A 127,522-nucleotide genomic window follows, 5' to 3' on the forward strand; every position below is an offset into this window, starting at 1 on the left:
TGTGAAGACCAACCTGCCACATACAGTTGACAGGAAGCAAAAAGCAAATGCATTAGCTAATTTAAAACAAAACCAGAGCCAGATGATTAATAAAGCAAAGAAAAAAAAGGATAAGGAGGCAAATCATGGGGATAGATCCTTGCTCCTCCCAGGAGCTCCCTGCCATGATTTCCAGCCTGTCCTTGGATGCTGTAAGTTATAGGCCCAATGCCATCTCAGACTATTCCAAAACCGGAAAAGGAATGCTATTGGCAGATTGATTTTTCCTTGCAGGTACTTTTTGCCCTTGTGCACATCTACTAATTGAAAAAACTCAAGCAGTTTCTCTCTGAAGTATCGATTTTCAATCTTGTTTGCCCTTCATTTCGATTTAACTAAAGATAAGGAACTCTTTAAGAGTTTGCAACTGTTAGCATGTGCTGTACTTACTGTAATCCATCCCCTGTGTATCTTAACAATAAACACGAGGCTTTCCGGAGAGCTGCTGCTAAGTCTCCAGAGACCAATAAAGAGCTGAGCTCTGTTTTCCAAAAATATCCACTAGAGGGTACTCAATGACCTTCTAGTGAAGGCAGGTGTGCAGCCTGGCAGAGGAAAGCCAAGAGAAAATGTCACTGGTGATTGCATTAACAATAGCAGAGCACAAAACAGCACCAGAAAGCACAGTAAGGAGGATTTTAGGGGTAAGAAATGTTGGACTAGCTTAAATCCAGTGGGAACGTGTGTGCATCACAGCTCCAGCGACCCCAAACCACCAGATGGAAATGGGACAATGGGAAATGGGGCTTTGATGGCCCTTTCCCTGGGAGAGGAGTGGGGACCATGAACCCACGTGTGGCCCCGCATTGGAACTGGAGCGTGGGGCTGGCTGGGACACCAATTGGCACCTCCGAGGCAGCACATTGCTGGGTTTCCTTCCTTTCCTTCCTGCTTTTGCTCTCCGACCTGCTCTGGGGTGACCTCCGCGCTAGCTGGCCTGCATAGCTGAGGTGTCCTGGAAAGAAAAATGTGCATTTTGCTATACTGCTGGCCACTGAGAGAGCTGATGTGGGATACTGGGGTGTAAACGACCCCCTCATAAAACAACAGTGATTGCTGTTCCACAGCGATCTATTTTTGTTGTGCTAATCACCCGTGATCATTTTAAATGGACAGCTGATGACTGTCCTTTGTAGGCTGGCTAGAAAATGAGACCATTTTACCATGCAGAGAAGTCAAAACATCCAGCGAGGCTTTACAAACCCGGCAAATCCCCCGGTCACAAATTTCTGTTCACATTATTATTATTCCAGGCTTTTATTTCCCCATTAACTGCTACAAACGGCACGTAAAACGCTAGGCATGATCTCAGAAAGGCTGGCCCTGCAAGGATATGCCATTCATCTTTTGCCTTCTGCTTCAAAAAATCAATATTAAGCATCTTCTTTCAGCGTTGAAAGAGAAGATTTTTACTATCCAGCAGGACATCTGAGTTATTGACCTTGAAGGCTAATCAGTATGTTTGAATGTTCTCACCAGGCTTAGAGCCGCGGCTAAAAAAACCTAATTAATCAGCAGGGGGCACGATTTCTTCAAAATACCCCAGGATTACCCCGCCGTGTGCCGGGTTTCTGTCTGTGGCACAGCGCGGGGCTGCCCACCAGCGCTGCTGTTAAAGCTCTGATGCGGTTTTTCTCAGTTAACCTGTTCAGCCCTGAGCTGCCCCATAGGGAAACCTCACGTGTTACCAACGTAAGTTCATAGCCCTGCAAAGGGACTCCGTGCCCCAGCAGTGGGTCAGTCCTGCACGGTGTCACTTTAGTCATCCTGGAGTAGTTTTTACTTCTTTTCCCGGATGTCCCAATTTCCTAGGGGCAGCCAACCCTCAGCTGCTTTGCCATTAACCTGCAATATGCTGAAGAAGTACTGAACCACGTCTGCCCACGGCCATGGGCCATGGGCACGAAGCCCAAAGGTCCTGGTGGGCTGTGGGAGGCTTGCCTGGACCCCTGAAATCCTTCTTAGCGATAAGCAAATGGGAAGGCAAAACTGACACAAACATAAACAAGGGTGCAACATGTAGGTGCCGCTTCATGAGGCAGCAAGATGACAGTCTGGGGGTTGTTACAGCAACATAGGGATGGCCACACCAGAGGGGACTCTAGAAAAGACCACCCAGCTCAGTGCTTTGGCTCTGCCAGGAGACAGTACGTCTGTAAGGAAGGTGTATGAAGAGAGGGCACGTTTTAGAGGGCACGTTTTAGGGTATCCGTTCTCTCCCCCCAGAAATTAGTCAGTAGCACTGAGATTGCCTGAGGCTGGATCCAGCCCATGGTGCTTTGTAAGCACAAGTGGGTTTACTCACAGAAAGGTTGTAGTGGGGACACAAGTAAACATTGCGGGTCACTGTTCTCCCAAGCTGAGTCTAGCTATGCCTTTCTATTTCATACCAGATCTTGAATCTTGAGAAGCTCAGGGGCTTTTGTCCTGTTTTCTCCTCTGAAAGCTTATCTTTAAACGTTAGGTATTCAAGCTGTTCGGCTTTAGAAGCAAAAAAGAGGGATGAATTCCTGAAAATAAATTTACTTTTCTAATTTTTAATTAGCAAACCCCAATTAATAGCTATGAGTAGTTTTAGGTGTGTGTTTTGTTTTCTTCACAGACATACTTACAGCTTTACCTGTTCCCAGTTCATGTGCTACATCTCTGTCAGAGCCCCGCTTGAGGAACGCATCGATGGTGAGAGTTTCTGAGAGGGCTAGAGGTAACGGTGGCAAAAATAACCAGAGCTGATTATGAGCATGGATGAGTGAGCAGTGCAAGGACTTGCTGCCAGAAAACACAGGGTAGCCTTTAAGGAAAGATTATAAAGGCTAAAAGTGAAGATACTCCAGTAGCTTCCCAGGGAACACTTTTTCCCCTATATTTAACTTGTTTCCAATTATGTTCCATTGCAAATGCTCTGCTTAAATATACCTGCAGACTGGATTCAAAACTTAGGGTCAAAGCAAAGATATAGTCAAGGGTAAGTGAATGGATTTTTCCTACTTTCAGTTTGGGATAATGCAATTTTCGCATTTCTTTAGCACCCCCGCTGGGTGAACTTGCCATTTCTGTACCAGTTACACTGCTGGCTGGTTTTCATGATTTTCACCTGCAGAATAGGCAGGACAAAAGCAGTGAACGTGCAGAAGGTTGCCAGTGGGATGGTGCTCTGACATGGAAAATGGTCAGGTCGGAGTGCCCCCAGCGGTACGGGCAGATGACAAAAGCGGGGGAGATACCCTTCTTTATTTTTAGTATGTCATCTTGGACACCCAAGACTAAGGTTCATGCCATTTTCACTATGAATTCTTATTCGAACTTTGCCTCAGGTGCTTGAAAATTCAAGTTCACCTTCTGTCTTTAATCATTAGAGAAGGGGATTTTCTCCTTGACGTCAACAATTGCACACAGATCTGGGGGCTCAGATCGACTGTGTTTGTTTTGTCTTGCTATGAAAGTTGGCAATTGAGATATAACTTGGCTTGTGAGTCAATCAAAGTTCAGAATACAGCAAAACCTTAAATATGTGGCTCATCATGGCTTATAAAACAACACTTTAGTTGTTTTAATAATTACACACTGTCTTTTTGTTTGATTGAAATCCCCAGCCTTCATTTCAGTGCACTTATCCAGGCCTCTAATTAGTTCCCTTTGCTTCAGACGCTAGTAACCTTTCCCATGCATCTCCCCCATCCCGGCTTTCCAATACCTCAGGAAATAAAGTGGGGCTGGTAAGGGGCCTGTTTGGCCTTTGTTTCACAGGTCGGAGTGTCAATGTGATACTCCAGTTTCTCCTAACATACTGTCAGGAGTTCTGCATGCTCAAGCAGACTTCCCAGAAGATGAAGTACTTCAGCTTTGCTGCTTCCCCAGTGAATAAGCAGGTGTGGATTAAGGGCCACTCACCTTCTTCTGATCTCAGGGATAAATCATGCACCCTAAAGAGGGAGGATGTTACTGTGACTGCTAGTTGCTAGAAAACTTGGTGGTGCATTTAAAAAGAGCTATTAAATACTGAGAAAAAAGAATTACATATACAAACAACTGTTTTCCATTTGAGAAATATTTTCAAACAAAAAAAACCCCCTGCTTTTTCTCTCCCAACCCTTCCAATCAATGCACATGCAACTCTCCTTCTCACACACATGTGCCAAGGACTTCTTTGATCTGGACATGTAGGTCTCTGTCTCCTGCCTAGTCAAGACCTGCAGACCAGGCAGAGGGATGCTTATGCTTGCCCACAGCCCCCCTAACACTTTGTTGTAGATATGTGTGCTAAATGGGTTGATGGGGCTGGATTGTTCAGAGTAACATGGTGTAAGCCAACTGAAGAAGCAGTGGCCATAGGAAGAGTCAATGATCCCGTCGGCCAACATTGGCAACTTACTGCCTGGATATTCCTAAGAGGGGAAAAAGGAAGCGGAGAGATATATATATAAAAAATATATATATATGTATATATAAACATGTATATACATATTTTTAATATATATGTTTAAATATGTATATATGTGTATATGTGTATATATGTATATATTACATGCATATACATATTTATACATATATATGTGTATATATACGTGTGTATATACACATACTGTACAACCCTGGTACCTTCCAAAAGAGGAATGCTACCTCCAACCTGTCCATGGGAGCAGTGCTGCTGAGAGCAGCAGGGATTAGCCAGGATACTTCCCAGCAGCGTCCGTGCTTGTTGGGGAAAGCATACACTGGCCCAGGCTCCAACAAGGTTGTTGAGCTGGAGCAAACCCCAGACTTTACACCATGGGGCTCATACAGCTCGGAGGTTCACCCCTGTCTGAGATTGCTGCATCTGAGCCACCAATTGACAGCTCAGGACAAGAGCTCTGGGAGCTAGAAACCAAAACGAGAAGCAGCGCAGCGGAGAGGTTCGTCAGGCTGATTCTCATGGGGGCTGCTTCTGGGTTTGGAGCCCTGCAGGAGAACTGCATCCCCTTAGATATATTTTGTCCCATTTTTTAAATCTGAGGCTGTTTAGCTTGCACTCAACACATCATATGCACCCATTGGGCTGAATTTCTGAAGCAAAACGAGTGATACTGCAGCAGAGATGGGTTTCTTGCTTTACCAGATTACGTCGTCATATTGATGTATGGACACTGAAGAATGCATCTGTCTTGATTTACTCATTGCAAGTGGGCAACGCTCTCTTTGTTTTCCAAATTCTCAGCAATGCAGGCCATTAATTAAAATATATGGCTCTCTCAAGTGCTATTTTAATTGCATTTCAACTCCAGCTTAAAGGGCCGGCAAATAATAAAGCTGGGTATTATGTACACTTCGAAATGCTGAGGGATGTAGGGGGAATAGGCAACTCCTGCAATTAGTTTGCTCTCCCACACTGCTCAATTCCTGAGCATGCCATTTGTTTGATTAATGAATGTTATTCTTTTCCATAAAAATCAACAATTTCAATATTGTTTTCCATTAGAAACTGTTTGTCCCTTGCTTGTGGATTAAGGAGAAAGTTCTTTAGCACCTCTCCCACATGCTGGTCAAATCATTAATCAGAGCAACCTCTCATGACCTGGAAGGATAGGAGCTGTAGTGTGTACATCACATGTGCATGGCTTGGTAGCTCTGCCTGCTCATTCCTGTCTGTATTACTCTGTTACCTGCCCTGAACCTCTTCTTAGTGAACCTCTCGTGGCCTTTTCTTCTCACCCTGCTTTCTCCCTTCACTCTTCCTCTTTCCCTCCTCTGTTTTGCTGGGTATGCTGTGTGGGAAGCTCATGTGCCATCCAGGGCAGCCTGTGGTGTTGCAGGGCAGCTTGGCCAGCCAGTGAATAGCAAAAGCTCAGTGCCACATGAGCTACAGTAACAGGGTAGAGGTTCACACCTCAAGCTCCCAAACCTGGTAGGACCATTAATGCCTTCAATTCCATGTTCAGGTTGCTGGCATTAAAAGCCACACTGCCCATGGTCCTCATGCCAGCTTCTCCTGCCCTGTGGACCCCAGGACCCACTGCAGAGGGGACATCTTTGCAGGGAAGTGAGAAGCCAGAGAGCTGAGTGGCAAGACCTGGATGTCACTGTCTTCTCATGCCCACTCTTCCCTGGCGACATCCTGTGCAAGCAGCTTGTCTTATTCCCACTCAGCATTTATCAGCAGAGCTTTAAACTTTCCCTGTCAGTCAATACTGTCTTATCAGGGGTTTCTCTTGATAGAGAGATTATGCTGTAGTCTAGCAGCTGCATCCTGCTTCTGCAGGTGATGGTCACACTGACTCCATCAGAAACACCTCCCATCATCATTTCTTTCCACACACCACTTTCTTAGCAGGAAAAAATCAGAGGAAAAGGAAAATTGTAGGATTCAAATTGTAGGATTCTTTTTAACGTTCCCATTAATCATCTTACTAGAGGTACTGGAAATATATATTTTTAAAATACAGGAAGAACTTTCCAATGAGAAAGTCTGCTTCTGGCTTTTCCAGCCTCACTTCTTTTGACTTGGCTAGTGCAAAGGGGCTGGAACCCACCCTCAGCCCCAGCCTATCTTCACAATTGGGTTTCCTGGGCTAGGGCAAAGCCATGCCCTCTGCTTGTTAGCGTAGCAGAGGACGGCTTGCCGAGCAGTTTCCATTCTGCCAAAGAAGTGCTTTTGGCTTCAGGAAGCTCCTGGTTGTTTCTGAGCTTTGTCAGAGACTTGGTGCATAACCTGGGGCACGACACAGTGCTGCTGGCATGGACAGCAGTCATGTTTCAGCTGCAGCTTGCCTTTCTGTGAATTCAGTCCTCAGCCGTCCTCTTCCCTGTTTCCAAAATGTCACTAATGGTATTTCACAGCTCCACAAATGGACAGTCATTCACAAAGAGTTTCAAGAAGTTACAGGTTTTAGAGGATGCAGAGGTACATACATTTAAAGTTAGTTTAATTAGTATACAAGTATATATTTGCAGGAGCCATAGTTGTAACAGAAGTCACTATTTCTTGCTCTGTATTCATGCCTTCCCAAACATACCTGCTCACATGTGCTGAGCATAGCACACATCTTTGCCTATTGATTTCATGTCTGTATATATGAAAATTAGGCTTCCTAAATCATCACTGTGGAGAGATGTTTTTCTTTATTAACCATTAGCCTCAGAGTGGTCCATTTAGATGCAGTTCATTCTGCATGCTCATAAATTTTATACCACTCCTAGGAATATATAGATTAGTCCTGTGTTTAAGAGTGGTATCAAAAACAATGAGCAGATGTAAAGACCATTGATTTTGACAAGAGGAATCTATGTGATTCACATATGAACACATGAAATGGGAAGTGACTGATGCCTGCAGTACCATCCTATTATTGAACCTCAGACATGCTTATCACATACAAATGGTGAGGTTAACAGATTTCATATCAAGATCCCTAAATTCTCACACTGGAACTTCTCATTTTCCATTCGATTCACAGACCTTTGAACCATTTTGGCAGATACCATTACTTTTTTGTTGTTGATGTTGTAAATCCAGTTGCAACAGATTCTTCTTTAATTTACATGGTATAACAGCTTTGCTGACTATTTCATCGCTGGTTTCATAATATTTGGTCCAATCTGACACCTATCTGTTACATGTTAAAGCTTATCCCCTTCACTGAAGGAGAGCGTTCCTGACAGTAGCAGAATTCTGATTTATTGAGATTTCCTCTCCCTCTTTTATTAAGATAAGCAAGAGTCAACTACTACAGAGAAGAACACGTATAGTACTTAGTAGGCAGTCTGAATTTGTCCGGTATTTCTTTAAATATTTTAATCAGACAAGTAGGAGGGGGAAGCTTGGTCACATTAATTGGTACACTAAAAATGTTCATGGATAAGCTCCTGAGGGAAGAATTGCAGGATGTGGGTTATTTATAGCAGCATTCGCCTGTCTATGCAGAACTGAAAATGCTTGTGATCTACAACAGCTGACAAATAAAAATTTGAGCAATTACATGAAGCCAAGGAAACCTGTTCTGTGCTGAATTGCAAATCACACCACTTGGACAGGTCCAAGGGAGCAGTTGCACTGGCTAACAAAAGGCCAAACAACTCTAATTACATGACAACGTCATCAAATCCAACTTTTTATCGTCACCCCTTAGACCCACATCAATATGAGAAAGGGAAGTTCTTGGAATGTTAAATTCATCATCAAGTGTTTAATGTGTATTAAACATCCAGGGAGCCTAAAGAACTTAAAACCTGTGCTATTTTGGTCAAATTAAATTTGGCTCTGAATAAATGTTAAATTCCTTTTCACATGTTGCCTCTTAACTCAGTAACATGTCATCCCAAATCCTTTCTAGTACAGTGTGTCTGTGCAGGGTTGATTGCATCAGTCAGATATTGATGTGGGTACAGTTAAATTGCTTGAGCCTAAACTACATAGATGATAAGATTTACTGAAAGCACATTTTACGTCAATGATTGCCCAAACTTAGCAGCTGATTTACTGAAGACACCAGCTATACAGCCTACAGGCTGCCATTTGACAAAGGTGCCCTTTGATGGCTTCTGTCCTGCCCTATCTCTCAGCACGCAGACCACCTCCTCAGTTTTGCCTTTGCAGACCATAGGATGACCATGGTCTGGGTCTTAAATGAATCTTCTTTAATGGATTATGCAACAGAGCCTCCTATTTCTGCAGTACCTTTGCTCATTTATATGTTTCATCCAGAGAAGACCAGTACACGATAAGGAAGTATCTTCACAGAAAGATACACTGATTTTTAGAGCTAAGAGGTTGACTTATAAAAAGTCATCAGCTTCAAGGTTAAGTGGGGGAGACCAGGAGATCCTTTTTTAATGGTGGGGTACCACACTTTGACTGTTTGTTTCTTTAGAACACCCACGCACCTCACGTGCAGACTGCAGCCACCAAAATGTGTGGCTGCAGAAACAAGCTCCTCCAGGAGCTCTCTTGAAACAGTGTCAAGGAATGGAACTATTTCGAAACTATTTCAAAAGTTCATTAGGTCTTATGGTAAGAAACAGCATTACCTATTTCTAGTGCCAAAAGTCTTTGGGAATCTTATTTTTTAAGCTTCTAAAGCTTGCTTCACTGCTGGTAGTGATAAAATGGTCAATGAAACCACAACTGAAATATTTGGACAGACAAGCTCCTGTGAAGTACAGTTGTAATGACAGATGATGGAGGTTGGCAATAAGGTGAAAATTTATGGATCTCAGCAAAGTACTGGATTTCTACTTAAACCCAGAAGATTTGTTATAAAGAAGTGCTTACAACTTCCAATAGCCTCTTCAAAAACCTCTGTCATAGCCTGACTGCATGTATGGGTATTTTATTAATGATGGTGAGTGGTCCCTTAGTGTTTAGGGATACCAGACCCATGAGAAACACTGTACACATCAGAGAAAAGGTCCTTGCCCCAAAGATTTTGGATGAGCTGTGGTCAGTGGGACAGTAGGTAGTTGTGAGACAGTGTAAAGTGGCACAAAAGCAAAAGACATGTTCTGCAGTTGCAAAAAAACCCCCAAACCCTTACTTTGGAGACATCTTGGTACTGCAGCTGCGACCGTGAAATCAAGCTAGGGCTTTGGGAGGCAATAACATGGTAGAAGGATGAGAGGATTTTGTGGGATGAGATTTATTTGTTTGAACTCTTCATTGTTCAGAACTTACCCCCAAAGCAATCTAATATCCAGTGGAATAATGGCCCACTCACCTCAGCTCCATCGAATACATGAGAACATTGAGAACAAAGACAACATCTTCAAGGTATTTGTTACTGTTGCTGTAATGGAGCTAAAAAAAATAGCATGAAAGATGTTAGAGATGCTGCTTGATAATATAATTCTTCAGGTTTACTTTAGCAGCTATACAAACCATGCTAGTGAGGTAATTGCAAAAGCCAGCAAGTCTGATTCTGTGTCAAAAAATGGCAATATTTGTTCAGAAAAAGTAGCTCTAAAACACATTTTGTCAAGTAATTGATTATGAAATGCATGTTCGTTCTATATAAACTATGTTAAAGGAGAAATTTTGAAACACCTGGAAGGGACAGAGCTGTGATTATCTCTAGTGGCAGCTAATGCATACCCTAAGAGAAGACAGAAAAAATTAAATGGGACATTTTGTGCTATTTTATGTCTCTTTTTCTCAGCAAAACAAAAGAATATATATAAATAAGCAGCTGGTCTCCTTCCTCCCCCCCCAAATAAGTAAACAGATTTTTCCAACTATCAGGAAGATGATGTGAAATAATTATAATGTCTGTAATCTAGGAATGAGCAAAACCACCAATTACCATAGCAAGACACTTCAAATGCCATCTTTGGGGAAATCTTACATTTCTAAATAATGCTGTCTAATTAGAATCTGGCTGTCACTGAGCATCTACGCATATAAAACTAAATATTAAAAGAAATGAAGTGTCTGGAGTCCAAATGTGAGAGGACCCATAAAGCGAAGATATGGATGCATTTCTGGAAAGCAGAGCCTTTTAGAGCAGGTACATAGCACCAAGTTCTGCTGATTTCAGGGTTCCTGTTTTCAATTTGCAGTGTCCTTCCCATTATTCCGCATACATTTTCTCTTCACAGAGAGAGGCAGTTCACTCCACTTCTCTGAGAATACCATGCCATAGTCAAACTGCCTGCTATGGGACAAAGCTAAGTTTTAGTGTCTCCCACATCAGAAAGCACTGAGTTGTTTAGGCTTCCAAAAACCTGGAGTGGTCGTGCCTCAGTCTCTACAGTCCAGGGATAAAAGGGCCATATTCACACAGCTAATGCCTAGGTCTAACCTGTATCTAACCCAACTTGTTCAGCAGCATCCGCCAACCACAGGGGTAGAATACAGCAATACAGTCATTGCTATCTTCAACACTGGCTCTGTTGCAGATGGTCTGAACACGTTCCTTTGTGACTACCGCTGTTTCGTAGTTATTTCTCTACTTGAAAACAAGAAATTAGGATTTCAGCTCTCAATTGTTTTGCTTTTGCTCAGTTGTTTGTCATCTTGTTTCATATGATGGAGATGCCATCTCCTCCAACCAATAATCTAATTTGTTGCTGTTGGTGCTTGTGATGAGCAAGCTGCAGGAGTTACAACAAAGATGGAGATGTTCCCATTGGTTTCACTACAGTGCTGATCCCTGGGTACCAGAAGCTGTGGTCCTAGCCCAGTGCCTTGACATGTCAGAAAGGATAGAGAGTAATGCCCAGCTAGAGCATCTCCTGACTTCAGGTAGGGAAGGATTTTGCCAATCCTGCTCTACTTTAGGAACTGGGGGGAGGCAGCAGAGGGGTAGTACATACGCACTTGAACAAAATTCAACAAAGTTTCCTCTCGCTTCTCCTACCCCACTGTGAGCTTGCCTGGGGCCAGCCCTCAACAGGCAGCAGTTTGTGTTTGTCACACTGTGCCTCAGAAGGGCTGGAAGCAAGGCCAGCAGTGCCTCTCCAATGCTGCAGGCATCTTGTGAAGATAAGTTAATTAATGTTTGTGAAGCAGTCACAATATGGGGTAATGAATGCCGCAGGAAAAAAAAGTATTAGGAAGTTATTATTTGAGAACAGGGTTTGACTAGCGTGCAGTAAATAAGGCCTGAGGCCACAAGTTTGACAGTGAGGAAAAACACAGTATTGAGGAGCTTGCTCCCAAAGTCTAGTGTTTCCCCAGTTCCAAACCAGGCAGCAGTCCCGCAGGAAAAGCCAAGCAGGGGCTGGTGATGACCACGCTCCAAGGGCCTGACACAGGCTGCAGCACCATCCCAGTGGGGCCACCGCCTCTCCTTGGAGTGCTTTTAATGCAGCTCTGTGTGTGTGTGGCTCTGTGTGTGAGAGAGACAGATGTTATTGTCCAAGGAGAAGTAAAAGGAAGTGTGCTGAACTGAAGCTTCCAACGTCCTACTCCCCGAGAGCCAGGAGACAGCACCAGGTGGTTCTGGAAGTCCACAGCAAGGTCCGGCACTGGGATTTTCTGTATCTCTACTCACATCAGGGCTCACACAGCCATAAGCACTATTGAAAACTAATATGAGAGAAGATAATTTCAGTCCTTATCCTGTAACTAGTCTTTTGTTTGCTGAAGGGGTTGAGTGTAGATATGTATTTCAGAGTAGAAATGTATTTCTGTGATGAAGAGAGCTTGTGGTGAGTTAATCATGCTAGCAGTATACTTCATACTATCACCCAGCAGCGTTTGTCTAACTACCGTAGCATCTCATTAGGCTTGGAGCTCTCCCTAGGAAATACTGTTTGCATGGAGAAGGGGGGAAAGGAGAAGTGATGTGACTGCAGTGAGCCAGATGTCCTGATTTACCTTCCATGGAAATTTGGATATATAAATGGTCAAGGAAATGTAATACAGATGCCTCCAAGCTTTATTCATAAGATTAATGTGAAAACCACATTTCAAATCAGCAAGGGAAGGAGGAGCAAATGGTCTAATTTAAGATGTGAAAGAACACTGATTTGTTTCCACATGGAGCTAGCACAGAGGGAAATATTGCTTCCCGCTGGCACCTTAGCACCGGTGACGAGGGATGTTAATGGCTCACAAATACCTTCTCGGGCAAATGCTGTGGCTGGATTTAAATCCAATGAAGCCAGCTTTCATGAGGAATGCTGAGAGAGCAATAAAAAATGATTCTATTAGTATGAATGCAGTCAGCTTGTGCTATTTATAATGTAAATATCATCTGAGTATAAAAATTGCCTCATTGGCAGAACAGAGGTAAAATTTCCATTCATCATGGTTTAACATAGCCTCATCATTGAATATGTAGTTGGTAACCACAAATGAAAGGTTTTCTTAACATAAAGGTGATTAATAATGGGCAGGTATCTGTTATGTATTTTCCTATTGACGGAAAACATAAATATTTTGGCCCAAACATAAAAACTCTGATTGTATGATGAAGTGTTTACATTAATCTACCAAATAATTTCTTTTTATTCCTGCAGGGATTAGGGCCTTTAAAAGCACATAAAGGAAATATGATTACATCTTATCTGGCTGAAGAATAAAACATACTGCAAGAGCCATACATGCACTTATGTTTTCATGTTGTTATGGACCATGGCACCAGGGGCTTGAACTGAACCGCTCCAAGGTGGGAGACCTGACCACCAGCTCCAGTCCTCAAACACCGGCACCAGTTTTTTTGGGGATGCTCATTTTATTTTATCACACAGATGATACTCTTCCAATGTAGTCAGTGAAGAGTAGCCAGAAAGCGAAGGGAAGAGCTTTTCCAGGTGCAACGCCTTGGAAATACCTGGAACTTAAAGTGTGAAACAGTAAAAATCTCTCCCTCACAAAGCCTTCATGAGTGTTTGAATGTAGGGCTGAGCAGCAGACGTAGCCCTCAAACCAGAAGTGCCTGACCGCCTGTGCCTGTTCCCAGCCTGTGCCCTTCCACCCCTCCTGCTCCCCACAGCAGCTACATTTCCTCTGGGGACTGTGTGTGCAGCCACAAAGAGCCTGACACCACTAAGCTGCTCAGGGCTTTATCTCCCACCTCATCCATGGGAGGATTTTCGAGCAAGGCATTTCCCCACCTGCCTTGTCTGCAAGGTTCTACCAACCCAAGAGCTTTTCTCAGATCCTCTTGACTGAGTTGAACAGAAGACTTAGGTGCTCACCTGACATACAGAAATGTGGTTTTAAAACCCTGGATTCCCCAGTTCAATGTTGAAAATACATGGTCCCTTGGCTAGGGTGGATATTCCCACCTGAGCACGTACTGCCATGCATTAGCGATCACTGACACAGAACATGTCCAACTGCAAGCTACTGCCATGCTCCATGCGACATTCTCCTTGTGTCGTGATTCAAACTACCTCATGAAAAATAAATTCTAACATGTAAGTCAATGCATGTAAAGCAGTTTATGTACTTACTAACCTTACCTCATCCTTTCCGTATATATTTCAATTCTGCTTTGAAAGCAGATGGCTTTCTGCATTCAGCTGAAAGTTACTCCAGAATTTATATCCCATGTGGTTAGAAATCTTTTATTTCCCAGTGTAAGTTTATTCATGGCCAGTTTACATCACTTGTTCTTGTGCCCATAGTGTCTATAGCTCAAATAGCTTCATCCTTTCTGCTTATCCCTCCCACCCTTGCAGTAAACACATTCCCTCTCTGCCTTATTTGTGTTGTGTAAAGCAAGCCAAGCTGCTCCAATGGCATGCAATAAGATGCTCAGGAAGGGAAAGACAACCTCATAGCCCTTTTCTGCCCCTGCTCCAGTTTAACTTTTTCTTTCCTGAATGTGTGTGCTGGTTTTGGCTGGGATAGAGTAAATTCTCTTTAGAGTGGCTAGTATGGGGCTATATTTTGGATTTGCTCTGGAAACAGTGTTGACAGCTCAGGTGTGTTTCGGTTACTGCTGAGCAGAGCTTACACAGAGTCAAGGCCTTTTCTGCTTCTCACTCCACCAGCGAGTAGGCTGGGGGTGCACAGAGAGTTGAAAGGGGACACAGACAGAACAGCTGACCCCAAGGGGTATTTCATACCATATGGCATCATGCTCAGCATATAAATCTGGGGAAGAAGAAGGAAGGGGGTGACATTTGGATTGAAGTTATCTGTCTTCCCAAGTCACCATTACACATGATGGAGCCCTGCTTTCCTGGAGATGGCTGAACACCTGCCTGACCATGGGAAGTGGTAGATTAATTCTTTGTTTCTCTTTGGGTACATGCATGGCTTTTGATTTACCTGTTAAACTGCCTTTATCTTAACCCACAGGTTTTGTCACTTTCACCCTTCTGATTCTCTCCCCTATCCCACTGGGGAGATGAGTGAGCATCTGTGTGATGTTTAGTTGCTGGCCGGGTTAAACCATGACAATGTGGAAGACCAGGACTATATGTAACATGTCAAACAAAGCCTATTTCCTTGCTTGTTGTTGTTGCCTACATGTCGCTTTGGGCAATTTTCAGTTTGACTGGGTGGCTCTGAGATGGTCCAGGGGCCATCTCCCCCCAAGGAGCCTGGGAATGTGATGGGCATGTCCCCAAGGGGCAGGATGCCAAAGGGTGCATGCTACAACTCCATCACCTCTCTTGTAGGCTTTGACCTTAGCCCTAGCAACTGCCACTGGTTTTAGACATGGAGAAAGTACATGGCAGAGGTGTCCCACTGGATAGTTTGGAGGTTCAGCTGAAGGTGTCATTTAAATTTTCAAATGCACATTTCTGAGTAGAAATATTGCTCCAAAGTAGGCAGCAGATGACAGGGACGGGGTGGGATTTTGATGTAGCAGAGCAGGGTGGGGATGGAAATCAGCTAAGTGAGGGACTCTTTTTCTCCCATCTTAACTAATTATTCTCATAAGCAGGGAACAAAGTTTGGCAGAAACCATGCCTATCGTCCAAACCCAGATTGTTCACACAAATCACTCGGAATTATTTAAATTCCAAATAATGCTCAGGAACAGTGAACTATTATTCCAAATTCATGTCAGAATAGAACAGCTCTTAACACTGCTGTAACAGCTGTAACAGCTGGATGTGAGCAGTGACACCACCCTTAACCTGCTCGACAGGGGCACACACTTACGGGTGCTTGCTCGTACAAACTGCCATGACTTGTAATTCAGCCTTCTGTGTCACTGAGTCTCCCACTAATTCAAAGGACTCAGCACAGCCCAGCAGGACAAGCAAGGCAGGCTGGTAATGATGTAAGTAAAAATAGCAGAAAGCGATGCCTACTCCTCGTTTGGAACACTCCCTCCTTTCCTGGAGGCATCTGAACCTCCCTCTGCTGCATCATCCCCCCGTGTCGGTGTGGGAGGACAAGGGGACCCTTGCAGGGACAGAAGTGGATTTTGTCAGGGATCTGACCTGCAATTCCCAACCAAAAGATTTTCTAAATCTACTTTATCGAGGGGCTCATTATTATGGGAACAAAAAATAGTTCAACTACTTGGTTTTATTTCATGCAACCATGTCATCCTACACTTAGATTTTCCACAAGCAGAAGGATAGCTGGGTTTATCTTGATTACTAAGTTTAGATTATATTTATCATATCAGAATGTACTTAATGAAGAGCTTTATATAAAATGTCCCTATGCAAAAGGCTCCACTTAACCATGTCTGAAGAAGTTGCTAACAGAAAGCAACAAAAGGACATTATAGTGTTTTAAAAGGTCATAACTGTGACTGCCAGCACTTTCTAGCAGTATGAGAGTACATAGCCAAATCCTTACTCTTCCATAATATCTCTGAGATCCAAAACCAGATTGTTCCCTCTAACCTATTGGGCAGCCTGGAAAATATTCAGTACGTTGTTAATGTGACTTGTGGGGACACTTGAAGGACCATCCTCCAATGCCCAGGGATGCCTCAACACCTCATAGGCATCTATGACTCTACCACCTACTGTAGGGATGGGGAGCAGAAAAAAGAGGGTTTTCAGTATTAGAAGGCTCAGATAAACGTGTTCCTGGATATTTTTTTCTCAGAAGTATAGTCTGACAGAATAATCTGTACAAACGAGAGTGAGAAAGGAGGGGGAAAGGGAGTCTGTAGCCCCTATTCCCTACAATCCTGCAACTACAGATGTAAGGGATATAATTTTAAACAGAGCATGAATGAGTATGGTACGAAAAATATCTTTCGGTTTGGCTAAACTTGTTCCATAGAAGGACTCACCTAAACACTGCCTAACTTCCAGTAGATAGAGCTTGAATGTAAATATTTTGCTCTTGAGACACTTGTGCACACACCTCTACCACCTGCTTTTGGGACACTGACATCTGTAGCATTGTTTCTGCTAATAACTCCTCCCAGCAGCTCAGGTGTGTTCCTGCCTGAGGCTGAAGGAGCTCCTGGACAGACGGAGGATTCTCCTGACATTTCAGCTGCCAAGCCTGGCCCAGAGGCATTTCAGAGCTGCCTCAAGCGCCTGCAGAACTCCACTGCAGAGGTGCCTGGTGTCAGAGGAGACTGCCCTTCTCCATGCTTGGCTCTCCTGCACTAAAAAGGACCTGAAACACCAGAGATATATTGGCTTTTTGGTAAATGCTTGAACCAGGAGGTGATTCCAGTGCTGGGCTGCCCCAAATTATCTCCCTGGGTCAATACTGCGTGGAGACGCAGGTATTATCTCCAGTGGTCATTTAAGGGGGATGTGAAACACACACACCCTCAATGTCTCAGCTGCTTCCCTAAGGTATCATACCCCCTGTCTCCTCCTTAGCTAGATGAGTGGCAAACACTTGGTGTGCTAGTCGTCACATAAGAAGCCAAGAAGCTAATGTTTTTCTAGCAAACAAACTTGTACATGCTATTTCCCTGCTTTCCAAAGGTGCTCCTATATGTACTATGATTAATTCTGCTTCTCTGTAATTTGAAAATTAGAGTTTAGTTGCAGAACTTATCCAAAAGAAAGAGAAAAAACTCTGGCTTTGCACTGAGGATATTGTAGTATTGTAACTGAGGTGAAAAAATACTTGGTTTCATTGTGTTGTAAGAACAACAAGGCCTGGCTACAGGTCTTCCAGACAAAAGAAGGCCAACACTCCTCTAAAATTTGCTGATCTTTCTTTTGCTTCTCTCACTAGGGAAAAAAAATGTAAAAGAAACCTTGGAAATTCAAAAAGCGCATCTAAAATCACAGTGAAAAGAGACACAGATTTGTCACACCTTATAGGGTTGATCAGTGGAAAACTGCTGAAATAATAGTATTTGGAATAAAAAATGCTATTGAAACAGGCACTATGGAGTAAACTTTCTCCTTTTTCTAACTACCTCAGAAATAAGAGACTTTACAAGATGGGCGTTGTCTTTCAAGGAAAGTCAGGCTCCAGCATTGCCATTTCTTTGTGACTTAGCAATAAGAAACCCTCAGAGGAGCACCCGGAGAAGGAATCTGGCAATTTTCTAGCAGAGATAACACATGTTAATAGAGTAGAGCTCTTAGTGAAATGCTGAGAGCAGGTTGTATCCCTTGCTTTCATGAAAGATACCTTTCAGTCACATAGCTTACTTTCATGCTGCTTTATCCATGGCAGTCAACCAAAAAACATGCAAAATGGATTAGAAGAATAGAGAGGCATAGACCCAGTCTGAGAAGTAACTTTTCAAGTTGTTGAGCTAGAAATGGAAGATAAGCAAAACTGTAAATGACAACTGGATTTAAAACTTCAAAGTTGTAATTATTAACGATGAATGTACTTGGAAAACGGAGAAGACTTCTAGAAAATCATCCCCCAGAGGTGGGAGAGAGGACTGACCCAGCAAGACCACAGGTCTGAGAGGGCTACCAGAAGATAAAGATGAGTGGAGGAGGATACAAATAGTAAATGTCGAAAAGACTCTCACAAAGCGAGGACTAACAACTCTTGAGAAAAAGAGGTTGGAGGGGAGCAGGAATGGTGGTGGGGACACAATTTTGGAATGGCCAGAGGTTCGTTTAAGCATCATAAGTCATAGCAGACGACTGCTCCTGTGTACTGAGAAATGCTGAATTTCTCAGTGGGTGAGAAATCTCTAGTGGATGCATGTACAGGGGAGCTACAAGAAGCTGTGCTTTGTAGTGGTAACTGGGCGAGTTGGCAGGGACAGAAGGGTTGATGTTTGTTACTGGCACAAACAATTCAGTCTCTTTACAAAGGTGAACAGGCTAAGAAAAAGCAATATTTTTAAATTAGGAAGAAAGTTGTAATTCCAGTAAAGCAGTGAACAAATCTTGTCCAAATCCTTATCAAATCTGGCCTAAAAACTCAAGCATTCCCAGGTGCCAGCATAAGGAAATCTGTCCTCATTTTCCATTTCCCACCCATGCTGGTTTCTCATTTCTGTATAAGATGATCAATAGAGTATGACTTCATTTTACAAGAGCATGATTTTGTCCTTAGGATAAACGAGAGATTTGGTAGGATAAAGACTTAACAAAAGTCCTTCAAAACACCATAGGCTTTGCAGCTATTTTGTCACTCTCTGAAGAAGTAGCTGACCTCCAAAATCACAATTGCCTGGGGATGGAGAAACCAAGAAGGGGAACAAGTGGCCTCAGGCAGGCAAAGGTATTTGGGGTGAGAATTTCTCAAGCTAGCATCACAGTGAAAAGAAATGCCTCTTGTAGGAAATACCAGGAGAAGGCAATAAACTCCAGAATGCCCTAGTAGAGCCACAGAAGTGTGGTTGTCCACTCTGTATGGCCAGGGCAACACAGGGCAACAGACATAGCTGATGGTCTCATTCCACTGAGCTCCTGCAAGTGTGAAGTTCATACCTCTGTAATAATTTGTGTTGCCTGAAGAAGATTGTAACAAATACAAACATAAGAATGTTTAATTTTTTTTTTTTTCTTTACTTTCTTTACAGGGACAAAACCACCTCAAACCCAGAAAAAATAGTCCAAATTGGAAAATATTTCTGCAGAGAAATTCTAATCCATTTTGCTTAACTTCACCAAAAAAAAAAGAAAATACACATGAAGGAAAAAATTCCAACCATCCTCTAGTTCCTTCCTTTCATCCTAGAAAAATAAAATGTATATTAAACATAAATTGTGATCAGAGCATTGAACCTTTAACACGGTAACAGCTTGCTGCTGCAAGAACGTCGCAAGGAATGGGGAATCATCTCAAATACATATAAGTATCTGTCCATAGTATGGTGCCAATTTGAAACAAATGCAATGTGGACCATATTAATAATATAAAATGATTATAGCAAATAAAGCATGCTGAATTACTGAAAAAGAAATGTGTAAGATTCTGTTAAGGTTAAATGCAGATGGTCCCTGTGGGAATCAGCACAGATGGAAAGAGGTGTAGTCAGTTAAATCCGTACAGAACTGAATCCAGTGAGGGACGTAAAGTGAATGGCTACTTCAAGCAAAAGAAGGATGGGGTAAATGTGGGCCTGCTGGTGAATCGGACAGGAGACCTGGTGAAAGAGGACATGGAAAAAGATAAGGCCAATGCCTTCTTTCCTTAGGCTTTACTGGTAAAACCAGCCTTCAGGAATCACAGGTCCCTGAGGCCAGTGGGAAAGTCCGGAGCATCCTCCTGTGAAGGAGGATGAGGTTGGAAAATATTTAAAGAAACTGGACATACACAAGTCCATGGGACCTGATGTGATGCACCCACAAGTGCTGAGGGCACTGGCCAATATCATTGCAAGTCCAGTCCTGACCATCTTTGGAAGATGGTGGCAAATGGGAGAGGTTCCTGAGGACTGGAAGAAAACAAATGTTAGCCCTGTCTTCAAGAGGGGTAAGAAGAAGGATCCAGGGAAATACAAGCTCGTCAGCTGCACCTCAGTCCCTGGGAAGCTGATGGAAAAAGCCAAGGTACTTAATGCCTTCTTTGCCTTGATCTTTCCCAGTAAACCCAACCTTTAGGAATCTCTGTGATTGGATGTGGCTTCCTCCTGGAAAGGAAAAGGAAGTGTGAAAGACCTAATATTACACCAAGTAAATGGTCACTATAGCATCCACAGCTGAGGTATAAATAAATATATAAAGTAAGTAAACAAAAGGTTGTACAATGGCAACATGAACATGTATGCGACAGCATCGTATCACACTGCATTTTCAAGATAGAGGTATAATTCTTTCTCCCTCCACCCAGCCACCCCCCTCGATTGGATTGTACTCAGATTTATATACATTTTAAAAATCTAAATATAATGAATAGGAATCCTTGTGCTTCAAGACATTCAATGTGCGCCATGGAAAAGAAATCCCTGCTCTTTATCTGAACTTAGTGTTATTAGTTCTGCTTGAAAATGAGCATTTATTTTTTTCCTACAGTGGTTATTTGCCTTTTTTATTTTGTCAGACTCTCCAAATTAGCGGCAGATTATTGTCACCACCATCATCATCACACCCGGATTTCTTCTAAATGCTCATGCAGACAAGACAACACCACATCTCTGACTGATGCAATAGTAAGCACTTTGAGTGGGGCCAGCAAGCCACCTCTGCACAGTCTGAGACCCCCTGAAATTTGTGTGGACTAAGATGACCCCCTGGGCAAGGTCAGCAGGATCTCAGTCTCCTGCTTCCCAACCAGCTTAACCAGTAAGCAGATTACGGGTGCACTTCGAGAGTTTCTGATTGCTTAACCCAATGAGAGCCTTTCTGCATTTTGCACTCCCAGGCTCACACTGATGTTGAAGACTGCAGAGACCATTGTGCTCTTGAGGAGACAGTGCTCAGCACTGCACCTTCAGCTGCCAGAACAGATGGTTAATAGGGAACAGTCCCACATTATTATTTACCAGCCAGCTCATAAATGACGAACATTACTCTGCCACTTTCTAAATGCATGCATGTTTCATCATCATTCATTGCAAAGAGGAAAAGCCAAGTTTACCTATCTGTCAGCAAATATTTCACCTTAACTACCAATGTATTAAGAAATGCCTGTTAAATGCAAAGATGTGTTTTCAGCAACAAAAAGGGTGTTCAAAGCCTCATGCAAAATTTCTTTATTTTTAGAATAGGTGATATTAACTTTCTATTGTATTTATTTTTTAGAATGAGTGGTATCGCTATGATTTTTCCAGACTGCAGGTTTATCTATCTGTTTGTAAGGATGGAAGCTGTAATGGGAAACTGGAACAGTGTGGCACATCACACCTTAATCATTTCTAAAGGGTCCCAGCTCTGTCACCTCTCCCTGTGCCCTCCCATGCCACATGTTACTGCCATGCAGTTCTATCTGTTTGCTCTACCTCTTCCCATGGGCAGGGACACCTTCCACTAGACCAGGTTGCTCCAAGCCCCATCCAGCCTGGCCTTGAACACCACCAGGGATGGGGCAGCCACAGCTTCTCTGGGCAACCTGCGCCAGGGCCTCACCAACCTCATAGTAAAGACATCCTTCCTAATATCTAACCTAAATCTCCCCTCTGTCAATTTAAAGCCATTGCCCCTCTTCCTGTCACTACATGCCCTTGTAAAAAGTCCCTTTCCAGCTTTCTTGTAGGCCCCTTTACGTACTGGAAGCTGCTCTAAGGTCTTCCCTGAGCCTTCCCTTCTCCAGGCTGAACAAGCCCAATTCTCTTAGCCTGTCTTCACAGGAGAGGTGCTCCAGCCCTCTGATCATCACTTTGTCACATTACTTAACATCTGATGGGGCCAATGCAATCTTCCTTTGTAAGTATGTGAGAAAGATACTTCCTATTTGCAGTTATTTTCCTCAAATTTGATAAATCATTTGTTTTAGTAATTTTAATAGGAACACAAGCTTTGGGTGATCCCTCTTGTCCCTGCAGCTTCTCAGTTACCTCCTCAGCTGCTGGCTGTGAATTCAAGACAAGCAGTTACAAGAAGCTGAAAATAGGACATTATTATCAGGACAGTCAATGAAAGGGTAGAGGAAAATACAGAAGAAACCTGGTCTTCCTTTGAAACAAAAGTACACCAAGAAAAAACAGGCAGTGATGTTTCACTTCCCAAGTGTGGGTAAACAAGACTATTCCTATTTCTGTCATTTATAAAACACTTTATAAAGGGAGTTGGCCAGTGGGAAAGGAGTCACTTACTCCATTGCTTGATCTTCCCAACACCCAAACCAGACGAAATGCCATCTGAGTAAGAAAGTTTGAGTGAGTGTTGTCTATGTAAGATTTTTATTTTTTCTAAGATCTGGTATAATAAAGAGCTGATTATGTTCTTGCCTGATCTCCATTTCACAGGAGATCTTTTTAAAGGTTATCATTGCTCATGTGATTGATATTTCTGCTAAGCGCTGTGCCTCTCCTGCTACTTCCTGCTGCTGCTGCTGTATCACCAGTAATCTTATCAAAAAGGTCATTCTGTATTGTTTCTAGTTTAGTAATTTTCTGTGGTAACAAGACATGGTCAACAGTAGTATTTATAGACGTAGTTAGAAGGAGATTAATTAAAGGTCATTTTGGAAAGAAAATGGTCCCATTGCTTTAAAAAATAAAATTAAGACCATGCAGCTGTAACTGCTTTGGAAGTTTTACTCCCACTTTTGAAGCAGATGTCTCTGATGTCATTTAATGATGAAAAAGCCAGAATAGCTGGATGATATTGGAAATATGCTGTAAAGGCAGATGTCAGCCAAATCGTTTTAGTTCATTTAAAGTACTTATAAACTCCAGAGGGTTATGGCCTCTTTTAGTTAAACTACAGAGTCTGTAACACACACTGCTTACCATTCATGAAATGCTGTTCGCTAAAAGCAACTACTTGGTGAATGTTGACATCGTTCCATTCCCTGACTTTCTTGTCCATCTTTCAAGAAAAACCTCAAGCAGACCTTTTCCTCATTTCCCTCCATCCCCAAAATCTTGTCTCACAGTGACTGCACTAAAGTTTTGGGCAATCATAGTAGAACAAGCAGGCAGAGAATGTGTCCCTGGATGTCTGGGAGCTGTGACAGATGGGACATCAGAGATGGGCATGGGACAGAATATGGAAATTAGTTATCTTTTCCACAGAAGACACAATTTGGATCCAGGTTTAGATACCCAAATGCCTGCTTTCAGCTGAGCCTTCTCTAGCTGTCCATTTGCAGTAATGGGAACTTTGATATCTTGCTCACATGAAAACACGCATTTAGATATTTTAAATGGAACTAAATCCCATCCCGCTGATTGTATGTTTTCTAAACTGGATAAAATTACACAAATTCAAAGGATGGCCAGAGTTGTTGGACTGAAATTAATGTCAACAGAATGATGACGTATTTATTCAATGATGAGGTAGGGACTTACTTAGAGAAGGTATTTATAGAGTTGCCATGGTCTTGATGACTTCATTAATGTTGAAGGGTTACGATCAATGTTTAAACAATTGAAAATGGCGTTAGTTATGCCTTGTGGCTGCTGTGACCATGGTGTGCTTTAACAGAACTTGTACATCGGGTGACATGGGTTGTAAGAAAGCACATTGCTGCTTTCAAAGTGTACCTGTAACATCTGCTAGTCACTGTCCAGCCAAGCAAGCAGGCAGCCACACCATTACCAGCAAGCTTCTGCTGTGAGTTCTTCCTTGAACTCAGCAATAAGGAGGGCTAGCTTTACCCCACGAATTTTGTGGAACTTGTGTTACTCTATGTAACTTTGGTTTGACTGCTCAGAAACACATCTAGCAGAAGCAGCAAGCTTTAACAGGGGCCTGTCTGATCTCAGTCTAATTTGCTGTCTGAAAACAGCAGCACTGAAATTCTCAGAGGGGTTTATCCCATTTCTGTGTGTCTGCACAAGGAGGAAGAGGCATTTCGCTCCATCTCTTCCCCAGCAGCACAGAGCTCCTGTCAGCCTCAGTGAAAGAGCTGCTTCCCTAGAGAGACCACTCCTCGGCACTCAGATATTGCTGCAGAGCAATATAGTGTAAATTGGTGTAAATTGGTGTAAAACTAGTGTAAAATCAGCTTAAAATTGCATTTTTATTTTAAAAATGTATGCAACAAATATTTCACTCTGCATATCATTATTGATCTGTAATTCAGCTTCTCTCTGATCTATTTCTAGGCAAAGTAGGGATGAAAATAGCACTTTATATAACCCTGATGAAAGCATCTGTCAAGGAACGGGAAAGAAATAGGTACGAGAGACTTGTTAATAAAACAATGAAAGTATCTAGAGACATAGCATTACAACGAGGGGGGCTGGTGCTCTAATTAAACCATCTGCTTTTAAAACTGACTTCCTATAGCAACCAGCTTAAGCGCTGGGACATCCCTGGGTGGCACCGAGCTGAGCCCCCCCGACCCACCTCCATCAGTCTTTCCCTGGGCATGCAGGCATTGTCCTCCACACCAGCTGTCTTGGGTGGTGCAAAGCAGCCCCTAAAGCCATCATCCTCATGCAGGGGCACTCCAGAGAGGGGATCCTGTGCCATGAGAGTGTTGTCACATGAAGTGGGGGCATTTCTGCCTCGTCCATACATCTTCACCAGGCTCCATGCTGAAACCGCACCTGACGGCCCCTCATTTTGTAAAGTAACCTCTTTCCGTTCACTGGTGAAACTTCCCTTGGCCTAAGGACAGAGGCTACCGGCTGGTTTGTAAGGTGAAACAATAAAGATTTCGGGGTTTGTCCCAGGGCACAACTGGAGGAACTTTGCAAACTTAAAGCTTTGTGAAGAAGTCAATCCCTCTGTCATCCAGCTCTACTGGAATGCCATCAGGTGTCCACTGCCTGGTTTATTTTCCACACATAACACAGCTTCACTGCAGATGAACAGGTTTTCCCACTTTCTCCCAGTTATGGATGTCTGCTGTTCCTGGCATGGTGTGCAGGGGCAGCAGAAAGGCCATCCCTAACACCACAGGCATGGGGATCATGCTTACTGATAACCTCTTTCTACTGGACATCCTCCATCAATAAAATAAAATAAAATAAAATAAAATAAAATAAAATAAAATAAAATAAAATAAAATAAAATATTAAATTAAATAAAAATAAAAATAAAATAAATAAAATAAAATAAAATAAAGACATGAGGCCCAGCACTTGAAAAAGCAAATGGGTAGGAGCCTCTCCAGCTGCAAAGGGAGCAGCAATAGGAGTGGCTGAGAGGAGAACTGCTCAGCCAACATGCAGAGCTGCTGGGAAGTGGCTCAGATTGCACCGACTGCATTACCTGCCCTCACTGACCTCAGCCCTGTAAATCCATGCTGAAAGCATGGGAAAAGCTAATTAAATGCAACGCTTACTGAAAATCCCTCTAAAAAATTTTATTAGCTTTGTACAAAACAGTTTACTCATCCTTTTACTGTTCTGCTCGCAGTCTGTTTATGAGGATAGCCTGTTTGGTAGTGCAGGAAAACCAAGGTGTGCGGTAATCTGCTGATCCTGGGAAATTGCCCCATTAAGTGCCAGCTTGGCATGGTCTAAACAGGGCAATGAGCTGCTGCACATGTGCTCAGCCACACTGAGAGGAATCACAGAATACCAGGTTGGAAGCAACGTCAAGGATCATCTGGTCCAAACCTTTCTTGGCATAAGCACGGTATAGACAAGATGCCCAGCACCCTGTCCAGCTGAATCTTAAAAGTGTCCAGTGTTGGGGAATCCACCAGTTCCCTGTGGAGATTATTCCAATGGCTGATTGTTCTCACTGTGAACATTTTTCCTCTTGTGTCCAGACAGAATATCCCCAGGAGCAACTTGTGCCCATTACCCCTCATTTACAAGGAGGCTTTTCCATGTCACTCCTTGTAAAAAGGGAGTCTCCATCTTTTTTGTACCCACCCTTTACTAGAACATGGTGATAAGGTCTCCCCTGAGCCTTCTTTTCTTTAGGCTGAACAAACCCAGTTCTCTCAGCCTTTCCTCACACATCAGGCTCCCCAGTACTTTGATCATCTTTGTGGCCCTTCTCTGGACCCTCTCCAGCTTCTCCACATCTTTTTGTGTCGTAGGGACTAAAATTGAACACAGTATTTCAGATGTGGCTTGACAAATGCTGAGCAGAGAGAGATAATAACTTCTTTATCTCTGCTAGTGATGCCCTTTTGATGCAAAAGCAGCTCCTTGGCTTGAAGGGATTACTGATCACCTCCTGGGGCAAGAGGAACCGGCCCAGCCCAAAGAACGGCAAACAGTTCAAACTAATCCCACTAAAGCTTTCTGGAAATGGTATGAATTGCTGTTTCAGCCTCTTCAGTTGTTTTCTACATCTGCAAAAGCTTGGTGCTGGCAGAAAGACACAGAGAAAATGGCTTGTCTATAATAACTTTCATCTTCATCCTCTTTAGCTGTGCCAGGAAGTGGAGCCTACTTTGTCTCTAAAATGAAAACTAATTTCCCAGGAGCCTCCCTACTTATTTTCTTTAATTTAAAAAGTTGGTTTACCTTGCATTAACAGGGGCTTGAACAGCATATTCTTTATAGGCAGGCATAAAATATCCATAATACAAACGGATGACAACAGGATCCTGTAAAACTCCTGAACGCTCCTCCAACCAGAGGGACCCCATCCAGCCCCCAGCCCAGCACAGCAGGGCAACATATGCACCTTGCAGCAGGGCTTGTACCGTGTGGTGCCCAACAGCACCCCACTGCCTCCTGCTGACACCAAGCTTGGTGCCCGTGGACCCTGGCATCAGAGCTGTGGGGTTCTGCTGGTGCCTGGCCTCCCTCAGCAGGCCGAGTAAAGCCCACAGGCTGTGTGGTCATGGTGTGTGATTTCAGCTGCCTGTGTGTTCCCCATAGGAAATGTCCATCGCTGCCAGTTGGTCTGGTCTGTCTCAGATTTTGTGTGTTTGCTGGGGAGAAGAAGATGAGAAGGCCCCCAGAGATGATTAATACAGAGTTTTGGTCATATGTAACCCTGAGAGGATGTTGAGCAGGTAAAGAAGATCCTGTAAACTTACAGTGGTCAAAATTCTCCCCAGTATTTAGCTGGGAAAAACTGCTGAAGGAGTCACCATTTTGTATTTTATTTTCAGTGGTTTTAGGACATACGAAACACTGTTTTTCTGATTATTGTTAACCATAAAAGCATCTGTCCCATTGGGATTTGGAGACCATAAACTCCATAGCACCCCCTTGGGCAGTGATGCTTCTGCTCCGTGGGTTTCGGCTAACAGGGTGAGAGGTGTTTCCAGATGGTTGGTGCTTTGTCATGCCAATTGATTATCCTGGGAAGAAGATAACCAAGATGTTTGTTGCATTTCCCCTTATCAAATATCCCAAAATATCTCAAACCTCTTCATAACAACTCAGCTGGTGACACAAGGCAGGGAGACTGATGTGAAGTTGGGGAGGGTGGCAAAGGAATGGAGGTTGTATTTAAAGATACACAAGGTGTAAAGTGAGAAGACTGGAAAACGCACTGGTAAGCATGCTGGAAGCCCAGGTAGGATGGTATGACAAGGGGGAGGATTCAGTTGTGCAGAGAGCAGGTTGGAGCAGGCACCACAAGAGTGATTTTGGGGGCAAACACAGTGATTTTGGCTTGATTGCAGGAAAGGCAGGCAGCAGGACTGCCCCGAGAGGTGGCAGAGGAGCAGGAAGGGGAGAGCCTGAGCCCCGCGCAGCAACAGCAGCAGCATGTGGCTGCTGAAAGGCAGGAGGCAGACTGTGTACATGCTCTGGGAAAAGTGGCCATCGCCCTTATCCTGCTTGCCACACCACACACACATAAAGCCATGACTGCAACAGGCCTCTCACAACAGGTTTTTATGCCAGAGTAACTGCTGTCTGCCATGGAGAGTCATGTTCCTTGTTCAAATCTGTGGGGAATTAGGATTTACCTTTATCAACTTTTTTTTAATATGTATGTCTATGTACTAAACTGAAATGAATTTTAGGAAGATGCTCATGGCCTTTCCAAGATCTGCATTTCATTCTTCACCTGGTGTAAGTTCAAGGAGCACATCCTCAGCTATTGATTTTTTTGACACCTTTGAATTAATTGAAGGTTAAAGTCTGTCAAGAGAATGTTTAATTCATGTATTTAGCAGTTCTTTCATTTGCCCATGCAATATGCCCAAGAAATATGGTAAAATGGAGTAATAGCTCAGCTAGGGTGAAAATGAGGAACTGTTAAATGGCAACACTTCTGCCAATATAAGAAAGCAAGTATCAGGATCATCTCTAAGTTATGAATTCTGCTAGCTGAAGTAATTAAAAAGCTCCTTCTGGACATGCTTCGTGGAGTTAACCATGTTATCGTATAGAGGAGATCTCCTCATCCCAGGGCTCTCAGTTGCCCCTGGGCACCAATGGCACCAGCAGCAGAACTGAACTTTGCAGTGGCTCAGCCGCTTCTTCGACCTTAGCGTCGCCAAGGTGGTAGAGAAAACCACCACAGAAGCGCATATGAGAGGTAATTCCTGTGAGGAAGACTTAGGAAAGCACAGCAAGAGCAATGGACATAAGCTAGGCATGAATAAACTTCAACTGGAATTTGGAAGAAAGTTCATTTTTTAGTGGAAGAGAAGTGGGATTTTGAGACAACCTTCCACATGGCAGAGCAGAGCCAGGAAAAAACCTACAGGTAAAGAATTTCAACCCAGACCCAGTTTGGTGCTTTTAGCTACAATTGGTAGTTTTATGAAACAGACTCTGTGGCAACAGAAATGCAGAGGATTTTCCTCCATAACCCAAGAGATCTCCTCTAGGTTGACTATTTAATGCACATCATGAAATCTCGTTGCACTGAAATGCCACCACCTCTGTAGGTTTCTCTAGGTCTAAGTGGGTTTGATGGATGCTCACGCTTTGCTCAGAGCAAGAAGGCTCCAGAGAACATGAAATGGCCACTTAGGGCTGAAGTATTATAGCCTGGCTGGAGCAGTACTGATGTTACAGCAATTTACCTTAATGACTCAAAAGCATATTTCACAGCAATGCTGTATAGTTGTCCTGACCTAAAAGCCCTCTCATGGCTTCAACTCAAATTTATGCCACTCACAGAAGACATCTAGAAGAAAAAAGCATATCCAACAACTCCAGGAAGAAAACCAGAAAGATTTAAAGCTATGAAAACCTGGAGAAGAAAATGCGTTGAAGGAAAATTACACCAGCGAAGCCAATGATTACAGAAGTCTCGTAGCAGGAAGACCATTAGCTCAGGGGTCGGTGGTTAAAGCCATTATCAGCCATTACTTGCATGCAGCACTGGCCCCTCCATAAGTCTGGCCAGCCAGGGGCAGTGCTCAGGGGGCTACAGCCAGCTCAACAAGCAGCTTTCCTATCTTTGGAGATGTCGTATGGCCCATGTCACCGCTGCAGCTGGGTGATGTCACCAAAGGGCTCCACAAGGGCCATTCCCAGCAGAGACAGTCATTTGGCAGCAGCTGAAAGAGGATAATATGGGTATGTTGGCAAAGGAAGCTGGGGCAGAAAGAACCGGACGCCTGTCCAGATACAGCTTTAATTAGACAATTGATAAATGAAATGTTATGTATTTGAAACACATCAGTATGCTGGTCATATCATGCTTAAGAGTGATTCAGCTTTCTCACTTCTCACATATGAAAGGCTGGCCAGTACATCAACCATCTCTGCCTCTTCACACCTACATTCTTGCCGCCTCCTCTCTTTAAGGATATAAAACAGTGAAATTAAGAGAAGCTAAAGAACATAGAAGGGAAGAGCTGCTAGCAATGCTTCACCCCTGTCTGCAGGCTCCATGAGATGGATTTTGCAGATGGAGGTTCAAGGATAAACTGGTGTTTATGTGCTGTGAGGCCAGGAGCCCCACAGCGGCTGCACCCACAGCATCTCCAGTGCTGCGTGTGCCATCCATGAAGCTTTGCCTTGTAGAAGAGAAGATGGCACATGAACTGGGAGAGAAGGAAGAAAATTGGCTGAAGTTATTTTGGAGATGCATGCAAAAACCATCAAGTCTGGTAATTACCCTTTTCCTACCGGGAAGGTGTGAGCTGGAAGTATTTAATGAAGAGGAGCGGGCTAGCAGCGCCTGGAGAAGCAGCTTGGGACAGACCAGAGCTATTGTCTCTGCAAACTTCAGCTGCCACAGTGCCGTGTTCTTTGCCTGGCCTTGCCCATGGGCACTTGATCACCCTCTGTGGATTTCTCTCGTGCCAGCACTGATCTGCTTCCTACTCCTTTGGTCACACACTGGTGAAACAAATCTCTAGTGCACAGGTGTGTGTTCCCTTTGGGAGGCAGAAGGAAAAGTGGTTTGCGGCTTTGGTGTCAGCTCTGGCACCTCACAGTGAGGTGTCTGCAAAAGCATGCTGATCCTCCTTGCTCCTCGCCCAAAGAAATGAGGCAAAAAAAGCAAGCTACTGATTTTCTTTTCCTTTTGGTTCCCAGCAGAATAACTTGGTCTGCCAAGTTTATTTCTGGAAGGTGCTGTAATGCAGAGACATGTAAGCTCAGCTCTTGTTTTACACATTTTGGTGTTCATTGATTTCAGTGGAATTGCTCTTGATCTCCGAAGAGATGCAAAGAAAAGGTAAGCGCGTTTACTGTGCAGCATAGTTAAGGGACATAATGCCTGGGTCTGAAAGAGAGGTATGATCTTTGGGATTTGAGAGGCACAGAATCAGTGTGCTGTTTATTCCCGTTATGTAAAAAATACCTTCTCTCTCAAGCAGTGGAGAGCCTTCTAAACACGATTTTCCAGGGCTGCAGATGACCTGTGCTTTAGGGTGCTAGTCCCTTAATCCTATAAATTTCTAATGTTTCCAAAATTCATCAGGGGATTGTATTGCATGCAATGGTCACCTTTACAGTAATCAGTGGATGGAGGACTTGCAGCCAGAACCAAATCTGCCTGTGCTGCACCATGCAGCCTGAGGGAGGTTACTTCAGATGACAGCATGAAAGCTCCTTCAGTGAATGCTCAGTTGAGGTCTATGGAATGAACAAGGCAAGTCCTTCTGGCACCTAAAAAGCAAATCAAGCTAATGGGCCAGTTCAGGAGAACCTTCTCAAAGCCCAGACTGCTTGGGGTAGGAATGAGGAGATGTAGTCAGACTGGCAGACACAAATGTGTGCAAACACAGCAATGGCTTTCAAGCATTTTGCGCACTGATGCTCCCCTGGCTCAGGGAGCACAGGCAGAGCTGGGGTGGATGGGAAGATGACAGCTAGTGCCAAAGCATCCTGACCGTGCTACCTCTGCCTGCTGATTGCCCTCAGCATCCTCTCTGGCAGCCATGGAGGAGGAATGGCAGCACCCCGTGTTTACACGTGGAGCACAGGAGTGATGCTACGTGAGCAAAGTGATATAGAACATCTCTTCATCTTCCTCTCTGGAGATCAAGGCATTTCTGCCCACCCCTGCAGCAAAATCTGGCTGCTTCTACCCACCTACAGCCCCACTCGCTTCAGAGAACTGCTACCGATCCTGCATCAGCCGAGGATCTCATTTCAAGGATTTCAGGCTTTCCTTCCCCATCCACATCTCTTTTACTCATTCTGTCTTAGAGCAGGTGGTACAGAGCACCTCACTCCAGGGTGCAGAAGAATGGGTAGAGCTTTCACAGCAGTGCTCACGCTAGAGATAATGGGCAAGTTTCAGACAGGAATGATAAGGTATTAAAAATCAAATATGAGGCTGTTAAGGGAAGTCTGTAATGATGCAAACGTGTACCTTTGGTTAGCCACTTAGTGGGTAAAACATATTTAAATATCTTCTAGGATTGGCAAAGTGGGTAGGCAAAACAGAAACTCACATTCCTTTCAGACAAGAAAAAGCAGTGCTCCTGAAGGTTTTAGCCCTAGAAACAAAACTTTAAGGTGTGAAAACTTCCTGGCCCCTCTGGCCAAGCCACCCCAGAGTATCTGTCCTCTTTTCCATATTAATCAGCTAATCCCAGTGCAAAAATGGTGCACAATAAAACATGTCTTTTTGTTTTGGTTTGGTTTGGTCTTTTTCTTTACTATTTACCTGGACAGGACCTAGACCCTAACCCAGTAGGTGTCCTGCATATTGCAATTCTCACTTAGAGAAGCAGGTTCACCTATCCTAGGCAAGGAGCTCTGCAGTGTTCCCATCCGCAGGGGCTGCTGGAGCCAAACCACCAGGCTGTCACCAGAGGGAGCTGCAGCAAGAACAAAGGCTCGTATGTTGTCCTTTGGCACACACAACACAGTCCACATGCCTTTTTTGAATTAGGTTTTTTATTAGACGAACATGGGTTTAATATATAACGTGTACACGGCCTATGATGCAACATGCTCCCTCTCCCACTGAGTTACAAAACACGGATGCCATGAAGGTGGACAACAACTCTGCGTTTGTGACCTCACGGGATGTGACAGAGGACCAGGAATAGAAGCTTTGCACATAGGTGGGTCTAAGCAGGACAGGATGAAGCACATTAGGAAGAGGTAAAGAATAGGAAGAAGAGAGTAAGCCGGATCTGCCCTGGCTGAAGGACTGCTCTCAAAAAGCTGTTCTCCATTTCCCCTCTCAAATTCCTTAGGGAGCAAGAGGATGGTGGCTAGGCCATGATGCAGCTGGAGTCCCATGGAGAGCAGCATTGTGTGGTTGCACACACGCACTGCCAGCCAAGGGCCCCTGTGAGCACCCTCCTCCTCCCGCTGCTTGTGCCAGGATCTAGTGAAGTCAGTGGGCAAGCCACTGAAGACTAATGGGATTTGGCACTTTCCTGGTGATGACCCGCTCTTGCACTCCTGTGAAGTGCCACAAGGTACTGCCTACATCTCAGGGTCCTACTTCTGAATCATGGTATTCCCAGAATTGGACTCCCCAAGTAAACGGCCTGATGGGGAGACAGGGCAGGGAAGAGATCCAAGAAATCCATTGAAAGCTTGGTAGCTCCACTTCATTTCAGTGATAGCACTTGGGCTGCTCAACCCTCGAATCAGATAGTTATTTTAAAGCGTAAACATGAATTTAGGGGCTTTACTCCACGTCCACTTCCCTTGGAAGGTTTGATTCAAGACAGTCAACAAAAAGGAAAAGGAAAGAAAAATACAAAAAGCCACACTAACATAAATCCAGAGTCCAGCAGACTCATCAAAAACTGTTTCAGCCTTACAAAGCATGTGTCTTTTGACTCAGGCCTCAAAATCAATGCACTGTATTATTAAAAAATAGCAATATAGAAACTACCCCTTTCTTAGTTCAAAGTTTAAGCACATGTAAGAAGACCCTACAGAAACAGTCCTCTTTCCGGCAAGGCACTATCCAGTAGTGTGTGGCACAAACAAAAACACCGCTGTCAAAGCCACTGATACAGTGAACGTGTGCGTGCACGTCAGCCCACACAGCAACTTCAGCTAGGTACAAAGGTTTACAGATTAATTCACACTACTCTCCCTTTTAAAAACACAGGGTAGATACAAGTATTAGCTAAAAACAGGGATCATTTGGTTCTCATATGCATATGCAAGTATTTTAAACAGAATAAAGAATTTGTTATTCCTTTCAATAAATGGCTCTATTTTCCACAGACCTTGTCAGTTACTTGATAGCTACATTTCATTATTACAAAACTGGTTTAAAAAATCCCACATCATCTTGTGTAACAAACTAGAACTCTACTTGCTTTAATTACAAAAATAAGGCTGTCACGCAACAGACCAAATTCACATTCAAGCAACGTATATATATTTTTTTTTCCCTTCTAAACTAGCCACTTGAAATTCAAATGCTCTAAGGGACTTACACTGCCAATCCATGCAAGCAAGCACGATACCTTTGGAGCTAGTGTTGTCCTCCACACAACTGATTATGCCCACACGCGTGCTCTAGAATAAGCTAGGTTTACCTACCTACCTCTCCACTGAACAGAAAGATTCTATTCTACAATTATCAAAATTCAAGAGGAGTTTTGTGAAACTAATTTAATCCCTGGAGAAATCGGCGTGGTTTTGCCTTCACATCAGTAAACCTGGGATTTTGCCCAGGATTACTCGTGCGTGTATACTTATACACTTACGTAAGCCTTTCGAAACTGGGACTTCAGGCAGTTCTCAAAGTTTACAACATATCAAGTACATGATAAATCCAGGATGGCTTCTCTGTAATCAACTGTATAATTATGTAAAATTATATCTATATTCATTTGAAAATATACATATTTTTCTTTAAGTTTTTTTTTAGGAATAGTTATATTGAACTAGGCGAAGATAACAACATACAGCTCCACCCCATGTCACATTCCCTTCCTATAATGAGCTTCAAGTCTCATTAAAATATGGGACCAGTGACAAGAACATCACAATACCTTCCCACAGACAACATAATTCTTTAAAATGCACATGCATACAAATATATATTTACATATATGTATATGCATGTTATCAAATCCCATTCAGGATTCCTGTAGACAAGGTGCTGCAGCTAAGATTTTGACTAGTAAATACAACCGTGGACTTAAATTCTGTGTGTGCTTCATCTAACCTTTTAACTGAGTAGAGGAGGCACCAGAGGATCCAAAGAGGAACTGATTTATGGATGGACTCCTTTAATATATCATTTTTTAAAGTTTTCTTGCCTTTGTACTAGAGGGAAAAGCCACACAACTGTAAGCAGTTTGTAGCTGAGACAACACGAACAAGAAGGTAACCTGTTCTTTACTGTAGCAACTGGTAGTCATGAACATCGTTCATGTAATGAACTGTAGTCGTAAGCTGTTGTCCAGAATCTGACAGGATACAGTTCTCCTATTGCTCAGCATCTTCAGCAGGGACCTGGATGATGACCTAGTCGGCACCCTTAGCAAGTCTATGAATGACACCTGAACCTGGTTCCGTGGTTGGTAGAGCTGCCAGAGCTTCAGTCCAGTGGCATCTAAATAACCTTGAGGACTGGGCTAACAGAAACCTCATGAAGTTTGCTAAAGACAGGTAGAAATTTCTGCCTTGGGGGTGATGAAGCATCAGTATGGGCTGGGGAGCAACTGACAGAGTAATACTCCTGCTACAGGGACCTGGGGATTTTAGTGAATGCCAGGTTGATCATGAGACAGCAACGTACTCACTGCAGATAGGGGAAAGCATGCAGTGCGCTACTTCAGAAGTGTGGCCTGCAGGCTGAGGAAAGTTGTTATCCCCCTGGCCACATCTGTAATATTGGTTTGGGACCTTCTCTCAGCTCAAGAAGGATGTGAACAAACTGGAAAGAATGGCCTTCCACCAAAGCACAGCAGCCAGGGGCCTAAAGCACGCAGCCTGTGAAGAGGGGCTGCGGAAGACAGTTTTGTTTAGTTTCGTAAGAAGAAGGCTGATGGATGATCTAATGGTAGCCTATGACTAATTTGAGATACAAAAAGGTTGGTGCCATCTCTTCCTGTGAGTGTCAGAAAACATAGCAAAGGCAACTGCCACAAATTACAGCCTCGGAGCTGGACATTAAGAGGAAGTTTTCAGTAGGAAAGTGATGCAGCACTGGCACAGGTTACCTAGTGGATTACGAGGTCTTCATCATTGGGTATTTTTAACACTCTGCTAGACAAACAAGTATCTGATCTGAGCTAGTGTTGGTGTTATCCTGGATTTTGACAGTGCTGGACCAGATGACCTCCAGCTGTCCCTTCCAACTAACACGTCTCAGATGCCATGGCTACTGATTTTAACAGAACATGTCAAATATTTGTTGCACAGGCAGTGTTGCTTTCTGACACTTTTTACGAGTTTGGCTTCCTTCAAGCCACACAGTCTGAGTAATGCTGTGATTGCAAAGAAGCTTTCTCACATAATGGTTGTCTTTTTTTACCCAAAGACATAAGGACATTTATTGGAATGGCACTACCCTGTCATTATGAAATCACTTCAGTAAAAGCTACATTACAGCATAGCTGTTATTTTCATAGCCAGACTTGATTCAAAATGCATAATGCAGTTTGACTTCTGTCTAAAATGCATTTTGGAATGGTTATTGGCAAGTCTCGAGCCTAAGTTCTACTATATGCATCAATGCAGTCCCACTGGAACAATCTCCATGTCCTTTATTTGACTCCTGCTCCTCATCTGCACTGACCAATGTGGCTTCATCCAGCAGAGCACACACTTAGCTTTCTCACTGTCTTTGAGGCACCTCCACATTTCCACACCTGGGGATAACAGCTAGGTGAGTTAGGTGTGCTCTTGTTCCATGATAGAGTTTAACCACCCATGGGGCTGAGCCCTGGCTTTGAAAGTACCTCCTGACTCTCATGTGGCTAATAGTGGAGCTGTGTGTTATTGAAAGTAAACTCAAGGATTTGGCAAAATTTCATTTTAAGACTGTCCAACTATAGAGCTCCAACTTTGGATGTTAAGTTTTCTCAGTTAAGAGATAACTTAATATTATCATTAGCTACGAGATCTCTTCTTCTGAACTACTCAGTATTTTCCATCAAGTGTTTCCCCGCACATTTCACCTTCACTTGGAACCATGTCAAAATATTTCACTTTGGCACCTTCTCCATAATAACAACTGGTTTTGAACAGTCAGTCGCAATGTGCATCATTAAACAAATTGAGTTTTCAAGAACAAGGTTAGCAGCCCATATCTCTTACAATAAACATGATCTAGCATAAACATCACAATAAATAAATGTAGAGCAAAAATACAGCAGTTATTGGCTTACACGGAGATCTTAAGATTGACAATTTTTACCTTCTGGATCATAACCAGCACAAACATTCTAATAATCACCAGCATTTTAACTATCATGAGGAGCTAACTTCAACTACAGTAGTTGGAAGAATTAAAAAAGGTAAGGAATTTGACTACATAAGTATATCCATGAACAACAGAAGCCTTACACTTCCACTCCTTATTCTCAAACACAGGTGTCTGTTAGAATATCAGTGCCAGTTGCAAAAGCAATCCAAAGACAAAAGTGAAACATCAACAGTGAGTATTTTAAAAAAGGAAGATGAGTAGCCCAGCCTTCATGCTGTTTCATATGTGTTATTCACTCCAGATTGTTGGGGAGCACTGTCTTATGGCAAGCAGACTACTACTAATGATGTATGTTTGCTCTATCACAGTGATCCATTGGGGAAGCTGTTGTGTGCTGAAGAACAGGGTCATTCATCCAGGAGATGTGCTTATCGATACTTCAGATAGGCTTCCTATGGTTCTGACTCCTATTTGAAAGAAAAGAGGAAAAGAAAAAGATCATTAGTGCTTCTCTCCCATGTCTGTGACCTTTGCATGTAAGGTGCCCCTAACCCTGGTCCTAACACAGCAGCTGGGGATTCATCACTCTGAAGTACTACCAGACTGATCTGGTCAAGTTTATAGAGACATTCCTCCATGTCTAGAACAGGTAGGAATAGAGCTGCATAGAAGCTGTTTCTGATTGCAGTAGGACATCAGCTTTTTCTTAGGACTAGTTCTTCAAGCTACAAAGCGAGGCAGGCTGTCAAAATAACCTGCTTCTGCAGCGCCTGCTGAGGTTCCCTCCCACCCCTGTCCCTCATGGAGTCCAGAAATAAATGAATTCCTGGCAGAAAAGGAACTCTATACAAGAGCTACCTTCCGGGCCTGAGGCAGTACTACTACCAAACACAGCTATATCTACAGTAGTCAAGGGAAGAAAAATCCTCCCCTATGTGTCTGATCTACTGTCAAAAGGTGCATCATACAGTCTCTTTGAATAAGTGTCCAGGCTTCCATATGGCAATAAAATCTCCTCTGTTATACTGCCCTCAACAGAAAGATGTTATCTGGCTTTGTGTCCTGACCTTTGTATATGTATTTGTTAAAACTGAACTCTTTTCCAAAAAGCTGATGTAACTCCTGACTGCTTCAGCATTTCAGCATTTTTTAAAAGATGCATTAATGCCTCATGAGTAAATGGTCTAGTTGAGCCATTATGCCAGGCTGGCCCTGTAAAATGATGTTTTGATGGCATGATCTGCAGATATTCCAGTGATTAAGATCCTAGTTCTGTCTCCTGTAATAATTAAGTCAGTTGCTTTGAACTTAGACTGATAATGTGAAGGAGAATGTATTCTTTAAAATTCATTTATCTGCTATCTCAGATTAACTCCCCTGTACATGCTTGGTTTCATTTAAAATGCTTTGCTTTTCATGGCAACTGCTTCAATTACCTTGTTAGCATGAAGCTGATGTGGACAAGGTATAGATCAGGACAGTTGCACATCAAATGCAGAGTTCTTTCGGTTCAAAGAAAATTCAATCTCACTTTATTTCAAAAATTCCATGAGAAATCTACACTGACCTTTGATGCCAAAGTAGGTTTCAGTCCAAGGAAGGAGAAGACAGTGTTGCTCTCCTTTGATTCAAAAAATCCATCGTAATCCTAGAGAGGAAAAAAAAAAAAGATGAGTCAATATTTGTATTCATGTTTTCCTGATTATCTTACCACACCATGCATTAGTTGAAAGAGTGATAATGCTCAGGAAAATACTGACACCTACCCATATTCTCCTATGCAAATCTAAAAGCTATTCTAAACTGCAGTATCACCAACCACAATGGCAAAGAAAACCACATAAATTCTCTAGCTACACCACCTTTCACTACTTTATTTGACAGGAAAATACAAATGTGAACTTGCATTAAAAGGAAATCTATTCTGGGTATATCTTATAGGTATTCAAGTGCCTAACAACACAAATAAGTTTCTGACTGTGTTTGCAGTTTGCATTTTAGCAAACAAAATACTTCCTAACATGAAAACCTCCAAGAAGTCCTAAGGCAGGTGAACTCCTTACTTCTTCTGTGGTGTGGAACAGAGATTTCATCATCTTTGTATCCTTTGAAATCAGCAATCATATCTCAGCCTTGGAAAACCATATAGTTAAATATAAAATGTTACCATAAAGAAACTCATTGTATAGGAAGATAAAAACCAAGCTTCATTAACAAGTTTCTTTTAGATTTCATCTGCTTAAGATCAGGTTCTGATCTCAAAGTGTTACTACTACTGCTTTTACTGATTTGTTTATTGCATTGGACACCTGTTACTCTTCTATCATAAGATGAGCTGACAATATTCAGTTTTCAAGGGAAAAAGAGAAAACCAGAGCAGTTTAGCAAATGGACTTAGCGTATGGCAAGAAGCCAAGAAGTTTTAGGCTCTCTTCATGGTTTGGCAAAGATTTCCTGTATGACCAGTAGCAAACAATAAAGTGCCCAGTTCAGACTCTTTTCCTCCACCACATAACTGCAGAACGGAAATATTAATCCTTATTTAACCACTTCTGACATGTAAAATACTCTGTAAATGTCAGGAAATTTCAGGTATGTGCTCATCACTACATAGTAATTATCTCTAAATATCTAAGATTAGTAGTTATGCTTAACTTGAAAGCATTCAACAAGAAAAATGCCTTCAAATATTGACTGTTACAGAATAGTAACAGGCAGCCCTGGTGCCTCCACATGCTTTCCGTTTGTGTAACAGTCATTCCTAATGCACCTGACCCCCAAAGTTAGCACTTCTTTGGCTCCTAAGCTCTCATCTCATACTTTTTGAGAGCTCATCTCATTGTTACAGTTTCAGGTGCTTTCCGCTCAATTTTTCCCCAGCAGCAGCTGCTTTGCCCACTTGTCACTTTCCACTCCCACCTTCTCTTGAACCTGTAACTTCACAACCTACCCCACAATCACAGGGTTGCTCTAATTGAAAAGCAGAGATCTTTCTCTGACCTGGCTATTCTTGAAGGCTGTCATAGGATATGCAAAGATTAGGAACCTTTTTCTTTCTTCCAACCAGAGTTTACTCATGCCTAGCCAATGTCCACTTGTGGTTACATGTTGGCTTCTCAGATCCTAAGCAAGAAACAAAAGTGGTCTGGGCAAGCATTCTGCTTTCCAGTATTTCTCTGGGTCTTCACAATGCAGTATGAATCCCTGAATAGTCTTTCATCCCACTTGCCTGACCCAGTTACAAGATATGCCACGTTATATCCTTGCAGAAGGATGGTTGGTATTTTGTGAAATAACTTTGTAAGGAAAGTGTGTGCTTGCAGATGAAGGCTTTACTTCTCTTTGTTCTCTTTTTTTTCTCTCCACCAACATAAAATAAAAGATTGTTTGGACAGAAAACACATAGCCAACATAGCAAAGATACCTCCCACAAGATCCATGACCATCCTCCAGATGTGCAGAATTTCTCTTAAAACCTTTATGGTGCACTAGCCAAAGATGCTTTACTAGCATTTCCATAATGATACACTGCTGTACCAATGTGTACACAACTATCCTAGCAAAGTGATGCTTTACGGTTCCATAATCATTCAAATACCCTCACCCCAGGAAAAGCAGAGCAGCACAGAGACAGTTTCCCAGCCTACCCCTCTTTAATATGAGCATCAGCTCTGAAAGACACAGAGAGGCCAGCAGGACTGTATGGTGGTCATCAGGCCTCAGACATACTAGCTGACATAAGTAGAAAGAGTAAACCTTCTTATGATGGCTTTTTGTCGTCGTCTTCTTAAAACATGGCATAGTGCTGTGCTATAGACTAGGGCAATAAGTCAGTATTCCAGGACTAAGCTTTCTGTCTACTGATCCTTTCAGCTTTCATACACATATATATCTATATATATACAGAGAGAGAGTGCACACACATTTCTTCTGTGTGGTTTTCAGTTCCATGGTTGTCTCCATCTGCGATACATCATTTCCAATGAATACCATCTACTCACTCCACTCTATGAGAAGAGCCAAGTTTATTTGCTTTCACTGACAGGGGGATGAAATATTTCAAGGAATAAAACAGTTCTGGTACAAAGGAAGGCAGAATCTCCTGCAATGATCAGCATCATAGACTGGAAAACAGACTTTGCAGACAGATGCTGCTTATCATTATGAGCACAGAACTACCACCATTACTGTTTAAAATGCTAACATGTGAAAAAATCAGACAGTTTTAAGTTTCCTCACTGTTAATTTTAGGTATGGTCTGTTCTACCTAACTTTGAAATTAAACATATAATTAAACAGAGGAAATAGTCACTTTTACATCAATTTAAAAAATCATAAACAGTGATGAACTGATGCTAATTTCCTAATTAACATAAACTTACAATTAATAGCCAGAAAGTAAATCCATATAAAATAGACAGATGTCACAACTAAGCCATGGCATAAGCTGAAACAGTACTGAAAGCAACCCCAACAATGCCATGAGTTAAAAAGGGACAATGTAATGATTGAATTCCTAGAGGAGTAGTAATAATACTGAAGCTCTGCAGAAGGATGTTTGATTAAGCCCTTAACCTCTATAAACAAGACTTGAAAAACTGCACATATGGTGTTAAACCTGAAAAAGATCCAGCCTGATTCTGCTAAAGCAGATGAAAAGCCATGAGGGACAGAAGCTATATAAGCTAACACATGTGAAGGTGGCATGTGATCTAACTGAGAAATAACCTTAATTTTCTCCACTGGGTTCATCTGCAAGTGAGTCATACTGTCTCTGGAGCTGAAGGTAGAGGAGCAGTGGATGAGTACTACCCACAACGAGAACAACAACAGCACCCCCCTTTAATATCAGGGCAGGTTAAATTGCCTTAAGCTGCGCATTACAGCCCTGTAAACTACTGGCAGCCAACCTGCGGGCAGGCAGCTATTGTGAGCATTTCTGCAGCAGCTTGGCACAAGGCAGACATCAGTCTCATTCCCCACCAGGAGCACCCCTTCCTCCTAAGCACACAGGCAGTTTTCATGAACCCTCAGACACCTCTCTGTCTCAGTGCTTTGTCCAAGGAAAGCTCTTTGGTTTTTTGGGTGAGTGGTCTTCTCTCTTTTCAAGTTCTGGGGTTCTCCTGATGAGTCTTAATCCCAGAACTTCAATTAGCTCTAAACCAGCACTACTCTAAATCCATGGTTTTTTCACTCTTTGTTAGTAAATTTGAAAGAAAAACAGAGCAGGGAAGAATTCACAGCCTGAAAATGTCGTAAGAAATAATGCTGCATTCCTATCTCTGACAAAGACTTTGCGACTCTGCTAATCCACCAGTATCTGCTAATATGTGTTACTTAACCTCTGTAAAGTAATTTAAGACTTTCTAATCTTAAAAAGCTTTCTGAAAGTGCTAGTTGTAAATTTTTACCTCCAGGAGTACCCAGGACTGATTTAGTATGGGTTTTTTTCACATTTTTACTGATTATCAAACCTGGATTCACTTACTGAAAAAAATCGTGAAGGTTACACAGTGAGCTAAAATAAGGAGATGTATGTTTGAAAGAGCACAAAACCCAGCTGACTGATTCGTTTGAAAGGAGCAGAATATTTATAACCACAACAGGTTATCCATAGAAGCAATTCCCTGATGTTTTGAAACATCTGCATTGCAAAACATATCAAAATGCTACTGACACTTTCTTACTTTCATGGGGAACAGGGGGAAGAAGCACCATGATTTTAGATAAAGCAGCAGTAAAATTTTGAATAGGAGAATTTTCCTACTAATCTTTGCAATGAAAACACATGATCTCAAAATATTCACGTGGGAAAAAAATGTTATAAAAATGCATAATAGTCCTATAAAAGGTGAAAGAAATAACTTTAATAGGGTAGTTTCTTAAGAGATTTTTGAGAAGCATAATCTCAGGGAACACGATCTCAAGGATTCAGCGGTTGTGCTTTGGCATGAGGTAGGAGTTCAGAGTGGGCATCCCTGGCTTTCCTGGTAATACAGACGAGATAACAGATGTTCCAAAAACATCCTGCCTTTGACGTTACTTTTATAAGGAGAGAAAGTCTGTGCAGATTTGGATGACATGTAAAGACACTAAATCCATGGGTGAGGACATGAAAATTCTTGTCTCACATAAAGAATATCCCACTGCTATCAGCAGTAGATGCAGAGGCTCAAGAAGGAAAATGGTGCCAAGCTCAGTGGAAGCTGAGAGCTTTGTACACAGTCAAGAACCCAACTTGGTTGCAAGCCAATGGGTTCCACTTGGGAAAACTCTGTGGGACACTCTGCCTCCCACAGAGCAAGGACACCACCATCTGCTAGTTTTGGCAAGGCAGTGGTTCCCTGTTTCTGCACCAGGCTTCACCAGCAGTAGCAAGCTACTACAATCCCTCTGTCCCTGTCCCAAGCAGCCAGCGGGCACTGTGGCTTTGCTGGGATCAACTGAGGAGTGCTGTCTCGCCCGTGTGCAAGGAAGTGGCTCCCACTGAGGCCCTGGAGGCATTCAGAAAGCAGCTGTTAACCTAAATATACACAAGCACAGCAAACTGCCACCCACTGCCCTGCTTCAAAAGGCAACTATGTGCACAAATATAATTTTGACCATACAACTTTGAATGCTGATCCTTGGTGCTTTCCAGAGCTGCTCATTAGACATCATTAACAGACAAAATTCTGGCAACATCAGTAGCTGATTAAGGCTACTAAAACTAAGGGGACATAGAGACAGTGGACATAGAGACATAGAGACATCAGTGACACAGAGATGCCCAATCCCTCTGGAGAAGTTGAAAAGCCAGAAATACAGATGATATATCACAAAGACGAAGGTATGAAAGGTTACCAAGAATGAAAAATGCCAGTTAGGAGGAAAAAAATGTATCTCAGGTTGGTTTGATGGGATAGAGAACTGACAGGAGTATAAATAAAGTAGGTAAAAAGCTATTTCAAGTCAGAAAAGGCTTCTGAACAGGATAACAGGCATCTGACTGCTTCAGGCCTGGCTCCTCACCCTTAAGGTCAATGGCAGCTTGATCACCCACCAAGCAGTGTGAGCAAGATACAGCCCCCCTGTTTTACTACCAGCATTGAAGATACCCTAAAACCTACTGGGGAATGGATTAGCTCTTGCTTTGTTGAAAATAAACAGAGCTAACTGTACTGGTTTCAACAGCTCACCTACAGACAAGCAAAATCTTGCTGGCCTTGCACAGTATAAAGCTCTTCTTTGCTTTCCCTGCTCCTACTGAGTGACTCTAAATCAGGATAGAGAGGCAGGCTGTAGCTGCAAAGGTCTTCAGAAGCAAAGTTTCCCCTGGTAATAATGGGAGGAAGGCTGTGATGCTCACTGCAGTGACAGGATAGTTAGTACTAAATGCAGAGCTCAGTGGGCCCATGGGAGCACATTGCTTAAGAAAGAGCATTAAGAAAGATGCAAAGTGTTTACATGGCCTCAGCAGAAGGCTGAAGCTCACGAAAGAGAAATGCAGTAAGAAATACTAAATACTAGATATCACATTAAAGTGATATTTGTTTCAGTAAAATAACTACAGTCAGGGAAAATACTCAACAGAAGTATTTTATATGCTTGACTTGCTTGTAGTCTTTCCTAGGTACATGCTTATGGCCACTGCTGGGACAACACTGGGCTAGATGGACCTTCAGTCTCACACATGTATACACTTCTATTATCTCAAGGTGTATCTTACACAAAGTTTTAAAATAATCAGCAAAGTTAACTGATATTGTCCACTTAATATGCTGGGAAAAGAAAGAAAGAAAGTGAAAAATAGAACAAAAAAAAGAAAAAAGCCTCACACTTAGATAGCTTTGTTTTCAAAATCTGAATCCTTGCAGTTTATCCTGAAACTGAAAGGTGCCATGGCTGTTTTGCACCTCTTTAAAAACAGATTAATCAAAACCAGAATTCTCTTAATGTCTAGGTTATGCAGAAACCCCAACAGCCATCCACTGCCTAAATGCTACAGTAAACTTAGCAGCTTAGTCTTTGATGTAGTACCCGAGCATTCAGGAAATCTAGACTTAACTCCTCATTATGACACAAATGTCTTACATCCTTCTGGCATTCATGTGGGATTTATGAGAATTCACTCCAGTAGGAAAACTGTTGGTCCTTGAGAATTCTCTTCTCTTTAGAAATTCCATTTCCAGGGTAGCTTCTCCTTCTCAGCAACAACTGCCAAGTTCACAAAGCTCCACTTGGCAGTAGCTGTACCCCAACTGTGATGTGGAGACCTTAAGTGTGCTGTATTCCTGGTGCTGGGGGATGAGATCGTTGTACTGATGTGATTACAGACACTGCCAAATTAATTTATTTGGCTCAGTATTTTGTTAGGCAGGTACACTGAAGCTTGTTTAAACAAATACTGTCACTACTGGGAGAAACTACTTACTGCACACCAAAGTTGAAATTGGCAGTACTACAGATCAGCATAAATAATTATTTGCGCTTCAAGGAACATAACACCAGTGTGGTGGCACTGGGTCAAAGTAAAACATCAACACAAAGCAGATTTTACTTACAATTAGCAATTACACTGTCTACCCCTTACTGCAATGGTGATTGGGATAACATTGTATCTAATGAAGTTTCAAAGACAGTAACTGTGAATAACCTTCCTTCCAGTAAGTTTCTTTAAATGAGCAAGTTGGCTTTGTCTCTGTTTGCTTTTAGTTTGCAACAAGAGAAAGACCAAGCTTGTTAAACAAATCCTTATTGCTTACCACACCAAGAATCAGAAAACCAATCCTTAACACACCAAAAAGCAGAAAAACAAGGAACCCACCCAAATTTAGCTTGCGCTGCTTTTCATACCGATTTTTTAAAATGCAATGATTGTTGAACTTTTAATATACTATTATGATCTCTCCATTCTTATAAAAGGGGCAAAGTAATTGCTCTTACAAGTAATGGGGGGAAACTCATAATTTAGATGCATCAAATCAGCACTTTGCTGCTGAGTTAATACTGTATTCCAGTGAGAATGAGCTATTAGCATCCTTCCTGAAAAGGGCAGCTGAGTGCTCTAGAACAGATGACATTCATTCACTGATGTGATTAGGATTACAGTGGAAAACTCTTATTCAGCACAGCTCTCCTTGGAGAATGACTGTTTGTGCATGTGTGAATCTTTTAAAATATTGTATAAATACACAAAAACATGATCTTGTCTGCACATCACAGGACAATTTAAACATGACAGTTTTCAATTACCCAACTTTCTGGTAAGACCTCTGATCATGATTTTTAAAGAGCTTATACAATTGACTGTACAAAGCAACCTGTTACTCCTCTCCTAAGGGCCAGATGTTTATTTCAGTAATCTCTTTAGTTGTAGGCTTCCAAAAACAAAGGCTTTACTAAAAGGAAGCAGATGTCAGCCACAGCTCTATTCTTTGGACAGTACATGACACACTCAGGCTGAATGTGATGTTTGCCATTCATTCAGCAACCCTGATGGTACACAGGCATCAACTAAGAACCAATATCCCTCAGCTCTAAGACAGAGAGTCCAAGCGCAGAAGGGCTTTCCCCCAGCCTTTTAACTTGGACATGTTGTAAGGCAGCCGTAAGTTTACAAGAGACATGACAACCACATGTTGGTTGGTTTTCATCTTAAAGTGTTTTACTCGTACTAATATTAGGTTTATGGATTTCCCCCTTCCATTTGTTTATTTTACGAATTAGACTCTGACAGAATCATCTTTCAACATTTCCTTTGTTTTCTGTGGATCCTTTGGAGAAGAACAGAAATGGCAAACTACTAAAGAAAGAAGAAAGCCACACTACTTGTTGTTCTCTGACAATAGCCATGGCCTTCTCTAGATATTGTTCCAAAATACTGCTACACCCATATTCTGTGCAGTACTATGTGCCCTTAGAATATTACTGCGACTTAGGAATCTTTTTATCCTTACCTCATATATTCCATATATCATATATACTATATTTCAGTAGAACGGACCCCATATAAAATACTTTAACCAAACTAGTCATGACACCTCTATATTACTATATTTAGGGGAGTCTGCAAACAGAGTAAGGTATCTCCAGAGATGTATCAAATCTTTGTCAGCTATCATCTTTATGTGCTGGGGTGGTTTACAACATACCGTCTAGCTACTTCACTTTGAAACAACTATTCATGAAGTTTAGAATGCAGAGGAAAGTCCAAATAAAAACTGTGGTGCTCAACAGGCATATAGTCTCTCCACTAGCGGGTAAACAGCAGCACTGTAACACATTATGATATCAGTTCTAATTGCTCTGAGGAGGATAAAATTCTTGGATTATCTTATTTTTACCGAGTTGCTGAGTTTCTATGTTTTTAAGCCCTAACACTGGGCAAGCTCACTAGTCTACACTTTGCCTCTGGTACCACACTCCCCTTTATTAAGCACATATCACATGGAACTAAACCTCTTTACCCCAGGACACAGAAAAGCAGTGAAGTGGATGGCAAAAGCATAGGCACGGTTTATAAATTAGAACCATGCAGACCTTGTGAATGGTCTGAACAGTACATTGCCAACATGGAGGAGACACATGGGCAGGGGTTGCTTTCCAGCAGCAGCTCTGCTTTCTACATTTCTTGCTTGAGAAAAGGGCTGTGTAACTGGCCTCAGGCCACTCACATTCAGCCTAGGGTCTGCAGATGCCTGTGAGCCACAAACTACTCCAGTACAACTACAAAAGGAAATTAAGAACAATTTCAAACAAACGGCTTAAATTTGCCATACAGGAAATGATGGGAAAATAATTTTGTCTCGTGGGAAAAATAATTGATCAAGAAAGTTTTGGCATCATCAATCATTAACAACTGTTAATGATCTCTGACTAACTCAGACTAATTTCTATTTAGCGAGATTATTCCTGTTCTAAAGACAGAGCAGACCACCAAGACACTACGTGAGTCGGATGAGACATCTCCAAGGGTGTAGGGAACTGAAAGTAGACTGGCTGAATACCAAATTAGCCCAACTGCGTTAGTTCCTGAAGGAAACACACTACAGCAGGTGTGCTAAGGTGAATTCTGCCAAGTTGCTTGAGGATCTAGAGAGAGAGAGTTCAAGCCCTCTTTGTCTGTAGGCACAAGAATAATGATAAACTCTCCCATAGCAGGCCAGGGCAGAAACTCTGAGGTGGCCTCTATCCAGCTTTCTTAAATCCTCTCTTTTCTCTTCTTTCTCTTATCAGTGGGTTGTTACTGATCTGTTATTTGACACATACAGAAAAGGAGGAATAAAAAATGTGTATGAATCTTTCCAGGATCTTTAAAAAACAACAGAAGAGCCTGATACTTAACAATGCAAAGAAATCAGTGCCACAGTCATTGCCTGCGTGCTGAATAGTTTCTCGAGAACACTGCACCTCTTTCAGCAGCCTATTTTCTTTCTCGTCTATAGGCCTTCACTGTTTTGATGGAGTTGATACCCATATATTAAATTTCAGGGAAGGACAATAAATATCACATATCTCTGTCCCTACTGCTGCCAATAGGCACTCTATCAGGACTTACCCTAACACTCTAAACCATATGAGCAGCTTCCAAGAAAAAAAAGAGAGACAGCCTGCTATGCTATGTAAATATTTTCCCTTCAGCTCAATCTCTCACCTGGAAAGACATTTCCTTTTAATTTGGTTGGCCTAAATTTCAGGCAATATCACATCAGAGGCAGATTTCTGCACATGAAACTGTCACTGTTTCAAAGTGCTATCTTGAAGCATTGTAAGGTTAAAGTTAGGGTGCAGTTTCACTAGGAAGTGGAGATTTCCAATCTTCTGAAAGATCCGGGAGTCACTGTAGATTTCAGAGAAAGCAGAAGAGGGAGGTGTGAGGCACAGATCTGATTTCAGACGTCACTTTTCCAACATCTCTTGCTTTCTGCTTTAAGAGCTCTCCATGTCCAATCTTCTGGCTACTGCAGATCCTGTTTGGATACATGTACCTATGGCTCCTCACCTGCCATGCGAAGAAGCTAGAGCCCTAGATAGGGTCTCAAAATTCCACCACCAAAGCCACATCACCAAAATTTAGGCATTTTAGTGCTTGGCATCATGCTGTAGTCCCATTGTGAATCTGGCCCTGATGTACCAATCTGCAGTAATTTCTCTATCTGTCTGGATTTTCCATGAAAAAGGTAACAGTAACTAATTAGTAAGTAAGGGTGTAATTATTTATTTTTTTAAGTAGTCTTTAACCTGCAGGGTACATAATAGTACTATTATGGATCCTACCCCCAGTACTTTAGAAAAATCTGAATAACTTGCATGCAAAATCACTGATCTGGCTGTGTAAGATAAATTCACAATGGGAGGCAGAGAGGTTTGGATTTTTTCTGTAATCTTGAAAGCAAAGGATTTAGTTAGTGAAAACTTAGTAAACGAACTACAGTCTTCATGTTTTTACTGGGTCCAGCTGGGATGGTGTGAACTTATTTCACAGCAAGCCCTATGGTGCTGTGTTCTCGATATGTGACTAAAACAGCCTTAACACACTAGTGTTTTGGCTGTTGCCAAGCAGTGCTTTGACAACACCAAGGCATTCTCTCTTTCTCACTCAGTTCCCCCCTGCCACCCTCAGAGAGTAGGCTGAGAGTGGGTAAGAGGTTGGGAGGAGACACAGCTGGGACAACTGACCCCAACTGGCCAAAGGAATGTTCTATACCACATAAAATCATGTTCATTAAAAATTGGGGAGTGCTTGTCTTCCAAGGTAGCCACTGCTTGGAGACTGGCTGGGCACCAGTCTGCTTTTGGGAGGTGGTGAGTGATTGCGTTTGCATCACTTGGGTTTTTTCCCCTTCCTTCACTTTTTAAACTGTCTTTATCTCAACTCATGAGTTCTTTTGGTTTTGCTCTTCCTGTTTTCTTCACTGTCCTGCTTGTGGAATGGTGTGGAGCAAGCAGCTGTGTGGTTGTTGGGTGGGGTCATCCCCAACAGTCCTTTCTGGCTTCTGAACAGGGACTCAAAAAGGTTCAAGACAATGACAGGTTTGACCAGAGTGTGCTAGACAGAATTTACAGCTGTTATATCCATGTCCCAGTTTTGTCTGGGATAGAGTTAATTTTCTTCCTAGTAGCTGGTGCAGTGCTGTGTTTCGGCTTTAGTCTGAGAACCATGCTGATAACGCACCCATGTTTTAGTTGTTGCTAAGTAGCACTTACCCTGATCAAGGACTTTTCAGTCTCTCATGCTCTGCCAGCGAGGAGGGGCACGAGAAGTCAGGAGAGAGCAGAGACAGGACACCTGATCCAAACTGGCCAAAAGGGGTGTTCCGTACCACAGCACATCATGCCCAGTATAGAAACTGGAGGGAGTTACCCGGAAGGCCCAGATCACTGCTCGGGTCGGGCTGGGTGGCGGTTGGCCGGTGGTGAGCAATTGTATTGTGCATCACTTGGGGTTTTGTTAATTGGGTTTTCATTATCATTATACATTACACAGTTTATTAAATATAATAATCAATGATAATTAATAGTTCTTATATTTTACTTTATTTCAATTATTAAACTGTTCTCAACCCATTATTTTTACCTTTTTGCCTGATTCTCCTCCCCATCCCACTGCAGGGGGGTAGCAAGAGCAAGCAAGCAACTGCATGGTACTTAGTTGCTAGCTGGGGTTAAACCACAACAACCTGTTTAGCTGTTATTTGGCAGGCTGTTACTTTGTGTTGCTGGTCATGATGTTGACTCGCTTGTTCTTGATGCTGATTTGTTTTTTCCCTCAGTTGCTCTGTTGCTTGCTCCTTTTCTTTCTGTACATCAAACTTGAGAGCTCTTTAATGGCTGTTATCAGCTTTTGCTGTTTGCTGTGTTGCTTATCACTTTCTTTTGCTTTGCCTGGGAGAGCCATGATAAAAGCATTGGCCTTGAGCCTAGTGTGCTATTTGGCCCCTGCACTGCTGTCACCCCAGTACTCTGGGAACCACGTTGTGAAGACAATTAGCAATTACACCTTTCTCCTCCAGGACCCACTTAGTGGAGGAAATGAAGAATGGCATCTTCCTCTTCTCCAGGACAGAAGTTTCCACCCTTGCTGCAATGGCCCTTCAGTTTCTTTAACATCCCAGTTTACCCAGAAGGTTGTATTGGCGTTTGCACCAACATTGATATTGGCTTTTCTTAAGGCTGACCAAATATTCACTGAGGCAACCAATTCCTGGGTGGCAAAGAATGTGGGAGAGTTTGGGCAGGTGCCTAGAGCAGTTTTCATCTCCAGAGGTTTGGGACTTCACTCCAGAAGACGTGGAATCCTTTTGAATTGACAGACCACTTGAAGGAAAGATGCCTTACATATACCATAAAGACACCAGCACTGTGCTGGGGCCTGCCATAGGCCTATGGCTGTGCTTAAAGGAACAAGAGGGTCTTTGGATCTGACAACAAATAAACAGACACTGTGAGGGTCTTTGAATCTGGGAACGCACAAACAGACATTGTGGACAAATCAGAAATCCAACCCTCAACTACAACAGTTGTTCCTGCAGTCAAGAAGAAAAACCAGAAGCATAGATTGACCCATTTAGCAAAGGAGATAGAAGCTTCTCCTGGGGGAGAGCAGGAAGAAGAAATCATGCCCAGAAGGCAGACATTTTGAAGCATTGCCTAAGGGGGTGACTCATTCCAAAGAGGCCTTACTGTACAATAAATTACCTGAAAATGAAAAACAATATGTTCTATTTACTGATGGGTTCTGTCATACTGTGGGAAAGCATTGGAAGTGGAAAGCTGCTGTGTGGAGTCCCACAGGACAAGACACAGAAACTGTCACAGGCAAAGGTGAATCGAGTCAGCTTGCAGAAGTGAAAGCCACCCAGCTGATCACAGACACCGCCGAAAGAGAAAAGTGGCCAGTACTCTATTTATACACTGACTCACTGATGGTGTCAAAAACCCTGTGGGGGTAGCTAAAACAACAGAAGCAGAGTAACTGGCAGCACAAAAGTAAGCCCATCTGGGCTGCTACACTGTGGCAAGATGTTGCTGCCCAGATAGAGAACCTTGTTGTAAAAGTACTTCTTGTAGATACTCACTTCCCCAAGAACCATGCCACCAAAGAACGTGGAAACAAGGAGTAGGTAGACCAGGCTGCCAGAACTGAAAAGGCTAAGGTGGAGCTGGACTGGGAACAAGTTATTCATAGTTCTGTGGGCCCATGACACATAGGACACCTAGGAAGAGATGCAATATATAGATGGGCTCATGGCTGAGGGGTGGACCTGACCTTAAAAGCCATTGAACAGGTTATCCATTGATGAGAAACATGAATCATGAATAAAAAAGACAAGTGGGTAAAGACTCTGCTGTGGAGTGTGGGTTACTCCTCCCTCAGGAAAAGGCAAACCCATTTGTGGGGTTCCTTTTGCTCAAAGGCCAGGGTGCACTTGGTGATTAATGCAGGAAGATGGGGAAACCCAGTGTGTGCCTCAAAGAAAGTTAACCTTGGGAGAAAATAATCTGTAATTTGAGTTGTATGTTATAGCTGTGTGTCAAAGTACAACAGCAGGAGCCACTAAAACTGACTGAGGATGAGCCTTATAAGGAACTGAGCAAGACACAACTGGTTTTAATGCAACTCAACACACTCAACCCAACACATCCAATCCAACCCAATGCAACCCAACACACCAGCCCCTTCCTATTAAAGCTCTACTTGTCCATTTTTTTAATTTTTTTTTTTATCTTTTCCAAGCTATCTCCACTTCTCTTTACGCAAAGTGCACAAGTTCCCTCTTGGAACGTGCACTAGTTGCTAACATTTCCTTACTCTTACATAGCACTAACTAGAGCAATGTAACTAGTAATTTCAGATTTACACTACTGTAAATTACAAGAGCAGGTCCGTGTGTTTGAGTCATCTGATATGTGGACTCTCTTCTCACACACTTACAATGTTATAGCAATGTCACTAAGATGAAACAAAAGATTGTAAAATCATAAAAGTATGTAAATGATAATAATGTCAGTGCTATGACATAGCACTGGATTATCAGTAAAATGATTTGTGTTCTTGTGTGCTCACAGGTCAGCTCTTGTTCACAGGAGATAAAAATGGTTCTTGCCGAGTACTGTATTTCAAAATCCATTCACAGAACTCGTTACTGAAAAATTGTGGAGTGCATCTCATAAGACTGAGAAAAGGAGAAGATAGATAGATTAATTATCATATTAGAGATTACATTGACTCAGAAAAAATCCAAGGTCTTGCTCATACTCCAAAACACGGAATTTGTCTGTTGGTACCAGAGTATCCCTCCCCCTGTGGTACAAGGTGTTTTGTGAACCTGTAAGCACTGGTCATCTTTTTGTACTTTTCTCCCCTCTTACACCGACTGTTACATGCTCGGATGGCTGACACCAATCCATTTTGCATACTTACTGACAACACTGCAGACAAACCTCCTCTTTATTGCAGTCACATTCTGAAAAGTGATTATTTCAAATGGTAATGTCTTAGTCAGAAAAATCTATTCTGCGATAATACCCCTGAATGCATTGCTGATGTTTCCTACCAAAGGGAATATGGGGAGGAGAGTTGAAAAAACCAAACCAACAAACAAACAAAAAATCTATTAATGCTCTTACTACACAGAAAAAAACAGTATGGCTATGAACATGACATTGAGTCACAGCTCATATGCTTCTGAACATGTTCATGTTATTTCCCATTTCTCATATTTCTCATATTGTCATGAAAAAACATGAATAAAATAAAAAGTGTACTTATTTTGCTTTGCCTTGTTTAGCCCTCGTACATTAGGAGGAACAGCAGTGGATCTGACCAGTCTGCACTGTAAGTCAATCAGTCTGTATTGTCAGTAACAATGTATGAGCCAGAATAAGTACATAGGCAGTTTCCTGGTGAGACTTTAGAACTGGCAGGCAGAAAAAACAGAGAGTGTTTGTTAATAGAACAAATTGGATTAGAAATTGCCTGGACACAAATCAGGAACGATAAGCTAGAATTTTCACTAACTCAACTAACAGAAAACTCAGTGAGTTTTTTTTTCAATTTAAGTTATTTAATAGTGATTTATTTATTTTTTTTAAAGTTTTTTTAGTTTGTCAAGATAAACATATGAAAACATTCACTGTGGAAATGATAGAGACAAGATGTGCAATGTCTGCTGACTTCATCTAATTGTGTTATTTTAACTCCCTTTCCAGCACTGACCTCCTTCGCCTCCTGCCTAATGTTTTGCCTCTACTCTATTACCCAAGAACGTCATTAACTAATGCAGCAGTCTAATTGATGAATGTTGGAGATCCTGCGCATTCTCCTTCCTTCATCCTGGAAAATACAGTTTCTTTCAAAGCATGTTTGCTCTTTACAGATGTTCATGCAGACAGTGAGGTCTAGTAATAGGATTAACTCTGCTCAACCAAAACGGCTATCAGCTGAGCAGACAGATTAACAAGATCATCTCACATGTCGCATGACATCTTCTTCCTTGCTAATTCCAAACAGCAATTTCTAAGACTAGGTTAAAACATACTATGAAGACAAGCTGAAAAGGTAAGAGACAACAGGTTAAAACATTGTATTTCCCAGGCAAACTAAAAATCACACAGAACAATGTAAATATTGTTATTTTTAAGTGAGGGGCAGCTCCATAAGTGAGGGACAAAATCCCTTCCATGTCCCAGATACATTTCTTTAATTGACATTTCTTACCTGGAAGTAGGAAGATATGAGTTATACCACTGAGGTAAACAAGTAAGGCCAATATAAAGCATATAGGAGGGGTGTTAAATACCTTGCTTCAAGAAGCCAGTTAGCTGCTTCATCATACCCAATCTGTTTGTTGCAGAGGATCCTAATTCACTTCTTACGTGCTTCCTACACTAAGATAACAAGAGCACTGCCATTGACAGGTTCTCAGCAGATCTGAACGATCCATCAGCCAGAAGCAGCTTCGTTACAGCTCTGTTGAGTCTGGCAGGGACGAAGTTAAAACCAGCTTGGATGTATCTTCACCACACTGTAGTCAGAAACCGACAGAATACCCACATTTACTCTGTTCCAGCTATTACAATTACAGAGGCCCTCTTCCCTGTTTCATTCTCCTACTGAATTCTCAGTCACTGATGCAGCCAGAGTAGCACATCAAACCTCCCTGACTCTAACAGGCACCTCAAACCTGCCTCCTGAAGGATGTAGATCACATGGTTGCAGTATGAAAAGATCGCAGCAAGGCAAAGAGGATCCAGCTGTGGTCTTTTTACAACATTTTGTTCAAAGGTGAGTAGAAGTTCTGGAAAGATTCTCCCAGACTACAACAGTGCCCAAGGCTCATGCTGTCTGAGCAGCATAGTAAAACATCCATATGGTGCCATTCTTAACATATCAAAGGCTACCACTCCAGCTTGCACTGGATGGAGAAGTTATTGCAGCTTAAAACATCAGAGAAACCAGCCACCCATCAATCTGTTGTCAGATTCACAGGCTCTCACGCTTAGCAGTCTTTCAGCAGACGAAGACGAGTCTCAAGCTGCTTTGCTTTAGGGAAAAATAAAGCTATTCTACAATTCAAACAGCAAATAGTTTTCATTTATCCTAGAGATTCTGCATAAAGGCTCTGTGAGCATAAATGGAATTTACACTATGATGCAGCTGAGAAGAAGGTTAATTACAATGACAATATAACTCAATCTAGCTAATGTTCCCATTTACTGTTCCAAAGATTGCCTTCTGAATTTTTATGCTTGGACTAGACCCAAGTAGCAAGAAAACCATAAATCCCCTGCTTACAGTGTTCTCACAGGGGACTTTACCAATCAACAGGTGGTACACAAAGCATGTGACATTACAAATTCTTACATTTGTGGAGGGAATCCACTACCTGAAGACAACCTTAGGATTTACAGATGAATGATGTGAATTTTCACAGTAATGTATGACCATTACTTGATTCTATGGCGGCAAACTGTCACCATTAATTCTGATGCTACTAGAGATGGCTTACCAGCAAGACCCAGCTTTTTAAATGACCAACAGCGTATACTAATATATCATCCAATGACAACCACAACAGCTACTTACTCCACAGTACCGATCATCACTGAATATCTGTGGTGGCAGTGGATTGCCTTGCGCAGGCTGCCTATCCTCAGGAATATTTTTATACATCCATTGTCTTTTCTCCTCTGACATTGTGATATCCACTTCTTCAAACTCTATGCGATTAGCTTCCAGAAACCTCACCACATCTTGTTGCCTCTTCTTTATCTAGACAGAAAGAAAGGAAAAAACACAATACTCAGGGCAAGTCCACCATAACCCAGACATGCTTACAAACCTGAGGACATTCCTCCTCTCCCGTCCCACTTTCATGGGATAGGAAGCCACAAACTCAGAAAGACAAAGGAGAAAATATTTTTTTTCAGTTTTAAGTTTATAAGAGTTGAACTCTGCTGTTTCTTTGCAAGTTGGCAAAGGTTACTCTTCTTCACCTCATTTCTAGAAGGTGTCTCTTTAGTTCAACTGTGGGAATTTCAGCCTTTACCTTCTAAAGATGCTCCAAAAAAAATAATGTATATAACTCCTCCTTCCAAAGTCGGAGTTAAAAGAGGTAGCTGGTTTTCCAAGTCATTAGGAGCTATGTTTTCCTAAGTATACAGGCACCTAGAAATGAAAAGTAAGCAACCTGGCAAGCCCCAGGAGAATCTGCTCCTCTAAGTGTTCACTGAGGTAAACATGTCAGTACATCTGAAAAAACACACCCCAGTCACACACATTTTTGTTTTCCCACACACCTACACATCTTTTAAAATGCAGCTCAGCAGTTCCCTGAGCAAGGCTTGTTGAATCTCTAATTAAGAGTGTCTGTCTGCATTATACACAGGCCTAAAAACAAGCATGAGCTCATCTCTTGAAAATTTACTTCATCGCAAAAAAAAAAAGCATGAGGTTTGTACTATGGGGTTTCTGTCCCTCAAAGAGATGATCATCTTCACAGAAAAGCCTAACAGAGGCAGAACAGTGGCAGTTTTTAGCCCACTGTAGCTAAGATCAATCCTTAAGTGCTAGCGGGGCTTCAAGCAGATGCACTCAGGTGAAGACTACTTCTGCCTCAGATCAGACTTTATATCAAGATAGCAACGTTCAAAATCAAAGTCTGTAGGGCTGAGGAAAGCTACCTGGGCTCATTCAGCTAGGTCTGCTCTGCATTCTCTTCAGCCCACACTGTATATTTTTTGCATCTACTTAATAAATTAATTCTTTCAGAAAGAAACTATAAATTATATGCTATATTTTTTACAGCTATCATCAAGAGTATTATTTGAAGAAAAAAAATACAGCTTTAATAATTTTACAGTATTCCCAGAGTGTCGGATCCACGCAGTTGCTGACTGGCATAAAGCCCAGGTGGATGAATCATGCCTGTGGGTATCATATGACCTAGATACTATTTGGAAATCAGAGGATTTTTGAAGTGCGTGTGCTAGTTGTTCTTGTTGCACAGCCCAGTCTATCTAAATGCACCACAAAAGTACATAACTTCTGGAGGTAATGCTGATGAAATCACTGTTTCCTTGAAATAAGATGGTACCCATCCCAAGAAACTGCAAAGCTCTTAAATGATTACTGTCTTTCTTAAGAAGCAGGCTGCATAGGAAGTTAGTCTCAGTGTCTTATTCTTTTTCCTTTTCTTTATAGACTGGTGGGGTTTTTTAGGCATATGTGAAAGGATCACTTTTCCACATAGAAGGCAGCTCCTAAAATTGCGTGCAAATAATGCATTACCAACAACAGCAAAATCACTGCAACATCATCACTGCCAGCATTGAAGACAACATGCCTTTTATTATATCCCCAAAAATTGCAGAGACAAATTCTGTTGTCAGTGTAGAAAACATTTTCCTCTGTCTTTCACCAAAAAAGCTGCAAGAAAGGCCCAAAAGAGACAGAGACTGAGATTTTCTTAACACAAATAGTAAGTATTTGTTCAAACAGAAATGAAATGTCTGAAACGATGTGTGGGAGAGGTCATTTCATTATAGTGGAACACCACTAAAACCAGCATGAATTCCTCCTGCACTGGTCAGAGCAACCAGCAAACTACACAGTGCCTAGGCCAGCCCTCTGTCCCTGAGGCCAAATGGCATCATCTGGCCAAGTCTATTTAACCTGCAGCCTCTTGGAGTGGCTGCATGCAAACTGTACATTGGGAATGATCCTTGCACACTGTATCATCTAAATCATGGCCACAAACTGTTTGTGAGACTGTAAATTAGCCTTGGCCAAAGCTGCCTGTGCTGGCAATCATTCTTCTAACAGTTTCATAATACCAGAGTGTGCCATTGCTCAGACCCAAGCCATGTACCAGTGCACATGTATCTACACATACCCATTTCCATCTGCTGTCCTCCAGTAATCTGTACCCTGGGCACAAGTTTAACTTAGATTTAAACAGATCCCTACTATTTCACTGTTCACACCATAAGAATTCTCCCACAACCCCATGTTTCCTAATACCTCCTTTTTTATAAAACTAATTAAGATGTTGAAGTGGAATAAATTGTGGGTTTGGGTTTTGTTTTAGCCAGAAGCCTTGCAATTCTCCACGTGACATCTGCATGAGTTATCAGCTGTGGATGTGCCAGCTGCATAAATTTAAACAAAATGCCCTGAAAATTTTTAGCCAAAAAGTAGTGTCTCCTCCTTCCCAAGTGATTTGATTCAAGCCTGTAAACTGAAACAAGAGCACTAGTTACATTTAAAATCCTATTAAATTATGCCTTGTTTAAGACGGATGCTCAGAGCATCTGCCACAACAGAAGCCAGCTGACTATTCCCCAAGAAAACCACAGAACCTTTGTCTTCCCCTACAACTGGATCTGTGCCGCAGGAGTGCGTCAGCCTCACAATCGTGCCTGCAGCTCTCATCTGTGGTTACTCTGAGTTCTAAGAGCTTCCAGCATTCAACCACATGAAACACTGACCAAAGACAACATGGCACAAAGAGCAGCATCAGTTCTGCCTTCCTCACTAGCCTATGCAGAGGATCTGAGCTCCTCTCAAGTGCCCAGTGAAGAAAAATACATCCTCATTGAACAAACAATGGAGGTGGATACTTTAGTCCTCTTTTGCAAAAGTCAGCCTTGTACCTTGCTGCTTCTGAGGTTTCCAGAGAGTGATGCAACTGACAGGAACCTGAAAAGAGTATTCATATAATCAGAGGTACCTCGTTCAGGAAAACTTGGTTTATGGCTATTCATACACCACTTTTGGAAAGCATCTCTATTTTTACAGGAGAAACTGCTTCATCATTAAAATAATTCGGTTTTAAAATTTAAAGACATTGAGAGATACACCATCAAAACATATATCCATCGTGAAGTTTCAGAGGAAAATCTTTACGTAATATGATCCTAAACTATCTTTAATACAGTGAACAAAACTCTGATAGAGCTAACAGTCCACTATGATAATTCAGTGTTTGACCCCCATGTTCAGAAAACAATTACCCTGCTAAAAACATCATTTCTCTGGGCCTGGTTTTACTCTTAATCTATATTTCTATTCACAAAATTAAGACTGGAAAAATCCCCCGAGACATCTCCATTTTGTCCTTGTTAGGATTAAAAAGCAGCAAAAATAGTATGTCCGTTTTGATATACAAAACTGCTAAAATATGCTAATCACTTATTCAGTAGTCCAGTTTATAAAGAAAGTCTATCATAGGTAAAGTGTCCTTTCTTTCTGCCTTAGTTTTCATTTCTTTATACTGATTTGCTACAGGTAACAGGATACACTTTCAGACTGCTTTGGAGAAATATTTCAAAGACCTACTCAGACCTGGCCAGGTGGGACCTCTGGGATTACCTGTTCTGATCTGCAGCATCCCTGAATTAATTCCTCTTAGAAGTAAAGAGTTTATTTGGATTCCCCAACAAGCTCCATTCCTGAACTGACAATAACAGAGAATCTGCTAGTCTTTGGAAATTGTTCCCATAGTTAATTAACTGTCTCTACTTAGAATATTTGCTTGCTTCTGTTCAGAATTCACCTCACTTCTAGCTTTCAGCCACTTTCTGTGTCTTTGGCTAGACTGAAAACTCTTCTGTTAGAAGATTTCTGTTTCCTACACAACTAATATGGGGGAGAAACAGATCCCCCAGCTAATCTGAACAGTTATCTCTGGTAACAAGATAAATACTATTGCTCATTTAACAGTAGAATGGCAAAATGAGGACCATCATAAATCATGACCAGACCGGAGCAGAAGGTCAGCAAAATCAGATCACATCCTCTATCCAAAATTTCCTGGAAGCTTCTCACCACTTCCAACAGGTCACAGTTTCATTCTTTTTTCCCTCTCTATGTTTCCTGAACCTGTTTTTGGAAGATGTTCTGTACTAGAAAGGCTTGCCTACCGACAGCTGCTGAACCAGAGCATATCCTGTGGTCTCTCCATTGCTAAATGGCATCAACATTTCATTCTTCTATACTATATGAATCAAGATATCCAATACACTGCAAAAATCTCTCTAGTCCAGGATTTATCTAACTCAGGGTAAATGAACATTAGTTCTACTAGACTACAGTAGAAGCAAGATGACTCAAGTAGCAGTATTAGCAGGAACTGTGAAAGAGCCGTGATTAAAGAGAACTTCTCTGCCTTATTTCTTTAGCCCAGTTAATATAAATGGGACAAAGCAGACATACTCTTAGTTTCAAAACTCTTCACAGCATCAGTGGGCATGTTGCTGAGCGTCTGGTGCCCACGGCGTGTATGTAGGAGGTTGGTCTTCTCTGGACTCTAACCCCCACATTCTGGTGAAAGGCATTCTCTTGGCTTCTGTCCTCTTGCTTCCAAGTGGAGGGACTGTCAGCAGGTACCTTTCAGTGCACTGGCTGGTAAGGGAGATCTATAGCACTGACTGTCCTACAGGCACTTCATCCTGCAACTGAAGGGACCAAAAGTCTAATCTGAACTGCCCACTCATTCCAGACAGATCCCAAGAACAAATAGCCTGCTTTCTAATACAAAACCCCACCCCAAAACATATTAAGACCCCACATGCTGAGAACAAGGCCTTATGATGAACATTTTCCAAGACGGCTTGTCAGACCACGAACACATTTAGAAGTTTGACATTTAAAGAAAAAAAATCAAAACAGAATCCATGCCTAAGTCCACCTCAAAGACTTATTTCACAAACTGGCATATGTCTACCTAGACCCTTGCCTCTAAAGACAGAGATGGTCCTGTAAGTTTCCTTCCTTCCTTTCAACCTCGTTACTCTTTCCTCACACCCACCCTTACTCCAGAACTGCAGCAGCCACGTTATGCACTCACTGACTCAGCTGAAAACCTGAATGTATTGCTTTTGGCAGGGGCACCTTTCGGGTGCAGTTTGATGATACAGCTAAACAGATCACACTGCCGGCTGTCACTGAGATGACACAATAGTCCTCCTGCCAAGCAGCTCCTGCAGCTTTCCTCACACAAGCATAATGCAGGAACCAGGGGAACAAGGGAAGAAGCACCAGTAATGTCAGTACAACAATCTCATCAGTTTATATCGGTAGCAAAACTGCACCCTTAGAAAACGTCTCAGCAGAAGCTGAAGCATAATCAGCTACAGGTATTTGAAATATGAACTGCATAAACAGCATTTCTGTTACATAAACACAAGTTCCAGCTCACTCCCACAGCTGAAAATATTGAAGGGGAGTCTCTGCCTTTACAAGTCATGCAAACATAACCAAAGGGACTGTTGCAGTGTAAAATGCAGATGTCGTATAGTTACTGCAGAGAATTACTAATCTTCATTTCTCATACAAATGAGGCTTGACACATATTTCCAGACATTAAGGAGATACTATGCACTAATAAAGAGATGTAAGCCCTAACCACATCAAATGAACAGAACTCTAAACAGTGTTAACTGCAAACCTACACATTCCTTCCCTAAAAAAGCAAGGAGGAGGCAATGCCTCTTTCAAACACACTAAGCAGCATCTCCATTCTTTTCTTCTGTTTCCAGTGTTTCTGTTTTCATACACAATCTCACACATTCACAAGGCTGACATGCAAATCCTCATGGCCTTGTCACACTTGCAACCTGTAGTGACAAAGACTTTTTGCCAAATTACACTTTCTTTGCCTGGCTTAGGGAAGAAGAACACAACTGACCCCTGGCAATTTCTATTGCAGAGAGATGGCAGTCCTGTGACACACCTTTACAAAGGTTCATATGATTAATTCATTGCTCTTGGCACAGAAAAATACAACTCAGCTATGTACACAGGGAAAAAGGAGATAAGAAGCAGTGATGAGGTGAAGGAGGGCAATAAAGAAGAAATTTTGAAAAATAAGAATAAAAAAAAAACCCCACCCAACAATCAGCATTGCATAATTATTCCCAACAGTAAATGGCTACCTGCCATAGTAAATACTGCATTACATGTGATAAAAGGAAAACAGTCTCTCAGAACAGACCTTCAAATAGCTAAAAACTCCTTCAATGCTTCATCCTCGAGAAAATGTTTCAATATCCTAAAAACTGACTACAGAACTTTTCAACCTGGAAAGAAACAAACTGTCTCTGAGCAGTGGCCACACGCAGCCTGCACTGCCCTGGTCTCCTGCTAGCAGCAATCTTCTGCTTGCATAGACATAATTAAGGGCACGCCATATGAAACACTGTATTGAACTGGGAGGGCAATCTGTTCAGCTTCATGCAAAATAAGTTTGCAGGTCCCTGGGAGCTGCTGAGACACTGCTTAGCCAGGCAATCTGCACACCTTTACCTCTGGGCAATACATGTATGGTATCTTTGAAAGAGACCAGTATTTAAGAAATTCAACTAAGATTTGAGCCAGGTTTGGTTTTTAAGACTCCTAATCACAAGCAGTTAGGAAATGAAAACATATTATTTTCCTCTTCTATAAAGCTACAGAAGACAATAAACTGCTCCATGCCCAATGCCTGCTAACCTCGTATTTTTCCTGTCAGATGTTGCACTATGACAAAATTAACTTAAATCTATTTCTGTGAATATATTTCTATTACAAGCTGAAAGGAAAAGTTTCTTATTTAAGATAATCTGTAAGAAACCATTGCTCTTTCTGCAAGTAACAAGGTAACACTCAAAACCAGGAATGAGTCTTTAGCAAGTACAAATACATGTAGTATTTGTATACATAGAGATATATCTATCCACAGATAGATACAGATATGTCTATCACTGCACAAAACAAGAGATGCCAGGAGTTTGCTCAGGGCTTTACTTGGTAGTATTTCAGTAAGCATAAGGGGAAAAGGAGAGACAGAAATATAACAAACAGAAAAACGGGAAAGACCAAGAAAGGAAAAAGAGAAGGTTCTACAGAAATATCAGCTACAGGCAATGCCATGCAGGGCACCTTTGAGCTGTGTGCAGCTGAAAGCCTCTGAGGTCGCTCCCAAGTCTACTTCTTTTGATTTCCTCTGTATTTCAGCAAACAAGACTTGCCAATGATGTACACAAATGAAGTAAGTAATTCTATCATCATGCTCTTCTTGCAGTAGAAACAATGTGTTCCTATAGTGTTGAAAATCCACGTACATGTGAGTCTCTGACCGAGTGGAGATGCTATGAGACGCAAATGCTGGCTCACTACTTCCCATCCAAAGAACAGGAATTCCGCTGAAGCTGGATCTATCTTCCAATTATTGACGTGAATTTGTATTCTGTTACATCAATATGAAACCAAAACGCTGGCACTGCTTGTAGAAATAAAAACTGGCTAAAACAAAGTGAAACTTGAAGACTGCAACAGGAACTGAACCAGAACGTGGAAGTCCCACCGAGTGTCAGGCAGGCAGCTCCAAACCAGAGATCTTGGCAGAGAAGCAGCCAGAGGACTCCATGCAGACTGAGAAATGTAGTGAGAGGATTCCCAGCCTAACCTGGCAAGCAGCAGATGACTGCCGCGTTGAAGGTCAGGATGCACTGCTGGTTGTTCTAATAGGGAAGCTTGCAAAACTTGCTGCCAGTTTGGATCACAGCCTACAGGAAGAGCTCAACTCTCTAGAATTACACTATCCTGAAAACTTATATATTTCTATTTGACAAAACGCATGCTTGAAATTATATTTGTGCTACAGATACAGGATCTTTCCTAGTCATAGATATTTTCTTATGAGGACACTGGGAAGGTGTACTGGTTTTTCTTTGGTTGGAACTCTATCTAAACCAAAGGGCAGTTTAACAGAGCATGCTGGTAGCTTAGTCTGGTTTTAAAGATGTCTCAGACAACAGCGAGCCAAGAAGTTTCAAAATCATTACAATTATGTGCTAGGACATTTTTTTGTTCTTAAAACCAAGGTTGGGATCCTAGTGGTTAGCACAAAAACCAACAGAAACTTTGAACAGCCTGCAAGATCTCAGGCATTCATAAACCATGTTCTCAGCTATCAAAAACCTCTCCTGATGGAACCATCCCGCAGGACTAGAATAATTCATTTCAAAAGACTTACAATTCAAAGCCTAGCTGGCAGCTAACTTTTTCAACAGATAGATGTTTTTGTTTGTAATTTACCATATGTTTCAGTAATTCAAGTGGTTAAAAAGAAAGTGTTATTTTCATGCATTTTTCCAACAAAGATGCCAGAGAATAATTTAAATCTGCTATTTAGCATTCTACATTTAACTCCTGCTCATACTATTCCCTTTTGTTAAAGTGGCATATTTATAGCAAGTATTTTGCATCATGAAAGAAACTCTTTCAACAAGCAACATCTATCTTCCTTTTCAAAATGTATACTATACATAAATATGAGTATGACAACTGCAACCCTTATTAATTCAGCCACTTTTTAGTACCTCCTAATTAAATGCAAGTTGTTCTCTGATCTCTGTGCCATAGTATGTTTATTCATATGTTTATTTCTTTTGATTTCTCTAAGTTATTTGATTCTGAAGAATATCTTTTGTTTCCCAGTAAAGTCCCAGTTCAGCAAGGTAGCTGAGAACTGTCAAGTTCTGAACCATTGGAAACTCAGTACTCAGCCCTGCAGAGATGAACAGAAAGTTGATCTTTGAATCTCACAGTTCCTCCTGCAGAGTTAGGAGGGGCGAATATTTTGGTGTCTTGCATATTGAAGTCCAATACTGCTGTAGCTGAAAATCTGCAGGAATTTAGAAATACCACTTTGTTAATGTGAAGCAAGCTTGGTTGGTAGAATTATGATTTTGTGAAGGGAAGAAAAATAGGATAACTATGGTTTGTTTCTTTCTTCAAACACTTTAAATATTTGGTAATTTTTTAAAGTTCACCGAAATAGCACTGAAAAGAGCAATTTTATAACAAGGTTTTGGAAAGTAAGCAAATGCTATAATACTCCTATGAGTCAGCCATGTGCCCTGGCAGCCCAGAAGGCAAACTGCATCCTGGGGTGCATTAAACACAGCACAACCAGACAGTCAAAGAGGGGATTATCCCCCTGTGTTCAGCATTGGTGCAGCCTTGCCTTGTGTTCTGGGCCCCACAATTTAAGGATGTGAAGGTCCTTGAATGCATCCAGAGGAGGGCAACAGAGCTGGTGGGAGGGCTCTAAGGAATGTCCTATGAGGAGCGGCTGAGAGCTCTGGGTTTGTCTAGTTTAGAGAAAAGGAGGCTGACGGGTGACCTCCTTGCTCTCTACAGCTTTCTGAGGAGGGCAAGTGCGGTGGTGAGCTCTTCTATCTGGTATCCAGTCATAGAACACGATAGCTGTTCAGACTTGACATGAGGAAGCATTTCTTTACTAAGAGGGTGGTCAAACACTGGAACAGGCTTCCTAGAGAGGCAGTTGATGCCCCAAGCCTGTCAGTGTTGAAGAGGCATCTGCACAATGCCCTTAATACCACGCTTTCACCTTTGGTGAGCCCTGAAGTGGTCAGGCAGTTGGACTAGATGATCATTTTAAGTTCCTTCCAACTGAAATATTGTGTTCTATTCTAAGTTCTGCAAAGAAAAAAGTTTAAAAGCAAAAAATCCCCCTAACAAGAAATTCACACATATTGCCTATTATATAACATGTTTATCACCATAACTTCTAAGATGAAAACACACAATTGTCTTTTTTTTTGTGACATGGTGAGTCAGCAGAGCACTGAAAGTGTCGTGAACTGGTTCTATGTATCTATCAGTCACACTGCTCTGTCACAATGAATAAAGTAAGTATTTTCTGTACCTAACTGCGAATGAGATATAAAAGCAAATCTCTTGGTAGTAAAAAAATAGGTCATGTTTCTTCCTTCTCATTAGCTTTGAGCATCAAAGCCCAGTGGCATAGGAATATTCATCTATTAGAATGGATAAAAACACCTAGCAGCCCATGAGACGGAATAAGTAATTAGCCTTGTTTTGTCTGGGTGGGTCTCAGTTCTGTTAGCACTAGATGTAAGAGTCTCTGCCCATCTCCTACTCTACCCATGAGGCTGCACCCTCTGTATTTTGCCACTCTGGACTCCTAGCTCAACACCCAGTTACACCCGACTGTGGATCCAGCTATTTCTAAAACAAGAGCTAGTTGATGAACCATGGAATCATGGAATAGTTTGGGTTGGAAAGGACCTTAAGATGTCATCTAGTCCAACCCCCCCTGCAATAAGCAGGTACATCTTCAACTAGATCAGGTTGCTCAGACCCCCATCCCACCTGCCCTTGAATGTTTCCAGGGATGGGGCATCTACCGCCGCTCTGGGCAACCTGTGCCAGTGTTTCACCAGCCTCATTGTATAAAATTTATTCCTTCTATCTAATCTAAATCTATGCTCTTCCTGTTTAAAGCCATTCCCCTTGACCTATCCCTACATGTCCTTGTAAAAAGTCCTTCTCTAGTTTTCTTGTAGGTCCCCTTTAGGTACCAGAAGGATTCTCTAAGGTCTCCCTGGAGCCTTATCTTGTCCAATGTGGAGAAGAATGCTACAAAGAATGAAGAATGTGGAGCTGTAAGAAGTCATCTGCAGCAGCCTCCTGGCAGCATGATGATGTTTTTAAGAGACATTAAGGAAAGCTTCAAGGCTGCAGTACAGCCTAGCCCAGCAGTGGCAAACTGCGGTTCATGGAGAACTCTGATCCCATATACACATGGAGGCATATCCATATTTCTCCCATAGAGCTAGTAATAGCTCTCCATACATTTGAGAGAATTATAAGACCCCTTGGACACAGGGAAAAAACACCTAGCCTTTCCCTAAAAAGGACTATGCTTGCATTTATTTCTTTTATGATCCTGAAGTATTGGAGATATTATGATTCCAATAGAATTTGAAAAACAAATTCGTGAACTAAAGCTGCCAATACTTTCACTATTTTCCCCTGACAGCTACTATCCACACAGCACAGCTGTGTCATTCTGCCAACCATGGATATACACACCCCTGATAACGCACTTTAAAATAACAGCACTAACAACAGTGCAAGTCATTCAGAATTTGTTGTGTTAAGTTTTACAGATATTTACAGGTTTTCCCAGCAGTATATGAAACAGCAACAGAAAAATGCATTTGTGGCTCTAGACAAATGTCTTTATTTCAGATAGAATTGGACTACTACTGCAAAGTTCTATCAGTATGGTTTTATAAAGGTGGGATGATGGATTTTGTTGATAGAATTCTCTAAACCAGGGCTGACTGCCACTGCTGTTATTCAGATCAGTAACAAAATTACCTCTGACTCAACTGAGAGCAGGATGAAGCTTCTAACTTTATTAACAAATGTCAATGTTATTTATCTTTCAACAAATGCAACTATATCCATGTAGCTTGTGTGTTCTTGCAGCTCCGTATGTGCAAATTACCCTTTCTTTGGTATTTCTGCAGCTCAATTTCTTAGTGACTGGCTGCATCCCCAAACACAGCAGCTATCTCATTATTATCCCATAACCTGCAGACACATCTCCTGTAAGGTCAACAGGAGTCACTTCCACACAGCCAAAGGTATTGCTGAATATCATGCTGAATAATCCCATAGATTTTCAGACTCGCCTGGGGCATGATGCTGGGAATCTTTACCAGAAAATAGACCTTGCTGCAGGCAAGCCAGTTTCACCAAGTAGGAGGGGACTGCTTGCACATCCAGGCCTACATGGCAGCTCTCTTCTCTGATCAAAGACTAGTTTTGAATCTCCTTTCTAATTTTAGCTTCCTAGCAGGTTCTTACTGAAGAATGTGATGCTATCTAAATCCTTCAAATGCCTCTCCTGTCTCTGCTTCTACATAAACATATCAGATAACTCAATTAGAGATACTCCAGGAGATATCTTAGGAGGTGCAGATCCAGATCAAAGGTTTAATGCATACTTGAATTGTGTTTCTTTAGATTAAAGAGGGATAATTTCACGAACCCTGCAGCAATGTAATAACAGGTTTCAGTTGCTGATGCTTTATTGTTCCTCAGATCAAAGGAAGCTTTCTTTCAAATGAAGACAACAAAAAATTTTCTTGCCTTTCTCGGGAAAACACAGACCCCAATTCCATGATTAAGAAACCAGTTGGTAATTGAATTGTAATGTTACTATTAAATTATTCCAAATAATTATTCATAAAGGTTTTAATAGCACAGATAATACCCAATATTATCCTCTGCTGCATATGAAAATGTCAGGAAACAAAACAACTTTGTGAAAGTTGTGATGGAATTTCCACCATTAAATTCAGATGATTTTTTTTCTTCTGACTCATGTTCTCTTGCTTCAGCTGGGATCTATCCAGTGAATTCAGAGAACCTGTGTTACAGAGCAGATTGGTGAAAAGGACATGATCTTCATTTCTCTTCTAGGGATGCAAAAATCAGTGGTTTATTTTCACCAGGTGATAATTAGCCTCTACTGGTGATTCTGAGGTTAAGAAACATATACACACACTATATACACACATAAATATATATATCAATATATGTGTATGCAAAAATAGACATCTACATATGTATATTCAAACAAAAGGTAGGGTGATATATATGCAAAGGTCGCTCCCAGGCATTGACTTATGCAAGTTTATTCCTTGCAGTAAAATGAAAAACATCTTGCAGTTTTCCACACTGTCTTACCAGGAATGGTAGGGATTAGTTATCCAGAGGTAAAAGAGCAAAACCAACAACAAATCCTGAAACTCTTAACTGTCAATACAAGTTCTGTCCTACTCAAATGAGACAGGCAACAACAGAAGGGCATGCTGTTATTGATGATTAATGTGAGTCACTGAACATCTTGCATCTCCTAAGAGCTTCTCTTCATAAATCAGCTAGCAAGACAGTTACTCCCTTTGTGCCAAATTCAATTACTTTATACTTAAGTACAATATTAAATTTTGAGTAAATAAGCTGTTTACTGTTGTAAAATCCAGTTGTTTTTCTCTTCTCCCACTGAGATAGAAATAACTTGTCTTAAGAAGGTCCCTCATGACTGTAGCTCTTATCACCCCAAAAGAGGGATAGCCACATGCTTTAGGCTCAGCCCCTTCAGAGCTGTGATAAATAACTTAGAGCACACCTGAACGGAAGGACTGACACAGCCTTGAACAGAAGAATCAAAAGATTTTACCCTAAAATACTTCACGGATGGAGGCCTAAAGCCCAAGACAGACAAGAAAGCAGGTTTTGTATCCATGCTCTCTTGCTATGAGACAAACTATGTTAAATGAGTTGCCTGCACAATATTTGTATCTGTCACCCCTTCCTCCCAGTCAAAGCATCCGAAGTTCACCGACAACTTGAGGCATTCCCTGAAAGATCAGGTCACACTTTGCTCGCCTACATGAGTCCCACTAAAATGAATCTGACGTTTGTTTTCAGAAATGAGAGTCAACAGTGACTCAGGTTTCTGAACTGACTCCATCTGCCCATCCAACGGGTGCTGACTAAGCAATACACCAGCCCCAGGAGAAAAGATTATGGAAACAACCTCATGGCTACTGAGGAACAGAGAAGCTCTTCCAAGCTTTTGGAGCTAACTGCAGACTGTTTCCATTGACAGTCACAGGTAAGAAACACTACCACCACCTCCACATTTCCATTTACCTCGCCAAGAAGGAGGCGAGGACCTGCAAAATATTAACTATCTTCTGTAAAACTTATCAACATTAAGCTGGTAAAACCACTGACATACTGGAACATGATCATGGTTTTGGATAAGGTAGATTTCCACTAAGAATAGATTCCAAGGACCACAGCATTTCATTACTCTTATCAAGCTTTCACACTGCAAGCAAAACAAAGATTGCAGCATGTTCTTCTGGATAGACTACCTCAGGAGGCCAGCACCTGAGGCTGCAGGTGAGGAAACTGTTGCCCTTAGTGTACTTACTAGTAAAATGATACACTCTGGGCTACCAGCTTAGTGACAATTCTTTACCTCCGAGTTGCACTCAGATTGCTAAAGACAAAAGCAACCCTGATTTTATATAATAAAGAGCTCCCTTAAATGCTGACTATTTCTCCACAAATACTAATTTCTTCTACATTTCCCTCTTTGGATAAATAGAAGTATAAACAGTTTGAAATAATTAAATTGGAAGATGGATTATACAGAAGAGTACCACAGCAAATCTAACAGACGTCAATTGAAACATGTTGCATTATAGACTTAATTTTTTATTTTAATTAATTAAAATACAAAGCATTCGCATAGCAAGTGAAATGGACTTATTCCGCAGCATACTTCACCTTCAACAAGACTATTAGAACCAGAATACTCAATATATCAGTTAAAATATAGGAATTTTTTTAAGCTCTTACAAGTACTAAGAAAGGTAATTTACTCTGAATAAAAACTGTTCCATACTTCGGCAAGTTTTACTGGGCTTTGACTATCAGGTAACTTTGACTAGTACCATTTCACATTTACTGGTATGTTTTCACTGTTTTTTGAATTTTATCTATAGGTCCTTAAATTTAAAACATGGGGAAGTATTCAGGATCAGAAGAGAGACACAACTTTGCACGAGCTGGTTATTTGTTTCTAGCCTAGCTGTCCACCAGAATAGTGGAGATTCAGCTCTCTTGCCCAGAATGTGGTCTGGAAGTCATGCAACTGGTACTTCCTTGCTAAGGTTTGCCCAAGAACAGAGGCTTAGGCAACCAATACAACCCTTCTACCAACATCCTAGTTGTTTCATTTTAGATAGAAGCTTATATCCTGAGATTCATTTCTCCTTACTGCTAATGAGGACATGTTATGTTTGCAGACAGTACTCAAGTGGTTCCAAGTTGGTGCCAGCAGCAGCATTGTACTGTTTACATGCATGAATAAACACATTTCGAATAATACATGTTATAAAAGTCCTGAACTCATTCACACAGGAGACAACATTTAGGTTGAATGGTAAGCGTGGAAGCTGCGTGGCTTGGATGAAAGCCCGGTCGGCCAATGAAGATGTTTTCACCAATTTCAGCAAGCTTTACTACACTAGATATTACATCCCAGTAAATTACTGCAGACCACAGGATTCACACTAGTCCAGCAGTGATTTCAATTCAACATCTTCAATACCTCTTTTTTGCCCAAATAAGATATCTTGGGGGGAAAAAAAAAAAAAAATAAAAGCTAGAGAGGAAGTGAATATCTGACCTCAGTTTACAGAAATATTGCTGAACAAATTTTGGGAAAGCAGCCCTGTGATGCCCAGACATAATGGAACTGAGCTCATTGTCATTTGGCTGAGCAACTTTTGTAGTGATAAGAAACCAGATGCCAAGCCTGCCGTAGGCTGCATATGGAAAACACGCTGCTTTCAGTTTGAATTTTCCAGGTTAAAGTTGCTGGTACCAAGATCTCCAGTTCAGCAGCACTGAAGCAAGCAGTTGCAGTAAGCCAATGTGTTACAGCACGAGAGCTGCCTGCCTTGCCCCTCTGCTGGAGTCTCTCTGCAGGAGCAATGTTGGCAGAGAATAATGTGGCAATGACAACTGTAAATGTGGCAGTTTATATGTTTATGTAGTTTATATGTTGGTGTACGAGTGCCAGACGACAAAATGGGGACAACCAAAGAATGGCATATGCTTTATTCCCTGCCTTTCCTTCTGGGTTGTACCCGTTAGAAAACAGACAGGTGAGTTATGTCCCCAAATTAATTTTCCTTCACAACCCAATGTGGAAAATAAAAGGAATCCAAAAGCAATTTGTACTAATAAATTGCATGCAAGTTAGACATAGATATTCTTTTTTTTTTTCCCACTGATGTAATCAAATTCAGTTATATGTGATCTCCAATGATCCCCAACACTATGACCAGGGTTAGGAAAAAGGATTTCTAGGCTTTGATGGTATGGATGGAAGATTAAGGAGAACAGGTCACCATCAGTGAAGTATGTCTATTCAAGGCCTTTTACATTGACACTGCTGTAATCTATGGAAAAACAGAGGGGCTAAATCTTTAATGAAAATGTCACTATACAGTTATTAGAGACACTGAACCGTGTACAAAGCAGACCAGCACATGGAGAGTCAAAAACACATGCTCCGACAGCCTTCAGAAGCCCATTCAGAACAATACCTCCTCTGAAATTCTATTATAGCTATGATTGTAATCAAAGGTCAGTAACAGTCCTTCTGTTCATGATACTATGTAGTCTAAAGCATGTTTTTCAAGGTAGCATTATTTCTGACACAATCTACCTGCCAAGAAGAAATGTAAATATTTGAAAAGCACTAGAGCACACAAGAATGGTGCAACAGTTAGGTACTGAATACTATGCAAATATGGTCTAAATTCCACCTATATCCTTGTGACTAGGGTTCTCATGCAGCTCCCTCCTGAACACATTCCTTAAGCTACCTCAACCACTGTTCTGAGGCTCTTAGTTCTCTCCATCACAAGGATGTAACTAGAATTAAGATTTCTTTGGAATATAGGCTTGAGAGCTAGATCCTCAGAGGGTCCTTAGGGTGAAAAACAGCTAAAGCCTTTAGCGCTGACCTCCCTGCCTCACAGAATTCACAGTTGTGAGTCAGGCTCTCAGGCTGCCTCTGCCACTTGAACCCTGCAAAACAGGACTGGCAGAAACCAGCAAAGATGAGTATGAGCCACCTGACCTGACAGTAAGAAACGTGAGTAAGGATAAAGGAACTGATTCTGTCAGTCAAAGGGACTACATCCAAAAAAAACCCCAGATCTCTGCCTATAGGCATATTGCTGATGTCCAAGACACAGATACATGACATGTCCAGTACTGGGTGAGGGTCCAAACATCTCCATCCACTACCACTGCTGTTGCTACAGCACTACTCTGAGATGCACAACCAAAAGCACCACCATCTTCAACAAGTGAAGGGACACAGTATGATGTTCATGTGAGATTCATAAACCAGGCTTTGAGGATCCAGTCCAACAGGCGTATCCTCACTACGCTGGCAGATATTAGACAATATTGTGGTCATGCATTTAAAATACTATTATTTCCCACGTACATATTGCAGGATCACTTCTAACTATAAAAATTGTCTCATTTCCGAAAAGCAAATTACCTGCTGCTCTGATCTGATCTTACAAACCTCTAATATTAAAAAAAAATTACAATGTTTATAATTTACAAAGCTTAATATTTTATATCATAGGTAGTTGAATTTCCATAGATCGCATGCAACAAGTTGTAAATCCCTCCGCGTGACCACGATGACTAATACAGTTTTCACAAAAGACACTTGCATCACTCTCAGTTCTGACTGTTGCGCTTTTAGGGTGCAGAGAGGCAAAAGAACATGTTAGATGGCAGATATTCTAGAAGTGACATACTTTAAGTTAATTTATTCCACACCTCTCAGCAAGAGGCACATTCTTCCTGAGAAACACTAAGAGAAACATAGCATTGTTGAGCTACAACGACTTTCTACAAACAAGGGTGGAGTTGAAATTCATGATTATCACTAGGAAACAAGCTTAGCCTTAAGCATGCAAGCATTGTGTTTGTCTTCATTGCGTTATTCAACAACACCTGAACCAAACAAACACGACTGTAATTATTCTGACATTCTGATGTTTTACACTGTAATTGAAAGTCATTCCAGGAAACAAAAATTCCAACTCATTCGACTTCCGTAATACACTTAAATAAAAACAGAGCCTTAGTCTCATAAAACCAATATTTGCCATAGAAACAATTTAACTGCACCTATCTTATCAAGCTTCCTAGTGAAAAATACATAACTACCTTCTGTAGCAAGAGTCAAAGTCCAAGTTTTGGTCATTTAAAGAGTCTATTCTTTTCAGGGTGGTACTCTCATTAGTCAGAGTAGATTCTACCCGCTGTTCCATTACTGCAGTAACTAGCTTCCCTTTACTATCAGTTCCGCTTAACAGATGAAGCTCCAAGGCAATAAATCCTTACCACAGAGGAGAAAGTACAAGCGAGATAGTTGTTTCAAGTTTCTCCATTATTTGAAAGCTCTTCAATGACATTCCCCTTACCCGATCTTCAGTCCTCTGACTGCAAGAGGACTGAAGTCTCCTCTGGCTTGACATTTCTAGACAACTGTAGGAATTCCAGACATAGAGTTACTTACCTTATGCTACGTGCATCCTGTCAAAGGTAGAGCTGCTTTACAACACTGAAAAACACATTTAACCGAGTCAATGCATGGTACGGTAGCTCAAGTGTAAATTTGTATCGATAGACTGAAAATGTGAAACCGATCAAATTACAGTCACCTTGGAATGATTTGGTGAAAAACGAGGGCATAAACTATTTCCTGAAAACAGTGAAGCACTGCTAAGGGAGCAAAGTGAAAGGTAATTTTAAAGTAGCCTTTCTCCTCAGCACAAAAGAACACAGATTGGCCTTATCAGGGAGGAGTTGCAAAGCCTGCCTCCCCAGTCCTACAAAGTAGTGCTTGGAATTCGAGACGCAGCTTACTAACAACCAGTAGAAATTCAGGTCAGAAAAAGTAGGAGACAGTAAGGCTTGTAGAAACGTGCCTGCCTGCCCATGCAGAGGCTTCCCATTGTGATTCAATTGGATCTGCCTAATGCATGCTTAAAACAACATGAGGATATTCAGAAATGCGCATATACACAAAATGCCTCTATCTTCCCTTCCCACAAGAAGGTCTCAAGAACTTGTCTACAGCATCTCTATGGATAAACCCACAGTACACTTCCCTAAACACTGAAGGTGAATGTTTCCATTCCGGCAACAACTAGGTTTTGAGACCTGTAAGCTCTTTAAAGCTCATGAGGCATTTATATTCACAACTTTTATTTTAAAAAACAACAGAAATAGTTAGTACCATTAACCTCTCAGGGGTCTAAGAACCTTCAGAAGTGAGGAAGGTGCTGCAGGGAGAAGTCCAAGACCAAATGATGGGAAGGTTCACAATGTTCTTGGCTCCTTTTCATCCACTCCAGTTATTTCCCTTCTAGTCTTCAGAATGACACCCAAAATATTTTATGCACTGAACTCTTAGAATTATGTTAGACTATGATGTATATTTATCTTCCTTAGCACAAAATAAATTGCACCAAGTATAGGGATCAATAAATATTTTAAAAGTTTCCAAGGAAAGTTATATTTATGCAAACTGAAGCCTGTGCTGAGTACACAACCAGTGTATTTCTCAGCAATGTTTCAGCCAAATGCCTGTCATTTGACCTGGGCATTCTGCAGATTTCAAAAGGAGTCATATTTGCCAAACCAAAAGCTTGCTCTAAAGACTAGATGGACTTTCCATTTTAAAATAAAGAGTAATACAACAATGTATTTCTAGTGACGTTAGGAAAGTGAATCGTGTCACTATGCCATTGTTTTTAGTTTACCAGCAAATATTACATATAGAACTTTTTGGTCAATTACAGCAGGTCAGATACTAATCTCAGTCACATCCACTCTCACAAGCAGCTAGCTTACAATTTGACTCCAGCTGACCTAGAGGTGTAAATTAAACGGTGGATTCTGACACTGGTTTAACAGGAGACGGAGTAGGATCTATAAGGGACACACATTTCTCTAGACAGGGAAATCATCCTGTCTCATGAATTGCACAGGATCCCTAAAAGTAGGTGATGTAGTTGTGCTGAAGGCTGGAGAAGACAACAAAGAATTACATGACTCAAACACTTTTTATTGCGTTTCACTAGAATTTAGTTCAAGGAGGATAACAGTAAGTTTAAAACTTCACTGTTCAGAGATGTACAATAGAGTAACCACCTTTTTCTCCAGATGAGGATTCCCACATAGCCAGCTGATAATACTCTTTTCTTTGTCATTTTTTTTTTTCAATTATTCAGCTTTGACGTACAAACCCCCTGCAAACCCCAAATTAAAAAGCCTCAATGATGCGACGCTGAGAACAACAGGCACCCAGCCCATACTGAAAGTTCACGAATGCTGTAATACAACAAATGAATCAAAACTGACACAAAAGAGATGTCACAGCTCTGGTCCAGTGTAACAGTACCTTCAATCACTAAACTATCTATTCTTCTCTGGCTAGGCTGTACTCGGACATCCTGCTGCCTAGATGAAGTTGACTATCACCATACACAAACTGTTAACCATAATATATGTCACATTCGTGTTGTCCTACCCAGAAAAAACTCAGCAAATGAACTGATGTGCAAATTAAACTGCTTGTCATCCTCAGATTTGGTTTGTTGGGTTAATAGATAGTGAAGAAGGTTATAGTACTGCTGCTAATGGGATATGTATCTTGCAGGCAGAGAGAGGGGAAGGAGAGTGCAGAACAAAAAACTCCCATCAATAACCTATTTACAGACTGGAGATATAGGTGAGCTAATAGCGTGGCCTTTTTCCTCCCCTTCAACAAAAACAAAATATAAAACTATGCATTATTGTTCAAGCTATGAGCATGAAACAGAAACTAAACCTAGCGATACTGCGCTACCACAGCGTGAAACAACTGCCCATGCAGGAAAGAAGATGTTTCTATTATGGATGTTTGATGAACATGGATTATAGAGTTCTGAAGACGCTCTGTGTTTACTCAGTTGGCTACCGAAATGGATAATTAGTTTTTATTAGCTGTAATGCAGCCACTAAGCATTTTGAACACTTCATGCCAAAACATATCAGAACACATACCTGTCACCACGCCACTGAACTGAAAACTAGTATTGTGCAGCAAAAAGCTGAAGGAAGTAAAGACACAATAAACCGTCAGACTGGAAAATATAGTGCTACATCCTTCCGCAACGCAAAAATGTCACTGCCTTTATTGCTGAAGCATAAAGAATAGCAATTATATCTAAATCCTTCTGATGTTTCTCATTAAAGGACAAATTCAGTAGAATGCTTACACTTAGATTGCCTTAAGAGAAATCAGATCTGTCACTTTATATAAAAATATGGATGTTCACAGGTCACATGCATAAGTAATTCAACAAAAGAAAGCTATAAGAGCTTCAATTAAGCAGAGGATGCAGGGGTGCCTTTCAAAATCGAGTTTGGAACGAGCTGTACCTTTTCCAGAGCATTTCTTAATGCAGAGAGGTACTAGTGGCCTGAAGTTTGTCCCTCGGCTCTCCTTCTGTTTATTTTTGAACCTGCAGTAGTTGGCAGGCACCAAGGTACCGCACCTGCCTGCGCCGAGGAGCTGAACCCTGCTCCCGAACGGGCAAGTTTACCGCTGTTTCATCACCTTTAAGACCCTTTAAACACACCCAGTATTTGTCCTCCACAAAGAGGTTTCAGGGGGGCTTGGTTTGCCAAAGGCAGTTTACGAACAAGTTAAGCTTTGGCAGCCTTTCGGGGCAGGAGAAACGAGTCATTTCCACCACCGCTGCACACGCAACCCCGGCAAATTCAGACCCGCGTTTCACCACAACCGGCTGCCTGGATCCCACGTCCGCGCCGGCGTGCGGGGCGAGCTCTCGGAGCCGAGGGCAGGCTCGCCAGACGCGGGGACGGCGGGCGCCGGCCGGCAACCGCCACCACCAGCGCAAACACCGCAACCGCGACGGGCCGGTTTCGCCCCAGCCCCGGAGGCTCAGCCCCGGCTGCGGCGGCCCCGCACCGGCTCCTCTCCTTCCTCCCGCCGCTCGCCCCCACTCACCGCCACCGAGGCCGAGGAGGAGGCGATGAAGACGCGGATCACCATCTTCACCTCATGAGCCGCGCCACCGGACGGGACAGGGCAGCGAGGCTGCGGGGACACCGCTCCCCCGCAGGGATCGGGACGGGGAGGAGAAGGAGGCCGCCCCGCTCCGCCCCACCGCCCCCGAGGGCAGCCGCTGCCCGCAGCACCCCGTCCCCAGCGGCGGCAGCCCCTCTCGGGCGAGCCGGGTCCGGCTCCTCGCTGACAGGAGGCAGACGATAACGGCGAGAGGCGGGAAAGGTGGTGGCGGCGGCGGCGCAGGGGCCGACGGGCGCTGTAGTTCCTGCCGGGCGGGGCACAGCCCACCGCGCCGCCCTGCCCCGCCCCACCAGCGCAGCGGCGGCAAGGCGGCACGCTGCGTGCTCCGGGCCGGGCCCTCGCCGCCCGGGGCTGCCCAGTGCCACCGTCGCGTTTGAGAGGCTGAGGAGGCGCTTGTGCGCCCTCCAGGTGCGCTGCGCACAGGTCGAGGTGGCCCCGGCGCAGGATGAACAGCACGCTTTAATCATGCCCTCCGCCGTCAGGGCTGCTCCTCCCTGGCAGCTTGGCCTGCCTGGCTGTTCCTAGTGCTCCTGCCCTCTGTGGAGCCACCATCTCTGCTCCGCCAGACCTGGGTCTGGCCCCTCTGGCCGCCACTTACAGCGCAGAAGGGGTGGAACATGTCGCCGTTCTGGACAGGCCACACAGGCACATTCTAGTCAGGGCAGGCAAAAGGGACAACGCAAAGGAGATAGGTCACTGAGCGAGAGGGGTCTCCTACACCGTGCATCTCAAAGGAGTCAAACAGCGCTACTTTCACTCCCTGGTACAGATATACAGTTCTCAATAATGACAGCTGTGGAACAGATGTTATTAATCAACAGGATAAGCAGATAACCCCAAGTAACCCTTCACCAGTCAGCTCATCTGCAAGTGACCAAAGAGAATCCTTACATCCCTCATCAGCTTTTGGGGCCATAAGGACGTGGCCTGTCTTTATTTAAAGACTCAGAACCACGTAGCTGGCAGCCTTATATGTGCTACCACAGTCATAACCCTCATCCTCTTACTTCCCTACACACAGCCAGATGGTTACTCTTTCCTTCTAACTGAACTCTTCCATCTCACAGTTTCACCCCAAAGTGCATTGTGTCAGGCTCCTTCACACCTTTGCGTTGCCACCACCCTCCTTGAACTTCCACCATCCCAACTAAGCATAGACCTTGACTCACTGGCAAATATGTCCTTAAAGCTTTCTCTACATTTTGATATTGATCATTTATTTTGAAACCCTGCACGCCTCATGCAAGGTACCTAGCAAGAGCCATAAAAAAATTATCAGGGTGCTCAGTGCTCATTCTGAGTTTGATTTATATCTTGTGGAGGTCACTGGGAGGCTTTCCACTGACTTCACTGTCCTCTGGAGCAAAGCTCAGTATCAGCAATATCAAGTCCAATCCTGTAATGGGAATTCAGTCACCGGTCTTGCAAAGATCTATAACTATGCATTACTTTGCTTTCCTGAGAGTGCTTGTTGAAAAAAGTAAACTTCACCAGAGAAAACTTAGGTACAAAGGTTAAGGTTTTGTGGCTTCAGTGCTCCTGTCTTCATCTGAGCGCAACTCTTGCTGTGGGAACCACAAACAAGTGACCAAGAAGTGTTTACTGGTTAACTGCTGGTGAACAACCAGCAAAGGAGGCAAACATTTTTTTAATGTTGGTTTATAAGGTAACTCCAAGCAACTTGTTAAAATTCAGTGATAGGTGAGTAATTACAGGAAAGTGCTGGAAAATCCTCATTACCTTACTCAGTAAATTCCCTTTACACTGCAGGATTATTTCTGGCAACATATTTTCTTGTGTTTTAGTTTTCTTTCAAAGATGGAGATATTTACTTCCCACTTACTTCTCTATTTACTCCCTATTAAAAAATCTTCTAATAAAATATTCTAATTTGGCCATACTATTATGGCCAAACATAAACATTAAACATACATTCATATATGTTATTATATGAAACAAATAGAAGGGCAACTCATTGCAGCTGGTTGTATTTGATTCTCTCAGAGCGTTGATAAATAACATGAAATTATAATATTAACAACTCCTGCTTTTTAATATATTTCTTAAACATAGCAAAACAGAAAAAGAGATAGCAAAGTCTGATTCTGAAGGGTGCTGAACATCTTTCTTTAACTCTCACCAAACAAAAGGGGATGCTCCTACCTCTCAGAGACAACCCTTACACATAACCAACAACTAGAGAAACCATGTGGCTTCTCAGTAACAGCTTTGATGTAGCATGGGCATTGAGAATCCAGCCAGCTTTTTTATTTCTCTCTTTTGCTAGTGTTTCCATACACACAAAGAAGTTACGTCTATCATGGAAGTAAGCCATAAAGTTAGGAAAAAGAAATATTACACTGAGAAGTTGAAGATTTCAAAGCCTGCAGGGCAGCCTCTTGCTTTATATGGTTCCTAAGCAGAGAACTATTACTCTGTGTAGGGTAAAACCTCTTGGACATTGCCACGTGATGTTTTGCACTGTAACATGTTGCACAGGTTAAGACTGGCCACCACCTTCTGTCCTGCAGCTGCTCTTTGTAAATGTCCTGAGGCCATACCTCTAACTCTATTTCTGCTGTACATTTCTAGAGGCTTGAAGACTAAATGGTAAAACATTTAGCTAAGTAGAAAAAAAAAAAAATGTAATAAAAAACATCATTATAATTATTTATGAGCAGTTTTCCATGTTTACAGGGGGTACAGAAACACTCAGTCTAAGACTGGAGGTGAAAATGTGAATTTACGTAGGGCAGGGGGTAGTTTCTAAACATTTTGTGGTAAGAATGATTCATTGTTATGCCAGATCTTCATGGAAGATTAAACAGAACTTTAATGCTGCTAAGGTAACAAAGAACACACAAAAACAAGCCTTGCGAGTATGTGAAAATAGAAGTATAAAAGTACAACCTTGGACAAAGAAGATTCTAGTTATGATAAAAGATTATTTGTATAGCAAGATGCAACAGACATAGGAGGAAAATCCTGAAGAAATAGAATACTATGTTAAGGACTGAAAAAGTGGTTAAGTTGGCTTCATCTCTCACCTGAAAGAAGCAGTCTGTCTGAGACATTTCAGAAGTTTTCCGGTCTCTGGGTTGTTAGTACCCATCAGTTACTCCTCTGGGTTCTGTGAAACGTTGCTAAGTACTAAATTCACATAGACCCTGCAATAATCTACCTACCTAAAGGGGTCTTCAGCACTTCTTAAAAATTCTAAGTACCAAAACATGAAAAATTACTGGTTTAGAGTGTCGTTAAAAGCTCTGACAGTCCTGAGCAATCTTCCTTGGTAGAAATGTGATTGTCGTGCTAGGGAGCAGCTAAAAAGGATAAATAATAGAGAAAACAGAATGGTCCAGCTTCAATAGAGCTACAAAGTATCATCAGCTGATGTCACATTGCAGACCCCAAGAGAAAGTGAATAACTTAAAGGCTCCAAAACCTACCAAATGGCCAAAGTAACATGATGTAAGTACAGGATTGTTCCACTTGTTAAGTAATGGCACTCACTATGGTGGCTGATAGCCCATAAATGTGTTGGCTAGATACAAATTGAAAGCATATGAGATGATGCTGTGTGGAGCCTGATTCTCCACATACAATCTAGAAACCACTATATAATTAAGGTATTATTCTAATCACAGAAGGAACATCCAGTGTACACTCTCTCAGTTATGCATTAATGCCTGCAGTTGTGCATAATACTATGACTCCTCCTGTACATGGAGGACCTAATACAACAGGTCAAGCAGCTCCCAGTCAAGATTACTCTTTCCCTTGCAAAAATGGCTTTGGAGGTTTTGTAGATCACACCAAAGTCTCCCAGTAGCAAACTCAGTTTCACACAGGACTCTGTTCTTTCCAGAACCTTGACTGTGGTCAGAGGTTTACATTCAGGGCATTTCACAGCTTTTCCCATGGTCAGATTTTAGAGATAACATCCCAACATAAAGCTTTTCATCCCAACATAAAGCTTTTTTTCTTTTTACTTGAATTATTCTGAAGCTACTACAAAGCGCCGGTATTATAGGAGACTCTTGGGAAGAGACAGAGCTGGAACAATTTTAAGAAAGGTTTTGATTCTTGCATTCACAAATTTGTGCCAAGTTGAAGAAAGCAGAAAGGTACGACTATTCTTGATCTCAGAGTGCTGAGTAAACCTTCCTTCATGCCATTTAAATCTAAACATACCTAGGTAATTGGAAAGCTATATAAGAGTCCATTCTTCTCAGCTTCTGCCCTTTAGTTGAAGTCCAGTGTGCTGCCCTTTAGTTGAAGCATGACTAGTTTCTAGTATCTGTGGCTGCTTTGATTCCCTCCCTGAATTCCTAATACTAAGGACCTTTGAAAAGAATAACTTTTTCCTGTGAAATTCTTTATCTGAGGTAGCTCAGTCATCTGACCTGCAATAACTGAACCTGGAAGTAATAACAACTTTCACGCCCTGTATTAAATCAGTCATCATTCCTTAAATTTACAGCCACATTGTGTAAGAAGTGTCATTTTCTACTTGTGTCTTTAAAGATGCCACCATTGCTGAAGCTGGTGGTTCTGACTGAGGAGCAGGAATCCAGGTTTCAGCCAGTGCCCAGCCTTCTACCCTGCCTGCTCTTTCAACCCAAGATATACAAACAAATCCGGCTCAATAATGTGAAACCCAGCAGGCTTGCATTTCTTGGTGAAATCAAACTTCTGAGCAGCTTTCTCCTTTTATGTTTTTTAAATTGCAATTTAGGGCACAGATTCATTCTTATTCTAATTTGAACAAGCTTTCGTAATCTACATTGCTGCAGAGGGATGAGGGATGAAAGCCCCCACAAATCTCATTTCCCCATTTGCAGTTCCAATGAAACTTAAATTACTGAGCACTCAAGATGTGAAGTGCACTCAGGGAGCAGTCACAGAGCATCACATTCCTGCCAAACCTTTTCTGGGAGACCTTCTGCCAAGCTCTTGGAAAAACAATCTACCACCACATTCATTTTGGCTGTTTTCCAGCTGGTTTTCCATGTCTGTCCAGTTCCACTCTGACAAGGCACTTTAGAAGATTCATTTCTTGCAAGATGCAGGAGAAAGGGGTCAGCAATGATATTTGTGTATACAAGGACAAAGAGCAAGTCACTTTGTAGAAAATAAGCAGCAGCTGAGCGCATGAGTACTGTAAACTTTCCTGAAGTGTATGCACCAAATAAACTAAGAATAGTTATTATTTTCATAGTACTTAGGAGTTTTCACAGAACAGAGGCGGGGGGAAATCTCAGACTTGGAAATCTGGGGTAAATCTGAACATAAAGGTTACGTGCACACTGCATTTCAAGCCAACAAACAGAGGCCACATTCACATTGTGGGGCACAAGACTGTACTCGGGCACAGGTTTGAGGTAACCTTTAAGAACCAGCAGGGAAGAGACTTTGGCCTACACTAATCCTTATCCCAGAGCTAAAGGTGTCCCCATATGCAGCATGGGTGACCCAGGCATTTTGTGCTGGCCCCTGCCCTGCCACAGGTGTATCCCATCTTTCTGGAGATAATGCATAATTGGCAGAGCCCTTCCCTGCAGGCAGGATGTGCAGATGGCATGAATTTAACTCCATAAAATCAGAGCAGATGGCTGTAGCCAATCTATTGGCATCCTTCTAGACCAGGGGAGTACTGCCCTCGCAGCATCACAGGCTACATGGGCAGTGGCCAAGGAGAAAGAAGGGCTGAGGAAAGCATGTGGGTCCTTTTTCCCAAACTGGAGAGGGGACTAGCAAGTGGAGCCAGAGCTGGTGGAGGGAGAAGGCAGAAAATGAAGAAGTGGCAGCAGGCATTAGGGATGTGATGTGCTGCAGACAGGTTGTATTGACCTACATGGGAACTGATTACAATTTCATGAGCTGATGTGGACAGAGAGGACCCTCTCCTGCCTGGAGAGAAGTTGAAGAGATGTGGATTCAGAGCAGGAGCACACCAGAGAGAAAGGAGCTGCCTGGCCTGGCACCATCAAGTCAGGGTAAATACAGCATGTGAAACTAACACACTAAGCAAAAGAACACATAGGAGGTGATGTAAACCAAGCTAAACTGCAGCTAAATAAATGAGAAACCATACAATATCTGGAACAACGGGTAGACAAATCATTGCCCTTCCATGCATTGTCTTACTAGTCTTAACCCAGGTTCTTTTGTGCTAAACATGGACTCGCCTGTCAAAGCAGATACACTTTTTGTATTCTTTGATAAAGTAACCCTGCAAAGTTTGGTAACATTTATTTATTCCTTTCAGATTTATAACAGTTTGTTACATTTTGCATTTCCATGTCTTTTTTTTTGCACCATGTTTTCCCAGATCAGCCATCCAATGAGCTATTACTGTGCCTCAGAGCTATCTGAGATTTATTTTCTACTGCCATAAAGGTACTGACGAGGTAGTGGTTGGGAAGTAATATTTTCTATAGAGGACTCATTAACCTATAACTGTTGTTCCACTCTAAAACATAAAGTGGTGAAAATACGAAGTGGCATTTTTAGCACTTCCTAAAAGTTAGCTACAAAACTCAGTACTGTTACCCCTGGTCACGTTTGACCTTACCAGCTCTTCTTTGCAGCCAAAATGACATTCTTTGTGCCCATGTTTGCCACTGGGAGAACTGATGGTTGGCACAGGAAGTATGTATTACTTTTGTCAGTGAAGGCACAGTTTAGGGCAGCTGCCAAACTGTTCTGAGCATGACTTCGATGGTAAGAACAAAAAATTAATTCAACCCATTTTTTTTAATTAATTGGAAAAGGTTGGTCCTTCTATTGGTCCTATGTAAATACATAAAAATGATCTTCACTGGAAATCTGTAAAACAAACAAAGGAGAAGTTAAAAGAAGTTATCAAAATTAATATTGCTGCAAGAAATATTATTTTCTCAATTCATCAAAATTATCTTCTTAAGATACATACCTTCTATTTCACTAAGCAATGGGCATATCATGCATCCAGCAGCATCAAGTCTGCTGTTGTACTAATGGCATGGCAAGGGTAAGCATGTCAAAGCCGCTGTTGATTCTTTCTAAATGTATCTGAACTGAACTAGAATTACTTTCAGAATAGCAGCTATAAAATAACAAATGACAGTATGGCCAAGCAACTATGTTGCTAAACCTAACAGCAACCTTTTGTTCTCGGAGTCTTTTTGGGGTGAATCTGAGTGCAGAATATGACTCTAGGCTATGCCAAAATGCTAAAGATTGGACTGAATTTCTGAAAGAAGAAAAACATCAAGGAGGTTGTTTGCCCAGTAGAAATAAACCCAAAATCTTAAGGTTTACAAGAGCTGTGCATGCAAACTGTCTTATTTTAGACAGTATACCTGTCTCAGTCACAACCTGTTTTAGTCATGAATTGGTTGGCATAGGCTGCTCTTAGAAAACTCCTGAAAAACAAACTATTTAAAAAAAAAAAAATTTTAAAGAATTATTTCCTTGTTTAAAGAAAGTTGTCTTTTGACCGCAAATGGACAAACATGATACCACAGCTATATCAGACCCTTAGTGGGTCAATATCTGCGATGCCCAGTCTACTTTCTACACTTTCTACACTTAAAATAAATAAATTCTATTTAAAATAACAGGAGATAACTTTGACTCAATATTAACTTTTTAATGTGATGGCTGCAGCCTAGAAAAGTCTAGAAAAGTGGCACTGAGTGCACCCTCAGCAAATTTCTGAGTTTTGCAGCCAACCTAGTGTGTAGCAGGTATAGAATCATATATATCTTGTATATGTGTATCTTCTTTAAAGCAATCTCTGGCAGTCTCTCAATATTTCTTTTACGATCTTTCCATTTTGTCACTCACTGGGATGCAGTCCTTAAGCTTGACAATAATTGTTTGTTGTGGTTTTCATACCTACAGGCATCTTCCCCATCTAACTCAGATTCAGCTTTACCTGTGGTATTTTCACACTATCTCCATGTTGCTGTCACTTCCAAGCTTGGGTTGTCTCACCTGTTTATCTGAAAGCTGCATCAAGATGTTGAACCAATGAGACTGATTTTTGTGGGACGTGGATATAATGAAGGTCACAGTTGATGATGTAGTTTCTTTTATAGGCTGGAATTCATGTATTAAGAATAAACCCTTTAGGGATTCAGAACAAATTTCTTGTGAGGCTGATCAAAAACAGTGCCATGAACTTCCCCAGGAACTAAGAGCTATTTATAACTTCTCAGTACAAGTTACATTAACAAATAAATAAAACCAAGTGAACTGGGTTATGATATTTCTCCTAATATGTTTGGAGCTTGCTGAATTCCAACAGAGATGGGAACCTTTGTCTGTGAAGCAAATCTTTTTTCATCTGCCGCATGGAAATTCATGTCTTGCTCTAATATGGGAAATGAAAGCAGCTACCAAATGGATTTAGTGCCACAGAGCTGGTTCTCATGCAGAAGCAGCTCTCTTATTTACGAAATATTTGTATGGATTTATTAAATTGGAATTGCACCTATTAAATTGGAATTGTACCTGCCTACATAATACATTTTATGATATTTACATTCTTTGGAGATTTAGGAGGCTAGAGGAGAAAACAAAAACACCGCATACAGTCTTAATCTCAGCTTCCCACTCTCTGGTTCCTTCTCTAACCTTGGAGGCTTTTGTAGTATCAATTTACAGCATTTCCAAAAATATTAGTTCTTTTCTAAATGTTTTGCTGTCCTGATTTTTTTGAGACTAAATAAACATTGCTTATTCTCATTACAAAAAAGAAAGAGTTTGTTTTAGTTATAATGAATGATTCATAGCTCCTGCAGATCATCCAGGGACGCCATTCATAGTTAATGATTAAAATGCAGTAATAAAACATGAAACATTTGAAAGTCAACAGCGATGCCTCTGAAGGTACATCTTTGACAGAAATTGCTGACAGCATCAGAAACTCTCCCTCTAGAAATATATATTCAAACACAGTAATTTCTCTATTTATTTTTTTCCCTTTTGCCTTCTCTCCCTTGCAAGTGTCTTCTATATGTGCAGTTTCAGATCAATATTTCAGCAAGACGACAGTTTGTCTATAATTTAATCTAACATTTTTTTTTCTTAGTTTACATTTTTTGCTAAGTTTTAGCCTGCAGTGATTATTTGCATGGAAAGAAATTGTCTTCAAAGTCTATATTTAGCCTGATATATCGGATTAGAAATGTAAGCCAATCATGCAATGAGGTTAATTTTAAATCCTGTGGAAATTATACCACTCTATTCAGCTTTCTCAGCACCGGCACCCATCTTGTTTGAGGTCATATGACTTTTAACTCCAATGTCAAATGTAATTTCCCACCAAAAGGAGTACAAGTAATCCCCTTAAAACTGGCATTTTAGAATTTTTAAGGAGAAGAAGCCTGAGCAGATTTTTTTTGTTTAAAGCTGATGCTCTGAGGGCTGTGATTGTGTTTAAAAATATGCAGAGAGTTAATAGGAAAATTATGCAAAACAAAAAAAAGCAGAACCTTGGGCTGGTTCTCCTTTTCCTACTAAAAGCAATATTCACCAATTCTTACTTAAGGGTCACCCACCAATATTGGTAGACCTGCGTTTTAACCAGTGCTGTACTTATTATATTTAGCCAACGTTAATATCAGTTAATACTGTTTTTAAGTTCTACAGTTGCTTCCTTAACTGCTTCCTTAACTGCTTCCTTCCACCTCAGTCTGTCCCCATTTCCTCTCCCCCCCTAAACATTTTGAATTTATGGGGTTTTTTTTAATACTATTGCTGTTTTCTTGGCAGTGACTGTGTAGGGATGACTATCACATTCATTATCCCCATCAAATCTATTTATATCTATTGGTTAAAATTCAGATTGTGATCACTGAGCTGCAGATGGAGCTCCCCGAACAGCAAAAGGAGTCCACGTATCTGTGCCAGGAGCTGTCGGAGCCACAGTGGAGAGGGGGCTGAGAGGATCTGTCATTACAGAGTCTTTATCCCTCTGACCTCAGAGAGATGTCAAAAAGAGGCAAGGACTGCTGCCTCACCTGTGTATTAGTGTCAGGGGCTTTTGGCAGTCTCAAGAGAAACCCGATTATCCAGGGGTTTTTGCAAGGTGACATGAATTTTACAAGTAACTGAAGAGAGAATATGTTGAGTAGATGTCATTGTCAAACTTCCAATGAACGATTAACAAAATACTAAAAAGATGTATTTTTAAAGTATGGAACATGCAGGGTAGGAGTGCTTTTTAAAATGTGTTTTTCCAGCAGAGCTCATTAAACAGAGAGGGCAGTTCCACTCTAACCTATAAACTTCTGCATGATCTGCTATAGAGATATTTTTGTTTTCTAGGGCATGGGCTCACTTGAATATTTCATTTCTTAAGGGCATGAACAGGAGCTGAAGAAAGGGTTTTAGAAAAGAAGGAAGGACCAGACAACCAGAAAGTATATTCTCCTCCAAGGCCATAAGCAGTGCAGCAGGGTCCCATCCCTGAGTAGGGCTGCACTGGATTTCCAAATGGCTCCAGATGTACATGAGGGTGTCTCCTCATGGAGCGCTGCAGAATTAGGCTAAACCGAACATATTTAATATGATCTCAGATAGCTAAGCTGCTTATCACTGCGTGTCAGATAATACATTATACAGCTGAGTGGCTAATAGATTAAACAGGGAAAGGCTGATGGCAGGGCATTTTCAGTTGCTTTGGATTATATTCCCCCCCTAGGAACAACACTGTGAACTTGGAAGGCACAGGAAAGATTCTCAGCTTCCTGTTTTTCCAGAAAACCTGATTAAAATATGTATAAATATTGTGTTCTGTATGCAAAAAATTGAGCAATTCTAAAAGCCATCATGTTTTAAAAATCCTTATATGAATGGATCTTCACCAGGAATAAAGAATTAGTAATTAGATACATGTATTGTTACAGAAAATCAGTCAAACGTTAAGAAATCTTTAGTTTGGTTCTGAAACTTCAGGTTTCAGTTTCAAAAAGGGTTTCCAATCTACAAAAGACCAAATGGAATATCAGTGCTGCTGAAGAGATACTTGCATATAGTCATAAAGGTGTGCACAAGCCTTCGGTGATACCTGTCCAGCCTGCAGCCTAAGAAGGATCAGGATTTCACATTTGTAACTATCACCATAAATGAAATGAACGGAAGGAAGAAGCTAACAGCGTTTGCATTAAAATAAAGCGGTGGTTTTATTTGCCATATTTATACTTCCAGTTTCTATTTTTGGAAACTGTGCTTATTTACTTAAGCCATCCCAGACACTGGAACTCTGTCTCCTTCACTGTTAAACAGTGACCAGGGCCAGTGCCATGGCTTTCCCCCTGCTCGGCTAGCACTCTCCTCCGTGACCCCAGTGCACGGATCAGGAGGCAGTGCTGGCCAGGGTTTGGGTATTAAGGTTTGGATACAGCTGCACAGTTTCAGAATGACAGACTCACAGACTAATACAGTTTGGAAGGGTCTTGTGGAGGTCACTGGTCAGACAGTCTACTCAAAGCATGGACAACTAGACTGGGGTGCTCGGGGCTGTGTCCAGTCAAGTTTTGGGTATCTCTAAGGACAGAAACAGGACCTCCCTGGCTAGCATTCCCCATGCTGCAGTCTGTGTCCAGCTGCCTCTCATCCTTCCAACAGGCACCTCAGAGAAAAGCCTGGATCAATCTTCTCCACACCCTCCCAGCAGGTGACTGTAGATAGCAGTTAAGTTCTCCCTGAAGCGTCTCTTCTCCAGGCTGAGCAAACCCAGCGGGCTGGGCTGGGTCAGGGATGGGGTCAGCCCAGACCCTACGGTCCCCAGGCTGCTCCACAGCCACGGGGCTGCCTGTGGATGAGCTGAGAGGTCCCTCTGCAGGTCGGTACCTCTGGCACAACACACGCAGCTAAAAGCAGCTCTTGATGGCAAGAGTTGGCCCTGGTTGCGACCCGCCACAGCACATTTGAGGTCACTCCAACCCCCGTCACCTCAGATCACCCAAATGGAGTGACCACCAGAGTCACTCTTGGCTGCACAGGCATGGAGTTAGCCCCAGGCTCAGCAGCCAAACTCCAGGAATGGGAATATATACCCAAAGCCCTAACAAACTCCATCCCCTTGTCCAGCTCAGTACTGAAGACATTAAACAATCCTGGCTCCAGTATCCATTCCTGAGGGATGTCTCCACCCACCAGCAGCCAAGCAGACTTTTTACTGTTGATCACAAAATTTTGAGACTGGCAGATTTCACCCACCTTATTAAACTTCCATCTTTAAGTGTTCAGTGGAGGCTAAGACAGCTAAAAGCATGGAAGCAGGCAGCTGTGCCACCAAGAGGCTCCCAGCGTGGTTCGGTTCACCACTGCAGACGCAGAGTCTCAGCCTACAGCACAGACCCCAAATGCACACTGGGCCAGCCCTCCTTCTGCCTGCAGAGACCTCAGTGCTGGACCAAGGCGATGCCATTCCCCACTAGCACAGTAAGATGTGAGGCTGAGATGTTAAAAATAGTTTAGAGGACTCGTGTATGTGTTTTCTACTAATGAGACTGCCGTGCAAACCTCCTCCATGCACACAGGCTGGTGCCCGTACATGTACCAATTTTAAGGGAAGATAAACCAGACAAAAAGGTTTTCTCGTCAAGCCAGATGAAAGGAAACAGTCCACCAAGCAAGCCGGGGTCAGAAGGCACAAGGACGGATTTAAAGATGACAAACGTGTTTCAAATCCCTCCACCGCCTGTAGGGGCTGGGTTTGCTCCCTCGGAGGCGGGCAGGCCAGCTCGCTGCCTCTGCCGGGGCTGAAGCCCCACCTAGAGCATCGCCGCGCTACTGCGCCCGCCCGCCGGGACAGCCGGTCCATCGCCTGCGAGGAAGCAGGTGAAGGAACTGAACGCAAACCGTTCTGCACCGCAGCCCTGCGCTTCCGCTGCCAGGCCGGCGGCAGCGGCACTGCCGTGAGCTGAAACTCAGACTTGGCACACAAAAAGTTAACGTTGAGCCAATATTTGCGGATGATAAATGTAATCGCTTGGGTAACCACAGGCAGCGTTAGCTAGCAAGTGTCATCAAGCAAACTAATAGAAACGCTGATACGGGGTACTAATAACAGGATTGACAGATTACAGATTTATTAACGTCAGTCAACACGGTTTCCCAGGAACTCAGACTGCCAGACAAATTCGATACTATTTTAATGAGATTAAGCATTAGACTGATAATGAAGATTGTGGCTGAAATAGTGTCTTCACCAGATATTTGACATAATCTTGCATTAAAAAATAACTTTGAACAAAATCAATGTAACACATTAAATGATAATTTTTAAAACTGGTTAACAACTCCATCATAAAAATAGATTGTAGTTGGAATGCTTTCATTCCAAGGGATTGTATATTTTGTGAGCTTATAGAAGGATCTGTTCTGGCACGAATTTTTTCAATACGTTTATCAATGGCCTTGATGAAAACATAGCATTACTGCACATAAAGTGTGCATGTACAACATACAAATTGCTAATGTGGAAAACAACAAAGGCAACAGTTCTATTACACAGACTGACTGATCATTTGTTGAGATTAAAAAATGTGCAGTTTTGTTAGTGCAGATGTGAACCCAAACGCAAACTCACATACCTAAGAACCAAAAACATCATCAGAGTTCTAGATCTGGGGCCAAGTTCTAAAATGCAGTAGGACATGAAGAAAGAACCGCATCAGAAGAACAGGAGCTGGTCAGCAGCAGTTAGGTGCTAATGCCGCAGTGAAAAATCCTACTCAAAACATTGCATACGTGAGAAGTCAAATGATGAAGTATCTTATTAGGACCAGTGTCATCAGCCCCAGTGCTCCTTGCACATTAATAAGCATTCTGGTGTTGCAGAATCACAGAATGGCTGAGGTTGCAGGGACCTCTGGAGATCGTCCAACGCCCGCCTGCTCAAGCAGGCTCAGACAGAGCAGGTTGTCCAGGAGCATGTCCACTCAGGTTCTGAGTACCTCCAAGGACAGAATTTCCATAACCTCCCTGGGCAAACTTCTTGTCTTTGATCACCTGTACAGTAAAAAGTGTTTTCTTATGTTTAAACAGATATTCCTGTATTTCAGAGCATGCTCATTGCTTCTTGTCCTGTCTCTGGGCACCAAGAGTCTAGTTCCTTTTGCTTTACCGCCCCCATGAGGAGCATTGATGAGGCCCCTTTGAGCCTTCTCTAGGCTGAACAGTCCCAGCTTGCTCAGCCTCTCCTCATATGTCAGATTCCTCAACCCCTTCATCACCTTCACGGCCCTTCACTGGACCCAGTCCAGTATGTCCATGTGTCTTTTGTACTGGGGAGCCCAAACTGGTCCCAGAATGCCCAGTGTTCCCCACCAGTGCTGAGCAGAGGGGAAGAGTCACCTCCCACCAGCTCACAGCCGTCCCCCTCCTGCAGCCACCACCTGCCTTTGCCTTAAGGATGCATTGCTGGGTAATGTTAATGCTCATTCATGATGCACAATGATGCACCCTTAGTTATGTGTTATGCTCAAGCAGTTGGTACCTAATTATCTCCTGGCCCAGGTACCCAGCTATCCTTGACACACAGAGGCTAGTCCAGACTGGAAATCACCTTGGAGCTAGGATCCAGTTAAAACCATGAGGTTAGCAAATTTCAGCATTCTGCTTTTGAGAACTACCCCAGGTTGCTTCGGCACAATTATTTCACCAAGCAACAGGTAGTCGCAGTCAACCAGGCCTTACAGGTTGTTCTTACAGTGTAATGAAGACACAACCCACCAGTTGCATCAAACATTTCTATGTTAATTTAGTGCAATACAATTCCCCCTTCCCCAGAAGAGCAGCTTCAGTCACCAGTGATGATCAGTTTGACTGAAAATACCAGATTTACTCTGGAGTAGCTGAGATACAGCCACTCACCTCCTGCAGGCTCTTGTAAGAGCAGTCACCTGCAGGAGCAGGGCACAGCAGGCAGCTGGGGGCACTCATGGCTTAAAACTCCCACGTCTATTCCTCTCAGTTCATCCGGGTAAAAACACTCCCTTTCACTGTTAAAGATGTGCACTTTCTTGCTCGGAACTAGCTCCAACTTCTAGCCACTAAAGTTCATTGCACCTTTTTATTGCTAAACTAGAAGGCATCTACCATAAGGAACAACAGAACTCACTATCAATCAATCTCTCAAACTTTTTTTGTATTGAATCTTCTCTTGCATTGTCTCTTCCTGTAACATCGAGTCATATGGACTGCCAGTGATTCTTGGAATATGTTTGTGAAGCCTTTTGAGTTTTTCAACACCTTTCTTCAAGTATGGACACCACAACTGCCTACCTTATTACAGCTGACAGGTTTCTCTTGTGGCACAGAAAGATGTGATGCCACTTCCCTCTCCAAACTGGTACTTCCTGGTAGTAGCCATGGAATGAACTGGACTAAACCCCAACAATCAATACCTGCAATAAACTTTTTTGTTACTTGAACTAAAATGAATTTAAAGCTCCAGTGACAAACTGACCCCTTCTCCATTTCTAGGACTGCAGTAAACTCGTGAGCCCAAAAGGAGTGGGACAGAAACAAGCAGAATCTGCTCTGTGGTACAGATGAAACTTGCAGTCCCAGTTCCAATGCTTTCTTGAAGAAGCATCCCCACCACCACCTTCTCCATTCTTCTAGTGGGTAGCTCACCATGTTTCAGGTGGAGCATCCAGCAGGGAGGCAGTTCGTGTCACTGTGCTGGGCTACCAGAAGGCTCCCCATGTGGTGACCAGAAATAGATCAAGCAAGTAAGAGTAAAGCCTACTTCACCGCTCTGTTTGGATGGGCATCTCTCCCTTTTTTTTTGATGATACGGGTTGTTCAGAGGACTAGCCCCTCAAGCCTCACATTAGCCTTTGTAAACATCCCTCACGCAGTCCTTTGATCTGTCTGAGCAGGCTCAGGATTTTTCTTTAACTATCTGAAATATCCCTCAGCCGTTCGCTCACCTGCAGCCCAGCACTGGCTCAGTCACTGTCCTTGCTTTTCTGCCGACTATATAGCGATTGATCTCATTATTTACTAAGTCTTAAGAGAGGATTGACAGTTTCAGTTATAAAAACAGGAAGGGGAAAATATCCAGAAAGCAGTCTTCATCAATCAAAGCATCCTTGAAGCACAGTATGGAGGCACAACATGAATAATAGAATAGTCTAGCTTTTTTAACTCCAAAAAAAAAAAGTTAAACTACTGCAAATCCTGAGAAGATGAAAAGGATGTTGGTTTAACGTTACTTAATTTCAATCAAGAGAATTCCAGTAAGCTGATGCATACATTTCAAGAGTTTATACACCTCAAGCTGTAAAAGGCTCAGATTTACCCTAAACAGGCTTTCGACAAATGAAGGCAATAAAGTTAAGAACGCTTGCTGTCCTGATCAGTGGTGCCCAAGCTTCCCAGGGCACGTGTTCTGCTCAGAGGCTTCTCAGCCTTCCCAGTGTCAGGCAGCTTGGGAAATGTCTCATGGAGACATAACTTCAGTCTACCTCTGCTTGCCTTGGGAGACGCATCCATAAATCTCAGAACCCAAGTTTCAACTCCCTCCTCTGAGTAAGCACGAATCCCCACCTCCTCTTTGCCCAAAGTCTGTGATGTGTAACTGTGGGCTGAGATGCTGGCACTTCTCCCCCCTCACTGGAAGTGTTCCATCCATTTTGCATTAAAAAAAACCCAACAAATTTGATGACACGATCAGGTGCCTAGAAGCAGTGTGTGAGTTGTGTAGTGTTAGGTCTCTTTCTGAGTCTAACACTAATAATCAAGATGTGTTTGTATTTTGAATGAAGATTTTTTTAAGGGGAAGATTTTTCCTCATCCCTATACAACGCTTGTATACCTTGTATACAAGGCATACTTGTATATGCTTTCAAAGCAGTCGCATTCAACACTGAAGCCAAATTTATTTTGATACAACATCCATTCTCTTCACTGGTTTCAAAGATACACCTGACCTTATTTCTCTACAGCATAATTTATATCACTAAACTCTACAGAGACAGAACAACATTCATTTGCCATCTGAGCAATGGAAATGAATTTTAAAGCCAGAAGAGATGGATGTGCAGAAGTAACACACATTGCTTTTGATTAAAGAATATGTCAAAATTATTTGGTCACTGCATTTCGTTTTTGTTAAAGACTAATCCACATATTGTGAATATGAATTTGTAGATTATGCAAAAGCAGCAGAAACAAGTCCACAGATACCATGATTGTCCTTCAAAAAGTGGTTTTCTGGAAAAGCCTTACTAAAGCCTTCCAAGAACAAATGCAGTATTTAACATAAAACTGCCAGATCCTGGACAATATGCATGAAATTTTCCTTCCAGAAGCATATGTCTTCTGGAGAAAGATGTCCTTAACTGGAATGTCTCCTTCAAATAATATTTTTTTCTAATCAAACATTCAATACTTGTTTCCTCAGGATCTTCTCCACCTTCCCAGGCTTTACTGGACATTTTTGGTATTGAAATTGCTGATAAAATACGCCATAATCAGTAATAACCCTGTTTTAATTTGGGGCCTTGTTAAAATACACCCATATCCACAGCCTGAGCAGTTAAAGCTTCATATTCTAGTAACGGAGTATCTTCTTTTATTATGCGGAAGTGTTAATTCATCACATTGTTAATTATATTCCTGTGATTCACCAGCAACCACTGGTGTTATTCACCTAGTCTTTCTCCACTGGGCAGCTGTGAGTTCAAAATCCAAGCAGGTGTACTAACACAACGAATTTGGACAAATTCATGAAATCTCTGAAATCAACTAGTGGTGTGAAGTATACGTGTTTCTTTCATTGCACTGTATTTTCCCCTTAAGCGTTCCACAGCCTTGGAAAATTGTATTGTTAAAAGCAGCCCCCCAGGAACAATGCCCTGCGTGCTTCTTTCATACATCTCCAAGTTCAGCTGAGTTCACAGGAGCCCATTCTCCGTTGCCTGTCAGAGACACAAAAGGGGCGTCAGTAACACCACAGCAGTTCCAACGCCACTGCAGTCAGAGAATGCTCAAGCAAATCCCCTTGAGGGAGCTGCAACTAGCCATAGTATGAGAAGTGACACCAATAGACATTCTTTCAAAGAATTCTGACACTAAATTGTAAAGGTGAGCTGTCACTTTTCAGCAGAGGACTCAGGAGCACTTGTGAAAAGAAACAGTGAAAAGATTTCAGGTCACTTCAGAGTCCAGGGCATGGGAGACAAGCTTAGAAAGTGATCTTGGGCTTCTCATTTCTCAAGGTAGGTGAGTAAGAAAAGCAGTAAGAAATGCAGTAAGAAAAGCAGCCAGCTGCCAACAAAACCACGGCTTATTTTGACAAATGCATTAAAAAGTACAAGGAGACCATGAATATTTATAGCATCAAAATAGACTGGGATTTAATTTTATTTGCATTAGAATTTAAGATATTTTTATATGATTGCAAAAAATTGAGAGCAGATGGAAGTATGTGCTCATACACAATGTATCTTGTATGCAGGAGAATATTCCAACATATGTTAACGAAAAAACCTTCCGCTGGGCCGTAACTACATTCATGCTCATACTCTAACACAGAGATCTTAGTCACATTGTAGGCCACCTTCAGAGCAGTGGAGGGAGGGGACAAATATCTAGCTCGCCACTGAAAACAGCAGCCTGAACTGACTCTCTTGACTACCCAGATCTGCAGAACTGCTCTGAGCCAAAATCTCTTTAGTATAAATTCCTGGACACTGAACAGAGCTTTTCTGCAGGTGAGGATGCAAGATACTACCTCTGGTGTACACGTATAAATGTTCACGCATCCGTTCCCGCATGCAAGGCAGCATCACATAGCCTGTCCAGAGGGAAAGCATCAGAAAGTGCGAAGGCTGAAGGAGCCACAAGGGATCTTCTTTGGTATTTCATACACAATCTGCTGGCTTCAACCAGCCTTTGATCCTTTGCAGAGATTGAGTGTCTAAGTCTGAACCTCACAGTGAAGTTTCACATCATGGTGTACTCATGGTTAAAGCCAGCAGTATGTTAGCTCCCTCACTTATATCACCATGCGTTCTTTAAGTCCCCACTTCTTCAAGAAGTTATGGTGTTGAAAGCAGTATCATGAAGATTTTCGCTTTCTAAATTTGAACACCATCTTTGTTCTGGCAATTCAGGGAATGTTTTATCCATCACATTAGATACAGTTATTGTAATAGTTCCCGTCCTGCATGCCACAGACATTGCTACGGCGCAGTGGAAATCAATCGCATTTTTCCTACGCACCAGGGATTTCCCATCGATATTTTGTATAACAATTACATGAACATGGGTTCCATGCATCTGAATAAGCCCAAGGGCTTTATCCTGTTGGTAGCTCTGGGAGTACCAAACCACATGACACTACGACCTGCTTTAGCTATTGAAGGTTTCCCTGCTCCTTCTGAAGCGGCGCTCCCCTCAGTTAAGCTCTGAGGCTATGGCCCTTCCTTTCGAGCCTTCTACTTCCCTCTTCAGCATTTGAACGAAATATTCTCTCTCAACAACCTTCCCACCCAAGCAAGCAGTTAAGACATCAGAGTCACTCTTACACAGACAGTAGAGAACTGCAGAACAGTATTTCTTGCTCAGGTGATTCATGTATTTGTGCCTGTCCAAGGGAATCTGAAATACCACACCATTTATCTGCACTGTATTGACTGTTATGTGGAGGACAACACCTGAAATACATTAATCATAGGTTTTAGATTAACACACTTCCATCAATTAATCTGCACGATATGCGCTCTGGAGAGAGCAGCTGATGGAGAAGTCTGACAAGATGTCATTTGTTCTGAACAAGAGGCCTGTATTCAGTACAATTCAATACCTGTATGCAACACCTGTATTAAACATGCATACTGCATAAATTCAACAGCTGTATCACCTATACTCAGTAACTAACGATTAGTTAGTTGCTAACCAAGTCCCAAACGCTTTGTCATGACAATTAGTCTACAAATTATCAACACCAAAAAAAGTCTCTTCCACATTTTGTAAAGCTTTCTCCTGTTGGTTTTGTTGTTTCAGGTTTGGGTTTTTAATAGCTTTTTCTGCTTATAATTTTCCTAGCTACAGTGGGCACGGAGATGGATTACGAATCCCTTTCATCCTATTTACAGCAGCAGCAGCATTTCAGATTCCAGCCTGGCCTGCTGCCAGATACAAGCAATCCATTTCCTCCAGTTGCAAGCAATAAAATTATTCCATCTTTGTCATTCTGCATTTCCCTGCATCTTTTTGAAGGACCTCAATGATTCTCTGCCAGTGTTGCTGTGATGAATTATATGCTTTAGCTGTTCAGCACAAGGGTGAGCGATACAAAGCCACAGAAGGATGAAATAAAAATATTATCCACATGAGTTTATATTGTTTGGTTTGGGTATTTTTAAAACCAATTTCACAATAGTAATGCAAATAACAAAAATATTAGGTGCAATTAGAGAGACAATCAAAAATTCACAGACTGGTTGTTGGGGTTTTTGCATGCTTCATGCCTATTTTCTGGGATTTTAGGATCAAAAAATTAAAAGCTCATTAAGCCTGTGTTGTGGGGTAAGCCCAGACGGTAGCTCCCGTGTCAGGTCTATGCCCCCCAGGTGCTTTCCTGCTTCTGAGATACCTGTTTCTGCCTCCTCTTCTTTTACAGGAGTTTAAGCTGACATGTTTATGACTGCATTCTAGCCTACTCAGTACATTACATTTTCAAGAGCTCTGATTAAGCGTATTCAAAGTTCTTGTGCACAATGCCAGTTCTGAGAATGTCTCAGTTCTGACTTTCATAACCATTATTTTTTTTTCCACTGAAATGAATACCATTTTTCCTAGAACTTAGATTCTGGGGAGATGGCAATCTTTTTAATTTCAAGTGCATTAAAACTGTACCTTCTCACCTATTTCCTTGTATTTTATTGTGAAGGCGGTGAGGGTTTTTTTTCCTGCAAAACATTACCTTTGTTAACAGAACTGATAGCTTGTGCTGTTTCCTCCCATTCTTTTATCTTCATTGAGCGGTCACTCAGTGTTAATTTTGAACACTCAGAACTGTGGAGAGATGATTCCATCCACTGCAAATCTGTTTCCCTCTCAAGAACGTCCCATGTATGCCTGCCAGTGCAGGAAGGTTGTAACTTTCGGATGAAAGGTTCTCTGCTTTACCCTACTCCACCCAAATTCTTATGTCACTTTCATCAGTAAGTTAAGTGAGGCAAACAAGACCTGCTGTTTGTCCATTTTCCCCTTCCTCTCTCCAGAAAGAAAATAGCAGTGACTTTGAATAACAAAATCCAAGGCTTGGAAACCCTCTTACTTCTTCGTAGAATAAAACACAACAGCCTTGTTAATTTGGACCTGCCCTTGGACTCAAGCTTATTTGCTAGCTGCAGGCAGTACTTTTATCCTTTTGTCAGTATAATCCATTTTGCTTTTAGTTCTGGGGTATTTTATAATCTGACACCGTTCCTCTTTTTCTTTTTTTTCTTTCTTTTCTCTTGGCTTCGGGTAGTTTTGCTTTTAAATTACATCACACACAGAGTGCATATAGATAGATGGATAGATACACATAAAACCTGTCATACATTGGTTATTCATCTATCTCCCCATCCTATTTAAAGAGTATTTTTTTCCCCTTTTGTTCTCACCCCTGTCAGTCATTATTCTGTCCCAAAGCCTCATTCCCACACCCCAGATGATAGTAAGTGCCCCAGGCCATCCAAGGTTTCCCTCGACCCCATTCCTCAGAGGAGTTACAAGAGGGGCAGCTCATTACCACGTGGTGGGTGCTAGCAGAGGCAGACTGCTGCCTTCACCCCTGGGCATCTCCTGGATCATAGAATCATAGAATCAACTAGGTTGGAAAAGACCTTTATCAAGCCCAGCCAGGACTGCCAAGACCACCACTAAACCATATCACTGAGGGCCTCATCTACATGGTTTTTGAACACTTCCAGGGACAGTGATTCTACCCCTTCCCTGGGCAGCCTGTTCCAGTGCCTGATCACCCTCTCTGTGCAGAAATTTTTCCTAATATCCAACCTAAACCTGCCCTGGCGCACCTTGAGGCTATTTCCTCTTGTCCTGTCATTTGTTACTTGGGAGAAGAGACCGACCCCCCCCCTCACTACAACCTCCTTTCAGGTAGTTGTAGAGACTGATAAGGTCCCGCCTGAGCCTTCTCTTCTCCAGACTAAACACCCCCAGTTCCCTCAACCGTTCCTCATCACACTTGTGCTCCAGACCCTTCACCAACTCTGCTGCCTTTCTCTGGACCCGCTCCAGCACCTCAATGTCTCTCTTGCAGTGAAGGGCCCAGAACTGAACGCAGGATTCCAGGTGCGGCCTGACCAGTGCCAAGTACGGGCGATGATCACTGCCCTGGCCCTGCTGGCTACGATTCTGCACTTGACGCCTGCTCCGATCACACACACCCGCCCAGAAGCCGCCAGGGCACCGCCTCGCACCCTGCCGGCCCGGCCGGGGCGGGGCGGGGCGGGGCGGGGCGGGGCGGGGCGGGAGCTCTGGCTCCCCACACGGCCCGGCCCGGCTCCCGGCGCCGCCGGAGCATCACGGGAACGATGCACCTCCTCTTCACGTCCCCCCAGCAGCGTCTCAACCAATCAGCAGCCGGCATGTAGCCTATCACCAATGGGCTGTGGTTGTCCCTCGGCCGCCGCCTACGCTCTACCAATCAGCCGCCGCGCGCCGTGGCGGGTAGCCAATGGCGGATGAGGAGGTCCCGCCTCCTCCTCCGCGCCGTTGCTGGGGCAGCCGCTGTCAATAGCCCCCGCGCGCCGCGGCGGCCCCTTTAAGCGTAGCGTGGCAACGGCCACCGAGTCCGCAGGGCAGGTACCGGCAGCGGCGCGGCGCGGCCCGGCAGGGGGGCCGCGGGCGGGGGGGGTTGTCCTGGGGCTGGGGGAGCGGGTCCGGGCCTGGGCTTGGCCTTCCGGGGGGACGCGGTACTCGATCCCGACGTGCCCTGAGGGCCGGGTCCAGCGGCTCGGCCCCGGGGCTGGCGGCTGCGCCCCCGGGCACCCAGCGGCGGGGTTCGGGCGTGGAGGAGAGGTGTTGGCCCAGCACCGGCGGGTGTCAGGCAGCAGGCTTTCCGAAAAGCGGTGTGTGCGGGGCCGCAAGTGGTCAGTGCCTTCCTCAGAAGTCGTTTGTTGTAGGGTTAAGTGATTGCACTTAAAATGTACTCTCACATGCAGTTAGTTGTTTTAAAAAGCGTTAATTAAAAATAACGTTTGATCTGTACTTTAAGAGCTTCTCGCCAGTGAAGGAGAATCACTCGCTCACACGGTGGGAGCTGGAGAGCGGCTTTTGGGAGCGGCTGAGTTGAACTACGTAAGTCCACACACAGCAGAGGCACAGGTGGGAATGTGAATGGGGGCACGGGCCTCCTTGGTGGAGGGTTTAGAAACATCATCTCTCCTCCTGGCTGCAGGACTGCCTGCATGTTACCTGTTTGGACTACCGGTTCCTCATCTCTGAGCTGGGGCTTACAGCAACCTTTTCATTTTGAGATCTGTTGATGAAAGTAACTCTGAAGTATTACTGTCAGATACGTTTAACATTGGCTTTTAAAACCAGAGAGCATTTTAATTCACCAAAAGCTGTTAAACCTAGAAGAAATGAATATAGTTAAGTCAGCAGGTGCAGAAAGCTTCCCTAATAAATACTTGCTACTCAGTAAAGCCTCATCAGTGAGTATGTTTTGATGTGATACAAGTAAATCTCTTTTCTGGAAAAACTCTGGTATTTGGATGTGAAAAATATGGGTGGAGGGAGAGGAGGAATGCAAAGTTATAGTTAGGTTAAAGTTATTCTTTGCTCTTTAATAAGTTCAGCACTTTAATAATTTGGATTGATGCTGTTGTATTTGTCTGAAGCTGCCTCTCTCTTGTGCTGTGCCTCTCTCAGAATAGGTGGAAAAACTGATTGAACCGTTAGAGGTCAGCATTTGTACTCGGAAATGTCACGTGGTGACCAGTAAAGGCATTTAGCTTCCTCTGATATCAGAAGGGTCTTAAGATTGAAAAGGGCTTGAAAAGTTTCATAAGTCTTGTATTGCAGAACTAAGCTCTGGGTGTCCTGTGAGGGAACTGGGTAATTTTCCTTTCTCTCTATTGCTTAATACCTGTAATCCAGTAGTTCAATTTCTGCCTATGTGAGTTACTTAGGAGTGATAGGGGGACAGTATTCTGTCACCACTGGTAGTGGTTTGTGTTCTCTGTTTTGTCTGTCACATCCTTTGCAGTGACCTAGAGCTTGACTGTTTTTTTGTGATAATGACCATGTTTTCAATACCAGATATGTAAGTAATAGCAATAGATAGAAGCAAAAGAATGTGAAATTCTGGAAACAAAACTATTTCTGAAGTTTGTGCAAGTCCCGGATTTACTTCGGCCGTTCTATACTGATGCATTAGGCTTCCAAAAGCATGTGTGGAGTATTTGAGAGGAGGGGCTTGGGGTTTTGGTGGTGGTGGAGCTTAGTAGACCCACTGCTAACCCACAATGTTTGACTCCTCAGCAGCTTATTAAATGTACCAGGGGAAAATAGGTATCTTTGTGGATCTTACTCACACAAGTTGAACTTCAACTTCCTTTGTAATCAGCTCATATTAGTTGGTAACAATTGAAAAGTTAATGAACCAAAGTGTTTCTTAATTAGCCAGTCCTTAGGCTAAGTGAAGTAAAACTCAAGTACCCAAGTGATTCGTTTGTTCTCAAGATAAACTGTGCATTCTTTATGTTAATCAAATTACATAATAAACGGGTGGAAAACTGAACTTGGCAAGACTTGGCAGGCGAAGGTTTCTTGTTTTGTATGGAAAATATGATACTATTACCAAGTTCTAAAACTGAAAACCGTTTGAAGATTCAGAAAATGGTTTTGGCCATTCCTCAAGGGAGTTTTTACTGGTTCACCTTTTTCAATTTGTTTTCAATCCATTGCTTTTCAAAGTACTTGCAGAACGCATCAAAAATTACTGTTCATTGATGTTGCTGTATGTCAAAATGATGCTTAGCAAAATAGTCTCAAAAGCAGGAAATATCCAGTTCTTACAATTTGTCTGTTTTAAATACACTGAATTATGAAAAGCATTCTTCGAAAAGATTATTGCCTCTTCAGCGAGCACTTGCGGGACTATAAAATAACTGATCAGCTCTAAGACAGTAAGTGAAAGTGAGTGTTCTTGTTTTATATATATAATTAGGAATCTTGATGATTGAACTTTAGGCATTTATGTTTTCCCTAAAGGCAGTCACATTTGTTTTCATTCAAATTTCTTTTCTTTTCAAGAAAAAGTCTTCATAATGATTTCTTTCTGTGCTGTGTCCTGAAGGCAGACAAAATCTGGGTGCATCTTGGCTACATCTACCCTGTTGAAGATATCTGTCCCATAGAGTAATCTCTGCCTCCACAGAGGGCTAGGTTGACGCCTCTAGATGTGGTGGTGCCTCTAACACTGACGTGCCCACTCCAGGAGTCCAGGACTCCTCTGGATGCCACATGTGGCCCTGGGGCAGCCTTGCATGCGAGTAACAGATGAGGTTGCTTGAATTCCTGCCACTTTGTTTTGTTCAGCATGTTGTTATGAGCAAAACAGGGAATACATTTCAGATGCAGAGCCAGTAATTGTTATTTTAATTAAAATCTGAACTGTCTAATCAAAGACTTAGTATTAGTTCAGATACTAACACAGTTCAAGCTGTATACAATTTCAGTGGTAAAGACACAAACTCTAGTACTAAACCTGGTGTTACGTTCACCCACCCACTTTCCCTCTGGGACTTGACTTGCTTCGATTGGGATGGCAACACCTTTACAGCCAGTCATCAACGTCCCAAATCCTTCCAAGGCAAGAAGAGGATGGTGATGGTTTCTTCTTTCTTGCCGTGGGTCCATTTGGGATCATTTTTATATGCTTATTAACACGCTGTGCACCTTGCTTTTTATGCTGTTCTATTCTGGTTTAGTTTACTCATTGACTCATGGTTCCACATTACATCTGAATTTACTACATGTGGTGTGTTTTACATATGTCGAGTACTTGTTCTCTGTTCTATGTGTCTATAAAGCTGGTTTTACCTAGCTGCCAAGACTGCATCCATTGAATGCTCCATCCCTGGCGGTGTTCAAGGCCAGGTTGGACAGAGCCTTGGGCGACATAGTTTGGTGCGAGGTGTCCCTGCCCATGGCAGGGGGTTGGAACTAGATGATCTTAAGGTCCTTTCCAACCCTTACTATTCTATGATTCTATGACCAGCACAGGTGAGATGTTACGGCTTAGGGGCCCAGTATTGTCCTGCGTGTTTGCTTTCCCACCCCTCCAGTCACCCCATGCCTGTACCCCTCTATGCTGCAGTTTTGCAAGAGTTGTAGATAGTTTGCACAGAATAACTACTTGTTATTAATGTCTGTTATAAATGTAGCATTAGATGCTAGAGAATTAAATATATTAGTTTATATTTTAGTTTGTATTTTTTGCATTCCCTGAGAGGGTCCTGTGGAGACGCAGCTGAAGCAGTCTTTGCCAGTGCACTCTCTAGAGAACAGGTTATTTCCAAAACTCTGCCTGTATTTCAGTTGGGCTTGTTGTGCTCTTCAGGGAGCAAAATAATACACATTCTGCACATATGTTTGTGAAGCCAGGACTTAGGTTGGAGCTGTTTGGGCATAGAGTTGCACCCCAGTACATTCTGATGTTCTTACATGATCTAAGCTTTGTGTTCAAGAACATGTCTGAGGGTCTTCATTACGCTTACAGACAAACAAGATAATACAGTTATGGTTAGGTGCATACTTAAGAAATACATTTAACAACTGCATTATTTTAGAAGAAAAACAGTTGTTACCTATCATTTGAATGTTCACGATAACTGATAACCTTTACATGTTTAGCAATCTGTAGGACAAGTGATCTCAGTCGTGGCTTGTGTTCTTTCTGGGCTTTGCAGTGTGATTTTAGTTTTCATCAGAATCCTTTCTGACATAAATTTTAGGCATTTATTTGCACCACTTTTTGAAAATATTTAGGTGCTTAAAACCCATTATTTTTGAAAGTTACTCCCTAAGTAAAGAAAAAACACTCTTTTCCACATAATTCAGTATTAATTTCCCAGCAGCTTCCCAGTTTAGAAACCTGTTGGGATATTTATTCCTCTAATTCCTTCTGTATAGATTATGAGGGCAAATGGATTCCAGTCACTGGAGACAGAGTTCTGCTAACAGTGAACTGGGCCAGAAAGCTTGAATTCGTAATGAAAACTGTCTTGGCGGCTGACATTTCTGATCTGCTTGGCTATGCAATTCTGCATGCACAGACAGTAGAACAGGAGGCTGAGAAGCATGCTAAGTTTATTTTATTGGGAAATAATGCAGTGAAAATTTTACAGCTCATTTACAGGTATGTGATATGCCCTGCAGTGTAGAGGAGTTTTGACTGAAAGCTGCTCAATTTTTTGTGTGTAGTTTGCTTTACCATTTAGAAATGGGCTAGGAGCTTATGTCATTCAACAGGCAGAATTACTGGGCTCTGATGCAAGTCCAATTTATTCATCCATTAGAGGCTCGATGTTTTGAAGTTGGACTGAAGGGAGATAGATGTTGAAATAAGCTTGAGCACTGTGAAGAGTGGCGAGAGAGACAAAAGACATAAAAAACCCTAATAAAAAAGACAGATATAAAAAACCTCAAAGGCTGCATTTGCATTTTCCTATAAAGTGCATGACACCAATGTGTGCACTCCTGGCAGTTCCTGAAGGCATGAAACACTAGATGTTGTAGCGTACAAGAGAGTTTTCCAGGGCAAAGACTGTGATTAGCAGTTAGGGACAGAATGTCCTCCAGATACATGGGACAACTGATTTTCAAACCCATTATTTGACATCATTGGAGTGGCAGAAATTGAGCTATGGAAGATTTAGTAAAATTCTACAAATACCGCAATTCTAGTAACGTGAATAAGTTGTTAATGCTTTTGGTTAAAAAGTTTTAAAATGTGTTTAATTTGGTTTCTTGAGTAGCATCAAACTTTCACTTGTCTTCTGTTTTGACTTCCAAATGCTGCTTTTCCCCTCTCTATAACCTGGGGGTAATTTCTTATTCTAGATTTAGCTGAGTTAATTTTCTGATTTCTCCTTCGGGGATGGAGTGCCTCAAACCTCTGAGTGTAATACTAGTGGTATTCCTAGAGTGATGTCTGTCACATGTAATATAAATAATAAGGCTAACATAGCCCAGCATGTGGCATAAGGCTATAGGAGCCTTGAGTAATTTTGCAGTTTTTTACCTTTCTTAACTAAACAGCAAAATAATTCTCACTTTTCTGTCTCTCTCTCTAAATTGTTTCAGAAAAATGCATTCGGAATGATAACTACTGCTTGCTGAACCAAACTGCAAAGATTTCATGCTTTGGAGATGAAGATGATAAACCCAAGGAGATAATCCAGCTGCTACCATTGTACAACTGAAAGATCCTTTGTGTCAAAATGAGCAGTCTTTGAGAAAATTCTGGAAAACCATTAAATCTGAGAAATGGGAGAAAGACTAAGGAGCCCAGATTCTGAACACGACAGGAAATCAGATGGAGATAAAAATAGTGACTCCTATTATTCAGATGAAGGTAGTACATCTCATTCATCTGGCCAGTCACCAACACTAACATCTACAAGCCAGGAAAAAAGAGATCACAAAACACAAACTTCAAACAGCCTTGTGCACTACCAAGGTGGGTAGAGAGCAGAAATTGCTGCTTTGTAACTGCCTCAAAGAGTTAATTATCTTTGAAAGCTGAAAGAAAAGTGGGAAACCAGCATCAGGAGAATGTACAAATAAGGTTCATGTGAATTATGCTACAGATGGCAGGTAAACTGCAACTGCTCTGTCGAAAACTGGAATTAACCTGTTCCTGCATAAGGAGGATTTTTGGTGATTTTCAGAATGATTCATGTATTTCTTAACAAGAAGCCATGGCTCTTATGCTAGCCTTTTGTTGAATCATGCTGATGCACTCTTTTTGTCTTTGACAAAAAGCTTGAGGCCAAGGACCCAGGACATGTCCTTAATCTGCGGTCTCTAAAAGAGAGACGATTGTTAAAAGTTCTCTGACAAAATACCCTAAAGATGCAACTCCCTTGCAGAAGTCTAGTTGACTAAGCTTTACAGTGTAATACTGTGTACTTTCAACAAATAAACAAAGACCACCAATGGGGTAAGAGAGAGAAAATGTGTTTCTGAAAGTTAGGTTCATGTGGAAATTCAAAAGTGTTTCCTTGAGGGTGAAATATCTCTGATTTGAGATGAAATAGCTCCACTTTGAGCTCCCTGACACACACCTCACCTACATAAGGTGCTTTCTTGATTGAGAATGTGGGGAAGTGAACATCCCTACAAAAAGAGAGAGAATGGTTATAGAGATCCTGGGCTGAAGTAGGGATGTGAAGCCTTTCTGCTGCACTTTGACTGCTTGTTCTAAATAACCGCACACATTTTCTGGTGAAGTCAGAGCATATCTTGCCTTGCTTGAGCAAGTGCTCTATTTTATTCATAAGTGCTTGATACTATCTGAATCATTTGGTCAGCTTTATGATCTAGAGTGTACCAGAAGGTCAGACCTTAAATCCTGAATTTGCCCAGGGAGCGTAACTCTTCAGATCCTTGATAGTGTTGGTGTCCTGGTGCAGTTGGTGTTTTGCCGACCTTCTCTACATTCAGAAGCAGCATCTTCCCCATAGCAGGCGTGGGTCAGCTGTCTGGGAAACAAAACCTGCAGCTTTACTGTGCTGTTTAATTTGAAGGGGGCAAGTGAATGGCTAGTTCTTTGATTGCATAGCCAGAATTGAACACAATTATTACATGAAAGTATTGTGAGTAGCATGTTGTTCTTGAAAGACACTATTCACCAATTTAACTAAATTGGTCAAAAGTGCAAACTCAGTATGGGAATTTCCTGTCTGTTCTGTCCTAAGTGTGGATAAATTCTTGAATGGGCTGGAAGTCTAGGGTTAATGGGAATTCCCTTAGTTGGTGATAGGAGTCACATCATTTCTGCAGTGCATGTATTAGATAATCTTTTCACACCTGAATGTGACAGGAGTGTTCTTTGTAAAGGAGAAAAAAACCCCAAAACCCAAACCAAACAACAGCCTAGAACCAAAATAAACCAACCTTCTTTTGTCTGACCAAGCTGTGGAAAAAATGAGCATCAAGCAGAAACTGAATGAGTATTTGTGTAAAATGTTTAGAGGGAATTATAAGAATATATTTAAAGCTGTTATTTTTGCTGTAAAGTATTCTCTGTAGAACAGAAACTGTTCTATTCTGTTGGTGAAACTATTTGGTGAGCACCAAAGGAGAGGAAGAATTTGCTTCATACACACCGTCTACATAGAGGTAACAGCACTATTGCTATATTTCACCTTTCAAGCCTAAATTATAAGCTGCAGCTGCTGCTGTGCGGTTCTGCTAAACGCTGATGTACCTTAAGGAATTATGTGCTCTCTATATATTCAGTTGTTTTAAAAGGTATTGTGGGTGGATTATAGGCTTCATTCTTTGAGTGTGGCTTGAGAGGCAAATAAGATAAAAACAAAATGTTTAGCTTTTGTCTATGGGGATAATGATAATAATAATATCAAATAGGAATGCAAGTGATACATACTAGCAGTCAAGTAAGGATACCGTGTGGAAAATAACGTGTGATACAAGAATAAATTATTCAGGGGAGAACTGAATTTTCATGGGATTTATAATTTTGCTTTGGAGGCTTTCTGCATTGAGCCTTGGAAATCTGCTGTTTTGTCTGTAAGCATGGCAGCTGGATTTGAAAATACTACTGCATTTGTCTGAGAGAATTACATCTTGCATAAGACATAACTAGCTAACGCTCAGCTAATTGGTGCCATTTTAAAAGCATTTGATAATATTGTATGCAGAAGAATATAGTATTTCTAAACATTTTAATAAACAATATCAAATATTAACAAAATACAACTGTTATTTCTGATACAATTTGCAGATGATTACTTTACAATGGTCTTGTATTGATGGCTGCAAATATTATCTCTTCTAGTAGACCACAGACATAAATACCAATTTTTTTTGTCTATCAAAAGGGGCATAAGTGTATCGTATATGTGCCTTTCATTGGCTGGTTTGAAAGCTGCAATCTCCGTTAAGTATTGTAAAATTGTTTCAGGCAGAGCTTTGTTCCGAGCAGGATGTCTGAATAGACAAACTGCATTGTCTTAGCGTAAACATGCTTTTTATTTTTCCTCTCTTAGCCACAAAGAAATTGGATCCCAAATATGCACCAAGCAAAAGAGGGACACGGTGGGGTTTCCGTTCTCAGAGCTTCACAAGGGATTCTCCTGCAAAAGATATAGATCTTGTTACAAAAAGAGTTCTTTCTGCTAGGCTGCTGAAAATCAACGAGCTCCGAAATGAACTGACTGAACTCCACATCAAACTAGATGAGCTGCAGAAAGAAAACAGGGCACTGAAGAGGCTTCAGCACAGGCAGGAGAAAGCCTTGAATAAGTTTGAAGATACAGAAAACGAAATCTCTCAGCTTCTTGCTCGGCACAACAATGAGATTAGAATATTAAGGGAGCGTCTACGGAAATCTCAAGAGAGAGAACGTGCAACCGAAAGACGGCTGAAAGATTCGGAAGATGAACTGTACAGAACAAAAACTGCCTTGCAGAAGCTGAAAAAGCTGTCTGCAGATAAGCACCTTGCTGAAAGAGATGACCTGGCAAAGAAACTAGCCTGTGCAGAGAGCAGGCTAGAGGACAGTGAAAAAAGAATTAAGGTGAGCTGAGTTTGGTTTTGTAAGAAATTCTGGAACGGGTGTTTCTTACCATCATGAGCTTCATGAATTGTGTTTTTTCACAGTTGTGGAGCAAATAGAAAATCATTCTTTTTGGTTTTTTTACACATAAGTGGCATCAAGTAAATTTCCAAGGTAACGATATAATTACATACCTGGTAGTTGTGCATTCAGATTGCTGTTTACAAATTAAGCATATTTTGTCAATGTGTACTGTGGGCTTGTGCTTTTAAGTGTTTTTATAACTAGTAGTAACATTTCAGAAATGCACGTAGCTGTAAGAAAACTCTATACAGTCTAACTTTTCTTCTTGGAGGGGAAGCATTTGTTAAAAAAATTCTGGATATTTAGGGAACTGTACACTAAAATTCTAAAAAACCTATAGATATTCTTTTTCAGTTTGGTGAACTGCATTCCTGTGGTGTTTGATTGTCCAGTACTCTGCACATCTGAGAGCTGAGCTGAACAAGATTCAGCAATTTTTTTGTACCAAAAGGAGCTTCAGAACATTTTCTGTGTATCCCTCCTGAGAATTTTGTGCAATATATTTAAATTTTGTTCAGCAAAAATGTTTACATGTTTGTAAACATGTCTAAACATGTCTACACTGTAAATGTGTAAAAAATCATCTTGTTTAAAAATAATTGTGTTAGCACTATGAAACTGTTGGTAGTTGTATACAATACTTTTTTTAGGTGAAATTATGTTGGTCATTAAAATGGTGTTGCACTTTGGTGTCTAGTAATTAAACCTAAATCATATTACAGAGATAACTGATCTGGAAATCCAAAGGATTAAGCTGGAAACTAAGCTTTCATAAAATAAATCCCAAAATACCAAGATATAAACTGCTGACTTACCCAAATCATCTCACCCCATAGTGTCACCATCTGGCATCTGTAGTTTTATGATCAGGTATTTCAGCATTTGTAGGACTGGATAATGTTAAAATTAATCATGCTCTAAAAAGTAAGGGATTTTCTTCTACATTTTTTTCCTTCTATCATCACCACAGGTTCACTTAAAACAGCTATCGCAAGATGAGGGTATGTAAATGAAATCACAATCACAGATTTGTTCCTGGTAGAAAGGTTAAAAATTATTTATCTTCTTCCTTCTAACCCTGCCCTTTCAGGGAGGTGTTCTTTTTTCTTCACCATCAGTTTGAGATTTGTCTTAGAGATCTGGAGGTCCACTGTGCCAAGAGCCTTGCAGAAAGTAGTGTATGTTCCCATTATGTCCTCAAATCACCTCTCAGTGCTCCAGAAGGATGAGCTGCAGCATCTGAAGGTGCTTTGTCTGCCTCCTCAAAGTTGGGATTAAGGATTTAAATGTATTCAGTGTTACAGTAATGCTGGAGCCAATAGCAGGATCCAAGACACTAGTTTACTGTAATTTTATTGAAGTGATATAAAATTACTCTTTTAAAGTACTTCAATTACTAAAAAAAAAAATACTATTTTGTTTTAATTGAAGGATCTGGAAAAAAATCTTGAATTAAGTGGTAGCAGTTTTCAGCGAGAGTTACAATCAAAGAAAAAAAAGATCTATGAGGCTCAAGAAATAAACAGAGTTCTCCAAGAAGAGCTTCAACAACTAAATCAGAAGCTGAAGGTAAAACGTGAAGCAATACAAGTTGCTAACCATGTTCTGGCATTTTATCTTTGGAAGAATCTGCGATCGGGTTTGAATAGTTTACCAGTGACTGCACTCTCTGATGTGTACTTAATTATATCCCACATGTGAGTTCTTTTCCTGCTTTAAATTGAAATGTTCTGTGCTCTGACCCTACAGTCTCTACATTAATCATTATTGTTAGCACTAGTTAAGAAAAACAAGATCAAGCACGTGGCCAAGCATTGAGATTAAACCACAAGATCTACTGGAAAAATAGGTTTTGAAGGCTTGAGTTTAAACCTGCAAGCATATACAGTACCTTATGTTACTAATGTACTTGCATTACAGTAGGTTTGTGTAAAGATTTATTTAATGTATTTGTGTCTTGCTAAATTTGTGCAAAGGCTTATTTGCATCCCCCCTATCCTGTTGTTGCCCAAATTCTGAATTTAAGGACTGCAAATGTTATGTTCTACATAGTCAGTTATTTTCATTAAAAAACAAGACAAGCAACATTGCTAGCATTTATTTAACTCTACAATACTGAAAATTCAGGTATGCAATCTATATGTACATTGTCTCATGTCTATGGAAGCATTGGCATTTAGTTTTATTTTCACTGCAGATATGCTGCTTTTTTTCTTTTTTTTTTTTTTTTTACCACCCCCAAATATTTTGCTTTTGCAAATTATATTTTTGCAAATATAATGACTTTTCTGGGGGAAAAGTTCTATCTGCTTGCTTATAGCATAAGCCAAGTCAGGAATGTGCTTGTTCTTCTTAAAAGATTGGATGTAACCTTGCTCTGTTTCTATTTGCAACATGTGTTTTTAATTTAATTTACAGCTTGGCTAATAACTTGTAAATGAAATGTCAGTAACTCATTGTTGCACCTACCTCTTTCATGCACAGGAAAAAGAAAGAGAACTTGAAGCAAAAAATATATATGCTAATCGTATGTTGAAGCCATCACCAAGAAAAGACATGGATATTGTACAGAGAAAGAGAGGTAACTTCTATAAAGCAAATAAAGGCAGAAAAATTAATAGCAACACTTTTAAATTAGTCTGCTAAGTTCTGTCATTCATGCCATTCAGTGCTTGACCCTACCACTGCTTGTTGAAGAATGTTTACTTTTTTGCACTGCTTTCAACACAGCACTGGTTTGAAAAAAGGGCACATTGTTTGTTTGATTCTTTGGTAACTGAAGCAGAACTAAAACCCAGAACTTCATCAAACAGCATTCTTAATACCTTCCATAGCAGATACTCCTTGGGTGAAGGAGGAGGAGGAGGGGAGATTGTTTAGTAAACTCTCTAATAGATCATAGATAATGTCTACACAACAATAATTCTAGAGGCTTTAAAAGTATGTAACTTCACTGCTATGAATATTTTTGGAGTTTGATTATTTTTTACTAATTCAAATTTACTGTCTGTCAGATGAGCATCCTTTTCTCAAGGAGTACATATGTCCCACAACATAATCTAAAAGTATCAGTGTGGTGATTTCTTCTGGTGTGTCAAGGCAGCCTCGACCCTTATGCTGCTCACATAAATATGTGTGTGTGTATATGTGTGTCTGTGTGTGTACTTAGACTATTTTTCACTGGATCAGTAGAATCTGCTTGTCAGAAGAAGCAGGAATTTATGGGACTGGTTTAAATATTTAATGCCAGCATTTCAAACAGTTTGTCTGCTGCTCATTTTATGATGGATACTCTACTATTATTCCATTTTAGGTTCAAGGGTTTTTTTAAATGTCATTCCACAGAGGTAAGTGTATGTGTTTTAAAGATGTGAGGAATTGAATTTTAATGTTACAAGTTTGCTTCTCTACGTGTAGCTTCTGTGACAAGCAGTAAAAGGAGCGAGATATTTTCTGGGGATTTTTTAAGAGGTATAAAGTATACTGTAATGCTACTGTAAAGCTACTTTATAAGTAGCTTTAAGGTGTTTTTATTATTTTTTCAGGCTAAGTTATGCATGCGATTTTTTGAAATTAGTTTTTACAGATGCTGAAAACAGCTATGTGCAACTTGTCAATATTTTCCACTTCCATTGGCTCCAATACATTACATTCTTATATGTGTGCTGCAAATCATTACAAAGGAGAAATAGGTGTATAGTGGCACAAACGATTTAATCAGTTTGTATTTTCTACAGCCAACAACCAAAATATTAAGAAGGGAGTACAGCTCACAAAAGGTGTACAGACCAGTGGATACTTCTCACCAGTAGAATTACTTCCGGAATCAGAACTTGTCCGTGGTGGCACAGTAAACAAGAAAGAAGGGATTCTTCCTAAAATAGTGAGTTCCGTTAGAATTTGAGACTTGCTCCGGATAACTCCCCCATCAGACTGAATGTTTAATCCAGAGCTTGTATTTTAGAAAACATGTGTAAATATACAAATGTAAATATATAGACAATATGATCTAGAAAGCATTCCGCTCTTTAAGAGAAGCTCTACCCTTCCAAAAATGTCATACTCCGTTTTTGTGACAGTTCATCATAATCCATGTCTTGCTGGTAACCATTAGCACTCAATTTGTTTCTTTTTCTGCCACTGTTATTTCTTTGAAGTTTTTAAAACTTCATTTTGGTTTTCCCTCCTTTTCTTCATTTCTAATACTTGTTTGAGCAATCTGTTGTAACAATGCTGTTACGACAGCCTTGTCTCTCTCTTTGCTTTGGTCTTAATTATGGCTTCTTTTGCTTTCCAGATTTATTTCACAATGCATAAATCTAACACTTCCTCTTATTGTCATAGTGCTGGTATTTCTTCTGTCGTTCTTCCAGTTTTGTGAATATGGTTGGATTCTTTTTGTTGTTGTTTTTTATTTCCCTTTTTATTATAAAATAGTACCATTAGAAGTATTGCTAATACTTCTGTGACCTCAGGCTAAAATCAAAGAGATTTGTAAGGTATTACAATTCAGAATGACACAGATTCTGTTACAAATTCTACAAATTCTGATTGCATAAGGCTAGGACTATTTGTCAGAAATAATGGTCTGATGATGGTCTTGACTGGCTTCCTGGTGGGACTGAAGTTTTTTCACGGCCGTTTCATTCATGTGTTCTCTCTTCCAAAATCCTTTCTCTAAGTATGGATGTAGTTTAATGTATGTGTTCTTCCAGCATATAGTTTGGTGTGTGAGTTACACAACCACACAATTGGTACAAGTGCAGCTCATGGAGTCCAACTACATGTCATCTTGCAAACCTCTCTAGTTCATGTGTGGCTGTTGCTTTAACGTATATTAGATCTGGGTTGCTTGTGCTTTCATCAGTTTTCTAAGTCAAGTATTTTAAATACTTGGCCACCATCTCTTTATGAAGCTTTTTCTTTTTTAATATAATAATTATAATCTTGTACTTGAAGGGAAAAAGTTGTTTTGGCTGATAGCCATGTTTTCTTTGTTCATTAAGTAGGAACTGTTTCTCAAATTTCTTAGAAGTGTATTTTAATCTAGAAGCTTATTTTGCTCTAAAATAGGCACAAGCTGCATAGTTAGTATCCAAATATTGGATCATGCTGGCTTTCTCTAGTGGATTTTACTGCTGACATTAATGTCTTTTCTGCAGGTTCCTTCCATTTAAATGTGTATATATTTTAGCTAGCTGAATTTTTCATCCAAGATTAAAACTTTCTCTTTCACTGTTTGTTAACTAATGCTCCATAACTTCAAGTACCACCGTGAAACTGTCTGAATCTACAACCCACTCACTTGAGTATAAAGATTAGATCGTGGAAATGGAGGTTTCTAATTGCTTGCTTGTTAAAAGAATAAGGTGGTGGGGTCTGGCCTTCTATTAAAGCCTGCGAAAGAGAAAACTTCTAAAGAGAACTATACTAACACAGTGATAATTTTGCTTTATGACATTGGAGCTGCAAGTTTCCTGAAAATTGGAATACAGGATAGAGTTGATTATCTATTCCTTTTGTTTCAGGTGCATAAAGCTGTGCTAGCAGTAGTAAGATTATATGGTCAAACCCCTGGTTGTCAAAGCTGGTTTGTCTTGGATGACTTGCTTGTTTTTATGTTTAGCAGTAAGAATGTGATTTTAGAATGACATGGAAGTTCATATGATTTTGCTTGTTTATTTATTTTATTGATTGTTTTTCCCCATCAGTTTCAGTTTTGCATTCATTTCTTTCAGGAAAAAGAAACTGAAGACAGAGGATGGAAGGAGCAAGCAGACCTCAACAAACAAGTCCAAGACAGGGAAACGGAAGAGAAACTGAAGTGTTTTCAGGAAATACAGGTTTTAGAGGAGAGGATTCAAAACCTTCATGATGGTAAGGAAACAGGCAGCTGAAGGCTGGAAGATACACCATAGAATACTAATCAAGTAAGGCTGCTAGTTTCTTGTGAGAAGAGAAATGATTTTGCAGAGCTCACTACAGTGGAAAATTATTTTCAGTTACATTATGCAAAGAGAATCAGAAAGAAATACGGGATGTAGAATAATGTGTGCCCTGTATTGAGCTGCAATTAAGTATGCAGCAGCAAAAAATGCTGTCCACAAAAAAGTATTGAAGCCTGAGAGATTTTGCTTCACAAAACAAGGGTGACATGGCAGGTAAATGCTGATTTTATCTCTGACTTGCTAGATGTAATGGAGGTAGGCAGTAGATTTTTACTATAGCAGAACAAATCTGCTTTCCTTAATACAGCCTGTTTTTTCAGTACATGTCTCCTTCACTTGTATCATTTGCAATTTTAGTTTCTCTTTGCACTTGTGGTTAAGTGAATCATTTAGTGTGACTATTTGAGAAATGTCTGTTATTATATTTTAATATTGCTTTTTTTTTCATTTGGTTTTCACAACATCTTAATGACTTACATTTATAAGTCTCTTAATCTAAAGTATTTTAGGTGGACTGCACCCTGTCATGTTAAAATACTCTTTCATTGGTTATAATTAATGAACAGTAACACTTACTCTAGATGACAAGGAAGAATTACAAAAATCTATAGCTGTTTTCAGAGATAAATTCTGTGAAAAATCCTCTACCTCCAGTGGCATCAGTGCACAACTTCCATATGCTATTGAAAAAATGGACATATTTAATATATTAACTGAACTGATGCTGTTACTTCTCTAAGCTTGATCTGAAGTACAATAGAAAACATGGAACTTTGTGAAAACCATCAGTCAGAAATATGAATAAAGCATCCAAAGGGGAATGCCTGTGTGGTGAAGAGACCAAATAGTCATATCCAACTTTTGGCCAAACACACGCCTGTTGTCGTGATAGAAAAATATTTTGAAGAGAGAAGTATTCGAGAAGCTTTGCTTTTTTTGTACACATAAGTATACGTAGGTTCTATCTAGAAGTTTATTACTGGTTTGCACCTTTGTCCCTTTATAGCTGTGCAAACTGACACTTGGTATTTGCACAGGCACACACTGAATTCACGTGGTGATGCACAGAACACTCATGTAAAGTTGTTTTCTGATTGCAGCAGGTGCAATATAGTTTAAATCATTCACTCCTTGAAGGTGGTAAGGACTCATCTATGACTTTGTGGCCTGAAAGCTTCACTAGAGTAGTTCTCATTGTGGGGAAAACCCCCCAAACATAGATCCCAGCACTTTGTCAGTGGTGCTGACAAAGGAAAATAAAGTGCTGTGCAAGTCAGAACTATTACAATCAGTGATGTTGATTTTCATTTTCATTCAAACCCAGGAAATGAGAAGGCAACTGGCAGAAATTAAATTCCTCTGAAAATGCGAAAATGTGGATAATGTTCTAATCCCTTTGTTAGATGACAGTAACCTTTTATATCTTAGCAGAGAACCTGGTTTGAATTTAGCTGTAATTTTTGAAGAATTTATTTTTGCTGTAGGAAAACCACATTATGTGTAGAAGAGCACATTCAAAGCTCAATGGCTTTTGCTTGCATTATTTTCAAAATAATCTTTTGAAGGCATTTTAAAGCTAAAACGTTTTCAATAATGTTTAAACATTTCCTGCAGAGTGGGAAAAGGAAGAATATGACAAAATGAAAAAAGAAAGCAGCTTTTTATTGGATAAAGAAGAGAAAACAAAGATGGAGACAGAAATCCAAGAACCTGAAGTCGAGAGAGAGAGCACTGAAATGCTGGAAGAGCGGCAGAAAAAAGAGTTCCTGCTTGCTAAAATGCAAGAAATTGATAGAGAAACTCAAAATGTAACAAACATGAAACCTGTTTCTGCAGCACCACTCATAAATACAGCAAGAAAATCTGATTTCCTGGAGAAAAAAGAAAAAACTAATCAATTCTTTGGGATTCCTGGGAAGGTTACGAATGGATTTCCTGTAGATAACAGCCAGGATGATGCCACAAGAGCAGAAGGGCAGAAACAACAAAATCCAAGGACCGTAGATTTAAGTAGTGAGTTAACATTTGGTAGTTACGTACCTTCCTTTGGGAAAGGATCAGGGAGGCCGAGCTGGCTTACTCAAAAAAGCGTCAACTTAGAAGAAAAAGTTAAGGAAAATGCAGATTTCAATAGTAAGAAAGAAAAGTCCAACTTAATGGAACAACTCTTTGGAAGCAGTGCCAGTAGCAATGTTCTTTCTAAAGGTAACGATACACCATTTGACATAGATTGGGACTCTAGTAATACTCTTCTTGCTGATAAAAAAAGTAAAGTCACAGTAAAACAAGACAATGAGCTTTTCGGTGAAGGAAGAAACCTACACAGACACCGTTTGCAACACACTACAAGAAAGCCAGGAGTTCAGACCCTTGGTTCTTTAGAAGATGAAATCGAAGACATAATCTTACAGTGATGATATTTTTATATGTTTCATATGTAAATACTGTAAAAATATTTTCATGTAATATTTATTAGGTACAGATTTTAAACATTTCAGATCTATTGTGAAGCCTTGTGAAGGAATAATTTACATAAATGGGTATATATAGAGAGGAAAGATGCACTTTGATAGAACAGCCTAACCTATATGCAGGAAATTTCTTCTAAAATATAATGTCCAAATACGGACCATGGAGATGTAGCAGTGACTCTTTTGACAGAAAAACAGGGAAGGTGTCCTGAGGGACTTTAATAGATGAGGCAGGCACTGGCTGGCCGCTTCAGTCATCCAAGAAGTGGACGCCCCAACACCCTTGCCCCAGCTTGGGGTCCAGACTGGCTATCACTTGCCTTGTGGCACTGTCTGCTTGTGCAGCTGTGGCTCAGGTTCCCAGAGGCTCGGTGGCACAGACCTGGTAGGGGTGCCACAGGAAGGGAAGGACTTGCAAAGGCTCATGCTTAGTTGGGCCCTTTGCTCTCTTTTGCATCCCTCCTGCTCCCTCTCACTGTTGTGCACTTGCTCTCTTCCCCTCTCACCCCCACACCCTTTCCCCTTGCTCAGTCTCACCCTCTGTCTCATGCCATCGCCGTCTTAAATTTTTGAGACTCACTGATGGTGTAATGGTATGTTAAGGAGAAGGGTACTTCTCACAAGGGAGCATTAGTATCTGTTGCAGAATGAGTTGACTAAGAAAGGCAGCAAGTTTTTATGTGGCAGCCCTGGCGTTTGCAGCAGCCACTAGATGGGCATCTCTGGCTAGCCAGCATAAGAAGTGTTGGGGGTTTTAAGTGTAGGCTGCTCACAGGACACTGCTTTTCCTTTGGAGCACTTCTCAGATATTTTCTTTCTCAGGCATTTGGAGAGCCTTTTAACTGTGTCAGGAGAAGGCATATGTGTAACAGCAGTGTCGCAAGATGGATAGAAGAGAGGTACCTAGCACAAAGGCTCAGGTAGAAAGAGAATGTTCTACACAGCAATCATGTTTTCTCAGAACATCAACAGAAACACGATTAACTCAGGAACAGCTGATCTCTCTTCTGCATAGGTTTTCTGTAGACCTTACTACTAAATTTGTCTAACTCTCCTCATATATTCAGATTATATTTATTATATAATGTCATTTTTGTAATTTCTGAATTTTCTATGTAAAATTCCAATCATTACTAAGTCATTTTTTAACAAAATGGTTTTATTAAATGAATTGAGTAAAATTTGTGTGTGTTTATCATCTTTACCACAAATTTCTAGCCTTTATATCATGTTATTGATTATGGGGGGGAGGAGTTGGTAGCAACATGTTATTGGTATTTATATGATTGGTATATTAGTTGGTAGCTAGCAATGATATTCACTGGATGGTGCCATGTACACAAATTAAGAAGGCAGGCAGTGAAGGGTTTAGCAGAGGCATTCCAGAATATAAGCTGAAGGTCATTCCTTCCTAGAACACAGATTTTGCAATGCCTCTGATACACTCCCTATGAGCCTGATTCAAAACATACTAAAACACAGAGAATTATTCTCATAATTTCAAGATGCTTTGAGTCAAGATTTCTCTGCACACAATGGCTCTTCTGAAAAGAAAGGCTGCTGTCTGCATCATGCAATAACTTTGTTTGCTCCCCCATTCAGAAAGAAAATTAGTGACAGATGCAGACCCAGACTGTTCTCACTAGACGCAACTCGTGTCCACTTGCTTGCGTAACAGTCACAGTTACTATATTATATGATATTATTACAGAATTACAGGTGATTTTACAGAATTTAGCTGGTTCATTTTGCTTGCAGATGGTCAGAATGTCAGGACAATGGTGACCAGCAACAGTGACTTTAACTGTCTGTTCCTCTTCCACAATGACTTCTGTGGGGAATACTGTGGTGTGAGAGGTAGAAGGCTGCAGGTAAACACTGTGGTTGTTTGTGAGTGCCCGGTTAGTTGTCTTAACTTTTTTGTCCTACTTGTGGGTGGCTGCTGCCCTTGTAGAAGGCAGCACTTTAATCCTGGAGATACTGCTGGGCAGGTTGTTTATTTTAATTCCCTGTGGTTGAGGATTCTAAGGCATGAAACAATGGTGTAGCTGCTGCGGTTATTTAGGATCATGTAGCATATGGAGGGTTGGGTTTTGTTTCTTTGCAAGCCAACCCATTAACATCTGGCAAGTTCTAACTATGGTGCTGAACTGACGTGCCCTGCTGTTTCAATTACAAATGTATAGTTTCTAATCTGTTCCATATTATCAGCCCCTTCTTACGTTCACAAATGTTCACATCCTGTTACCAGACTCTTGCTGAAGCAAATGCTGCGGTGACTTGCACAAATAAAAAGGTATATCTGCATTGGGAAGGTGAAAATAAATTCATCTGCTGGGAACAGTATCACAGGTACAGCTTCTCTCTTCCCCTCGTTGCTGTCTATCCATACAGCTTATTTTCTTTTGCTTGCTGCACTTTTTAGTTTTGGAGTTACTTGTATGCAAATACCATTACAGTTAAACCATATAAAGGCAGCTCTTTGAGAGGGAATCTGCTGTTTTGGGGAAGAGGGGGAACCTTTGAGTCCTAACATAGAATCACAGAATGGTTTGGGTTGGAAGGGAGCTTAAAGCTCTTCCAGTTCCAACCCCCTGTCATGGGCTGGGACACCTTCCACTAGACCGGATTGCTCAAAGTCCTGTCCAACCTGGCCTTGAACAGCTGCCACAGCTTCTGTGGGCAGCCTGTTCCAGCGCCTTACCACCCTCAGAAGGAAGAACTTCCTAATAGCTAATCTGAATCTCCCCTCTGTCAGTTTAAAGCCATTCCCCCTTGTCCTATCACTACATGCCCTTGTAAAAGGTTCCTCTCCAGCTTTCTTGTAGGCCCCCCTGTAAGCAGTGTTTCGGCTTTTGAGGAACAGTTTTGTACTGACTGGAAGCAACTTTTGCAGGGTCTTCAAAGGGTCTATGGACCTTATGGTATCCCCTGTAGTCCTCTTGACCCCACGTCACAACTGCTGTCTCCAGATAGCCTGCACCTTGCTTTTTGTGGTGTTTAATAGCTCTTGACTGCCTGCAAAGGAATCCATCTTTTGCAGTAAAAAAGTGAGTCACAAATGCTTTGATGATGATTTGATGTTTGTGTCCAGCTGTAGGTTCTTTTTGTTGGGTGTTCAGATCATATGGCTGTTACATCTGTTGTGTTTTGCCTTCCTTCTGAACCACCAAAGGCGGTGGGAAAAATTCCTCCATTCCAGCAAGAAAAGATCATTAAAGTTTGATTCCCAGATATTCCACTGTGTTAGTGGAATATCTGGGGAGATGATTGTTACTGCCCTGGGAAAACTCGTCTTCCAGTTCTGACCCCCAGGTCATCAGCATGTGAGGAGCATCTGAGGAAGGTGGTCAGGTGTCAGGGCTCACCTGGCAGACAAAACAGGAAGTTTTAAGAATAAAGATGTTTCTCTTTAGAGGGGAGATGAGCAGTGCAGGGTGGTAGATCTTCTGTAATCTAGGAGAAGAGATGTAAGCTGTGGGAGGAGAACTTGAGATGCCCTTCACGACTCTGAACAGAAGCCTGAGGAACAATACAGTGGTAAGAACTGGGAAGTGCTTTAATGTATTGAATATTTTTCTCAGATCTCTGGTATCTTTGGACTAGTTAAAGGGTAAAAAAAAAAAAAAAGTGTTTTTTCAGGACCGTAATAAATCCTGTGTTTCTGATTTTGCTCTGCATGCCTGAAGAGGTGAGTTGCAAATCCATAATGCTTCCAAAATGGAGATGCTTTTGGATGTGCTTAGGCTGCTTAGTAGCCTCACGTTTGTTGCTAGTCCTAAGGTCTAATCCAGCTAGCCCAGAGCCTGTTTGCGCTGTCAGGAAAGGCAAAAGAATATCTGATCTGGCAGACAGGAATAGGAATTTGTTCAGGGGCAGATGGCTACAAGAGCACCATCAGGGCTTTTGCTGATGCTTGTCCTCCAGAGAGCGCTTCGGGTGAGCCTTTGCTGTTCAAGAAAACAGTGATAAATTCTGCATAGTGCTCTAATGCAGAGAGCAGCAAAAATGGGCACGGCAGAAGTGAGCATCTTCAGGAGAATCGTGCTGCCAGTTGCAGGAGGGGAGGGTTTGTTCCCTGAGTTGCATGGCTTCTCTGAGCCTCACCTACTCTTGTTCCGAGATGACAACCTTAAGCACAAGAGATGCCCCGGGTGACACTGCTCATTTATAACAGTCCCTTTTGTTGGATCGAATCTAATGTGGCTCCTGTTCCGAATTATCTCTTTGATTAGCTGCAAAGTTTTGATGTCTGCGGGAGGAGAACAATTGCATCAGTGTGCACTGTCAGGCGGGACTGTGGCTGCTGCTGGGGAGTTGCTAGGATACCTCTCTGAAAGGTACGATTCACTTGATTAACCACCAACCCAGTTTGCATGAGAAACATTTCTTCTATCTTTGTTTTGGGCTGGCATCAACTGTGCATCAGATGTGCATGTGTGTTTAGAGCAAGCTACAAGGTTGATTGCCAATGTGTTCCTTCCTTCCCTGCTTTTGGCATGCAAAAAAATCCCTGTGCTCCATCACAAGGAATCCACAGCAGTTACAGTAGTAATTCCAGTAATCTGCAAAATTAGCATTGCTTCCAGGGGGGAACATGAGCCATAGAGAACCATTTGGGAAGGGAAGGTTTGACTTTGGATATGCATTTTAGGCATACAACTAAGGCTTAACTTTGTATCTGTGAAGATGCAAGGGAAATTTTCCTCTTCTATGTACTATTTTCTTTCCCTGCCCTGCACGGGGGGTTGGGCTAGATGACCCGTCAACGTCCCAGCCAAAGCTATTCTATGATTCTGTCATCATCCCACTGGTATCAATGCTCCCTTCCAGCAGAAATCCTTTGCAGAAAGCTCCTTCATGCTACTTGCACAAAGTTGCCTCAGACACCTCCTGTGTGTCCATCTGTTCTTGAACATGACAGCATTGTATTCAGCACTCAAATCCTAACTCAACTATCTCTCCACAATAGCTGCTTCGGGCATGCTCATCCTTCCAATACCCTTTTTCCTCCATCTTCCTGTTTCCTCAAACATTTGGTTCAAACTTTGTCTTCAGGACCTTTTGCTGTCATTTCTGTGAATCTCCCCTTGTCCCTCAACCCTCTTTCTTCTCTTTCCCTCTGACTTTCATAACTCCTCTTGCTGCTTCCACCTGTGTCTTCCCTCTTGATGGACCATCATTCAATCATTCTGTCTGGAATGCTGGCTTTGGAAGTGCCCATTGTATCTTTTAGGAGCTGCCCATGGTTTTCATATCTGTCCTGCCCCACCTCTGTGAGTCATTAGGATTTCCTCAGTGTCCTTTCTCACCTTCTCTGAGCTGCCAAGGCCTCCAGCCTATTCTTTATCTTCCCACCTTCTCCCTTCAATAGCTCAAGTCTTTGTTTAACCTGGGGATAGGTCACCCCTTCTATTCCAAGTAACCCAAAAAGCTACACATTGCTGTGCTAGGATCTTGATGACCTGATGACCTGGGTGCCTCTTACAGCCGTTCTGCTGATCCTCCTGCTGCTCCTGCATCCCGGATCTTCCCAGTCATTCACCCTTTTTACCAGCTGTTTTGTTTCCACTGCTGTTTTCTACGCTGTGATACATCAGGAGTCTACGGGATTCGGGCTATGTATGTGCTGCTGCGTTTTGCAAAGCTTCTAATGAGCTGTTAGCTTCACAGTTTGCTGCTTAATAATTCTCATGGTAGCAAGGATGGATAACCCAGGTGCTGTAATTCACTAGAGATCAGTTAATTACTAGTACTCAGCATGAAGAAATTGTGTTTGGATTGGCAAAGGGCACAAACTGAGCTCCCATACCTGACCTTCCCCTTGCTGTAAAGCTAAATCTGGCTCTAAATTCTCAGTTGAAACATGCACAAAGCTAAGCCTTAAACTGTCTCTGTGAACCAAGCACCCGAGCCCTGGGGAATGATTTTTATTTAACTAGCAAGCATTTGTTTTACTGTATGCAGTTTTCCTTGTCTCGTAACCCATCATATAGAATAACAGCAACAGCACTTGGGTTTCAGAGGCATTTTTGACTTGGCATACTCTCTAAACCTATTCGCCTCACGCCAGCAATGTGGAAACCCTGAGGAAATGAGAGGGACAAAAGGCATTCTTTGAGTCACACTGGTCTGTGGTGGAAGTTAGACTAGAAATTTCCCCTTTCTCACTTGTTATAAGGCACCACATGCATTTTTCTGTGTGTATAGGCATCCTCTATCCAAATCTCAGGTATTCTAATGGAAAAGGCATTCAACCAGCCTCCAGTCCTGGAATGAGGTGCAGTGTGTAATTTCTTCTATTGAAGAAATGCTTAAATCTAGGATGAAAATGTTCCCAAGAATATTCTAATGTCTTCTAAAAACACAGTGTCTCTGACTGTTTGTTTGTTTCTAGTGAATATACTCCATATGCTGGCACGTGGATGTAACTTTTGTTAGCAAAGGATGTAACTGCTTTAACTGATAAATCATAGCATCCTCATGATACTGTACCTGCAATCCAGAGGAAAAAAAAAGCACAGTTAAAGCATGAGCAACATGTACAGCATTCACTAGAAATATTTAATTCTAAGCAATATTAATATTTTCGTGTTCTTCTCTATTATAAATTACAGTCTGAGATCTAGATCCTCCAAAACCTGATCAAATAAATCCTCATTTTAATGAGTGGCAATCACAAAGCCTGAGAATAATTGTCCTGACTTTCTGAGCAGAAAGCATTGCAGTGCCTGTTGAATTCAATGCAAGATTAATCTTGCTGGGCAGCAGGCTGATGTCCTGAAATACTGTACGCCCATGTATAAGATCTGCACATCAGTCCATTGGAGATCAATGGCTCTTTTCCTGATTTGGCCAAATGATGTTCTTTGGTGCCGTCAGCCATAGCTCAACTGGAAGTTTGGAAGAAAGTATGTGTTATTGTTCAAGGTACTTCGTATTTCTTGAAAGCGAGTAAGTGAATCACAGAATAATTGCAGACTCCTTGTTGGCTCAGGTTGAGACAAAACACTGCTTACAGAGCTCTAGTTCCTCTCTGGTGCTTGTTTGTTCACACACTTCATTCCTGAGCAGCTCTTGTAATTACCCTGTACAAACCTGCTGCTGTTTTGTGTTATTTAGCTTAGGATAAAGCTTTATGAAATATATCATGGCCTAATTTCACTTGTGCAGGCTGTCCTGCTAGTTTGACGTAGCTTCCTTTTCTGAGCCACGATCTGAGGTCTTGCTCCCAGCGACATTTGCAGATGTTTTGGGACAAGGATGCCTTCTTACCCTAGACAATAAACGTAAGAAAATGCCTGAACTTTGCCCAGGCTGTCTTTCCCAGATTCAGAAGGGATAGTAAGGACTCTGTATTCTGTCAGCTTATTGATTACTTAAATTACTGCTCAGAAATAGTTCGTGGGTTATTCAGTGGCAGTGTGGGCAGTGGGTACAACAGCTGTCAAGAGCTCCTGTGTATCACAGAGTTTCCTTTAGAGGGCACCATTGACTTCCATGAACTCTCTACTAGCTGTTAATGAGGCTTGTTACCCACAGGTGGACATCCGAGGTCCATTTTTTCGCTCTGAATGTTTGTGGTGCTGTGGGCTTGTGCACATTATCTCCGGATGCAAATATCTGACATAAAATGCGCCTTGCAACGGATTTCTCAGGTCTTGGCTTTGACGATTTTTCTAGTCACCAAGCAAAATGCTGGAAGGAACATACACTCCAAGATGCTGAACTGTGTCTTCTAACAGAGGGTTTAAGAGGACTGGAAAGCTCAGCTTCAAGCCATAAAGGCCAGCATACAGGTGAGCCTTCACTTCCACTGTGTGGTCTCAGAGATGCAGGTTTTCTCATCCTGTGTGACAAGCCACTGGCTCTACAGATATACTGGATTCTCCTTCTCTAAGGCTTTACCTGTTTTCCACAGAAGCGATGGTTCTGCAGCCAGATGTATCACTCCATTTCTCTCTCACTTTCTGTTCTTGTATGTTGTGGCCAAACTGGACAGGATGCAGCTGTGTGGTCATCTTGCTTGATAAAGTGATGCCAAAAGGATGCAGCTTTAAGAGGCCGATGGGTGACATGCGAAAGTTGCTTTTAGATTTCTTAGTCTATTTTTCTGCTTCTTACTTTTTAATGAAGAGGCACAGAGATCAGGGAAGTATAGAGAGTGCCTACCATGGTCTCCCAGCTTGAGGCAATGCGTGGTTCAAGGGAAGTCCACAGTAATGTAAGCAGGATAATCGTGTAAATAAATGTCTGCTCCACAACAGAAAATAAGCTTAGTTTTAGAACTGAACCCTCAAAAGGATGTATCTCATTTGTCCAGATAATTATTGTAATTTCGTGGAAATGAAGGAACATCCAACAAAACAGTCATTCAGCTGCTTACCTTCTCTCTCACTCCTTATTATGATTGCTTATACACTCTTCTGTGCAATTGCATCAACATGGTCCTGATAATGTGGGTTTATATTTTATACTTACACAGTTAATTAACCACAGAGCTGGAGTCGGCCCATCTCTTAACACTGCAGATGACTGGGGACCGTTCAGTGCATTTGCAGCCTCTCCGCCAAATCTTTGATCGTGCTCATAAAGTTGGCTTCTTTATTGGAATAAAAGGTACCTATAGCCTACAGCAGGAGCAGGCTGATGGCACAGCCAGAGTGAGTGGACTGGGTTGAAGGAAGAAGAAAAGCCCAGATGAAGGTGGAAAAGCCATTCTGTGATGGCTTGCAAAGGGTTTTTGCAAGCACCATGAAGCACTTGTAGGGCAGTAGCAATAGCTGGAAGGCAGCCCAGCAGATGTCCTTAGGAATCTCCCTGTGAATCTCACCAACCCATCGCTTCCACCCCTGCCACAGGTGGTTTTCATTACACCCAGCAGATTAAACCTCCTGGATGGACCTGATATTCGGGAAACTCAAAATAAACTTATCTTGTGTTACTGGGACCCACTGTTGTGCCCTGATCCCCAAAAGCTTTGCAACCTCACTCTTGCATCTAGAAATCTCTTCTAGAATGTTATAAAATGTATTTTTTTATTATTATTATTATTTAAATTAGTTAAATTAGCAGAACCAAGTTGGAAAAAACTTGGTTCTACCAAACTTCTAGTTTATTTGG

General features: G+C 41.7%; 2 protein-coding genes across 7 annotated transcripts; one reads left to right on the forward strand and one right to left on the reverse strand.

Moving 5' to 3' along the window:
• Positions 1–32,541: 32,541 nt before the first annotated feature.
• Positions 32,542–78,338, reverse strand: SH3BGRL2 (SH3 domain binding glutamate rich protein like 2). Its single transcript, XM_030489962.1, has 4 exons — positions 78,030–78,338; positions 56,090–56,275; positions 38,588–38,668; positions 32,542–37,487 (listed from the first exon to the last, which is right to left on the reverse strand). Exons 1-4 carry the CDS (start codon positions 78,072–78,074, stop codon positions 37,473–37,475), a joined length of 327 nt encoding a protein of 108 aa, XP_030345822.1. The 5' UTR covers positions 78,075–78,338; the 3' UTR covers positions 32,542–37,472.
• A 22,397-nt stretch (positions 78,339–100,735) lies between these two features.
• LCA5 (lebercilin LCA5) lies at positions 100,736–119,576 on the forward strand. Of its 6 annotated transcripts, none has more exons than XM_030490320.1 (9): positions 100,736–100,946; positions 101,359–101,441; positions 106,458–106,833; positions 109,388–109,917; positions 111,412–111,549; positions 112,465–112,561; positions 113,718–113,863; positions 115,719–115,857; positions 117,543–118,877. In XM_030490320.1, the coding sequence occupies exons 3-9, from the start codon at positions 106,641–106,643 to the stop codon at positions 118,340–118,342; spliced, it is 2,043 nt and encodes a 680-aa protein (XP_030346180.1). In that variant the 5' UTR covers positions 100,736–100,946; positions 101,359–101,441; positions 106,458–106,640; the 3' UTR covers positions 118,343–118,877. The 6 variants fall into 6 exon arrangements, with proteins under 6 accessions (XP_030346180.1, XP_030346181.1, XP_030346179.1 ...); XM_030490321.1 differs by lacking the exon at positions 101,359–101,441 and adding an exon at positions 105,285–105,510; XM_030490319.1 differs by lacking the exon at positions 101,359–101,441 and having other exon boundaries at positions 117,543–119,576.
• Positions 119,577–127,522: the final 7,946 nt, after the last annotated feature.

This window comes from Strigops habroptila, chromosome 6, assembly GCF_004027225.2.
Source record: "Strigops habroptila isolate Jane chromosome 6, bStrHab1.2.pri, whole genome shotgun sequence".
Classification (NCBI taxonomy): Eukaryota; Metazoa; Chordata; class Aves; order Psittaciformes; family Psittacidae; genus Strigops; species Strigops habroptila.

Bases quoted from the DNA above. Each gene is read 5' to 3' on its own strand.
- LCA5 (XM_030490319.1), top strand. From the start codon at position 106,641: ATGGGAGAAAGACTAAGGAGCCCAGATTCTGAACACGACAGGAAATCA. The intron at 109,918-111,411 runs GTGAGCTGAGTT...TTTTAATTGAAG, and splicing joins ACAGTGAAAAAAGAATTAAG to GATCTGGAAAAAAATCTTGA. The intron at 111,550-112,464 runs GTAAAACGTGAA...TTTCATGCACAG, and splicing joins AACTAAATCAGAAGCTGAAG to GAAAAAGAAAGAGAACTTGA.
- SH3BGRL2 (XM_030489962.1), bottom strand. From the start codon at position 78,074: ATGGTGATCCGCGTCTTCATCGCCTCCTCCTCGGCCTCGGTGGCG. The intron at 56,276-78,029 runs GTGAGTGGGGGC...CTTTCTGTCTAG, and splicing joins CCTCCTCGGCCTCGGTGGCG to ATAAAGAAGAGGCAACAAGA. The intron at 38,669-56,089 runs GTAAGTAGCTGT...TTTCCTCTCTAG, and splicing joins GTGATGATCGGTACTGTGGA to GATTACGATGGATTTTTTGA.